Source organism: Lontra canadensis, unplaced genomic scaffold (genome assembly GCF_010015895.1).
Source record: "Lontra canadensis isolate GAN:19392208 unplaced genomic scaffold, GSC_riverotter_1.0 scaffold297, whole genome shotgun sequence".
NCBI lineage: Eukaryota > Metazoa > Chordata > Mammalia > Carnivora > Mustelidae > Lontra > Lontra canadensis.
Genome location: NW_022631291.1, coordinates 32,430 through 176,608, shown reverse-complemented (window position 1 = coordinate 176,608; position 144,179 = coordinate 32,430). Strand labels below are relative to the sequence as shown.

At 38.7% G+C, this 144,179-nt stretch overlaps 1 protein-coding gene across 1 annotated transcript; it reads left to right on the top strand.

Moving 5' to 3' along the window:
- The first annotated feature begins 27,892 nt into the window (after positions 1–27,892).
- LOC116862677 (lysocardiolipin acyltransferase 1) lies at positions 27,893–143,594 on the top strand. The gene is made up of 5 exons (XM_032850036.1): positions 27,893–28,061; positions 37,130–37,328; positions 68,251–68,397; positions 74,511–74,627; positions 141,654–143,594. The coding sequence occupies exons 1-5, from the start codon at positions 27,897–27,899 to the stop codon at positions 142,154–142,156; spliced, it is 1,131 nt and encodes a 376-aa protein (XP_032705927.1). The 5' UTR covers positions 27,893–27,896; the 3' UTR covers positions 142,157–143,594.
- Positions 143,595–144,179: the final 585 nt, after the last annotated feature.

Sequence of the window (144,179 nt, the reverse complement as noted above, 5' to 3'; positions counted from 1 at the left end):
TTACCCTTCCAGGGTGCCTCACAGGAAAATTGTTGTTGCCTTGTGTTTACGTCTCATTTTCAATCAGCTGTACTTACTTTTCTTGATGATTGATCATTCCCTACAGCAGGCCCCACGTGACTCCGTAATTGCTTCAAAAACTCAAACCCGATTTCCAAGTCTGAAGACTTGTTGCCATTTGTTGAGGATAATCACTAGAATATTCTAAAGGTTCTGTAGGGATTTCCCAAAAAGGAGCTGGAAAAATATTTTAACTATAGCATTGTTGGAATAAGTATTATAGCCTCCTAAGTCCGTCTTCTTTGAAGCATACAGGTCTCATTTGGGAAGAATGACTTCTCGTATTTCTTTTTAAGTTGATTTACTTTATGGGACTTTCATTGTACTCTATGACCCTAGATTTGAGACTCCTATTTTAAATTTTCAGTGTTTACTCAATGTCCTATAACTCTGAGGTTTTCTATTAACCATATTTTTATCATAATTTCAAGATAGTAGGACTAGAAGAGTATGTTAGGCAGGAGCTGTGTTGTGCAGAATAAAATCCCTAGTGCAGATCTAGTTTCTGTTTCTTTGTCCACAAGCTTAGGGGGAAGCTTTATCCGACCCATACATTTAATGAATCTCAGCCATCAGATTTTAATATGACTAAAACTGGTATGATCAGCATGTGTAAGTATGTACATGTCCTTCTAAGTATATATGAGTTAGTACCACATTTGCCAGACATTTTTAAAAAAGTGATTTCATTTTTAAATAATTAAACAAGTATTTACCAAATACTATTACATTTTTCGAAATGTGTGGTGAATTAAATTTTAGCAAACTGAAATTCTATTTGTAGAAATACTTTTGCCACAGTAATGGTACACGTGTGTTAAATTTTTAAAAAGCAGTAGCTCTCAAGCAGAAAGTTCTTTAGAACCTGACTAATTAAATTATCCAATCTAACAGACTGCTATGTAGTAGAAGTATTTTTTGACAATAATTTGACTTGAGCTGATCTTTCTTCAGTGAATACTTCAGTATTTTCCATGGAAAGCATTGTGATAAGAGATATATATGACTGTTGGAAACCATTAACTTTAGAAATTATCAGCAGATGTTTTCCTTGCGTGGTTGATTTCATTTAGTTTGGTCACTCCTCAGCTTAATAATTCTAAAATGACCGGAAAGATGCATGGCGAATGTTTGCACAAATGTTTGGAACTTACTGAGACATATGCCGGGTTTCCAGTAAATGGACTTTGCACCTTTTATATTTCTCTAATAGGTTTTTTTTTCCCTCTTTGTTTTTAAGGAGGCATGATGTGCAGTGTCTTTTTCAAACCTTTCCACTCGTGATGTATAGGGGATAAGGTAGAAAAAGTAATTTTTTAAAATAGAATTTGGTTTTGTTAGAGGCTAAGAATTAGCTTTTTGTCTTTAATAAGCACATATTCCCATTGGTCATAAGTAGTTCTAAGTGTTTGCTTTCTTTAGTATTGAACACTCTTTTATTCCAAATATAGTTCTTATTTTTATCTTGTAGTTGAATGATGACATTTGAATTTCTCTAGCAGAGAGCATTTTACATCCTTTATTGCTATTTTTAATAGTAACTGATATTCCCCCCTCTGGCTTATGGTAAATAATTAGAATAGTGTATTATATCATTTTTAGATTAAAAGTAGTTATTTTAGAAAAGGAAATTCTTTGTTAATTCTATAGTAGATTGCTTTTTAGTTTGCCAATCTATTGCTTTCTTAAGCCCCCATTTTTGAGTTTAATATTTGTCATATAGGTTATATGTTAATGTAGGAGTTTGAAATTGGGTCCAGAAGAGTCAACTATTTTTTTTTTTTCCAATCTTTGGGTCGTGTGATTTCAGTACATTTTATATATGTAAGACTTTCTCCATACTCTCAGGTAACTGTTGTTTTTTTATATTTAAACTCTTATGGTTCTTACTTAGAATAATAAGTCTTTTCTAATTAGCAAAACAATAAAGGTTTGTTAGAAGATATCAAGCATTAAAATTATATAATGAACTGGAAAGTGCAAGTAAATCCCCCTTGCCTACAAGGCAGAGACTGAATTTGTTACAGGCAGGAAAGGGTATTATCTTAGAACTGTTGATAGCCTTAATGGTCATTTTTAAAACATTTTTAATACAAAAATTAAACCATGAAATTTTGAACCACATTTTATGTAAGTCATAGAAAATTGTATTAGAAACACGCTGTAATTAATTTAACATTATTAACAGGTTATCTCCTTGTACTTGTTTTTTTCACTTCACTGTAGAATGGTGGAAACTTTCACATATATTGGGGATTTGTCTTCAGTTTACATTTGGGAGCCATTGATCTCACCAACCTCATCTTCTCTCACTGCTCTTCACAACTAGCCAGCCTTGCCCTCTTGCTCTTCTGACCTGACGATTGCTTAGTTTTGACTTGTTTTTGTTCATGTGGTTCCTTTGTTTCTGGTTTCATGCCATTTATCCTTCATGGTTCATTTCAAATCCTCCTTGTGGTAGAGACTCCTGGCTGTCCACCAAAATTTGTTCTTCCCCTCTTCTTAAGCCCAGAACTAGCTCTTGGTTCCCGTATGACTGAGTTTTTAACCCCTAGAATGTGAGTAGAAATGATGTGTTGCAGTTCTTGGTGCTTTACTTCTTCTGCTGGCTGGATGTATACCACAATGTGGAACCAGGGGGATGCCAAGCCACAGTGGAAGCAACCTGGATCCCTGAAAGACTGGAAGAGAGTTGTCTGCCAACCTGAGCCATCCTCCTTACCTTACTACTGCTGTATATGCAAGAAATAAACTAGTGTGGGAAGCCATTGCATGTTGGTTCTGTTGTTACCTTGGTTTCACTGACTGTGGTAACACTACTTCCCCTGGCAGGCAGTTGTGACTATTCCATTTCACACAGACTATTGTTTTTTCTCCCCACATTCTATGGGGCTTGGAAGGTGTTTGCTATTCACATATTTTTTTAAAAAATGAGAAGCAAAGGCAGAAAAACAAAGGCACCGTGTGTTTAATCTGCACACGAATAGCTCACACATACTGTAGGCTTTTCGAAGAAAATGGCTGTCATATATTTCTTTGGTATTCTCCATGGTACCCGGTTTAGGCATTCAGTAAAGACCTCAAGGAATGAAAACTTGAGAACAGATCTTTCAGTGTGGCATAGATATTGGCATCTGCAGTGGTGTTAAATTTAGTTAACTTAATTTATTTTTGTTTTCTCTAGTTAGACTTTCATTTTAAAGGAGAAAAATGTTACAGAGAACCCATAATTTAATAAATTACGACAAAGATCTTACAAGCTAGTGAAATTTGTAGTAGTGAAGCTACTTCCTTTGCTGTCCTCTCCCTTCCCTTTTCCCTCTATAATCTGTTAAACTTTTATAGCAGGGTCATGTTCTAGGCCCTGGGGCTACAGCAGTAAGACAAAATCATTCCCCCCTTGGAGTTTACAGACAATAAACAGTAAATGTTTGGAATGCTAAATGTGATCAGTTTCTGGAGAAAAAAAAAGCGGGGGTGGGGCTGAGGGTGCGGGCAGCAAGTCAGATGATGCTCGATGCTTGAAGTGTGGGCTGCGTGGGCGTGGTGTTAGCGTGTTCAGTGGGGTATCAGGGAAGACCTTTCTGGGAAGGTGACCTTTGAGTTAAGACCTGAACCAGGTGAATAGAAATGATGTGACTAACTGGAAAAAGAGTGAGTGAAGAGACCATAGTGCTCTTCAGCCTGGGGTGAGTGAAGAAACTGGTCTAAAATTGACCGTGTGATGTTGCACCACCCTATGCGTGAATGTTGTGTATGTCAGTTACATCTCAGTACAGTGTTAAAAAGAAAACATCAGAGCTTGAGAGGTCTTGAGCAGCAACCCAGGGGGAAACCCTTCTCCTACTGCTCTCTTTAGAAATGCTTGGTTATAGAGTAGTAGTTACTACAGTAAATCACACAAATTACGTTTCAGTCAGACCCAGATACTGTGTGAAGCACAATAATCGTTATGAATATTAGTAAATTTGTATCAGAGGACTTTGGCTGTAAGTTTTAAAAAATCCGAACACTAAAACTGGTCATGTATGTGCAGTTTATGCTTTGCTGCTAAATTAATAGTTGATTATTGTCCCTTTAATAATATCTTGGGGGGAAATGTAATGTTGGCTTTGTGCTCAGTAATGACTGATTTGGGATGGAGATTGTGCTGACTCTGCGGGGCAGTTGCCTGAGAGTTCTGCCTTTAGAATCATGCTTGCCTTCTGTCTGCTTTTGATGGTTTTTATTCAGAACAGCCTGACTGTAGTCCGGCTGTCTCCCTGGATTTTGCTTTTCCAGATCCTGGCTCTTAGATACTATCTTTCATTTTTTTTCTCTGGAAATAATTCTTAGCATATTGTTTCCTTTATATCACAAGTTTGCCTAGATTCCGCCCACCTAGGCAGCATGGACTTAGATCTTTCCTCTTAGATACTTAGACTCTTAGAGCTAGAAAGTTCAGAGTTACAGTATAGTCAGTGCAGAGCCTGTATTAGATTCTTACCAGTCCTTAATTTTGTCCTTGAGGTCTTTTTCCAATACCATGACTCTATTTCCATGAGGAATTAACAAATAACACATAAAGCAGCTTCGTCTTGACCCTAAGGAGATTCTTTAGATTCTGTTACAGTGTTTAAAATTATTGACTTAAAGTTTGTATCTTATTAAATAAATCATCAAATAATTTTTCTCAGTTTGTAATTATTCTTTGCCAGAGGACCAGTTCTCCCTTGTGCTGATTCAGTTATCAAATCACTTTGCTGTCAAGTTGAGAACAGTTGACCTGCCATGTAGTTCTAGGCCAGGCTCTACCACTCACTCGCTCTGTGACCTTGGCAAGTAGCTTAATCTGACCAAAGACAAAATTCGTATTTCAGAGGTAGATTTGGTAAGCTGGACTTCCCATCCCATATCCCCCCCCCCACCTGCCGCCCCCACCAAATGAAGTGATTTTATATGGAGAATAGAACTCACAAGGTGTGAATAAAATGAAAGAAAACAAATGAAATGTGTGTTTCACCTCCCTGGATCCAATGTGGAGAAAGGGAGGAAGGGGAAGGAGAGAGCGTCACAGCTTTTTACCATACAGCAGGGTGCAGTGGGGAAAGAACCCGATTTTGTGTCCTATGGCTCTATAGAGAAAGGGCAGTTCTGCCCCGCGGGTTTGTGTAAATAGGGGTGGGGAGTGCTGTATAAAGTCAGCCTGGTCTGAAGAGAGCCATTCAAGGCTCTGGCTGCTTAATACACAGGGAAACCCACTGTTGCTCATAAAACATTACAAAAAGGTGGTAACACACTTACCTTTCAGATGAAGCATTTGTATCTAAATTCCTACAGGTGCATCCAAATCTGGCTACCATCACTCAGCTCTAAGTAACAACAGTGATAACCAGTGTTTACTAAATATGTGCTGTGCAGGTTGCTGTTGCAAGCACTTTACATGTGGTAACTCACCTGATTTTAAACAACATCCCTTTGACCTGTGGGTACTGCTGTTACCCCTATTTTTACAATTGTGGAAGTGACAGGTTAAAAGTTTCACAATTATTAAGTGGCAAAGCTGGGGTTCAAACCCACAGCCTGTCTTACCACAGGCTTGGGTTAACTTAGGGGCAAGCCTGATACAGCAGAGGAGTAAGTTTTATTGTACGAGACCTAGGACTCAAAAAGGGGCTTTTTCAGGGAGCCCCTACTGATAACATCAAGTTACTTCACTTGCCTAGGTTTCTACATCTGTGAAATGAAGAGTTTCAAGAAACAAGGTCTTTGAAGCACTACCTGTTGGACAAGTCTTAAGATTTTGAACTCACAAAGTATAGTACATAAACACTATGTTAATACAGCAAGAAAATTTCATTACAGATTGGATCTTACCTTGTAGTCGTCAGTATGCCGCACATGCTCCTGCACGTCGCAGTGTACTAAGCTGCACTGTGCCCTCAGCACCCTGCACATCGCAGTGTACTAAGCTGCACTGTGCCCTCAGCACCTATGGCGTTGAACACTTGTGTCAAAGTGTGAACGGAGATGTGCTGTAGGTTTTAAGATACACAGCAGATTTTAAAACTTCATGTGAAAAAATGATTGCGGTGTATCTTAATAATTTTACTTTAGATCACATTGAAATGATAACTTACGTAAAAAGATTTACGTAAAAATTTAAAAGATTTAAATCTTTTAAAATTAATTTTGTCTTTTTCATTACATTTTAAGTGTGGCTGCCAGAAAATTTCAAATTATATACATGGCTCACATTATTTTTCTATCAGACAATACTGTTGTAGAGAGTCCTAAATGAGAGAAAGTAGGTCTGTCTGGTCACTCTGGGTAGGAAACTAATTTAGTGAGGTAGACGGGAGTGCTAGTGCATATCTGGTAAACCTAAGTGCTTGGGTAAGTATATTGTCCCCCACTTAGCTATGGATGATGAATATATATTTCTTGTAATGACTTAAACATGTTTGATAAAGTAAATGAATGGAAAGAACAGATATGTTTGTACCATGCATAATACAGGCGTATCCATTGAGCTTTTAAGTATATCAGCCACTCCTCTAAGCACTGCACGTCTATGTTAACTCGGTACCGAGACTACCACCGCCAGGTGGGCACTATTGTTACTGATTCGAGGCACCCTGAGGTTAAGCTCCCTGCTTAAGGACACACGGTATAGGGAATAAGAAGTTAGTGCTCGTCCATACAGCTTGACTTCAGAGATTGCTCTTAACCCCTGTGGTTCAGCGGTGTCCCCTGCTTTTGGAAAGTTCGTGTCATTATCACCTTACTTTTACCAAAGACCTACACTAGTACCTGTTTTTGCTAGCTGAAAGAAATCAAAAGAGAAGTGGAGAAAGTGGAATTAGCCTTCAGCATTTTTGGCAGCGCACCCCTACAGAGAGGGCGTGCACCCCCAGGCAGTGAGTGTGGCGCCCCCAAGCTCCGTCCTGGGGAACTACACTCAGCATTTCAGCTGCCCGCCGCCAGGGCTTGGAAGTGTGTCTGTGAAAATCTGTGCTTTTTCTGGATTTATTTTGTGTCTTGAGGTATCAGAAAAGCCTGAGAGAGGTTACTTTTTGGCTGCGGGAATGCTCAAAAATTTTTTCATAATGAAGTAATGGTGATTACTTCTTTGCTTTATGCCATTTTGGCTTATGAAAAGTTTCCTAGGAGAGTTGTACTTTCAGGTATGGGAGGTATTGCCTCTTTAAGCTATAAGGCTTTATGATTTGCTGTATTTTTGAATCTTACGCTTTAGTGTGGTAGTGTGTGCATGGATAACCCACTGGAATTTTTTTTCCAGCTCAGTAGGTGACCTTAGTGTCAGCTTGTATTTATATTTTGTAGATTTGTTTTTTAATTTCCTAAAAGTGAATAATTTTTGTTTACATTTTCCACTTCAAGGTTGGTTGGTTTGTACCTTAATTTTAGCCTCTTAATTGCATTTGTGGTAGTGCTTCATAAATTTTATATATTATGAAAGATCTGCCTAGGCTTTCAGGGGAGAAACATAGCTTTTGGATGCCTGGGTGGCTCAGTCAGTTAAGCATCTGCCTTTGGCTCAGGTCATGATCCCAGGGTCCTGGGATCAAGCCCCACATCGGGCTCCCTGCTCAGTAGGGGGCCTGCTTCTCCCTCTCCCTCTGGCTGCCACTCCCCCTGCTTGTGCTCCCTCTCCGTGAAGTAAATAAATAAAAAACCTAAAAATAAAAAATAAGCTTTTAGTAATTTAAATGTGTGGTAGCAAAAGGAAGTACAGGAATTTGGGTTTTCTCTGCTTAGAAACTATCATTGAGATGTTAGCCCTAGGAAAGAGAACATGTTTTAAAAGTTTTTATTCTCAAGGGAAACGTGTAATGCTGTTTCTAGGCCAAACATACATTAGGTATTTATATCATGTATGTCACATAAATACATTTAAGTATCATCCTAAGTTAGCTTGTAACCTAAAATAAAAAAAAATATTTCTTTTTGGCTATCAACTAGGAGTGAGATGTGGTGGATGATAACTGCGTAGATGGCACAAGTCTATCCTGTGGAAAAAAGACACATGTGCAAAAAAGAGGTAAATCCAGTGCAATAAAATAACATCACAGGGGCACCTGGGTAGCTCAGGGCTTAGGTCATGATCCCAGGGTCCTGGAATCAAGCCCCACATGTGGAGCCCTGCTCAGTGGGGAGTCTGCTTCTTCCTTCTCATCTCCCTCTGTCCCTCCCCCCAATACTTACTCACTCTGTCTCTCAAGTAAATAAATAAAATCTTAAAAAAACAACAAACAAAATAACACTAGGTATATCATGAGTGGATAAAGAAATTTTATAGGAGTTCTGAGGAAAGGTAGAAACTGTTTTGAACTAGAGGGTTGATAGAGGATGAGAGAGAGAATTGAGCTGGTCTTGTAGGGTGAGTTGAGTCTCCTTACGTGGTGTGAAGAAGGTGTAATTTGGACATGAGGCGGTACACACTGGGCTTAGGGGAACAGGAAGAGTTCAGCCACGGCTAAAGTAAGTGTTTAGGAAGCTGAATACTCGGAGATTTTGAAAAGTTAATTTGGGACTGATTGAAAAAAAACCTTGAATTATATATAGGTGGAAGAGTTTGAATTTCTTAAGAATTTCAGACTTTGGGGTGCCTGGGTGGTCAGTGGGTTAAGCCTCTGCCTTCAGCTCAGGTCATGATCTTGGGGTCCTGGGATGGAGCCCCCACCCCCCCAATTGGGCTCTCTGCTCAGCGGGGGGCCTGCTTCCCCCTCCCCCTGTGCCTGCCTCTCTGCCTACTTGTGATTTCTCTCTCTGTCAAATAAATAAATAAATAAAATCTTAAAAAAAAAAGTTCAGACTTTGAGGGGAGACAGAAAGCTTCGGCTATGTGATAATTTATCCTTAAATTACTGCTTATGTGATAGACATCCCTAATGTTACATTCTTGACTTAACGTGCTAGGTTTTTTTAGTTGTTGGTACCGAGAAATAATGAAGAGCTTGCTTTCTTGGTTACTAGTCAAATCCATTGTATAAAATTGGCTTGTTAGCATCATCTCAGACTTCCTGGTTGGAAGAATTATGTTTCACATAGCAAATACTTGACAGTTGTCTGTTTTTTAGAGATGACAAATCAGTATTTTGTATAAATTCCACATGCTGTGAAATTATACCCTTATTTACAGGCACACTAAAATGTGCTTTCATTTTAAAGCTTAGGCTTGTCTGGGCTCCATTATCTCATTAGCCCAGCAAGTGTGGGCTGCTGACTCCATGTTCCTTTTTTGTAAACTTGGGAAGATCTCTGTCTCTCAGGGATGGAGAGATTGTTCAGTGAGATAAGACAGGTTAAAGAGAATGCAGTAATGTTTGGACATATTGGATGTATGTACTTAGTAAATTTTCTCTCCCTCCTTCCTGATTTTGAAATGGTTGTGACTAGAGACTTCTTACTGTATGTGCTTTAAATATAGACTTGTGTAGCAGGACTCAAAGAATCTGGAAGGCATTTACTTTTTTTAAAATCTGACTTTATTTGTTATAATAACTTGAATTTTTCAAATGTTGATATACCGAGAGAACTTACCAATGTTTTATTAAAGGTGAATTTGTAGTTGTTTAGTTAGAATCTCCATAAAACCCTGAACTATCAAAGGACTAAGGGGTTTTTCTACAATGTTATTTTATGAACTAAAAGCATACTCTTTGGCATTGAAAGGAAGTGCATCTTCAATTCCACATATGAGTGAATCATAATGGCAATTTAAGAAACCAGATAGATGAGTTAAGGGAAAAGAGAGAGACACAAACCAAGAAACAGACTCTCAGCTATGGAGAACCACTTATGGTTACCAGGGGGGAGATGGGTGGAGGGTTGGGTGAAGTAGGTGATGGGGATTCAGAAGTCACTTGCTGTGAGTGGCACTAGGTGTTGTACGGAAGTGTGGAATCACTACATTGTACACCTGAAACTAATATTACACTGTACGTTAAGTAATCGGAATTTGAATTAAAAAAAACAAAAAACAAAAACAAAAAAAAAAAGCAAAGTGTGCACCTTGCACCTGGGTGGCTCAGTCAGTTAAGTGTCTGACTCCTGATCTCGGCCCAGGTCTTGATCTCAGGGTCATGAGTTCTAAGGCCCACAATCGGGCTCCCACTGGGCATGGAACCTACTTTAAAAAAAAAAAAAAAAAAGGAAATGCAGGTCAGGAGAAATATTCTTCATCATAGCCATTTTCTGTATCATGCTGTTAAAGAAATGCAGTTAAACTTTTTTTAAGTAGCCTTTTTTTTTTTTAAAGATTTTATTTATTTATTGGACAGAGATCACAACTAGACAGAGAGATAGGCAGAGACAGAGGGGGAAGCAGGCTCCCTGCTGAGCAGAGAGCTGGATGTAGGACTCGGTCCCAGGACCCTGAGACCACGACCCGAGCCAAAGGCAGTGGCCCAACACACTGAGGCACCCAGGCGCCCCTTTAAGTTGCCTTTTTTTCTTTTGGTATATGTATATGGGTGTTAATATATGTCTGGATTTGTGTGACCCCCATCACAATCAGGAAAACAGAAGAGTTCCATCACCCCAAAACACTCCATTGTGCTACCCCTTTATAGGCACATCTTTCCCTCACCCCTGGCAACCGCTGCTCTCTTTTCCATTTCTTCCTTAATGGATGAATTAGTGGAGGCTATCACATGATAAATATCTTATCAAATATGATATCAACTAAGAGAAAATATGAGAAAAATCAAGTAAGATAGTGTATGTGAAAGTCCTTGGCAGATAGAGGCATCAGGTACTTAATAAAAAAAATCGCTTTATACATAATATTAGGTCAACAGGTGAGCCTTAACTGGTGTCTTCTATCGAGTCAACTTTGTGTAATCTTTAATAGCTTTTTTTCTCCTTGCTAAACTAGGCTTTTAGGCTTTGTTCCATAGCATCCTGATTGCTGGAAATCTCTGTTTTAATGTCTTTTAACCTCCTGTTTCTTGGAGAAAAAGTGAATAATACCTACCTTGAAGAGTTGTTAAAGTAATAAAATGTGATGATATATTTGAGTATAAATACATAGACATGCATCTGTGTCTGTGGCTTGGCCCATAGTAGGTTTCTCTGTCAATATTTTAAGATTATGTTTTATAAATAATATAGTTCACAGTTACTTTTAGAATAGTTTGTTAATGAAATATCGTGTCTTTTTGATATCTAGATGTTCTTCCTACCCCCTCAGCCAAAGCTTTTAGAGTGGGAGGGTTGATTCTCAAAGCATTATCTTTGTGTTTTAGTAATTTCTGGTAAGTTTTTTGGAAATGTGTCAGCAATTTCTTTGCTTTGGTTTGGAGGGAGAAGTACCCAAATCTGTTTAACTTTATCATAATATTTCAGGGTTCCTTTCACATTATGCCCATTTCATAGAATTTGATTTTTGAAATTGACGATTGGGACATATGGACTGAATCTTCGCTAACCCCAGTACTTCCTTTAGAGCTCATATTTCTAAGCCTCTAATGTAATAATGATTTTTGGAGACGTTTTAATCTTTTTCTTAAAAGTGAAGTACATAGTATTCTGATATATAACATTCTAGGCAGTAGGGTATAATTGCTTTTCTACAAATTTAATTATTTAATCAAGCGCAGAAGCAGATTTAGAAGTTTCTGTTCTTGCCTACAAATTCTCATGTATGCTGTCTTTGTCATTATTCTTTGTCTCCTTATTAGTGTTCAAAATATTAATAGAATCAGTAAATTATAGAACTGGAAAGAACCTTTGAGATCTTCTAGACAATTAATTCCTAATTTTATCTAACCCAAAGCTCCCTTTTTCATAATAAATGTTTTGTAATACTCACTTTAGTGTCTTGAGATAAAAATAATAGTAAATGAAAATTTTTAGTCACATAATTAAAATAAATCAATTTAATTCCCTAACTGTAATATAAAGCAAAATAAAAGGAAAATAATTTAAAATATAATATGAGGTATGATTATTTCACAAGACAAAACCAGAACACACCACAGAAAAAAAGCATTTCTAAAATGGCCTTAAGGGTATGCACTGCCCCAAGGAGAACCACCATCCGGACTCCGATCTTTTTTTATTCCCAGGTGAAGAAGACGGGGGCGGAATGAAGGGGCAGAGGGCAGTGTTGGCCTGAGCTTGGTGTCACTTTTGCAGAATGGCAGAGTGGGATTGCCTGCAGAGCTTGAACAGGAATCCCAGGTTTTGTGAGTTGCTTTGCTGCTCTTTTGTTGCTCCTGACTTCTAAGAGGACAGGGAGCCCAGTGATGTAGTTATTAGGTAAAAACTTTGCTTCGTGGTTTTTCTAAAAATTTGTATGAAAACATTTTTCATTTTTAAGTGAGGTAGTTAACTGCATTTTATTCTTGACTTGTTGCTTGCTGTGGAGGTACTAAGCGGTTGGCTAAGGGAAGCCCTGTGGTGGAGTGACCGCGCACTGTGCCTTTAACCTCTGGCCCCGCCCCCGCAGGGAGCAGCTGCTCCTTCATGAAGCTTCTCTGGGTCTTTCTTCTGGACAGCATGTAGGTAATGGACATGTTGACTTGTGTCTAATACCGGGAGGACATCCTGTAGTTTCAGAGATACCGCCAGAGCTCCCATTTTCTGGCTTTTTGGCCTGAGGCACAAACCTGTTTTTTCATCTGTAAAATTCCTACCTTTTCTTTCTCACAGGTTGTCACAAGGGCCAAATGAAGAGGTGTCAAGGGAGGTGGTAAACTGTATAGCAGATACAGTGGGTCCATGCTAACTAAAAGTCTCGCATCCTCCCCCTCCAAGATTATAGAGAATATGGTCCTTTTTTCATACTCTGATCTGAATCTTATTTCAGTTCTCGAACCCAACAAATACCTCCCTGCCTGTGAGACCTGGAATGCCACACATGTGCCCTCCCCAGCTCCCATCTCTACCTGATCATCCCCTGGTGTGTATACACACACACACACACCCCCACGGCCAAAACCAAAGGTTTCATAACATTTATTATAGTATCACTGCTTACTTTTTTGAGTATTGATTCCCCTGCTGGATTGTGGGTTCCATGAGAATTTTGTATTCTACCCTATATACTTGTGTTGTAGGTAAAAGTGATGTTTCCAAAATATAGTCAAATTGACACTCAGGGAAGATGTGTTGTCTTTATCCTCCAGTCTCAACCCTCTTTAAAATCATCTGTTGTTTCTAGAGGGCCTTGTAGTAGAACACAACGGGGAGCCGTCCCAGCACCAACTAGTTTCATTTCATTTCCTCCCCTCATCCCTCCCTCGCTAACTCCCTCCCTTAACTTCCTTTAGATTTTATTTATTTATTTTAGAGAGAGAGCATGGGGGTGGGGTGTAGGGACAGAGAGAGAGGGCGAGACAGAGAATCTCAGGCAGAATCCCTGCCGAGCCCGGGACTGGATCTCCTGAGCAGAAATCAAGAGTTGGATGCTCTTGATGCTCAACCAGCAGCACCATCCAGGTGCCCCTTGAGGGAGCAGTGTCCCCCCGTAACTTCTGGAATGTTGCTTCTGAAGTTTTATGTGGAATTCTGTAGTAACTCAACTGCTGCTTTTGACTTTAGACTGTACACTGAGTTCTTTTTTCATCAAGATTCCGGGTAATCAAGGGTAATTATGTTACAGAGGAAAAACTGAGATTTTGTTTATTTCATGTTAGGCTTTGCGTTAAGAACTAATACTTTGGCAGAGTTTTACTAAGCATCTGAAAGGCATATTACTCTTCTGTGCATATTTTTGTTTTAAGTAGAGTATAACTTACTCTTTTCTGGCAGCCTTCTGACTTTGTAATTTTTTTCTCTTTATTTTTTGGACTCCATGCTTGTGTTTAAGTGCAACAATTTCATTTTTTATTGTTGATTTCCTGAATATGTGTTCTTGAATCTTTCTTTACACTCAGCAGCTATGCCTCATTAATCTAAATCTGGCTTTGTTTTGTTGCTTTTATGCTTATTTAGTTTTTCCTTTTTCTTAAAGCCTTGTCGACCATATTCTTCACAACCCCACTTCAGTGCTGCTAATTTAGGGTGCTCGTGTTAGTGGATATCTATTACCTTGACACTGTTCTGGAGACGATATAGGTGTTTTTCTCTGCCTGGACCGTTGATTTTTTCCTTTGTTTTACAGTCTGGCATTTGTCTTGTGCAAATGTAAAATGGTTAATTGGAAAGAGCACACACTTTAGGGTTAAATGGATGCACGTTTAAATCCTAGCTCTGCTACCTGCCAGTTAAATTTGGGCATGTGTGAATATTTCTGATTCACTTTCTTCAACTGTGAAAAGGGTATGCTTTTACCTACTTTTCAGAATTGTGAGATTAGGAATATTGTATGTAAAGCATTTGATAGAGTATTTTCTCCTTGTGTCTTTTAACAGTCTCTGAAAAAAGGCAGAATGGAATAGAGGACAGGCCAGCTGGGTGCCAGGAGTCCTGGCCTGCCCCAAGGGCCCTTCTGTCTCAAAGATCATGTGAGTTTGTGACTGACTGAAGATCATCTGAAGAGAAAACAAATCACTAGGCAGTATAGAAGGGAAGTTCTCTTAGCGCTAAGGAAAAGTGATCTGATCTCTGTTGCCTCATCTAAGATAAAGGTTTGCCTGGGCCACTGGTTCCAAATGATGTTCTTTAATATCTTTTAGAACAGAGAGGTTCTGGTGAAGGTGAGGGATGGGTTTGGGGGTGAGGACAATCCTGACCCATGGCCGTTCTGTGTTTTATATAAGACTTTTTGGTGAGATTTTTGAATGAAGGGTCCTATAGCCAAAAAGATTTCTAAACCAGTATACTAAATGATCTCTAAAGCCTCTCATAACTATGCTTTTCCATGATAGGTGATTTTATAGGCGGTGTGGTTTTCAGAGATGCCTTTCAATATTATTTTATGCATTATACTGTTCTGAAAACTACTCCTTGTTCATCAGATAGAGTAGTTCTACAAACAGTTTTAAAAATCCTATAAATATTAATTGCCGATCTTAAGTCTTCATGAACTTCTGTTATCAAATATTTTTATTGGCATTCATATTAATTTCTCCACCTGTGTTTTTATTAATGGCAAGAACATGCTACATGAAATACTTTAAAATACATGGAGAGATTTCCAGGATCATTCTCCATCTGTTATTTATTTTGATTTTTGTAAGTCTAGGGAAAAAAAGGTCACAGAAGTAATGTTTTAATAGCAAAACAGATGTTCCAGATATTAACCCTGTTGTTATTTGTACAAAATAGACTTTTACACATGAACCAAATCTCATTTTCTTTCGGAAGAAGTTAGAAAAAAATGTATTATACGTTTGTAACATTCACTCAGAATTCCATGATAATATGAATAACAGCCATGTTTATGAAATTCAGTCTGAAATACCTTCAATCAAGATTATTTGATTCCATTCATATTAAAGAATAAAGGTATCTCAAATATTTTAAAAATAAAGCCTGGCATAAATAAGTACAAATAAAATAATATTATAATATGTAATATTTCTGCCTTTCCTTACAGTATTTTATGGATTTTTTGACTTAACAACTTAGTTTTTTCTAGAGTAGTAGTGTTATATGATTTATCCTTGGTTCTGCCTCATTGCCTAGATACTTGATAAATGTGTTTTCATAAATGACAATTACACAGTATAGTTTCTGGAGAGTTAAGAATGTCTCCAGAATTCCTTTACAATAGAAGACCATTTTAGGCTGCTATTCAGTTGTTTCTCTAAACCAGTAGTGTCTTAACTTTCTTTGAATTTCAAACCCCTCTGATACAAATTAGGGAGCGTCTCTTTAGAAAAACACACTTATGTAAATTAGCATACAATTTTAGGGGGTTTATGAACCTTTGAATACATCCCATGAACCATCTTTGGGTAAACTGCCCTTTGTTTTGTGAAGAGTAAATTGAAGAAAGGAAACATTTAATTTTCTTCTTTTTCATTTTGCTTGTATCAAAAGAAAATTACTGTGAATGATAGTTGACTTTATTTGACAAAATGGTAGTATTTTTATTGAGTTTATATTAATTTGTAAAACATCTTTTATTAAAGATAATTAACTACATATTTTAAAAATAATGTGATTGGTTTGCGTTTTTTTGAGGAACTGTAATGTGTGAAACAGGAAGGAAAACATCTTCATCCTTGTCCAGTCAAAACACTTGGTAGATGCTGCCCTGGAACAGTGGTATTTTATACCTTCTAGTGAATACCAGTAATTTACATTAGAAAAGACAAGTTACTGATGTCAGAATGTCAGCATCTTTTACATATGAAAAGCACTGGGCCAGTGTTTCAATATTATGAAATCCCCATTTGATGCTGCTTCTTAGTGGCTGACTCTATCTTCAGTGGTTTATTATTAATGGGACCTCTCCAGTCCCTTAGTATAAGAAACCTTGGCTCGTTTTAACTTTTGAAATAAACGTTACTGGGATTTTTTTTTATAGTGTGAAAATAAGACTGCACAATTAGGAAGAAAAATCAGTGTCACTATGCAAGGATAGTCCCTGGTAACATTTTGTCTTGTGTCTGCGAGGCTTTTTTCTGTTCAGAGATTGTGTGCTGTCTGTCTAGATTTTGGTTGCCTGTTGTACTCTGGCTTTGCTTGTATATGCTCTTTTTTCTAATTTCTGAGGTGGTAATTATTTTTATAATTTCTCTTTTCCTTCAACATTCATGGCTGCTAGGATAAAATGGTTAGAGTTACTCGAATCTTGGTAATATCCCAGCTAATAACTTTTTTTTTTTTTTAATAATCTACATATTGTACAGGTCTCCCATTTCAAGGGTAGCATGCAAGGCAGTGGTTTTATTTCTTTTTAATTTTTTTATTTTATTTTTTAAAAAAGACTTTATTTATTTATTTGACAGACACAGCGAGAGAAAGAACACAAGCAGCGGGAGTGGGAGTGTGAGGGGGAGAAGCAGGCCTCCCGCCGAGCAGGGAGCCCCGTGTGGGGCTGGATCCTAGGACCCTGAGATCATGACCTGGGCCAAGGCAGAAGGCTAACAACTGAGCCACTCAGGCGCCCCAAGGCAGTGGTTTTAGAATGTTCAGTTGTGCATCCATCACCACTGTCTAATTTCAGAACTTTCTTCTACCCCCCCTCCCAGACAAACTTCATACTCATTAGCAGTCACTCCCATTCCACCTGCCTCCAGCCCTAGGAACCACTAATCTACTTTTTATCTCAATAGATTTGCCTCTTCTGGACATTTCATGTAAATGAAGTCATACAATATGTGGATTTTTGTGACTGGCTTCTTTCACTGAGCATTAAGATTTTCAAAGTTGTCTGTAGATGTAGCATGTATCCAGTACTTCATTTCTTTTCTTGTTAATGGCTAAACCCCTTTTGTTTATCCCTTTATCAAATGAAGGACACATTTGGGTTGTTTCCACTTTTGACTTATGAATGGCACTGCTGTGAACAGTCATGCGTCTGTTTTTATGTGGCCATGTATTTTCATTGCAGGTAGGTGTATATATATCTGGGAGTGGAGTTGGTGCTTATGTGCTACTGTAACATTCTGAGGACTATAATAAGTAACTTGACCCGAAGATAGTCTCCTGAATATCAGGTAGGAGGTATAAGAGAGTTGTACTAACCAGTCTTTCTGAAATGGTTTCATGTAGTAGTGTTCCACTTAGCGTGGGTGTATGTGGTTTTAACTTTATGTCTTACAAGGAAAGCTTATATAACAACAGGAAACTGTTCAAATATGATAAGTGTGCTTGCCATTTACACAGAAGAAGAATTAGTGGCATTTTCATTTAAAAAAAATGCTTGCTGTTAATAATTCATTTTGTTTGAAACAATTTGGAAGAAACAAAACCCAACAGAAATCCTGAGACTTTCGAAAACATTCTCATGACTAACCCAGTCACTGCACCGTGTGCACCCTGAAGAATTTTGTTGAGAGGTAGCCTATTTGCCTTTCTTTTTGTCCTAGCTTAACTGACCGGTATCCTTCCTCTAAGCCCAGCCCTCATTTGCACCTTAATTCCTTCTTCATGTTTTAGTTGGTTCCTTAGCCATCTATGATTCTCATCTAATGGAAAGAACACTGAGCTGGTGACTGGAGTTGGAAGGTCTTAGCCTAGCTCCAGCACCACCTGCTGTGCCACTATAAGAGCAAGTCAGGCCTTTCTGCTCCCCACTTTATTCACTAGTTTAGCAAGAGGATCATCTGTGAAATTGAAAGATGTTTAAAGCTCAGTGATCTTAAGTCTAGCTCTAGACTTATAAGATTTTACAAACTGGTTGTCGAATTTACTGATTTTTCATGAATTTGGCATTTAGTATATACTTCCTTGTATTGCTTCACTGCCTCCTTTTCAAATGTGTCCTCTCTCTCAACCTAGATGATAGGGCCGAGGAGGGTAAAGACACTATTCTTCGAACTACTACCTTGCCTGAAGATGGTTAGTGTTTAATAGCGCATATATTATTTTATATGAGTTCTTAATGACTGTGGAATGACTCTAATTGGTACTTATTCCTGTTTAAATGATCAGAATTAAATGATCAAAATAACTTGGTAAATTTAGACAGCTATTTTAATTTTTTCCTTTTTCTGTCTTTTTAAGAGTATGCTTTTGATTAAAGTAGCCATGGGGAGAGTCAGAAGTGAACATTCTGTTTTTAGAAACTTTTAAAATAGCTGCTTTCTGCTAGAACTTCATCCTCATGAGATTTTTATACACATATATTCATGGACTCGTATTTTGTGTATATGAAGAGTTTCAGGAAACTCCTTGCTTGCTTTCTGACAGCTGTGGACCTCCATCGCTAAGTTCTTTGCACATTTTACTGGTTAGCTCTGTGTCTCATGAAGAGAACAGAAGAGGAGCTTAAACTTCAAGTTAACAAAGATAAATGCTATAGAAGAAATAGATGGTGGTTTTGAGTGACTTTTGGGGATCCCCATGCCTTTCTAGTTTACCCGGGGTACTTTATCATTCCTATCTCAATGTATGTTTTTAATTGTGGCTTTTAATTTGTGAAAATTTGAGTCTGAAGTATGACAAGCAGTAATGCTAAGAGGTTTTTCTACCCCAGCATTTAATCATTTTAACTTTGATTACGGGACCATGGAGCAACAGGCATTACTGACATGGCTGACAAGGTGACCGACTTTGGCTACCATGACGTTGACATTGCTGCATTTTTCCTTCCTCCTCTTCTGTTTCCCTTTCCCCCTTCTTTCCTTTTTTTGTATGTAAGTATCAAATGGAAAAGTCTCTTTTTAAAACGTTACAGAAAGGTTGTTTCTCTTTGACTACCATCCTTAGTCACAGCCTCTACCATCTTCACGGAGATGGCCATGGAAACGTGTGTCCTTACAGACACACTTATGTGTATTTACATTTATTTATATAAACCATATAGCCTAGAGTTTTTTTCTTCTAGGGGTGTGGCTCCTCCCTTTCAGAAATGGTATCACAAGTCTTTTTCACTTAGCAATACATCTTGGAGAACTGTTCAATTTAGAAAAGACAGCTTGACCTCATTCTTTCTACCTGCTGCCTGGTGTTTCCTAATGTTGGCTGCACCACTGTTTAGCCTTTCCCCCATCAGTGGGCATTTCTGTTTCTGATATTTTGCTTACAGACAATGCTGTGGTGAAGCATCTTTGTACATGCAGTTTAGTATTTCTCTGGGGTAAATACTGAGAAGGAATTCATGATGGCAGGTATATTCAAAATTATTATAGCTTATATGTGTTACTATAAGTCATCAGTTTGTCCTCTGAAATTTATACTTCTTCTAGTGATAAGAGGAAAGACACCAACAAATGATTTTTAGAATATCAAAGGCAAAACTTAGACATTTTTGCTAATCTGGTGAGAAAAAAATGGTATTTTGTTTTAATTTGCATTTTCTTGAGAATAGGTTGAGCATTTCTTTTTTAAAAATTTATTTATTTTAGAGAGAGAGAGCGCGCAATCCCATGTGTGCACGTACAGGCTGGGGGAGGGGAGGAGAGAGAGAATCTCAAGCAGACTCCCTGCTGAGCATGGAGCCCCACGTGGACGTGATCCCACAACCCTGAGATCACAATCCCAGCTGAAACCAGAGTTGGACATGCAACTGACTAAGCCACCCAGGGGCCCGGAGCATTTCTTTATGTGTATTGACTATTTGTATTTTCTTCCTGAGGACTGCATACATATGAACAATTACCTACAAGGTATCTAAATTACTGCATATATAACAGTTTTTGGTAAATACTTCTTGGTAAATATTATTAAAATATACATACAGAAAAGTACATATGTTACAAATGTATAGCTCACTGAATTTGATAAAGTGAATACATCACATGTAACCAGCACCCAAATCAAGAAACAGAGTATTACTAAAATTCCTGAAGCCCTCTGGTGCCCCTTCCAGTCACTACTGCTCTGCACCTCCCAGATAACCATTAATGTTACTTCTAATCTTATAGACTATTTTTTCTCTTTTTGAACTTTAGACAAATAGAATCATACAGTATGTACTCTCTGCTTCTTTCTAGGTGTTAACTTTTAAATACATTTTAAGTAAATGAATGGCATCAGGATTTAGAGAACTGTGTTTGAGTATTTACACAGATAATTTCTTCTCACTAAACTTTAACAAGAGAAAATTGTATTATTTTAACTAGATGTCCTTTTGCGGTGCTAAGAACTCTCAGTGGACCCTCTCCCCACCAAAGGGAGTTAGCAGACTTGTTTACTGAAATCCAGTTGATTGTTGAAAGTTATTCTTGCTTCATTTTGAGTAGATCTAACTGAGGTTTGACCCTGTTCTTCTCTTGAACTGTCTGTTGTGTTTATTAGAATTGGTAAACTGTGGTTTTATTTCATCTAACTAGATGATCTTAACCAGAATGCTTACTTACCTTGCACCTTCTTCTAGTATCTGGGAGAGTATCAATTGTCTTGAGCTGCTTTAGGAAGAGTGAAACTAGTTTTTCTCTTTCCTGTTGTCATCTGTGTCCTTTTCCCAAACAGGTAAAGGTACCAGAGCAAACTTTGTATGTTATCCTTTCAGCTTCCTCTGCCTGCCTCATGAATGCTTAGATGATACGGAAAGGTGTTTTATGTTCTCTCTCTTTGGCTTATTTTTGTTAATTTGTGCCTTTTGGTAATTTGCTTATTAAAAGAGTATACCTTTTTCGGGGCACCTGGGTGGCTCAGTGGGTTAAACCTCTGCCTTCAGCTCGGGTCATGATCTCAGGGTCCTGGGATCGAGTCCCGTGTCGGGCTCTCTGCACTGCGGGGAGCCTGCTTCCCCCTGCCTCTCTGCCTGCTTGTGATCTCTGTCGAATAAATAAAGAAAAATCTTAAAAAAAAAAAAGTATACCTTTTTATCTTCAGCTTATCTTGAACATAAATTCTTAAGTTATCTAGTGATTTCTTAACACTATAGTAGACACCAATTTTTTTAAGTAAAATAAGTAAAGGTGAATAAGGTTACCAATGGTGACAGTCTTTTAAATTTATTTTTATTTAGTAGTCTGCTTCCTAAAAGAATAAAAGACATATATGATAATACCAGTAAGAATAAAAAGATTATAAGAGGAGAAAGAGATAATAATAACACAAATCTTTGCTTCTGGAATTGAATGTTAAATTTAGCCATGAGACTCGAAAAAGAACAAATACAGTTCTCATTGGGGAATTAAGCAGCTAACCATTTCATCAAGCAAGACAGATGTGTGTATGTTACTAAATTCTGAAAAACGCAGAAATGTTCATCAGAATCCGGTCATGCAAATTAATAGGCATCCAGGGATTTAAAAATTTTGCTGGATTTAAAAAAAATTAATCAGCTCAAACATATTTCCACTTATGTTTATGAAAGAACTAAATCAATGTGATTGTGTCTGGGTGTGAAGTATTCATCTAGCTTGCAAGAGTAGTGGATAAAGAACATTATTCTGTCATTATTGGTGAACATATAAGTAGGCACAATGCTTAAGAAATAGAATATTGCCAGTATTAGAAGTCTCCTGTGCTCCCCCATGACAACTATTATCCTTTTATGTTAGTCATTATTTTTCTTTAAAATTTCATCCCCTGTGTATATATTCTTCAACATGTGTGTATGTGTGTGTGTATGCATTTGAAGTAAGCATAATCTGTCATTAGATGAAGGCTCCTAGAGGTACAGAATCTCTGGGTAGTAGCCTGATCTGAGTGTCCCACAGCATTGACCAGATCCATTTCTGGGGAAGGTCGTGGGCAAATTCATGCATAAATGAGTCCTGAAAAATCACAGTCCATGGCTCACCACAGTTGTGACATCTGGCTGGACTCTGCAGGTTCTGGCTCTTAGGTAGGAATATATTTTCTGTTCCTAATTCTCCATGCCCTCCCTCTGTCTCTCAGGAGTAGGTCAAAGCAGAGTACTTACAGTAGATAAAATGAGCGTCATCAGCTGGCCTGTAGGAATTTTATCAGAATGTGTTCAAGAAGCCAAGTGTAGATTAGAATCTGTGTCAAGGTTCATATGGGCATTCTGTCCTTGGTTCAAAAAGATAGTCTGCTTAGGAGCAAGGAATTTGGTGATAACAGCTTTCAGAGGGTCTTTCTTTTGAGTCAGCCATCCCTTATTTGGACTGGATACCTTCTCTGTCTTATGCATGATTATCATCTTAGGATCTTCCTTCATCTTGGAGGTTCTCTTGATCTCTCACCTTTGTGAGATCTCTTATTTCCCATGTTTCATCTCTTTGTTTATTCCTTTGTTTTAAGAAACTCATCAAATAATTTCTTGAAAAAAGATTGTATGGGAGGTTATTTTGAGATTCTGCATGTATGATGATACTGTTCTACTAGCCCTACATTTGGCTAGATGGAATAATTTTCTTGAGAATTTTGTAGGCATTGTTCTTCTGTTTTCATCCTGCTTCTGGTATTGCTGTTGAGATCTGGCTCTATTGAGAAGTCCAAAGCCAATCTAATTTTTGATCCTTTACACCTGTTTATATCCTCTGTAGAAGTTTTGTAGAGTGTCCTTTTGTCTCCCCGTCCTGAAAGTGACAGTGCTGTCCTTTGGTGAGCATCTGTTTTCATCATCATCAGGCCCTGATAATGTGGAATGTCACATTCACCAGTTTGGGAGAAGTTTTTGAATTATTTTATTGCTGATTTCTTCAATTCCTCGCTTCTCTCTTTTTAGCACTCATGATTTGCATATGGGACCTCCTGTCTTGTCTTGGTCCTCTAATACTCTCTTTACTTCCCAGCTCTTTATTGTCTTGACTTTTGGGGGGATTTCCTCAGCTTTATTTTCCAACTCTTGAGTGTTTAATTTTTCCTAAACATCGCTATGTTGTTAACTTCCAGTAGCTCCTTTGTTCTCTGAATGTTTCCTTTCTTTGTTTTATTTAACGAAGAACATGTTTTTGTTTACTAGAAGCAGTATATGTCTTTCTGAAATGTTACTTTTCTTCTTCTTGAATAGTTTTTTCCCTCATGTATACTTTCTTCTTAGTCTTTAATGTCATGGTAAAGGCCTTTCTCAGATGGCTCATTATCTGCTCACAATAAAAAATAGGGGACTTAAGCCAATTAGGAGTTTGTATGTAGGTGAAGCTTCCATGAACTCTGGGCCTCACTGAAGGGTGATTTAGGTGGCCCATTTATTAAGGAGCCCACAGTGCTTCTGTATTTCCTCTTTCTTCGCAGTTCTGGCAGCTCCACAGAGAAGTGTGCTCCAGTAGTCTGCCTAGAGTTGTGCTGTTTGGTCCAGTAGCCACTCACCACCTTGAATGAGTGGTTCTTCGGCTGAATTAGCCACATAGAGTGTGACTATCATACTGGACAGCACAGCTACTGAACATTTCCATCACTGCAGGAAATTTTATGGGAGAGTGCTGGAGTAGGACTGAAATCTTGTTCCCAGCCCCCAGAAAGCCCAGTGAGGAAAGGCTGGGTCTCAGGTTCAGGATTCTCTATGTGTGTGGTCACTTAATCCCACTGTGTATCCCCTAGTCCAGAAGGCTAGTTTTACTTTCTTCAGAGAAGATAAGGCCTAAACAGTATGCTTAATAACTCATTGTCACTTTCATCACTCATTTACTTTTTGGCCTTTAAATCTTTCTGGTACCAGTTCCTCCACTGCATTTTCTGGGAGTGCCCCTGGTTAGAGGTTCTTTACCTCACCTCTCTCAGTATGAACAGTGTTAGGGAACCAAGTCCCTTACCTCTTTAGCTGGAAATACCACTGATATTGTTGATACCTTACTTTTGAGGCTCTTGTTTGGATTAGATGAGAACGTAAAGTGCCTACTTTAAGACACTTGACATGATCAAAGTAGAGAGGTCCTTTTAAAATACGAATTTACAACTCCACTATGCATCTAATTTGCCCCACCATGTGCTTATGAGGTAAGTAAAACAGAATAAAGGGCCACTGAGGTTCGGATACTGGACCGTTGACCAGATATTATTACTACCTAAATGATTTTTTTTTTTTTTAACCCAGTCTTAGAGTAATCAAATTTTGAGTTTCAGGTAAATTTTGGAGTATTTACATGTTAAGGACCTTTAGTTGCTCATGAATAATTAAATCTGCAGGCATTGAATATGTCACTGCCAAGAGCCTTCTGTAAAGTGCCTGGCAAATATTAGGTGCTCAAAAGGTAGGCCTTCGAGAATTTTCTCCAGCCTCTCCATCTGTAAGCATCCAGGTTAAGTGATGTGGTCGTGATCATCAGACTCTTGCTTTGTGGGAGCTGGGTCAGATGGTCTTGGCTCACAGACCGCTCTGCTACCGGCATCTTTCAATGCTAGGATTTTTGTCAACAAATTCCATGTACTGCCAGTTTTAAAGAGAAAAGAAGCTGATTGCTTTAAGGTTTTTAACAAAACCAGTCCATTCACTCCTTGCATGGATGCCTATATGCACCATTAGCACTTATTCCAAAATAGGAGTCCTAGGCCTTAGGTTTTTTCTTGGTGACATGTCAAAGGTGGTGGTCTTGGCTCTCCTGGCCTGGGTTTGTGTACTTTGTCCCTAGGACCTGTGCTGTGGTGACTCTTGGAGCTCCCCACTGTGTACATTGTATCTCATGAATATCTGATGAGTTACAGTCCCCTGCTTAAGCGGTGCTGTTTCAAATTTCCGTGACTCTGCATGTTTTGTTTTACTACCTGGAATAATCTTTACCTTCCCCAACCTCACATCCTCCAAGAGCCCAGTGCATTTTTTAAATCCCTTTTAATGGAGTTCCTCCGGCCTTCCTTTGCTCTAGCCTTACCACACCCCGCATGCTCCGCTCTATCCTCTGTTGTGGCGCACAGCAGGTGGAATTGCAGCTGTTTCTTAGTCTACCTGTTAGACTCTGGGAGCAAGGCTAGTTACTGTTTCAGCTGTGAGGTGATTACATAAGGACGTTTTATGAAGGAAAGGAAGTTTCCTTCCTGAGTAAGAAACTAGAGGTATCTGGGCTATGGGTTTGTTAACCCATCTTCTCACTCCCACCCTGCTCCCCGTTTGGGGTGCTTCCAGTTTTTGGCAGTTATGAAATGAATAAGCTGCTGTGAACAGGTATACAGGTTTTCGTGTTGCCGTAAATTTTCATCTGTCCTGGACACTCAGTGGGGTTGCTGGGTTGTACTATGAGTGCGCATGGGACGTTGCCTGCCGCCCTCAGTCTGTGTGAACTCTTACTCTGCGGCATCCTCGTTAGCACTTGGTATCACCAACTTTTCTATTTTGTTTTGTCTTTTTCAATTTTAGCGATTCTGAGTAAGAGTGTAGCCGTCCTAATTGTTAACCGTAGTTGTCTGTGAAACCTGTGAGAGTTGGAAGTAGGCAGAATGGAGCTGGATTTAAATACAGAGCCAGGGAAGAGTTCCTGAGAAGGCGATTGAGAGACTGCGAGGTTTATGAGAGCTTAGCATGTCTGTCATACCTATAGTGTTGTCCCCAAGTGACGAGCACAGAGCCTTGTGCCCACAGTAGGAATCTCTTTGTGTGTTTATTGAGTCATTGAACAAATGATCCAGAGGTTAGGGAAACCTCTCTAGGGAAACCAGGAACTGGATGGAAAAGTAATTTTAGATTAGACTTGGCCTGAGTAACCCCAGTATGTTCATGGGACACATCTTTTTATATCTGCGTCTGTGTTTACAGATGTGTTTAGAAGCTGACTCAGGTCTCTGATTCCCAGCCCCTCAGTGGGAGGGAGGTGGCATCGTATCTTGGTAGAGAGTGGAAGGCAGCAAAGACTTGATCTGTTAGCTGGCTAGGGGGAGTTAGGAAAGCAAGTCATCGGGATTCTGGTTCTCCGCTTTATCGCTATAAAATGAAAAGATTTTATTAGATGATATCAGTATCTAAAGGAAATACAATATACATAGTTAAAGGAGCTTAATCATATCAGATGACAGATAGTTTAATAAGCAAGGAAAAAGCATGTCTGAGGCTTTGTTGGATATGTACAGAGGGAGTGTGAGCCCAGCTTTTCAGGGAGATTAGGGGTAAGTGTCCAGAGAGCTAGTGAAGGGCGCTTGGGCAGAGACAAACAGAGCAACAGAGGTCCTTAGAGGGTTTCAGGTAGAGGAGCAGCACTGTGGATTGTCTTTTTTTTTTCCTGGTTTAAAAAAAGCTTTCCCGTAAAGACTGGGGACAAGCTGCCCAAGTGTCTTCTTTCCATGCAAAGGGCCTCAGAAAGCGAGGCTGAGGGTGCGGAGTAGCACCTGGGCGAGTCAAGTGTTGGGCCCCTGCTCTTCAGCGGTCTTTCTCTCCACCCTCACTCAGAAGTTTAGATCGAGAGTTTAGCAGAAATCCAGTTCTCAGATATTCATTCTCTTTGTACTCGGAAGGATGTTGTACGCATACTGTCAAGTGCTGGTAGAGGTTTAAAAAACTACTACATGCCCGGATAAACTTGAGTCTGTGTTAAGGGATTTGACCTGTTTTATTATTTGCCTGACATTTATGAAAGCACTTTGACATTTGAAATTTTATTTGTTCCATGTTCTGAATATTTAAAAGGAATCACAGGTCTTGATCACTGGAATACCTTTTGTAATATAAAAATTTTAAAGCCATTATTGTTTTCATAATTTTAATGATTCTAACAGTTTTATTATACCTAGGCAAACTATATTTTTGCTCTATGGTGGTTTAGGTTATAAAATCAAATGTGTGATTATTCATTTTAAACTGTGTTTCCAACAGTTTATTTTAAAATGTCAATACTAACTGTTTCTGGTTATGAAGACCCTGAAAGTAATCTTTTGGCAAATAGTTTAGGAAATTGAGGAGTCTGACTTCTGCTTTATCTTTCAGCTTATAAAAAAACAAACAAAAAACAGTTTAAGATGAGTTGCCTAAAGATACTACTTTTAGGTTCTAATGTGAAGGATTAATATTTCTAGGTTTTTAAAAAAAATTAGTGTACTCTAAAATTGCCAACCCTTTTAGGCAAAGTCAGTCTTAGGAAGCTGTTCTGTAATTCTTGGTCCATTAAGTCTACTTTTTATAGTAGGATATAAAAATTTTTGGAATATTTTAAGGTTTATATTGAGTAACTTCTACAGGTTTTTGTTAATACTAATAACCAGTTTAAAAAAAAAAAGGTGGCTTAAGTGAGACAGCCTTTTTTTTTTTTTTTAAAGGTTAGACGTTTATTCTGATAATATTGATTATATTGATTTCTAATGTCCTGGAAGTTTGTTAGATCTGTAGGACATGTATGAGGGTCACCTTTATGGTATTGGAGCTCTTATATTCTTTATTCGAGCCTTTTCTGTAGCCCTGTATTCAAAGATTATTTTATGTGTTTTCAATTTGGGCAGTTATATGTATAATAAAAAAATACATTTTTTTTTTTTTTGTATCTTTCAGAATCATGGTGTCATGGAAAGGGATTTACTTTATACTCATTCTGTTTTGTGGAAGCTTTTTCGGAAGCATTTTCATGCTGGGCCCCTTTATACCTTTGATGCTTGTAAGCCCATCTTGGTATCGTTGGATCAACAACCGCCTTGTGGCAACCTGGCTCACGCTGCCCGTGGTAAGTCACACGTCAGATAAGGAGATGGGCCCAAAGTAGCCCAGCTGACCAGTTTTTATTTTGTTAGAGTTAGATTTAGTCAGATGTTAAAATAAACATAAATCCTTTCTGGAGGAAATACAGGAACTAGAGAGAATTAAATATAATTCATGTCCTTGAAGTAAAATATCTAAGAACCATATTCCAAAATTAAGAGCTTCTTTTATATTCCTCATGAAGTTTATTTTCCTTCATCGAAAATTATTACATCATTAGTTTTGTATTTCCATTTATTTTACAAAATAATGGCAAAATTAACATTAGATACACTATTTTTTTGAACTTTTGATATTGATGTGATTGATTTAATTCTTCTCAGTTAAAACAGAATTTAATAATAAAGTGGTTTCCCATCTGAGGGCTAGAGTGACAACATCTGTAAGGTAAAAGAACGCACAAAATGTATAGTAAGATTCTTGGAATAGACTGGTATTTTCTGCAAGGTCCGTGCATACAGCTCTAAGCTCATCTCTGTGATTCTGAGCTTGGCAACGTCCTGTAGGGTTCCAGTCCATCCTCCTCCCTCGTCTGGATTGAAGCTGCTTCGGCCCTTCCCTGTGGCTGCTAGTCAATAGTGCCTTCTCCAAAAGTGGAGTGACACCATGCATTGCCTTTATCTTGAATAGGCTCTGTTTCCTGAGGCTGTTCTGCTCCTTTTTCCTGAGCAACAGCTAGAACTTAATGTTACTGGGTTTATGGACAGTCATGGTGGGGGTGATGAGGATATACCAAGAGGGACTCCTCTGCTTTCAGTAGCTGAAGGATCTTTTTCCATCCTTGTCTTTTGAACTGTGTTGCGCGTTTCCCCTCAGGCAGCCTGCCCTTGTCACATCTGTGGAGAGGAAAGTCCACTAAAGCTGTGGACTTCTCAGGCGGAGGTTGATGGGGAACTGTTTACAGTGCACCCTTTTCATATTTTCAGAAGGATTCCTGTGGTAACTAGTTTTAAGAATTGCATTTGTCCTTTGTCAGAGGTTAATTTTTTAAAAAATTATTCAGGTATGTGTTTTATGAAACATGATAGTGTTCGACTAAAAGTAGCGTCCCCTATCTCTCCCTGTCCCTCCCTCGTCTCCTCTTCCCCCTTCCTTTTCTGTATTTGCACTTAATCTACAAGCACAAAGAAAGGACCACAGCATAACTGGTAGATGATAAATAACTATAACTGGTATGGTTGCATATTTAATCCAGATTAAGGAGAAGAATTGCAAGATTGTGTTGAAGGGTAATGATGGTCATAGCTGTTAAGCACTTCTGTGGCAGATACGGTGCTATTAATAAATACTTGAGGACACCTTCATTCCAGGCACCACTATTATCCCAAGTTTACGGAAGCGGTAGAAGCTTTGCAAATTTAAATGATTTGCTGAAGGTCACATGCATAAGCAGAGCTGAGATTAAATCTAGTTTGCTGCCATTAGAGCCTTAGGTGATAGGAAAACCTTGAAGGATTGGTCAGGGTCACATGGTACTTGACCTTCCAGTGGTAAGAAGTTCACTGGGACCTCCTGACTGTTGCAAAAGAAGAAGGTTTCGAGTTCTTTCAAGCCAGGGCATGCCTCAAGGGAAAAAAAAAATTTGAGAAACTGTTAACTACTAATAAAATCAGTCTCAGTGGCATGGTGATTTCTCACAGCGAAAGAGGAAGGTTGGTAAGAAATAGTCCTACAAAGCCTTCGAGAAGCCAAAGACCGAGGTTGATGAAGTACCCGGAATAAGGTACATGAAGTGAGTTGTGCAGTATTCTCTCCCCGTCTGTTTCGAAAGAAAATGACATGTACGTATGGAAATGTTTATATATGTGAGATATGTGTGTGTCGTGAACACAATTGAGTCACAACCTAGGGACCACAGAATGTACCCTGAGCCGGTCACAGTCCACCCGAGGTTCCTATTTACCACCTTGTGTCAAATGGAAGAGTCGGGATCGGGTAGGGCTTTCATGCTCGCCTCCTTGGTGCTGCTGCTGCTGGCCTAACACATCCACTTGCACAATAAACTCTAGGGTGAGTGTTACAGCTTTTCCCTTTTACTAGTCCTGTGTCTTTCAAAGAAATAGTATGAGAGAATATAGTCTTGTATTTATCTAAGTATTTTCCATTTATAGTATTCTTTATCCTTTATTAGAGTTTCTGTCTGGTATCATTTCCTTTCAGCCTGAAGGACTTCCTTTAGCTTGTCTTGCAGTGAGGGCTCCTGTGGATTAATTCTGTTTTCTTTTAGTGAAAATTTCTTTATTTTGCCTTTGTTCTTGAAGTTCTGTTTGCTGGCTGTGAAATTTATGGGATGACAGTTTTTCTTCTTTCCATACTTTAAAGTTCTACTGTCTTGTGGTCTCCTTGTTGTTGATGAAAAGTTAGCTATCCTCTATTGTTGCAGCCCTTTTTCTCTGGCTGCTTTCAAGATTTCTTTCCCTGTTGTGTTTTCTTTGTTTGCTTGTTTTCAGCAGTTTGGTGATGATATGCTAGGTCTAGTTTTCTTTGTTTATTTTGCTGTGTTTCATTGGGCTTCTTAGATCTGTAGCTTTGTTTTTTCCACTTTGGAATGTTTGGGGCTCGTGTTCCCTCACTTTTTTTTTTTTTTTTTTTTTTTTCCCTGCTCCATTCCTCTCCCCTCTCCTTCTGGGACTGCAGTTGCAGGTGTGGTAGATGCTTACGTTGCTGTACAAGTCACCAGGTTCATTGACCCTCTCTTCTGCTGCCTCTATTTAAAATACCATACTTTCAAGTTCTAGAATTTATATCGGGATCTTTGTTGGCTTCATTACATTCTGAGCTTTCTCATCTGTTTAATTCATCATAACCTTATTTTCCTGTAACTTAGCTGAGTGGTGAGTTTTCAGGGCAGGAAGCAACAGCCACCTTCCCTATTTTTTTTTTTTTCCTCCTCTAGGAAGTACATTGCATCAAATATTTGTAATATTCTTTCATTATCAGTATGGATACTCCTTATACATTTATGTAAAAATTCTTTTTCCTTTCATAGTAGAAGGAAGGACTTTTCTGGTAAGTTTTGTTAACTGTTGTTTATGTCAGAAGTGATCAGCAGGATCCTGGACATTGATCCAGCAACTATTTGTTAAGTGTCCACTGTGCGCCAAGCCTATTGCTAGAAGGTGATGATGAGCAGGACAGACAGGACCTCTGACCTCGTGAAGGTAATAGTGTTCTACCCGAGCCATCTTGCCTAGTTGTAGATACACACAGCTTGACTAGTTTGTCTTTCATTCGCCTGAGAGACTGCCTCCTTTGCTAGACAACAGAAGGTGACTTCTCAGGCCATGAATTTTTTAGAGGTAGATTTTTAAATTAGCTTTAAAATGATGTCTGTTGTTTCATTGCGGCTTTCAAACAGACCATTTAATATGGAATACTCGTTTTTATGGTGTTGCTTACCCACTAGTAGTACTTATTTACAAAATGAGTATTTCTCCATCAAATATCATATTTATATTAAGTAAAATAAGCACATAATGCCCAGCTCACATAAGCTTAACTGTCATAAGTACATATTTCTAAGAAGTCCTCTACGAGCTACCTGAATGTTAACTAATTCCGTTTATAGTCACTATAAACCAGAGACATTTCATTTTGAAAACTTTCAACTTTTTTCAAGTCAATTATATAACTTTTTAAAGATTTTTATTTTATCATCTGTAAAATAAAGAAACGAGTAGATGATCTTTTGAGAGCCATTGCTGATTCAGCACTGTGTATCTGATTCTAAAATGTTTAGAGGTAAACGATTTTTTGGTAATGATCATACATTGCTTTACATTTTATTTAAAGTCTTAAATTTTCCAGTGTATAATCTTTTGAATATGAATCACATTTTTGGCTACACCTTTCTACCAAAACCTGAAGGGTTTTGAAAATTTTCTTGCAGTTACTATGTTGGTAGGAGTCATTGCAGTTGACATGCTTTAGTGTCCAATCAATTTCCTCGGAGAGCCAATATAAGTGGAGTGCTTATTGGTACAGACATTTGATTTCAGTACTGACCTTACCACTTTCTAGTCATTTGAACTTGGCGGAACTACTTAGCCTCCCTAAACTTCTCTTTTCATTTGAAAAACAGGGGTTCTAATACTGCCTGCTTCCCTCAGGCAGTTATTCTGATGAGCGAATGAGGTAGTGAAGATAGCTTTTTCAGAATACAGTGGCTTGAGTAAGGTAGAACTTTATTCATCCGCAGGACCACGTGGGCAGGGTAGCTCTGCTCCCATGTCATTCAGGGACTCAGATTCCTTCCATCCAGCCTGGCATAATAATATGGTCAGGACTGGTCACTACCACTTTTTTGCCCCACTCTGCAGGAAGTGGGTCTGGGAGGAAATCCAGAGCAAGGGTTTCCTTTAAATCAGTGAATTACAAAGAGCACCTATTTCTCTTGCTCACCCCATTGGAGGGAATGGCTGATGGCTATAATAACATCCGGGAAATACCGTCTTTCCTCTGGGCAGCTAGGTACATAACTAAAATCTGTTACTCTGGAAGAAATGCTGGACTTCACTAAACAAATTCTGCCATAGCTGCTTCTGCTGTCACTCTTAGCGCTGGTACTGTCACACAGCAGTACACCATACACTATGGTACAAGTCTTTATTACAACTCCAGTTGCATGCAGTAGGGGGGATGAGCGAAGAGTGGAAAGATAATATGTGTGTGTGTGTTTCTTTTTTTTTTTAATCTAGGGTTACCCTCACCCCTGTTGAAAGTGAGAGGAAATGTGAGTGGTGCTATATTGAGTGTCATTCTTGTGTTTTAAATAGCATGTAGATCAATCACTTCATCTGATGGTCAGGTGGAAAAAGCTGTTCTAGCATTCTTTAGGAAAAAACTGAGCTGAATTTATTGATATGTACTGGTCTCCTGTGAGGTACATTTCTGTGAGATTTTCAGTGGTCAGTTTCAGCTATTCCTGACTTTTGCTCTGAGAACTTAACACACAGGCAGAATTCAACAACCATCACTGTAGTTTTAAATTAGTATATATTTGAAAAAATTTCTATTACCTGTTTAACTCACTGCCTTGTTTATGAGTAAGGGCATATCAAGCAGAGTCTTTCAGCTAAGAAATTTATAGTTGAATGCCTTACAGCTAAGTCACAAAAAATTGTCAGTTTCTTTTATGATCTTTTATTTCATACTTCTACAAGGTCCTAAAGAAGTTTTTATTTCGAAGCAAATAGATTTTTTTTTTTTTTACCCAGAGGGAATTTAGTCTTTTCTCAGCTATACATGTACTTTACTTTAAGCAGTCCCAAACAATTAAAAAAAAATGTTCACTAATAATAGATTAGGTAAATGGATTTAAACAAATTACTGCTTCACCGAAATAATCATAAGGCGATCTTTTTTGTAAGCATCTCTTATGCATTAAAATGATTTCATTGGCAAGATTTTTCTTCTCTTACCATTTTTAAGGAGCATTTTGCGTTTTAAATGAGGTTCCCCAGTAAAATCTTCTAGAATCTTAGTGTTAGGCGAGACTTAGAGGTCACCTCGTCTAAACTGTGTAAGAATTCCTTCCAGAACAGTCTGCAGAGTGACCATTCTCTCTTGGTACGTACCTACAGCGGGGAGTGTAGGTCTTAATTCATTTCATTTTTGGACAGTTCGTTCAGTATAATCACTATTGTCAAGATCAGACTTTGCATGTGCCCAGAACACTTTTTGCTTCTCAAAGTTGGGAGTCTTTCCAATGGTCCAATTGTAGCTAATAATCTGGGATTATGTAAATTATTTGGAGTTCTGTCCTTTCACCCTAGTCATGACTTAGGAGTTTAGAGATCATTTGATAACTCCCCACGTAGGACACAAGTCTCTTCCACAGCCTGCTGATTACAGTCCAATCCTAGAATAAAACAGGTGTTCAACAGATACAGGGTATAGTTTCTACCTAGACTGCCATTAAGAGAAGGGGTACTGTGTTTGATGAATGGCTTGGGATTGCAAGATTTTAAATAGCTAAGGATTTGAAGAGCTGGGCCTAAGTGAAGTCTGAAAAGCCCAGGCAGACTAGGAGAAGGGGAGCGCCACAGAGTTGTTTTTACCTCAGACTAAATAAAGATTCATCGGAAGGATAAATGAGAGCTTGGGGCGTGATGGCAAAACTGATTCTCTGTGATCATGAAGGGGAACCTCTCATCTTTGTGTTTTCAGACACGGTAGAACACTTTGAGGTAGTGATTAGTGGTCTATAAAAGATCCTCAGAAATTACTTCCATAAACCATTATTAAATTTTATAAGATTAGTTTTTCTTCTATACTAGTTTCTATTCTGGACTAGGAAAAAAGACAGTATTCTCACATTTTTTTCTAGAACAGTTCTTAATCTGATTAATCAGTTTTAATCCAATTATTTGAATTCTGCAGTTTAGCCACGTTATAACCTTATCTCTGTGTAGTAAATATTTGTAGTTCTGCCTTTGCAGGAGCTGTAAATAACTTGACTAGATAGGTCTTGTCTGGTATTACAAATGATTAATGTGAGTTTGAGATCTAGGCTGTCCAAAAGGTTATATATAACTTTCAGGCATATTCTGATGAAGTGCTGGATGGCAAGGGAGAGAGTGCTGTATGATATGCTCCTGGACAAACAGTCTGGATTTATTTTGACATTTGGGATCCACGGGATACATGTATTAGAAATTGCACTTAAAAGGTGAGGGTTGAGGTTTGGGATTTATAGGCTTTAAGATTTTTTAACTCTTTTATGTGGCACAATACACAATTAACAGTCAACTTCATCTTTCTACCAGTTAAGGGAAGGGCATCCTGCATTTTAGTTCTTTGTAAAAACTGTAAAGTATCATTTGGAAAGTGGAGTGGAGCTGGACCCAATTAATAAGCCATAGATGGTGACTTCACACATGTCTTCTGGGCTGAGACATGTAATTCAGTGATTCATTTTGGGAGTTGATGGTCCTGTGTACTTAGAAAGAGACAGTTCCTGCTGCGGGTCCAAGCCTAGAGGACTCTGCCATGGCTCTCTATCGAGAAGTCTACCTAGGACTTGACTTCCCAAGACTTTGGAGTGGGGGTTATAATTATTTGAGTGACCCTTTTGAAAATCAGATGAAAACTACAGGCATTGAGCAGAGTACCTGTGTATACATTTTCAGGAGGTGTTCGTTTTTATTTACTCCCTGAAGGCCATACTTCTAGGACTTGATGTCAGGTTAAACACCCAGGCCCTAAAGTAAATCTCAGCTCTGGGAAGGTAACTTGATGGGATCTGTGGGATATCATTTTACTCTGTTAAGATATTGACACTCTGATTGCATAATTCTTTGGACATAAAACACTTCTGACTTTTCCTTAGCTAATATTCCTTTTAACCTTTTTTTTCTTGGTCCTGTGTTTATTTTGAAGTCCTGTTTTTGTGAAATGTAACAAACATAGCCAATGTTTGTAAAACATAAATGCACACTTTAAAATGATCTATTAAAGTGTAGCTATCAACCAGTTCAAGAATTAGAGTATTGGAAGGTAGGTGGTTTGCCGGAGGGCTGAGAAGTAACAATCATTTCCTCCTTAATAGAAGCAGCCACTAACCTGACCTATAAGATAGTCGTTCCCTTGCTGTTCTTTATAATTTTATTGGCTATATATTTATTCCTAAAATATCTTAGTTGCGGTCTGTTTTAGGAAGTTTTATATATGGCACTTTTTGTTTGTTTTGCTTCTCTCAGCATTATGCTAGTGAGCCATCTGTGTTGTTGTAGATACCTGTAGTTCGTTTACTTGCATTGTTGCTCCATATTCTGTTATATGTTGTACTGCAGTTTATGCGCTTTATACTTCCACAAAGGTTTTCAATCCCTTTTTTCCATTAATAGTGAAGTCATATTTTATCTAGTAAATTTTTTACCTAAAAATTACTAGAAAATTTAAGTAAGGGATTGAAATTAATAATCAAGTTTTCTTATTTTCTGTTTTTTTTTCCTCCACAAAACCAGTCTGTAATATATTTTCTTCTAAATATTTATATGCCTGCTTATCAGAAAAGTTCCAAATTCAGTAAATACTTGAGCATCTTCTAGGTACCGGGTACTGGGGCTGCAGAAGTTTATAAACATATAGTTATTTTATCCTTTATATTGTTAAACAGATATGTGTATATGTTTAAAAAGATCATAATACAGAAAGGTATAAAATGAAAATTTTGACTTTCTGTTCCCTCAGCCCTATACTCGGTGTTAAGTTTCCTGATTATCCTTTCTAGAGAGTAATAATGTATCTATAGCCTTAAGAAATTACACAGTGGAGGGGACGCCTGGGTGGCTCAGTGGGTTAAAGCCTCTGCCTTCGGCTCAGGTCATGATCCCAGGGACTTGGGATCGAGCCCCGCATCGGGCTCTCTGCTCAGCAGGGAGCCTGCTTCCTCCTCTCTCTCTCTGCCTGCCTCTCTGCCTACTTGTGATCTGTCAAATAAATAAATAAAATCTTAAAAAAAAAAAAAAAAGAAATTACACAGTGGAATCTTCTTTCATGTCTTTTACACTTTTTTTTTCTTTCTTTTTTTATACTTTTTAATTTTTAAGGTAAAAAATATATCCTGGAGATTTCAGTGAAAGTTAGCATTATTTTAATTAAGAAACTGTCAGAAACCTAAATTAATAACACTAAAAATATAAACAGTGCCTTTGTATTCTCATTGTTTGAGATTAACTTCTTTTTCCAGATTATTATAGAAGCAATAATCTTTTTTTAAAAAAATTTTATTTGACAGAGAGAGAGATCACAAGTAGGCAGAGAGTCAGGCAGAGAGAGAAGGAGGAGCAGGCTCCCTGCTGAGCGGAGAGCCCAATGTGGGGCTCGATCCCAGGATCTGAGACCATGACCTGAGCTGAAGGCAGTGGCTTAACCCACTGAGCCACCCAGGTGCCCCTAGAAGCAATAATCTTGAGAAACACTATGCCTTTGACTTATTAGAAATCAGATTTATTTACAGGACATGATATAATTTATCTGTGGGAAATCATAACTTTAAATTGTTACATGTCTATATTGTTTATTCCTTAGGCATTGTTGGAGACCGTGTTTGGTGTGAAGGTGATTATAACAGGTGATGCATTTGTTCCTGGGGAAAGAAGTGTCATTATCATGAATCATCGAACGAGAATGGACTGGCTATTCCTGTGGAACTGTCTGATGAGATATAGCTACCTCAGATTGGAGAAAATTTGCCTCAAAGCTAGTCTCAAAAGTGTTCCTGGATTTGGTAGGTTATCACAAATTATTTTAAGTTGGTCATTCATTTAATATGTTACTTCCTGACCCCTGCCCTAAAACTACAGAATAACTTGTTAGACTCCACTTAAGTATTAAAATTATTCCCATTTTTTTTCTTACTAGCCTAAAAACATCAGTCACAACAGACTGTTTTAATCTCTTTTTTGAAATATTTAATGTTGAGAAAAGAAGCTCTTTTCAAGGAAGTAGATATGATCCCAGAGAGACCAACACTTGGAAGGATATGAATTAATTGTTCAGTAACTTTTTATTGCATGTCATGCTTGTGGTAATTTAGGCCAGAAAAAAATGAACTGACTCATTCAAATTCATCTAACAAATATTAATTGCCTACCGATTGATTCTTAGCAGTATACTAGTTGCTGGGATTTTCTGAATATTAAATTATTATATTATTAAATTATTATTATATTATATTAATATATAGCAGTACAGCATGTTGTATGGTAGAGAAGTAGGGATATTTCAGCATGGCATGTTACAACTTAATCTCCTTCTTCCACTTAATATGAAATGGGGTAGGGAGCAGACTAAATATGTATTCATTTTATATCTATAAAAGAAATCTCTTAGGTGGAGGGTGGAACTGAAAAATCCAAAAGCTACACTATAACACAATACTGTCAACTGAAAGAAATGTCATCAAATAAACATTTGAGAGTACGGGAGGAATAAACCACTTTGAGAAATACAAAGAACAATAATGGTCAAGAAAACAAGAAAAATGTAAGGGGGATCGATTGAAGTTAAAAAAAAAAAGAACAATAAGGCAAAATCCTATCAGAAATGTATAGGAAAACAAAGAGAATGAAAAGTGAGGGAAAAAAATTGTCAAAAAGTAGTTGAAATGGAAGTTAGTCAAAGGATGTATGTAATTAGAGCCCTTAAAAAAGACACTCAAAAGTATAACCCAAGAAAACATTCTGGGCATAAATGACATGAGAGGGGTTTCCAGGATGACAGCATGAGTGGCTCCACAGACCCGACTGCCCAGTGAGATGGTGAAAATTCTAAAACAATGAAGTCTCTCGAGATGGTCCCAAGGACATAGAGCAAATGAACATTTATTCAAGAAAGTTTACCAAGATTTGTTAAGAACAATGAGAATCTGTGGTATTTGAAACAACACATTTTCTTTTCCTTCTACTGTCAGTCAGACAGAAACTCCATTCCAGACTGGTACAATTGAAAAAACATGCCTCCTTCCCTCTCTGGCTTCTCATTAGATGGCTTTCTTCCACAAGTCCTTACTGTCTTCACTCGAATAACTTCATATTGATTAACAATGACTGGGTTCTGTGGTTTTCAAGAAAGCAAATTAAGCTAGAAGTTGCTGGTAAAATAAAAATTTTATATCTGTATATGAAGGAACAATGAATTTGAAGTACAAGAAAAACAGCTGCATTATCACTTAATGCCAAAGTTTTATTTCTGTTTAATATAATAAGTAATATATTTAAAAACTCCATTCTCCAGTGAGGTATTACTCTGACTCGAACCTAAATACAGAATATTTATCTCTTACTATGGAATTAACATTAGAGCTAAACATGCTTAGGCAGGCTTTAGGAACCATTAAATTTTCTCTTAATGTCGTATATACTATTTTAACTTGTTTGGCTGGTCCATGTTTAATTTATTTAAGAACATATATTAAACTATATAAATAAAAAATGAACATGATGAGCATGTGTGGGTCATGCTACAGCAAAGAGGGGAAGAGTAAAAATGTAGAGCTTTAGAATGTGTTCTAACTTAAGTTGCTACTAACTTAAAACTACTTATATTTGTAACAGTCTATGTAAGTCTCTTGGTAATTACAAAGCAAAACGTTGTAGTTAGAAACACAAAAGAGAGAAAGGAATTTGAGCATACCAGTGCAGAAAATCATCAAATCATAAAGGAAGGGAACCAGAGAAGAAGAGAGAACCAGAGACCTGTAAAATAGGTAGAAAACAATGAACACAATGGCAGTAAGTGCATGCTTATCAATATTTACTTTAGATGTGCATGGACTCAGTTCTCCAATTAAAAGACATTGTGGCTGACGTGACCCATCTATATGCTGCCTAAAGAAACTCACCTCAGATGTAAGAATACACACAGACTGAAAGTGAAGGGATGGAAAAGATAATCCATGCGCAGGGAAACCTAAAGAAAGCTAAATAGACTAATTAAGAGACAAGGTCATTATATAATGATAAAGAGGTCAATCTAATAAGATAGCAGTACAGTAATAGTGCAGGACTTTATTATTTTTTTACAAGATTTTTTTTTTTTTTAATGTATTTACTTGAGAGAGAGAGTGTGAGATAGCATGAGAGGGAAGAGGGTCAGGGGGAGAAGCAGACTCCCCACTGAGCAGGAAGCCTGATTCGGGACTTGATCCCGGGACTCCAAGATCATGACCTGAGCCGAAGGCAGTTGCTTAACCAACTGAGCCTCCCAGGCGCCCAATAGTGCAGGACTTTAAAACCCACTTTTATCAATGGATAGATCATCCATCCAGAAAAATCAGTAAGGAAACATTGGCCTTAAATGACATGTTAGACCAGATGAACTTTGCAGACATATAACAGAACATTTCATTCAAATTCAACAGAATACACATTCTTTTCAGGTAACACATGGAAACATTCTGCAGGGTGTATGTCAATTGTTAGGCCAGAAAACAAGTCTTTTTTCTTTTTTTTAAATTCTGGGTAGTTAACACAGTGTAATATTAGTTTTATAGTGATTCAGCACTTCCATACAATACCCAGTGCTCATCACAAGTGCACTCCTTAATCCCCATCTCCTATTTCACCCATCCCCTCAACCTACATTCCACCTGGTAACCAGTTTGTTCTCTATAGTTCAGAGTCTTGTTTGGTTTGCATCTCAATAAATTTAAGAAGATTGACATAATATTAAGCATCTTTTCTGATCCCAGTAATACGAAACTAAAAGCCATTATAAGAAGAAATCTGGAGAACTCACAAATTTGTGGACATTGAAAAACTGGTTTCTCAGGAGTATGTTGTTTAAAGAAGAAATCAAAAGAAAAATACCTTGAGGCGAATGGAAATGCAACATACCAAAAAATAAAAAACTTCTGGGCTCTGTGGCAAGAGCAGTTCTAAGAGGGGGAAGTTCATAGTGATAAAGGCCTACATCAAGAAACAAGAAAGATGTCAAATAACTTTACACCTCAAGGAACCTGAAAAAGAGGAACAAATGAAGCCTGAAGTTAGTACAGGAAGAAAATAACAAGGATCAGGTGCAAATAATAAAACTGAGTAAAAAGACAATTTGGAAACAATCAAATTTTGGAAAATGTAATCAAACCCTACAAACCTTTAGCTAGAATCACTCAAGAAAAAGAGATCACAAATAAAATTAGAAATGAAAGAAGAGATTTAAAAACTGGTACCACAGAAATACAAAGGATCATAAAAGACTGCTATGAATAGTTATATGTCAACAAATTGGACAACTTAGAAGAAATAGGTAAATTCCTAGAAGTGTAAAACCTAGCAAGACTGAGTCATGAAGAAATAGAAAATCTGAACAGACTAGTAAGATTTCATCGGTAATCCAAAACCTCCCAATAAACAAAAGTTCAGGAACAGGTGGCTTCACTGGGGAATTCTACCAAACATTTAAAGAATTAATACCAATTCTTTTCAGTCTCTTCCAAACAATAGGATGGGAGGAAACACTTCCAAAGTCATTTTACAAGGCCAGCATTATGCTCATACCAAAACCAGTTAAAGATGCCTCAATAAAACAACATGCCAGTATACCTGATGAACACAGATGTGAAAAATTCTCAACAAAATATGAGCAAACTGAACTTAAGAATAAAGTAAAAGAATACATGACATGAAGGAAGTAGCATTTGCCCTCAGGCTGCTTTAATGCACTGCTGTTTCTCAAAGCAAAATATTCTTCTCTTCTGTATTCGCTAGACTTTCATTAAGAGTCATGCTTATAAAAGAGATTCCTTTGGTTATCATTTTACCTTTGTATGAGAGTTTTGTTCTCAATAATTGCCACAGTCTGAGAATTAAAAAAAAATTAAAGAACTCATACACCATGATCAAGTAGGATTTATTCTGGGGGATGCAGGGATGATACGCCACCTGCAAATCAACCATTGTGATATACCCATTAACAAAATGAGGGATACAGATCATAAGGTCATCTCAATAGATGCCAAAAGGCATTTGACAGAATTTAGCATCTATTTATGATAAAAGTTCTCGGCAAAGTGGGTATTGAGGAAATGTATCTCAATATCATAAAGGCCGTATATGATAAGCCCATACCTCACATCATACTAAAAGCTGGAAGCTTGAGACTTTTTCTCTAAAATCAGAAATAAGACATGAATGCCTACTTTTACCACCTTTATTCAGTGTACTATTGGAAGTCCTAGACATAGGATGGTTGGATGCATGGATGGCATCCAAATTAGAGGAAGAAGAGAACTGTCACTATTTGCTGATTGCATGATGTTATACGTAGAAAACCTTGAATTTAGTAAAAGTATAGGGTACAAAATCAATATATAAATATCTGTTGCATTTCTATATAATAAACTATCAGATATTAAGAAAATAATCTCATTTATAACTGTATTAAAGAGAATAAAACACTTTGGGATAAATTTAACTAAGGGAGTGAGATAGCCTGTACACTGAAACTGTAAGATACTAGTGAAAGAAATTGAAAAGAAACAAATGGGAAGATAATTGGTCCTCATGGATTGGAATAACTAATATTGTTAAAATGTTCATATTACCCAAAGCAATGTACAGATTCAGTGCAATCTTTATCACAATTTCAGTGGTATTTCTCACAGAAATAAATAGTCCTAAAATTTGAATGGAGCCAAAAAGGGATTCCCAAATAACCAAAGCAAAAGAAGAAACAAACTTGGATGCATTACACTTCCTGCTTTCAAAGTATATTACAAGTCTGTAGTTACCAGACTTGGCATAAAAACAGACACAGATAAGTGGAACAGAATGGAGAACCTAGAACTAAATCTACGCAAATATGGTCAATTAATTTGTGACAGAGGAGCCCAGAATATAATACAAAATACACATTACTGAAGAATAAATGGTGTTGGGAAAACTGGACAGCCATATGCAAAAGAGTGAAGCTGGATCACTATCTTACAGCATTCACAAAGATAACTCAAAGTGGATTAAAGACGAATATAGGACCTGATACCATAAAACTTCTAGAAGAAAACATAGGTGGTAAGTTCCTGAACATTGGTCATGGTGATGATTTTATGGATTTGCCAACAAAAGCAAAAAGAGGGATGACATTAAACTGAAAATCTTCTATACAGATGATGGAAGCCATCAAAAAATGAAAAGCTAGTCTACCAAATGAGAGAAAATATTTGTAAATCATATATCTGACAGTGGGTTAGTATATAAAATATGTGAAGAACTCCTATAACTCAATAGCAAAATAAAAACAAACAAAAAACACACCAAAACCCCCTAGCAAATCTAATTTTTAAAAATGGACGGAGGATCTGAGTAGATATTTTTTGAAAGAAGACATACAGATGGCTGACTGGTACGTGAAAAGGTGGTCAACATCACTAATCATCAGGGAAATGTAAATCAAAACCATAATGACACATCAATATAATTACACACCTGTTAGAATAAATACTGTCAAAAAGATGAAAAATAGTGTTGGTGAGACTGTGGAAGAAAGGGAAATTAAAATTTGTTCAGCCACTATGCAAAGCCATATGGAGAGTCCTCAAAAAATTAAAAACAGTATTCTGAGGGAAAGGAAAACACTAACTTGAAAAAATATTTGCCACCCCTATGTTCATTGCAGTATCATTTACAATAGCCAAGATATGGAAACAACCTACCATCCCCATCAGTGGATGAATGGATAAAGATGTGAGATAGGAGATCGCTGGGAAAATGGGGGAGTAGAAGAACCCTAAGCTTACTTTGTTCCATTAATACAACTGGATAACACTCACATCAGGGTAAATAACCCAGAAAATTACCCAAAGACTGACAGAATATACTCCATAACTAAATGTAGAGAAGAGGTTACATTGAAGAGGGTAGGAAGGGCAGAGACACAGTGGGGAGGGAAACCACAGAACTGTCTGAGAGAGGGAGGGCCCTGTGGGCACGGAGAAGGGAGAGAAACAGACTGTCACACCAGGAAGCCCTCACAGGGAAGATGAATTCCCATAACACTTGGCTTTGAAAACCAGAGGGGCCTAATTTTGTGAGTTCTTAAAACCAGCATGGCTTAAAGCCTGGAATTTTAAAAATCAGTGGGTCAGCTCTTGGAAAACTTGGAGGGCAGAAGGTGAGAGAAAACAGAGCCCATGCCCTTAAAGAGACTGCATAACAAACAGCCTGGGGAGAGACAGCATAGAAGCCACAGTTTGAAAAATGCCTTGGGTGTATGGGATAGAGAAGTATTCAGGACAGAGATCACTGGGAGACTCCTCCAGAAACAAAGTAGTGGACAGGAGTTATTTCACTGTGTCCCCGTATAAACACATGACCACCTGCAGTGCAGAAATTGACTATCCACCTTGCTTAGCTCCACCTACTGCTTAGCAGATCCCCCCAATCCAGCCAGATTTGTCTCAGACCCAGGTCTGCTGCTGGTTCCTTCCCTGAAAACACAGCACAAACCTTGCCAATACCTCATCTCCTGGTCCCAGAGTTTGTAGGGCCTTGGTACCCACAGCAGAAGTAGGTTCCCTCTCATGGAGGACCGTTGTATAAACCTTGTTAAAACCGCATGCCCCACCCCCAGCATATTACAGATCTGCCCCATCCACTATACTCTTGGCTGGAGCCCATTCATACCAGGGCCACAAGCCTGGCAGTGTGCAAGCAGCCACAACAGGGGCCACTACCGGTCCAAAGTGACTCTTGCCCTCCCTGACACCACTTAGATTGCGGCCCCAGCAGTGAGCTGGGGGCCGACAGCTGGTCTGATTGCTGGTTCTACCCACTGACGAAAGCTTCTCGGGACAATATAGGGTTAGCACCTTGTAGTTTGGTGCCACTGCACCTCTGATAAACACCTAGTCTGACTCAACTCAAGCCCAAGGAGGCCTCGCACTGGCCCACCAACACCATAGGGACCAAACAAGCAGAGAGCCATTGCAGATGACTGAACCGAAGGAAAAAGCAGCTCATCCAAAACACACATACTGCATATAGGAGCCACCCCGAGCCACCAGTTTCCAGTGAACAGGGACACTGTACTGTAGGACACTATAGGACCTCTTCTTCATAAGGCCACTACTTTCAAGAGCACGAGACATAACTGACTTTTCTAACACATAGAAACAGACACAGAGAGGTAACAAAATGAGGAGATAGAGGAATATGTCCCAAATGAAAGGGCAGGATAGAACCACAGCAAGAGACCTAAGTGGAATGGAGATAAGTAATATACCTGACAGAATTTAAAGTAATAGTCGTAAAGATATTTATTGGACTTGAGAGAAGAGTAGAGGACATCTGTGAGACCTGTAGCAAAGATTAAAAAAAAAAAAAGTTAACAGAGGTGAAGAACACAGTAAATGAAATTAAAAATACATTAGATGGAATAAATAGCGTGTTGGAGGAAACAGATGAATCTGTGACTTGGAGGGCAGTAATGGAAAGTAATTAAGATGGACAGGTGAACGAAAAACATTTATGCAAATAGAGGATAGACCTAGGGAACTCATTGACTCCATCAAGCGTAGTAACATTTGCATGATAGGGATCCCAGAAGGAGAAGAGAAAAGAGGGCAGAAGATTTATTTGAAGAAATAACAGCTGAAAACTTACTGAATCTGGGGTAGGAAACAGAAATTCAGATGCAGGAGGTACAGAGATCCCCCAGCAGAGTCAACCAAAGGAAGTCCACACCAAGACACACAGAAATTAAAATGGCAAAAAGCTGTGATAAAGAAAGAATTTTAAAAGCAGCAAGAAAAAAGAAAACAGTTATATGCAAGGGAAACTTCAAGGCTATCAGTGGATTTTTCAGCAAAAACTTTGCAGGTTAGAAGAAAGTGGCATAATATATTTATGGTGCTGAAAGGAAAAAAATATGCAACTGAGAATACTCTGTCCAGCCAGACTATCATTCAGAATACAAGGAGAGAGAGAGAGTTTTCCATACAAACAAAAACTAAATGAATTCATCACCACTAAACCAGCCATACCAGAATTGTTATACAGGACTCTCAGAGTAGAAAATAAAGACCATAAATAAGAGTAATAAAAGTAGAAAGCACAAAGGCAGTAAAAACAAGTATACCTGAAGAAATCAGTCAAGTGACTCACAAAATAAAAAAGGTAAAGTATGACACTATATACCTAAAATGTAGGGTGGAGAGGGGTAAAGAATAGGTTCAGATTTAAGGGTCTATTAACATAAACTGCTATATGCAGAAGATGTTATCTACAAATTGTGGTAATCACAAATCAAAAACCAGTAATAGATATACAAAAAATAAAGAGAAAGGAATCCACGTGTATCACCAAAGAAAGCCAACTTATGAGAGAAAAGAGGAAGGGAAGAAAGGACCAGAGAAGAACTATAAAGAAATAACCATAAAACAAATAACAGAATGATATAATACATATTAATTGTTTTGAATGTAAATGGACTTAATGCTCCAGTCAAAAGACACAGGGTGATGGATTGGTTAAAAAAACAATACCCATCTATATGCTGCCTGCAAGAAACTCATTTCAGACCTAAAGACACATACAGATTGAAAGTGAGGGGATCGATCGAGAAACATTTGTCATGCCAGTGGATATGAAAAGAAAGTTGGGGTGGCAATACTTATATCATACAAAAGAGACTTTAAAACAAAGAGTGTAACAATAGACAAAGGACAAAGACACTATAAAATCATCAAGAGGACAATCCAGGAAGATACAACAGTTGTAAATTTTTGTGTATCCAACATGGGAACACCCAAATACATGAAACAGTACAGAAAGGAGCCTAATTGATAGTAATACAATGATAGTAGGGGACTTTAAAACCCCACTTACATCAATGGACAGATCATCCAAACAGAGTATCAAGAAGGAAATAGTGGCTTTGAATGATACCTTGGACCAGGTAATTTAACATACGTATTCAGAACATTCCATTCCTAAAACAGTGGACTTCACATCCTTTTTTTTTTTTTTTTTTTTTTTTTAAGATTTTATTTATTTGACAGAGAGAGAGTGACAGAGCAAGTGAGAAAACAGGTGGAACAGCAGAGGGAGAGAGAGATGCAGGCTCTCTGCTGAACAGGGAGCCCAAATGCAGGGCTTGATCCCAGGACCCTGGGATGACTTGAGCTGAAGGCAGATACTTAACTGACTGAGCTCCCCAGATACCCCTGCACATTCTTTTCAAGTGCACATGGAACATTCTCCAGAACAGATCACATATTAGACCACAAACCAAATCCCAACAAATTCAAAAAAATTGAAATCATACCATGCATCTTTTCTGGCCACAATACTGTGAAACTAGAAATCAGCCACAAGAAAATATCTGGAAGCTATTGAATAATGAATGGGTCAACCAAGAAATCAAAGAATACATGGAGACAAATGAAAAGGAAAACATAGCAGTCCAAAATCTTTGGGACATAGCAAAAGTGGCTCTAAGAGGGAAATTTATAGCAGTATGGGCCTACCTCATATCAGACATTTTGTCTGATGTAAGTATTGCTACCCCAACTTTCTTTTCATATCCACTGGCATGACAAATGTTTCTCGATCCCCTCAAGAAGCAAGAAAAATCTGGAAAAAAGGAAAAAAACACCTATAAATCCTGACACCTAAAGGAACTAGAAAAAGAACAAAGCCTAAAACCAGTAGAAGCAAAGAAAATAAAAATAAAATTAAAAAATAATAAAAGATTAGAGTAGAAATGAACAATAGAACAAAGCAATGATACCAGGAGTTGGTTCTTTGAAAAGATCAACAAAACTGGTTAATCTTTAGACAGACCATCAAAAAAATAAATAAATAAATAAAAGAGAGGATTCAAATAAAATCAGACATGCAAGTGGAGAAATAACAACCAATATCACAAAAATACAAACGACTGGGGCGCCTGGGTGGCTCAGTGGGTTGAGCCTCTACCTTCGGCTCAGGTCATGATCCCAGGGTCCTGGGATCCAGCCCCACATCGGGCTCTCTGCTCAGTGGGGAGTGTGCTTCCTCCTCTCTCTCTGCCTGCCTCTCTGCCTCCTTGTGATCTCTGTCTGTCAAATAAAAAAATAAAATCTTAAAAAAAAAATACAAAGGACTCTAAGGAAATAGTATGAAAATGTGTAGACTAGGAAAAACTGAGAGCTTTCCCACTAAGGTCAGGAACAAAACAAGTGTGTCCACTCTCACCACTTTTATTTATTCTGTGTATAGGGAGCCCAAAAGATTCCACCAAAAAACTGCTAGAACTGATAAATGAACTCAGTAAAGTCACATGATACAAAATCAGTCTGTTCAACGATTCCATATACTACTATTTAATGCTGAGTAATCCATTTGTGTGTGTGTGTGTGTGTGTGTCTGTGTGTGTGTATGTAGTATATCATTAAATATTCAGCCATAAAAAATGAAATCTTGCCATTTGCAACAAATATGGATGGATTCTAGAGAGTATAATGCTAAGTGAAATAAGTCAGTCAGAGAAGGACAGATACCATATGATTTCACTCATATGTTGAATTTATTAAAAAAAAACCCAAATGAACAAAGGAAAAAAAAAAAAGAGACAAACCAAGGAACAGACTTGTAACTATAGAGAACAGATGGTTACCAGAGGGGGGTTTGTGTGGACAGGTGAAACAGGTGAAGGGGATTAAGAGTACACTTAACCATGATGAGCACTGATTAATATATGGAATTATTGAATCACTATATTGTATACCTGAAATGAAGATAATACTGTGTGTAACAGTGGATTTAAAAGAAAATAAGAATAAAACAAAAACAAATGGTGTGAATTACACACACACACAGAGGAGTATTATTTAGTCATAAATAAAGTAAACCTTGCCTTTGAGACAACATGGCTGGACCTTGAGGGTATTATGCTAAGTGAAATAAATCAGAGGAAGACAAATATCAGATGCTCTCACTTATATGTGGAATCTAAAAACAAAATACAACAACAACAACAACAACAAAAACCCCTAGCCAAAACTGAACCTCAGATACAGAGAAGACATTGGTGGTTGGTGTTAGGATCCGTGATCAAAGGAACGAGACTGACACAAAGCGAAAATCAAACAAAGCTTTATTTTGCGCCAAGCATCAAAAATCAAACTAACTGGTAGGGGCCATCTCTTACGAAGAGACGACGACGATGACCCCGACAAGGTCACTCCCAAGAAGGCCGCTCCGGATGAGGCTGCTCTGGATGAGGCCGCTCTGGACAAGGATGCTCCGCAGACAAGACCACTCCAGACGAGGCCGCTCTGCAGATGAGGCCACTCCCTGGTTGGAGCCACTCCCAAGAAGAGGCCACTCTGGACGAGGCCGCTCCCAGGACGAGACCACTGCTGACGAGGTCACACAGGAGCTGCTCCGGCGAGGCCGCTCCTTGGTCAGGGCTGCTCCCAAGAAGAGGCCACTCTGGACGAGGCCACTCCCCGGATGAGGCCGCTCCCGACGACGAAGAGGCGACGACGACAGCGACGATGACAAGGAGGACAACCCCGATGACACAGACTCTGCTCCCCATGAAGCCACTCTGACAAGGCTGCTCCCCAGAGGAGGCCACCACTCCGGACGTGGCTGCTCGCCAACGAGGCCGCTCCCCAGACGAGGCCACTCCCGATGAGGCTGTTCCAGATAAAGCGGTTCGACGGCGAGGCCGCACGCCAATGAGGCTGCTCCCTGGAATGACCCCGCTCTGGCGAGGCCCCTCACGGTGGGGCTGCGGCTCGGGGCAACAAGGCCGCTCACGGCTCGGGGTGGCGAGGCCCTTCACGGCGGGGCTGCGGTTCGGTGGTGGCGAGGCTGCTGGCGGCTAGGCTGTTGGCCGCGGCTCTGACGGCTCTCATGGTTCTGACGGTTCTGACAGCTCTGAGAGCTCTGATGGCTCTGAGGGCTCTGACGGCTCTCCTACTCCTCTTACTCCCCAGCCTTGCAAACTAACCTTTATAGGGGTGATTGAGCCTGGCCCACACACAGGTGGCCAATGGGATTTAAACTCACCTCAGTAAATATATGCGCACCCCACTGATTCGATGTCTTCACCTGGCCTGACCCGCCCTTGTATCTAGGCTTTGCAAATAAGTTCCTCTGGGAGGGGCAGGGTCAATCTAAGTTCACTGCATAGGGTCAATCTAAGTTTACTGCAACAAAATGGCTCCCTCTGGCCAATTAGGCCCTTAGAGTTGGCAGAGCCTGGGCTTTGGAGATTGAGCAAAATAACGTGAAGGTGGTTAAAAGGCACAAACTTCTAGTCATACAATAAATAAATTATGGGGATGAAATGTACAGCATGGTGACGATAGTTAATAATACAGTATTGAACATGTAAGAGTTGCTGAGACAGTAGATACTTAAAGTTCTCATCAGGAAAACATTTGTATCTATTTGTAATGATATTAACTAGACATATTGTAGTGATCCTTTCCCTGATATGTATCATATGGAATCAGTTTGTTTTATACCTGAAACTAATATTATGTATCCGTTACATTTCACTTGTAAAAAGTAATACTGCTTTATTGGGTAGTTGTGAGGATTAAGTTCCAGTAGAGTGTTATTTGCTGCTGTTTGTTACATCTCTAGTTCCAATGAGAACATCTGCCCTTCCACCTCTTGCCTTATAAAGGTCCATATTAGACCTCTAATTTTTCCAGTATCTCAGAGACCTGAACTTTCAATTTCTCTCACCACCTAATCTTTACTCTTCCTTCTGTACACTGGTATAGTCATTTTTATCATCACAAAACTTTCTTTTCTCTTGTCATGAGTTCCTATTAAAGTATTTCATTCTTAGCTTTTCCATTTGTACATTTTCCCCCCACGAGTTATAAGCTCCTTATAGAGAGGGTCTTCCACATTGTTATGTCTTAAAAATTTGTAGACTTGTAGATTTCATGAAAATGTAGATTTCATGTAAATTTCATGAAAATGCAAAATTTAATGAGAACTGATTTTGGATTAGAGAAAAAGATTTTAGAACCTGTAAAGAAATGCAAAGAAAATTAAGTAAGGCAAAAATGTAGGCAGCAAGAAACCAAATCAAAACACAAAACACAAACCAAACCCCCAGCAGAGCAGTTTGCAGATGAGAGTTTGCATTAAAGCTCCATTAAAGCTGGAGTTTGCAGGAAGAAATGAAAGAAAGGGAAAAGAATGGAAACATCTTAGTGGTCATCCATCTCTTGCTTCAGACTATGCTATATGCTAGACTTAGCTTGTTAACAGTTGGACATGACTTTAGGGAGTATTTAATATTGCTCTTTATAATTATTTCTAAAATAAGTGTTTGCTTACCAGATGTTTAGAATGGAGTTTTCTGGTCTATTTAACTCATTTGCAGATGACTAAAGAAAAACTGATATTTTTTATATCTGTAGTGCCAGGTTGGAGAATGAATGAAAGTTTGGAATTTGGAAGTTCTTTTCCTAGAGTATAAAAGTAATAGACTAATGTAACTTGCTAGGAAAGAAATCAGTAACAGTGTTTAAATTCCAGATCAGGTTATAAAAAATTTTGGTAAAGTTAAAGAGTTTAGAGTTTGTGAAGAAATTAAATTTTAATTTAAAAAAATGTCCTATAGTTAGATTTTAGCTGTTTCTAATGGTGGTATACACATAGATTTTTATTTTTAGCCAACTTTGTAACTACTTAGTAACAATTAATGAAATATTAACCAGAAGATGCCATAAAAAGTCCTTTGCCTGGTACAGAATTACCAGGCAAATGGACTTTCTGTTCCATTTGTGCCCACACAACTCATGGCTGCTTGATTTTCCTGGGTTATTAATTATACTTGAGTGGCAGAAGAGTTTGAGGATTTCCCAAAGTATAAAGAGGAATAAATATTAAAGAGACTTTGATTTAAAAAGTGGCCATGTTGTGTATTAAGTTTAAAATCTTCTAACTTGGGGCACCTGGGTGGCTCAGTGGGTTAAAGCCTCTGCCTTGGGCTCAAGTCATGATCCCAGGGTTCTGGGATTGAGCCCCGCATCAGGCTCTCTGCTCAACAGGGAGCCTGCTTCCCCCTCTCTCTCTGCCTGCCTCTCTGCCTGTTTGTGATCTCTGTCTGTCAAATAAATAAATAGTCTTTAAAAAAAAAATAAAATCTTCCTGACATAAGTTTCACAGGAAATTGTCATGTAATTCGGTAATTATAAAATTATAGAATAGAATGGTGAAGACTAGGAAAATCACAAATTGTGACATAAACTTATAGGAAATATGTGAAATTGTGAAATAATGATTGTTCAGAATGAGATCAGGGAGAAGTGGAAGTGACAAGTTGGCCTCTGATGACTGCTTCTCTGCGTTGTTTGTTAAAGGCTGGCAGAGACTCTGAGTGTATGTCCAGAAGCTCCTGTGGTGGTCTGCTTTAGCAGAATAATTGAAATTGGGTAGGAGGGTACTCAGAAGTTTGTTCTCCCAGAGTATTAATCTATTGCCAAAGTATTAAATATTTTTTGCTCAATTTGATTTACAGAAATAACTGCAGTTTAATTTTAGTTATTTTTTTTACTGCAGTTTTATTTTAAATGCCTTTGGTGTTATATAAGCATTTCTGTTTTTAAAGATCCTGAATAAGAATAGTCGGTTAAAATCTGTTATACCCCTTGCCAGTGCGCTAGGGCAACAGTAATTATAGCGTGCCTTACTAGTAAACATGGAAGGGCTGCAACACGGGGTTGTATTGATACAAAGGTAATCATTTTACGTGGCCAAACTTTTCATTTTAACTATTTCTCATTAATGCATTTTAAGGATTAGTAAAGTATACTTTGTTGAAATAAAGATGATGCTGCTCCTGCAGTTTTAAGAATTACTAAATTTATGTCACCTTACCTTTTATAACTATTCTATATTAAGCACAAAGAATGGATATTTTCCTATTGAGACATTTACAGTTTATTAATATTAAATTTTACATTTATAGCTTATTAATACTGAACTTTATCTCCTATGAGAGGGAAAATTCCTCTCTTACCCAGCTTCCTCCTACTTTAATCTGACATTCACTAAAACTAAAATCATCTTTAAGCCATGAAAGTCTTTAACTTCATCCAGTTTGGTGGACCCTTGTTTTTATTTCATACTATATATTAAAAGTATCGTTCGTCATGATCAAGTGAGATACAAGGACGGTTCAATATCCACAAATCAATCACTGTGATACACTACATTAACAAAATGAGGGATAAAATTCATGCAGTCATCTCAATAGATGAAGAAAAAGCACTTGACAAAAGTAAACATCCATTCATGATAAAAACTCTATAAACGATGTGAGTTTAGGGGTCAACATAATAAAGACCATATATGAAAAACCCACAGCTAACATCATACTGAATGGTGAAAAACAGAGCTTTTCCTCTAAGATCAGGGATGAGACAAGGATGTCTTACCACCTTCATTCAACAAATCCTAGCCACAACAATCAGATAAGGGAAAAAAATAAAAAGCATCTGGATTGCTAAGGAAGAAGTAAAACTGCTGCTACTTGCAGATGACATGATATTATATATAGAAAACCCTAAAGAGTCCACCAAAAAGCTAAAAGAACTGATAAATGAATTCAGAAAAGTCACAGGATACAAAATTAAAAATATGCAGAAATCTGTTGCATTTCTATACAATAATAATAGAGTAGCAGAGAGGAATTAAGAAAAAATTTCCATTTCAAATTACACCAAAAGAATAAAATACCTGGAATAAACTTAGCCAGGGAGGTAAAGACCTATACTCTCAAAACCATAAAACATTGAAGAAGAAATTAAGGTTAATAACACATGCAGAAAGATTTTTTATGCTCATGGAGTGGAAGAATTTATGTTGTTAAAATGCCCATGCTAGCCAAAGTAAATCACAGATTATGCAGTCTTTTCAAAATACCAACAGCATTTTTCGCAGAACTAGAAAAAAAATCCTAAAATTTGTATGGAACCACAAAAAGATTCCAAATAGCCAACAAACAAAAAACAAACAACAACAACAAAAACCCAAAAAGAACAACTTAAGAAAAACAAAGCTGGAGGTATCATAATCCCAGATTTCAAGATATGTTACTCAGCTGTAGTAAAACAGTATGGTACTGACACAAAAACAGTCACATAGATTAATGGGACAGATGAGTGAGCCCGGAAATAAACCCAGGTGTATAGTCAACTAATCTATGACAGAGGAGGCAAGAGTATACAATAGGGAAAAGACAGATAAATGTGCTGGGAAAACAAGATCACCTTCGTAAACCATACACAAAACATAAACTCAAAATAGATAATTGTGAGACCTGAAACCATAAAACTTCTAGAAAAAAAACACAGATAGGACTCTCTTTGACATGGCCTTTGTAATACTTTTCTACATATGTCTCTTCAGGCAAGGTAAACAAAAGCAAAAGAAACTGTTAGGACTATACCAAAATAAAAAGCTCTTGTACGGTGAAGGAAACTATCAACGAAACAAAAAAGCAAACTAAGGAACATCAGAAGATACTTGTAAGTGATTTAACTGATAAGGGGTTCATATCCAAAATATATAAAGAGCTTATGTAACTGAACAAACAAACTAGTTAAAAATTGGGCAGAAGACATGAACAGACATTTTTCCAAAGAAGACATACAGATGGCCAACAGACACATAAAAGATGCTCAAGGTCACTATCACGAGGGAAATACAAATCAAAACCACAGATACCACCTTCTATTAGTCAGGATGGCTACTATCAAAGAGAGAAGAAATGGCAAGTGTTGGCAAGGGCATGGGAAAAAAAAGAACCCTCATACCCTCTTGGTGGGAATGCAAATTGGTATAGCCACTGGGGAAAAAAATATGGGGCTTCCCCCCCAAATTAAAAAAAAGTGTGATCCAGTAATTGCAGTACTGGGTATTAACCCAAAGAAACCAAAACCACTAATGTGAAACAATATATGCAACCCTGTGTTCATGGAAGCATTATTTACATCAGCCAAGATAGGAAGGCAAGCCACTTGCCCATATACAGTGGAATATTACTCACCCAATAAAAATGGAATCTTGCCATTCATGACAACATGGATGGATTTAGAGAGTATATTGCTAAGTGAAATAGGTCAGACAGAGAAAGACAAACACCATATGATTGTATTTGTATGTGAGATCTAAAAAACAAATGGACCAAGCACAAACAGACCCATAAATAGGACTGGTGGTTGCCAGAGATGAGAAGGGTGGAAGTTGGGTAAAACAGGTAAAAGGAGTCGGGGGTATAGGTTTCTAGTTATGGAATGAATAAGTCATAGGGATGAAGAATACAGCATATAGGTCAAATAGTCAGTTGCATTGTAACAGCACTGTGTGGTGACAGACGGTAGCTATAGTTGTGTGAGCACAGCATAACATAGAGAATTGTCAAATCACTGTGAAACTCCTGTAACAATGTATGTCAGCTGTACTTAACAAAATTATTAATGTTGCTTCATGACTCAGAAGGGGAATAAATTTCTAATTGGAGAAGTCTCTCACAAGACTTGATATCCCTAACACTCCAGTCCCACTAGGTTCTTTGGTAAACCAAGTCGTCAGTTTTATTACCTATATCTGGTAAGTGTGCTCATCATTCAAGCTAACAACTTGTTGACCCTTCCTGGAACATATCTCTTCAACGAGCATATTTGAAGCTCCCTCTGTGATCCTTTCTTCAAAGGGGGATTCTAGTCAAGGATTCCTAACTACTTAATAACTATACTGTAGCTGTTACTCTCACAGCAAACTTTCTTGTGGCTAAGCCACAAGAAATTGATCAGTGTCTGGCTTCCTGTTATATCTAAATGATAAAAGATTTCATAGCAGTAACCTTCTTCCCGGTGTGGTTGCATTTATTACTAAACACCTAAAGCCCAGAGATGATGTTTCACTAATTTTGACAGTGAATCATTAATCTACACATCATGACAGGATAAAAGTACCTGATACTAGCTTTCTCTGCCTCCTAATAACCAGTCTCGAGACCAAAGAGAGAGAGTCTTTCGGGAGGCTCTGGGGAAAATTGCCTCCTTCCACCAAAGGGCAAGATTTGATGAAGGGAGGATGGAACTGCCCCTTTCCTGCTTGGGACGTTACTGTTAGAGCACATCATACTTGGAGCTGCTGCAACTGTCTTGTGTCCAAGAGGATGGCGGAGTAGAATGTGAGAGCCTGGCCTCTGAACCAGCCTTGAGGCCAGCTTTATTTTATGTGAGAAACATAAATCCAGATTGTTTATATGGCTTCCAGATTAGTATTCTGTTATTTATAGCCGAAAACTTGCTTTCTTCATTTCACCAAGCTCTTAAAGAAAAGTATCCAATGATTGATGTACTCATTCGGTAAATTTTATTAAATGCTTATCATGAATCAAGATCTTTATGAAAACCATCAAATGAAACAGAGTATGTTAAATGTATTTTAGTTCTGTGGTTAGATATCACATTCATATCTGTGTATTTTCAGATACAAAGCGAAGATCAGTTTCATCTTAGCAGTTTTGCTATTTGCAAAATAAGTTCTTGTAATTGTTGATTTTATAGTTTCAGTTGCCAAACTTGATCAGCTGAGATGAGTTTTGATGCTTTTTTTGTTGTTGTTGGGGAGGAAGAGAAATCTATTGGGAACAAAGGTTCAATTCAGTTAAATCATGTGCCAGGCAGTATACTAGGATTATACTTCTTTCTAGGATTACATTGAGAACTAAGTAATTTTTTAGGATTGCCTTGAGACCCAAGTAATTTAAATGAAGCTTTTGTTTCGAATTTGTTAGCTGACTTCTTAGCAAAACTCAAGCCCTGTTCTGTCTGGAAGTTTACAGTTTCTTTGGGTGGGAGAAATTACTCTGGGCTTTAAGGTCATTCAGTGAATCACTTATTGAAGTTGTAATCCAAGCGGTTACCTAAATTGGATGTCCCATTGATGTGCACTGTCTCTAACACTCTAGTCAGATTTGCATTGCTTCAGGATGCTTGGCATCCCAGATGTAAGCTATGAAGCATATTTTGATTCTAGACCTTTTAGTACCCCTTGCATCTACTGAAAATGAGGAATTCCTTTGCTTAGGCTTCAAAAATTATCTAAAAAGAATGCCTTTATGACAGTGATTTTTTAGGAGAGAGCAGGAAAAGAATTTGGGGGGAGCTTTAGGGTTTTGTGTCTGTTTTGCATTTAGTGGAGAAGCACAAACAAAATAAATCTTTCAGTGATCAGTTTGAGCCAACTTTGTAAAGGGTACTTTATAATAATGGTAAAAAGATAGGAGAGATGGACCCAGTGTACTTCGTAGTTTGTTTTGTAAACTTAATGTCAGTAGGTAATTTGACTCCAGTGCTTTTGGTTGTCCTTTCACTGTGGCTAAATGAGGTATCCCTCAATTGAAAATGTTTGTCTTTTTTTTTTTTTTTTTTAAACAGACAAAGGCAACATTGCTGTGCTGAGGAAAAAAATGAATTGGCTATTAGATTTATTATATATGTCATCATTAAGGGAGTTAAAAAAAACTTTTTTCTCTTGTTTATTCCTTATCATAAGTCATATAGAAAATATTTTCCTTGTGCTTGAAGTCAGATATTTCTGAGTTGTTATACTATTGTGTAATGAACACCAGGCACGGACATATGATGTAGCCAAGAATTAGAAATGTTCTTCCACAATAAAAATAATGCCAAAACTGTATCTTAGAAATGTTGTTGCTGATAATCTTTAACTATTTATGGTATAGTAAGTGAATCTCAGATAAGAATATTAATGTCTTTGAATTTAGAATGCAAAGTGGTCATTATTGTGTTTGTGTATGTATGTATTTTAAATGAAGCAAAAGTTTGGATCAACAAATAGTTGATTCTTAAATACCTTTTTATATGGAATAATTTTAGATTTATAGAAAATTTGCAAAGATAGTACAAACATTTTTTTATTTTCTTCATCCAGATTCCTTGGGACATGTATCAAAGTAAGAGATTAACATGGGTATAGTACTATTGACCACAGACCTCTCTCAGATTTCAGATGCCCTTTTTCTGTTCTAGGATCCAGTTGAGGATCCTGTAATTTCTTTTAGTCACCATGTTTCCTTACTCTTTCATTCTGTGAAAGTCTCCTTATTTTGATGTTTTTGAAGAGTACTGGTTAGATATTTCATAGAATGTTCTTCAATTTGAGTTTGTATATTTTCTCGTGATTTGATGGGGGTTATGGGTTTTAGGGAAAAGCACCACAGAAACGAAATTCTCTTCTCATCAGGGAGGTCCATGATATCAACATGGCTTATCACTGATAATGCTAACTGTAATCATTTGGTTTAAGGTGTTTCCTGCCACGTTTCTCCACTATAAAGTTGCTGTTTTTTCTTTTTATCTATTTTTTTATTCACTAACAACAGCCCACATACAATGTCTGGGGAGGGGGCACTAAGCTTTACTTCCTAGAGTGAGATGTATGTACATAATTTATTTATAATTCTGTAAAGAAGATTTGTCCCTTCTCATTTATTTACTCACTTAATTATGCCAGTATGAACTTATTGATACTTTTTTCTTTGGGTTATAATTCAGTATTATTTATTTTTGTTGTTGACATTGTGTGACTTTGGCCGGTAGGGTACCTTGCAGGTTGTCTCTTGTGTCCTTTTGGGCTTCCATCTTTTTTTTTTTTTTTCCTTTTAACTTTCTAGCGGTACAAGATTCTTGTATTTTCCCTACCGCAGCTCTGGACTCAGTATTTCTCTAAGGAATCCTAGTTCTATTTTTTTCAAGAATGCTGTTAGAAACCAAGATTTCAGCACTGACCGTGCTCTGTAGTAGTTTCCTATTAGTGTTTGTACCATGAATGGAGTGGCTTAAACAGTACACATTTATCTGGGGCGCCTGGGTGGTTCAGTGGGTTAAGCCTCTGCCTTCGGCTCAAGTCATGATCTCAGGGTCCTGGAATCGAGCCCCTCATTGGGCTCTCCGCTCAGTAGGGAGCCTGCTTCCCCCTCTCTCTGCCTGCCTCTCTGCCTACTTGTGATCTCTCTCTCTGTCAAATAAATAAAATCTTAACAAAAAAAGTACACATTTATCATTTGCAGTTCTGGAGGTCACAAGTCTGAGTGGCATCCACTGGATTAAAATCAAGGCACTAGCAGGACTGGTTTCTTTCTGTACATTCTGTATAGATTCTTTCCTTGACTTTTCTGGCTTCAGTTGGATGCTCAGTAAATACAGTAAATACAGTAAATCCTTTCTCCACCTTTAAAGTGAGCAAGGACCAGCTGAGTCCCTCTCTCTTTAACATGAGTCTTTTCCTGCTTCCCTTTTCCTCTTTTAAGGACCCCTATGATTACACTGGGCCCTGTAGACTAATCTAGGATAATTTTCTATCTTAATTTCAGCTGATTCTTTTTTGCCATGTCACATATTCACAGTTTTGGGAATTAGGATGTAGACGTCTTTTGTGGGGCTTGTTATTCTGCCCACCACATGCTAGTTGTTACCGACCCTGTCAGTGTGCAGAGCTAGTAATGTACTTACTGAGGAATTCATTTTCCATAGGGATGGATTTCTTAGATGGCAGTTCATCTAGAAAATTGAATAAATGGCAAATCTTGTACAGTATGAAAGACAGGTTTTAGTCCCACAATAGGGTGAACTAAAAAATTACAACCAAGGAGACTGATCTTGCTAACAAAAGATGTCAGTAACTAGGTATTTCTTCAGTGCCAAGCAACACTTTCTACTCTCCGCAGGTAGGTATGATAATCTCTTTGTGGAGTCTATGAAATTTGCAATGAGGGTTGTTTTTATCTTGGAAGTTAATCAACTTAGAAGAGGGATATAGACAGCATTATATAATATAAAATGTTGAATTCAAAGAAGATAGGGCTTAGGGTTTCCCCAACTTTGTGTAGTGTTTAGCACCCTGACCTGGGTTGAAATTTTAAGGAATAACTACTTGTTCTGGATTTATATGTAAATAATTGTTATGCATAACTACACCCTCAGTAAATACAGTATTTGTTCATGATTGCTGTGATTTAAGTTTATACAAAAATGTGCATCTGTTTATATCACTCATTCTCATTTAATAGAGGCCTATGGATAGCATTTCCTTGATTGCATTCATACCCTCTATTCAGCATTGAAAATGAAGTAAAGAGAACAGTTTTTCTGTTCCACATTGCATTTGGTTTCTGGTGTCACGTGTATAGTGCCATAGTAGATACTATATGAATTAATGACTACATGGACAACAGGGAGACATCAGATCAAGTTATCTTTAAATCCAGTTTTTAGAGCACTAGGTGAGCAGTGCAGATATTTTTACGATTCCCTTAACTATATCCATTTACGCTAAAATGAAAAAAAAAAAAAATAAAGAATTTTTTTTTTTTTTTTTTAAAGATTTTACTTATTTGTTGGGGGGAGGGGGCAGGAGGGGAGGGAGAGAGAAACCCAAGTAGACTCCTTGCTGAACACAGAGCCCACCACAGGGCTTGATCTCACAACCCTGAGAGCAGACCTGAGCCTAAACCAAGAGTCAGACGCTTAACTGACGACACCACCCAGGAGCTCCAAGAGCTTACTTTTTTAAAAAAAGATTTTATTTATTTATTTGGCAGAGCAAGGGAGCACAAGCAGGGAGAGTGGCAGTGGGTGAAGGAGTAGCATGGGGCTTAATCTCAGGACCCTGGAATCATGACCTGAGCCAAAGGCAGACAGTTATGCACCTGAGCCACCCAGGCACCCCAGAGCTTACTTTTTTTAATTAGAAAGAATGCATAATGTCAAAAATAATCAGGGTTTTTGTTGTTGTTATTTTGTTGTTGTTTTGAGAACTCAAAAACTTGATAAAAGAGAATTTAAGCCAAGGAAAACCAGGTTCTAAAGTTATGCAATAGTTTTCAGCAATAGAGTACACTCAGGGATTACTCCTGTCTGCTTTGAAGAGAAGGCAATGTTGATAACTTCAATGAGGTTTTAGAAAGAAAACAGTGGTAACAGAGTCATGCCAGCATCCACAGAATCTGTCTTTATAAACCTGCCAGACTCCCAGCCCTTGTTTGAGAAATTCAGGTGATAGATGGACTGTCTTCCAGTGGAAAAGTTTGGGGGGAAAAAAAAACAAAACACCAAGTAATACAGATGAGTTTCAGAGGACAGGATCAGTTGCCCAGTTATTTTTCCAGCCATAGATGTATGAAATAGATATCACAAAAATATATGTTTGAGGATCTCCACAATGTTAAGAAAACTCTGGGTGTTGCTTTAAACACAAAGTATCCATTGATGGCAATGACATGGACAAAGAAATTCACTCTGAATTTGTTCTAATGATTTTTATGAAAGGGAGAAAAATGTTTAAGCTCAAGGGAGTAGAAAAGATACAAAAGCATAAGTGATGTATAAATGGATATGAGAAGACAGAGGCACAGAGGGGAAGAATCATCTTCAGAGGAGAGATTCAAGAGCTAGACTAATGCAGCCATTTTACTTCCCTTTCTGTGATTTCTGAAACACACAGACTATTCAGAAAAGTTTCATGGCACAACCCCAGAGGTCTTGCTACTGTAGCTCCCTTCCTCCAGGGAAGCAACAGATGGTCTCACTTGGAATGGACACATACCTTCTACCTCTCAGTATTGCTCAGTCTAGAACATTCTTTATACATAGGAAGACAATTTAGACTTAACATTTGTGGAAAATGTACCATTTTAAGGGGAGTCTAATATTAAAAAATGGGAAGTTTAATCTCTGAGGAATACATAATTCCCCTAGGAGAACTTAAACTATGTTTACCTACTAATTTTAGAGAGATTCAAGTACATATTGCCGAGAGACTGTTTGGTGACTGGTTACTTTGGAGCCAAACTGCTTGTGTCTGAAACTGGGCTTTATCACTTATTTGCTCTTTGAGTTGCAGTGTGCCTCAGTTTCCTCATCCATAAAATAGGACAGTTTACCTAATTCATAAGGTTGTCTCGAGAATTCATTGAATTAATGAAAAATGCCTTGAATAGTATCAGGCACATAGCAACCATTCAATAATTTTTTAAAAAAAATTTTTAAAAAAATTTTAAAAAAAATTCTATTTTTTTTATAAACATATAATGTATTTTCAATAAGCATTTTTATTAAAATTGTTAACCCTTTGGGGTGCCTGGGTGGCTCAGTGGGTTAAAGCCTCTGCCTTCAGCTCAGGTCATGATCTTAGGGTCTTGGGATCGAGCCCCGCATCGGGCTTTCTGCTCAGCGGGGAGCCTGCTTCACCCTCTCGCTCTGCCTGCCTCCCTGCCTACTTGTGATCTCTGTTTGTCAAATAAACAAATAAAATCTTTAAAAAAAATTTGTTAACTCTTCATATTTGTCATAACTTATATTTTTTGTTGTTTGTCCTAACAGTTGGCTGCTATAAAAAGAACCAATTGGGGATGCCTGCATGGGTCAGTCGGTTAAGAGTCTGACTCTTAATTTGGCTCAGGTTATGATCTCAGGGTCCTGAGATGGAGCCCCGCATTGGGCTCTGCATTCAGCAGGGAGTCTGCATGAGATGCTCTCTCTGAAATAAATCTTTAAAAAAAATTGTAAATCCTAAAAATTAAGGAAACACTTGCTGAAATAAACTGTTAGTAGACCAGACTGAGAATCAAATTAGTGAGGCGAATGATCAAACCAGTGGATTTTCCTTGAGCACAGTGTCATTTGAAAGAGATGAAAAGTATGAGAGGACAGGCCAGAAGTTAACAGCTAGCTAGTTAACCTAAGTTCCAGATAGACAGAGAGAATAAAGAGGACAGTAATGTATTTTCTTAACTAATGGAAGAAATATCCCCAGTGTTAAAAGAAAGACTCATATTAGAAGAATGCAACAACTGCTGAGCAGAATTTTTTTTTTTAAAGATTTTATTTATTTATTTGACAGAGATCACAAGTAGGCAGAGAGGCAGGCAGGAGATGGCCGGGGGTGGGGGGGCAGAGCAGGCTCCCTGCTGAGCAGAGAGCCTGATGTGGGGCTCAATCCCAGAACCGTGGGATCATGACCTGAGCTGAAGGCAGAGGCTTAACCCACTGAGCCATCCAAGCACCCCTGCTGAGCAGAATTAATGAAAAAATCCCATGCCTAGACTCACACGGGGAACATTCCATGAAACCAAGAGTAAAGAGAAAATCATGCAAGCTTCCAGAGAGGGGAAAAGATTAGGTTATCTACACAGATCAGATTGATGTCAGATGTCTTAGCAGCCCTATCAGATGATGGAAGACCGTGGAAAAATAGCTTTGAAATTCTCAAGGGAAAATGATTTGGAATTTCAAATTTTGTTTTTAGCCAAACTGGCCTCCAAAAACTTGAGAACAAATAAATACATTTTAGGAATGCAAAGATTCAAACATGTTTTGAAAGGAATTCCTTCAGGAGGACTAACAGAAGACCATAAGATAAAAGAAACAGTGATAAGGAAGCCAGTCAAGTCCAGGCAATTAAAATTATTTCTGTGAAGCATAAGGAATGTGTGAGTAATAATAATAACAACTTTGGGGGAACTATTGGATGATTTATGCAAATTTGGAAAAGCACAAGAGGAAAGCATAGGTTTTTGGGGAGAGGATCATTGTTTAACTCAATGTTGATAGAAGTTTAAATGTTTGTCAAAAATGAAAAGTTGGAAAAAATTTCAAGGATGTCCATTAAAAGAACAAAATGGGGTGTATAATTTCCAAACCACTAGAGTAGGAGTTAGCAAACTGCTCCATAAAGGGCTAGGTACTAAATACTTTAGGCTTTGTGGGCAATACCATCTCTCTGCCACACCTGTGCCGCTCTGTGGCTGCGGCTCAGAAGCAGCCATAGACAGTCTCTGTAACATGTAGGTGTGGCTGAGCTCTAATCAAACTTTGTTTATAAACATAAAATTTGAATTTCATATAATTTTCTTAGATTACAAAGTACTCTTCTTGACTTGTGGTCTATTCAGAGACAGTGGGCTCGGTTTGGTCCATAGTTTGTTGACCCCTGCATTAGAGAACAAAGAAAGGGGGTGGAGAAAACTTAATAATTTCAGCTAAAGACAGAAAAGGGGAAAAAGATGGGCAGAAATCATGAAGTCTAACAAACATGAAACATTAATGATGTTAGTAAAAGAAACAGCAGTTCCCCTAATAATGTGAATGGAATAAACTTTTCCATTAAAGACAGATTCTCAGATTGGGTGCTTTCTAAATGATAATAGGTCATGGTATAACAGAACAGGGCTACCTGAAGTATCATTCCCATAACAGTGCCAGTTAGCAAACTGTGACCCAACCATCTTGAGAGAAGGGAGCAGGAAAGAAGAGTACTTGGAAACTTTTATAGTGTTGTGATATTGTTAACAACTTCCAAGTGTGTGATCATTGTTCTAGTAATTCATTTTATTGCATTTTACAAAACTGTTAGTCAGTAATGGTTTAGAGATTAAAACTGCTTTGAGAAGCAATAGTAGAGAATATGATGTCAAATGAAGTAGATCCATATGTGTATATGATAAATGAAAACAAATCACAGAACAGTATATAAGATACGATTTTAAGTGTTTTTTTTTTAAGCACCAATTGTATATGTAATGAATTTTTAAAAATGCAGAACAATTCATATCAAACTGCTAACTGTGGTTCAACTAAAGAGAAATGATGATTGGGCTTGAAGGACATGGAGTATTTTCTTGTTTGAATCTACATACTTTTGTATTGTTCGACTTTTTTTTTACTTTTTTTTAAAGCAGTATGTTTTCATTTATTGTGGAATGGTTCTTAAACATTTGATTATTTAAACGAACGATCTCATGGTCCTTTCAATACTTGGCAATTGAATATCCATATGGAAAACAAGGATCTTAGCCTCTGCCTCACACGATATACAAAAATTATTTTTAGATGGATTATGAAACAAAATGTGAAAGTTAAAGCACTAAAGCTTCTAGAAGAATACATGGAATAACGTCTTCAGAAATTGGAGTAGGCAAAAATTTCTTTAAAAAAAAAAAAAGTTTGTCAGAGAGATCGCGCACAACCAGGGGGGCGCTGCAGGCAGAGGAAGAAGCAGGTTCCCCACCAAGCAGGGAGCCTGATGCAGACATATTCCAGGACTCCAGGATCATGACCTGAGCAAAGGTAGATGTTTACCCATCTTGAACCACCCAGAGGTTCCCTAGGCAAAAATTTCTTAAACAAGACACAAAAAGCATGAGTCACAAGGACACAACTTGTAAATTGGGCTTCATTAGTATTAGATGTTAGGTTCATAACAAGACACTGCTAAGCCTCAGACTGAGAGACGATCTTTGGCATATTAGGTCTTTGAAACCTAGAATTATATATATATTTTCTGTGTCTGTGTGTGCAGAAAGTTTGGAGAGGCACTTCACAAAAAAAAAATCAGTGGCTGTTTTGCATATGAAAAGGCTCTCAGTCAACATCATTAATCATAAGAGAAATGCAAACTCACACTATTATCCGTGGATTAGAATGGCTAAAATTGGGGTGCCCGGGTGCCTCATCCAGTTAAGTATCTGCCTTAAGCATAGGTCGTGATCCCAGGGTCCCAGGATTGAGCCCCAAGTCAGGCTCCCTGTCCAGCAAAGAGTCTGCTTCTCCTCCTGGGTCTGCCTGCTGCTCCCCCTGCTTGTGCTCTCTCTGTCAAATGAGTAAGTAAAATCTTAAAAAAAAAAAAAAGAATAGCTAAAATTAAAAGGTCCCATAAGATCTAGTGTTGGCAAGGCATAGATAGATAGTTAGGAACTCACCTGTTGGTGGTGGGTGTGTCAGTTGGTATAATCACTTTGAGAAAAAAAAAAAAAAAAGGCTGTGTACTAAGTCTGGGCATATATAAATCCTGTGCTGTAGCTGCTTCATTCCTGAGTATTCACTTAAGAAAAGTAGGTGTTTTTGCTCAACAAAAGATACAAGAACAGCCATGCTAACTTTATTCCTAATAACCAAGAAATCTCTCCATCAGCAGTACAAATAAGCTGGGGTATATTCATCTAATTGACTGTTACACAGCAATGCATAGAAAATACTGCTACCTATAATTACACGGATGAATCTCATTGACTGAAATTGAGCAAAAGGAGCCAAAGATGAAAGAATACCTACCATGTGAATTCATTTGTATGCTTTATGATGAAAGAAGTCAAAATAATGGTTTCCTTGGGAAGCGGGGGACAGAGGCGGTAACTCACTGGCAGGGGGGCAAATGGGAATATTCTGGGATGCTGGAAATGTTCAGCACCTTAATCTGGATGGTGGCCACATGTTATTAAGTTCTACACCTACATACTTAATATCCGCACACTTTAGCTTACACCTCAGTAAAAATGGGCGTCTCAGTCGGTTAAGTGTCCAAGTCTTGATTTTGGCTCAGGTCATGATCTCAGGGTTGTGGAATTGAGCTCCACACCAAGCTTCACAGTCAATGGGTAGTCTGCTTGGGATTCTCTCTTCTTCTCTCTCTCAAATAAATAAGTCTTTTAAAAAAATGATTTAAAAAAGAAAACCCCAACTCAGGTTTTACCTTCTGTTATGAAATTGTGTCATTATCCTTTGCCAAATTTTTAACATACTCAGGGGCTTTTTTTCCTAGGTCTTACATTCTTTTCCATTTGTCTGTTTCTGTAGATGCATTGTTCTGGCTTACTCATGGTTGCTTTATAATACATTTAATAGTTAATGGTGTGAGTCTCTCCTACTCATTCTTTTGTTTCAAAATTATCTTGGATATTTTCACTTCTTTATTATTATAGATAATTTTTAGACTCAAATAGCCAAATTCTCATACACCCTCATGCCATTGGAATTTTGATTGTAATTATATGAAACTAATAATTTAAAAATTTGGAGATGATTGGTATTTGGGTCAAAGTTCAGAAACGTTGTGTTTCTCACCATTTCCTCCCAGTTGTCTTCATGTGATGCCTACAGGTTATTTTTATTTTTGTACATTTTTGTTTTACTACTGTGACTGGGAACTTTTTGGTTACATATTTATGTTCCTTGATGTAATAGTATTATTATAACTTCTTAATCTCAATAACGGTAATAGTTATTATTTACTGACACTTTGTGCTAAGCAGTCTTACTTCTTACAACAATCCCTATCGGGTAAATACTACCTCCGCATTGTGCTAATTTTTACATTTGGGGTCAGTGAAGGACAAAGACTGAACAGCTGTTTTGTGGCAGAGCTATGATTCTAACCCAGGCAGTCTCACTCCAGAGCTACGCTGCTTACAAACACTGTGGGCCTAGGTGTCCTCAGGTGAAGCGAGAGAGACGAGTAGGAAGGCCAAGTGTGGGGATCAAGTCTAACACTGATGGATATGACTGACAGTACAGTGGGTGAGTAGTAATTGGTTATATAAGCACAAGACCTATACTAAAGTGGATTGTCGAGTGTACCTTCATTTATATTTGTAGACTACAGGATTCTAGTTTGGACTTATTCAAATCAAATCGTCTTACAATTTTTTAAGTGATTAACGAATGATTTTATGATTATTTTATATATTCCCAGGGTGCCATTGTATTTACCAAATGATGATGGTTACTGTTTTAGTTGTGTTCTTTGTTTGCAAGGAGCTATCACTTACTCCCTCTAGTTGAAACAGTGGAAGTATATTGTAAAGATACGCATGGCCGTAAGGGAGACGGACTCCTATGGGTATCCAAGAGATGGATCCATAGACCGGCCAGCATTTGTGGAGACTAAAAATGTCTTCTGTTCCAGATTAAAATCAGCTATAGGCATCTCAGCAGCAAGATTTTAGATCTTTCCTGCAATGTGCTGTTTTTATCTTCCCTCAACTGCTGCTGGCATATTATCTGCCATCTTGTCCATCTGTTTACTTTCATATTGCCAGTGTATTTTCTCCATGGTCCCAGGTAAAATTTCTGACAGATCATTTGATTGGCCATCATAGTTATTGTGTTTGGGCCAAGTGTCTCATGCTTTATAGACTACAGAACAGACTATAGGTTGGCTGAGTCAACTTTACCAGTAGTTCAAGTCATTTCTGGCCAGGGAGGGATGGCTGGTTAGGTGAAACATGGCTCATCTAAAACGACCTCCTTCAGTGTTCAGTAGCAAGGTTGATTTGCCCTAAATATAAAGGAAACGTGTTCACAGTATATATTCTGGTTAATGTGTTTAGTACCCATTACACCTTTTCCCTTTTAAATAAAATCTAAAGAAGTGGCTAACTTTGAAAATAGCAATTGCATTTATAGGTTGAGTAGTACAGAAGGGGAAATACTTGACATTAGAACAATCTCTTGCTTACTGTTTGGTAAGCCTGATAACATGTTGTATATCTCTTGTAGATATCTTGTTTAAAATGTCTGGTTAGGATCATTAAAACTGGAGGAGTTACTGACAAATATTAGGGAAGTTTTTTTTCCTGGTTATTTTAATAGCTGGGTTTGACTTGAAAAGAGGTTTTTGAGAATTTTACAAACCCATGAATTTAACAAGAATATTTTCTGGTGTATGTATTACTTAACCCAAGATCAGTGCTGAACTTAAGGTATATCATGAGATCCTTATTAGGATAATAGATAATTCATGATAAAAAATTGAAAAATTCAATAATATGTGGATATTAACAATAAAATTATACGTAACTATTTGTTAAATTGATTCTAGGTTGGGCCATGCAGGCTGCTGCCTATATCTTCATTCATAGGAAATGGAAGGATGACCAGAGCCATTTTGAAGACATAATTGATTATTTTTGTGATATCCGTGAACCACTGCAACTCCTCCTATTCCCAGAAGGGACTGATTTCACAGGTAGGTAGCCTGGGATTGATTCACAGAATTTTGAAACATGAAGGAACTTAGAAATCACTTAGTCTAAACTTCTGTTCTTCAGATGAAATCAGTGAAACCAGTAAGATTAAGGGTCTACCACTAAGGTTATTCACTCTGAATCAGTAGCACACCAGAGCCTAGAATTCCTGGTTTCCAGACCATAGACTTTATGATGGGCAACTCCAAGAGGTTAATATTATTTACACTTGCCATCCTAGAGCTTTGTATTTTAAGTCACATTATATAAGTGTCAGCCTTTTACTTTTATATAATTTCTTACAATTTTTATGGAACCACAAAATTAAACCCCCAAATAGCCAGTGAAATCTTACGAAGAACAAAACGTCATTTTAAAATTCCCTTCCTGGGCACCTGGGTGGCTCAGTGGGTTAAGCCTCTGCCTTAGGCTCAGGTCATGATCTCAGGGTCCTGGGATCGAGGCCCGCATAGGGCTCTATGCTCTGCAGGGAGCCTGCTTCCTCCTCTCTCTCTGCCTGCCTCTCTGCCTACTTGTGATCTCTCTGACAAATAAATAGATAAAATCTTTAAAAAAAAAAAAGAAAAGAAAAGGGTATAATAGTAACCAGTTTCATTTATTGTTGTTTTAAGTTAATATGTTGCCTTTCTCTGGGTATTTTAAAGCCTTATCTCTAATTAAGCAGGAAAGGCTTTGTCCTGTCTTCAAGAAAATTCAGCCTCCACTGAGTTGTGGAGAGGACACAGGAGGACATATTTAAGACTTTTCTACTTTCCTAGATATTAAACTATATATATATATATAGGCCAAGATGCCACTGGATCTCAAGGAATTCTTTAAAAATAAAAAGGAAATACAGTCTTTTATCCTTAATCGGTGGTTCTCACACTTTTTTTTAAAACACGGGTCGTTTTTGTGGATGAAACTGCCTATTGCAGTCTGGAATTTAAGACAGATTGAAGAAGTGTTGTGGTTGAATATTGGCAGGGTGGGATAAGCTTGGACAGGAAGCAGTTCTGTGGAATCCAACTCAAAAGATCAAAATTCTAAAACTGTTAATTCCCTGGTTACTTCAAGAAAGATACAGCAGAATTTGAGAAGGATCTGGTAGATAAAGTTCTGCTGTACAAGAGAAGACAGACTGAAGCAGGGTAGAACTGAAGTCTAAAAATTGCAAATAGGGGTGCCTGGGTGGCTCAGTCATTAAGCAGTTAACTGCCTTTAGCTCATGTCACGATCCCAGGATCCTAGGATTAAGCCCCCCACTAGGCTCCCTGCTTGGCCTGTTCTCCCCCTCCCATTCACATTGCTTGTGTTCCCTCCCCTGCTATGTCTCTTTCTGTCAAAAAAATAAATAAAATCTTTAAAAAAAATCACAGTAGTATGGAGGGCTAGAATATGAACCTGTCTTCCAAATCCTTGATACCAGATGGAGGCAAATGAGAGCTACTGAGAAGGACAACCCTTAGAGCTTCAGAGGGGAGAACATACCAGTTCTCTGTGTACATAATAATTTATGGAACCCAGTACCTACAAAGAGTTCAAGATGAAAAATACAAACTACACAACTATTTAAGTGAATGGGTAACTAAGCCATACTCTGCTACTGAGGAAAATTCAGGTATTTTGGGAAACATTTACTGTTAGGTCCATGGTCAAAGGAATGAGACTGATACAAAGCGAAGTTCGTGAAGCAAAGCTTTTTTTCTCGCCAGGCATCAAGAATCAAACTGACGACTGTTTGGGGCCACCTCTTACAGAGAGGGCGACCCCTCCCTGCCTTACAGACTAACTTTTATAGAGCAAAGGCGATGTGGTTGAGCCTCGCCACACACAGGTGGCCAGTGAGATTGTAACACACAGAGAAAGCTGCACAGTTAGGCTAGGTCCCACACAGGTGTACAATTGAATTACAGTTCACCCCATAGTAGCTGTTTGAACTAGCCTATCACCTTGGTCAGAATTGGCACCCAAAAGGTGGGGCCCACACTCCTTGGTAGCTAGGGAGTCAGTATGCGCGCCCCATTGATTGGATGTCTCCACCTGGCCCGACTCATCCCTGCCTTAGGGCTGTTATCTCCACCTGACCTGACCTGCCCTTGTATTTGGGCTCTGTTATCAGGGACTAGTTGACCATATTTTACTGGTTTCCCAGACTTGTTTTTAAGTAAGCCCCCTGGGGGGGCGGTGGGCAGGGTCAGTTTAAGTTTTACTGCATAAACAACAAAATGGCTGTTCAACCGAGGTGGAGCGGCTCCGGCTAAACGGGCCCTTACATTTACCATTGATACAAGGAAGAACTCTTTGACTTAACCGTTACACGTGGAACTGAACTAAATGAATCATGGCAATTTTTGTTGAATAATATGATGTACTAAAATATATGCTTACTATATAGGTTTGATTTTTATAGTGAGGATTCTAAAAGTACTTGGATCACAGAGGATAATACTGAGGATAATATTGGCTGCATATTGTTTAAGCTTGAAAATATAGGTTGTAAATTAATTGATTCCTAGAGCTCAAATATCACTAGGAAGTTCTGATGGACAGACAGCTGTATTTAAATCTTTTATTACTAAAGAATATATAATACTTAAATTTGGCTGTTGAAATACCAGCTGTATTATAGAAAGTAATTTACTGAGATGATATATGGATTGATATTTGTGAATGCCAAAGCGGACACTAAAGAATGACACCTTTGGATGTTATTTAGTAATTAAGAGCTAATGGAAAAAAAGCTCTGGATTACTGCTACTTTTTGGCATATGAGTGTTAAAATGTTTATATATTAGCTCTTCAAAGCCTCTAAAATTTATATTTAAAACTTTTTTCGGTCTATTTTTTCCTCAAGTGTCTTTTTTACGTGATGAACTTAACCTCTAGTGGCATATTTTCAGGGTCCAGAGTACTCACCATTACATGATGTAGTTGGATATTTTTTAAGTTAAAATGGTATTTACATTTTAAAGCCAACTTTCAAAAGCTAGATTGTTTGCCAAATAGAGAAAACAGATCCTGAAGCTTTCAAAAGGTTTCGTTTTTGTTTTTGTTTTAAACAGGATTATACAGGTAGTTGTAATCCGGGGTAAATGATTATCTTTGTTAATTCAAGGGTGTTTTAATTTTACCACAGTTAACTTGAAACTTGGGATTTTTAAGCCCAAGGGGAATGTTCTGTAACCCTCTTTTAAATTCTGAGTCCAACTTGCTTGCACATTTTCAAAGTAGGGTGTTTAAATATAACTTTACATATATTTTATCTTTATATGCTATTGTTGGTTTAATTTTTTGGGGGGGGGCTATGGAAGTCATATATGTGAACTTGGGAAATTTAGAAACATAGAAAAGAGCACAAAAATTGCTGTAATTCCACTGCCCGTAAATAAACACTATTACAAATTTGGCCCATTGCTTTTTGATCATTTGGTCACAAATGCATGCATGTGTGCACACACACATGTGCATAAGCACACACATACAGTTTTAAACAGTTGTAAAAAAGAATTATACATTTCTTTGCACTTAATGTTATATTATCTTTCCTACCATTATTTATTCTTACAAAACATGTGTTTCGAAGGCTGGGCAGTTCTAGATTATATTGGTTTATTGGGTAGGGTTGTCTAGAAAAAACAGAACCAACGAGATGTGTGTGCATATATGTATGTGTATGTACTTGTGTTTGTGGAGAGTTTGAGATTGAGAGAAATTGAGACGGGAGTTGAGGATTTATTTTAAGGAGTTGGTTCACATGATTGTGGAGGCGTGGCAAGTCAAAAATCTGCAGGTTAAGTTAGCAGGCTGGGGACCCAGGGAAGAGTAACAGTTTCAGTCAGGGGGCAGTCTGGTACAGAATTCTTTCTTGCCGGAGAAGCTTAGTCTTTTTCTGTTTAAGCCTTCAGGTGATCAGATATGGTTCACTCACATTATGGAGAGTAATCTGTTTATATAAAGTCTTCTGATTTAAATAATCTCATTGGAAAATACCTTCACAGAACATCTAGACTAATGTTTGACCCAACTATCTGGGTACTCTGGCTATGCCAGTTTGATACATAAACTTGATCGTAACAATTGGTATACTGTAATTTTGAGTTCTGTTTCTGTGATTGGGAAAGGAAAGCTTTTCTGGGTTTTAACAATTGTAATGCTACATGTAATTAAACACTCTTGTACATAAAACTTCATTTAATAAATGTAATAAATGAGTGCCCTGAAGCTTTATATATAAAACAAAGCCCCTACTTTCATGAAGCTTACATTCTATGAGGAGAGTAAAAACACCAGTCAGTTAACAAAAATGGGTCATATATTCATAAATGCTGTGCAGAGAAATAAAGCAAAATAAGGACAGGGAGAGGAGTTGATAGAGCACAGAGTACTCTTTTATATAAGGTGGTTAAAAGAAGCCCCTTAAATTTCTGTGTAAGTAGAGACTAATTGAACAAAGCAGAAAATGTTGCAGGTGTCTGGGTACAGGGCATTCTGGGTAGGGGAAAGAACATCTGCACAGACCCTAAAGTGAAAACATGCCTAGCTGATTGGAGAACACAGATTGGCCAGTACTGTCTTCAGAGCAGATGGGAGTGCTGGCATTGGAGTGTTACCAGTAGTGAGCTGACAAGACAGGAGGCTGTGGTCAGAAAGAGGGAGGCTAGTGCAGTCTAATAATCAGAGTCTGGGGATGGGTAGATGAAGTGGGGATAGGAGGAAAAATCTGTATCTCTGTGTTTGTCATTATTATCTCTACCTCCCCACATTGTGACTGTATGTTTTTAGTACTTGTGCGCCCATTCTACAGCAGCGTTCAGTTTTGTCTTCAGATCCCTAAAGTCTGTGATGAACTGGAAGAGGAAACTGAAGAGTAGTTAACTGCTTATCTTTGTCGTGTCCCTAGGATTCCTCATTCCGTGGAAGGACCTTCTAGCTGTCTATCAAATGCTGTTTTGGAGTCCCATGTCCAGGATATTCTCCTCAAATGAACATGAGAGGAGCTGTTCCTTTTTTCATGTTTACAGCCTGTACTTTTGCCGGGGACTGTGAATATTTAGTTCTTTAATTCTCAGTTCTTCAATTAAAAAATAGTATGACACCTTTTAGAGGCATGTTCTTTGAATATTTTAGTGTTGTGGCATCCATATATGGTTTTTTTGAGGTTTGAGGACTCCGTGATCTTAAATTTATTCCTAAGAAGGTTGGGTTTATATAGAGAAAGTTTTTTTTCTTGTGACTTGGAATAGGCTATAAATTTCAGGATGCAGCTGAGAGTTGCAGATTCTAACATCTGCTGTCATCAGAAGGTATTTCATGATCTCTCTCAGCAGTTGAGGCCAAATTTCTGAACACTACTTTTTCCAAATATATTTGCTGAATAATGGGTTTGGTTCTTCTTGGAAGTTATAAAGTTACCTCATGGAATGGAAAAAGAAGTTTTTGCCAGCAATTGGAACATATACTTGACTCTGTAACTATATTCAGCCAAACCATGTTCAGATGTTTGTACATGCTGTGCTAATCATGTGCCCATTCTGTTGGGGAGTGGTTTTGGTTAGTAATATTAGCATGCTGTATGCCTGAGCAAGGCAGACATTTCACTTTGCATTGAAGCCCTAAATTACTGGGTTAAAAAAAATTGTTGAGTTGATATATTTGATATATTGGCTACTTATTTTTTCTGGTTGTCCTGGTCCTTACATTTTATTAGTATCTTAGTTTTATTAGCATCTTTTAGTATTTCATTTTTTATTATGCGAAGACTATTTTATGAAAATTTTAGTTTATTCACATTTGATTTGTATTTCAGTTTTTGTTGTACATTGACTACTCTATGAAATCCCTTAAATAATTTAAAAAATTTCAATATGAATTTCAGGAAACAGTTATAAAAAGTCCTATTAATGCTTTATTATAAAAATTTCAAAATTCCAAAAACTCTGTGATCTTTGTTAGGAACCAAAGTGTTTATATCTTCTCAGTCAACTCATATATGCTATATTCAGTAATTACAGATGAATTAACTGCCATTTTATCAAAAAAATTTTCCACTATTTTCTTATCTCACTTACATTCTCTTCTTTTATGGCTTCTCATAGTCTTTTGTTTTGTTTAGAAAACAGCAAGGCTCGAAGTAATGAGTTTGCTGAAAAGAATGGACTTCCGAAATACGAGTACGTCTTACACCCAAGAACTACAGGCTTTACTTTTGTGGTAGAACGTCTAAGAGAAGGTAAGCACCCATCTCAGAAGGCTATGTTTTTATGTTAAGTGGCAATAATTGTTAAACTTTGTATGTAGCCCTTCAATATTTTACAAAGTATGGCTTTTTTCTCAAGATAGAAGATACTTTGTTCTTATACGAAGTTGATCCCATGAGCTAAAATGTCTTATTATGTATTCTTTAGAAATATCAGAGATATCCTTAAAAAATTTTCCTCCTCTCAGAATAGACATTCCATTTTTAAATTTTTCTCAAAGCACCAAAACTTTCTCGAAAGTATCTTAATACTATGCTGTTGTTCTGTATAGCTTAAAAAGTGTTTATGAATTTTTATTCCACTTACTCCAACAAATGATTCTGGTTAGTAGGAAGGCAAATACTACCTCTGTTTTCTAGTTAAGCAGAACTGACATCCAGGGAGGTTAGTAAATTTCTGTAGCTGAGGGAGAGAATGGCATTCTTCTGCTCCCAGTTTGTAGCTCATACTACTACTCACACTTCTCAAGAGCAGTGTCTGTTGACAGGCATGTCAGGATGAGGTGATGCTATTGATGGTATCACATCCATTTAAACATGTACATTTTCATATTTTTTAGGTAAAACAATATACATCTTATTTGTATGTTTATATATTGCTCCATACATATGTTGAGACAAAAAACATATATGAATATATATGGAAAAGGAACTATCCAGAAACATGCTGAAGTGTTACTGATTTTATAAGAATGATTTAAAGCTCAGAGTCACCTAGTGCAAGAAAAATCTTTTTTTTTTTTTGCATGTTTGTGCTCTCCACTCTGATTTCTACCAAGCCATACTGTATGATGATGACATCTATGACAAATTGTCACCCTCCTCTGATAACTGCTACATTGTCATAAAAAAAGTTGCACTTCCTTATGTAAGAAAAGCTGTAAATTTCTTGGGTCTTTCTCTAAGTAGCATCAGTGTTGTTCCTTTAGGGTTTAATAAACTTTAAGATACAAAGTACAGCCAGGCTGAAACACCTTTACAACTAAGTACCCATGATTTACAAAAAATGTATAGTCAATCCAAAATTGCATTGCTAGAGTAAACGGAAAACGTTATCCCTATGAGTTTGGCTTGCTCTTGAAATTCTGTGGTCATAACTGGTATGAAATGGACATGTGGGCTTGATGGTCTTATTGCCCGTGAATACTGAGTGTCCATCTACCCAGTGAAGCCCCTGAAGAACATAGTTCTTCCTGCCTGTGGGATGGGTCAGGGAGGCACTGAGACATTGAAGGGATGTTTTTTGTTGTTGTTGTTTTGTTTTTTTTTTAATGTGGTACCGCTTAACTGTGGCATCCAGCTTAGGCTCACCCTTCTTGTTCAACAATATGTTTTCTATTTTCTCACTAATCTGATAGCTTATAGTATTTAATGATTTCTTTAAAGGTATTTCTGACATCATGGAACACATTCATCTACTAGATTTCTCTGTAAACACAAGCATGCTATTGGAACACATCTTTTACTAATAAAGATCTTCCTAAATGCAGGCAGGATACTAGATTATCTTATCGTGGATAAGGATGTATCTATAGACCTCTCTGTTCTAAAATCTGGAAGATATTTTAGAAGCAAGTTGATTTATAACTTCGGGGAATGTGTGTTACTTAGTCATCATCACTCAAAATACTAGTCAACAACCACAGTGTGTACTTTTTCCTGCTAGAACTGGCAGCTCTTTCCACCCCCACCCCACTGATTCCACCCCCCACATATCAGTAAAAAAAGAGAAACACAGTTAGATGATTCTATTTACTTCAGTTAGAAAAGTAGAATATATTATACACTATAGTAAAGAAATAGGATTATTATGATTATAATAGTAGTAACAGCTAACATTTACTGAGCCTTTACTAAGTACCGGACATTGTGCTAAGTATTTTATATGCATAAGGTCAATTAATCTTGACAAGAACCATGCATGGAAGTTACTGTTACTAATAATGAACTTGTAGGGCAAAACTGAAGCAGAAACTGAGGTGAGGAAGCTTGTCAGAGTTACTGGACTCTGGTTCCTCTGACTGAATATCCCCTCTCTTTCTACTCTAACTTGGTGCCTCTTGTATTTGTAGTATGATTTTAGTTAACAATCTCCAAATCATAAAGCACTTTTGTAACAATAGTAAACTGGTTGGTTTTCCTCAAAAAAGAGCTTTAAAAAGGAAAAAAGAAAAAAAAAAAGGAACTAAGGGTCCAGATCGTGGAGGGATGGTGGTCCCAAAGGAGGAGGTTACGGTTCTGCCTAAGATTAGGGTATCAGGCACACCTAAGGAGGCATCAGGTGGAGAGTCAAGGTCAGTTCCACTCCCTGGGAGCGGGGGCTCATGTCAAATGAACATAAAAGGTGTCATCAAGGATCAGAGGTGAAGAGGACCTTAGAAACCATTCCGTCCAGAGTACCATTTCTAGAAAAGAAACTGAAGCCTCAGAAAGGACCAAACCCAACTTTCTGACCTTTAGGTCCCTGAGATCTGCTTTAGATACTCAAGTTATAGGAAAAAGAAGCTCTGTTAAAACAAATGACCCTTGTAAATAAATTATTCCAGTGGAATCCTAAAGACCATATATTAAAATGATTTATCATAAAGTAACAACTTCACTGCTCATGCATATAACTAAATTCAGCGTTTCCGACATCTGTTTGCCAGTCAGCACTAATGGGCTCATGAGAAGTTTAGGACATCGAGGAGCTAAGGATGAAGTCTTACCAGGAAGGACCAAGTAAATGAAAATGCAAAATGAAAATAGCTTCTGTGCCTCCGTTCAGAATATATTTCCCTGAGATTAAGAACATTTAGAAAACCCACACTTATCCTGAAACAGAGCACCCGTTATATATTATACAGATGTGTTGTTCCTGTAGTAGTAACTGCAAGAAATTTATCCCGAGTACCTTAAATTTCACCATTAATGTACTTGCTTTGTACTTGTATTAGATCATAACCTTCGTAAGGGTATGGAATGTTCTACACATAGTGACCCAATCAGTATGAGTTGAATTAAATATTTTCTTTTATCTGAAAAAATAAGACAAGCACAGTATCCTAGCCTGTTCCCCTTAGTGTATATTACACTGATAGATCAAGGTCACGGATGATTTCAGGTGTGCTTCTAACTTTTCAGTATGATTATGTAAGGCTTTTCAGTACTAGATTAGCCCAAACCCAAAAGGAATTTTTTCCTTTTTTTTTAAAGATTTTATTTATTTGAGTGACAGAGTGAGTGATAGAGACAACACAAGGCAAGGGGAGAGGCAGATGGAAGAAGCAGACTCCCTGCTGAGCTGGGATCCGGTATAGGGCTTGATCCCAGGACCCTGGCATCATGACCTGAGCAGATGCTTAACCACTGAGCCACCCAGGTGCCCCACAAAAGGAATTTTCTAACTTAGAGGAAAAAAGGCTTTTATATGAAAGTTTTTTTTTTTAATTGACAGCTATAATAAATTTATCACATAATTTTAAGCTTTTGTAATTAATTCTCACCAAAAATTAGTTATGTCATCATCATCTCTGGTTCTTCATCATTTTTAATGATAGCTTTACTCTTATTTGGTTTTAAATAAAGATTTGGTCCCACCATTGCTTGATTTTGTTAAATGTTTTATAAGCAATCACTGAGCTGTAACCATGCAATAATTACTTTCACCATTAGGCGGCACAGATGTGTACATTTGAAACAACGAAGTTAGGTTGAAGTGGTTAGGGGTGAGAATAAAACACTTCATATTTGTTTGAGGGTATGTCTTGTTTAAAATATGAGCTTGCCTACAAGAAGTTTATAGTCTTCATGGGTAGATAAGAATACACATGGAAAAATCCAAAACAAAATGGGACTGTACAATACAATTACATGCTAAATTTTATGTATAAATGCTTTGCTGAATAATTATAGGAGTATTCACTAAAGAGATATCATACAGTGTTGAAACACTTCGCTTCTTTAAGAAGCTCCATCTCCCTTGGACCTTAAAGACTATGTGTGATTTGGATAGGCAGAAACAATGATGGCTGAGGGCAGGGTAGGAAGAGTACAAGAGAGGGCATGAACTTTGGGGCAGTAGGAGGCTGAGCAGTAAACAGGCACAATGAATGCGATCAAGCTGAAGACTTGTACTGTAGAATAACAGACAATAGTTAAGAAGGCTCTTTGGAGCCATTGTTGAAAAACACCTTCTACCCCCAAATAATCATCTTTTTAGTCATACATTTCTAGCTGATGTCATTTCAGGCAAATTATCTCATATGTTAAGGCTCTGAAACATCATATTGATATACTTAAGTTTTGGGATTTTTAATTCCAAGTAAAATAATCCATATGTTAACTTCTTTTTAAACTATTTTACTTACTTATTAGAGAGAGAGAGAGAGAAAACATGAGTGGGGGGAGGAGCGGGGGAGAGAGAGAGAAGCAGACTCCCTGCTGAGCAGGGAGCCCGTTGTGGGGCTTGATTCCAGGATCCTGAGATCATGACCTGAGCCAAAAGCAGATGCTTAACTGACTGAACCACCTAGGCACCCCTAAAATAATCCATATTTTAATCTGTGTTTAGCTCATATGCCCAAAGTCTGAATATAAAAGATGCTTTCTTTCTACTAATCTAGGGGATACAGGGCTAGTCGCTAAGGAAAAAATAAACTCCCACTAGGTAGTTTTGATCAGCGTATCTGACCAAACTCTTCAGTCTGTATTCAGGGAGAGAGAATTGTTCACTGGACCCCCGGATTACCTATAGTATCTGGTAGTCCTGTGTTTGGCTCTCTCATTTTGGTCTACAATAGTTCTCATTTGCTCCAAGAAAGTTGGCAATTGCCTAGAAAGTAAAAGCAGTATACCGTAGATAGCTCAGTCTTCAGTGTTTTCGGACTGTTTTAATTTCTTGGACTTTTTGCTTAGTGCATGAGTAAGCATGACTTGCCTGTAGGAAATGTTCTAGTGAGGGACCAAAGATGGCCAGCACAAGCTGCCACTCTCTGTGGCTGACACTGCCTTTATCCTCGTTGATGAGCCTCCCCCAGGACTTCATTTCAGTGACCTTCCTAACAACTGGCATATTTTAGGAGGCTAGGAAGAAAGGCAGACAGACAGACTATTGAAATATTGGGTGCATTAAATGCCATGCACTCTGACTTTTTCATGTGACTTTTTATTGCTGAAAACTATGAAAAAGGATAAGACCTTTCCCTTATGTTAAAAAAAAAATGTAATTATAAAGTAGCCTCTGACATTTGCTAGAATGTTTTCTGAAACCTTTTCCGTTTCCCCAAATTTGCAAATATCTCTGTAGCAGAGCAGTTGACCCTCTTTTGAGATTGTTTTACAGAGAACAAAGCTTTTATCTATTTACGGTGATGAATAGAACACAACAAACCTAAATTATACTGATCAGTAGGAAAGCATGTGGATCAACTAAGGGACTTGGTCCCACACATCACGAAGCAGAAAGGATTTAAGTTTGCCTCAGCAAAATTATATGTGACTTCATGTCAAAGACCTTTGGAGCCTCTCCGGTCGAATCTCTGAATGTCGTGATATGCCTTTAGATCTTTAATTGAATTTCTTTTGTTTTCTTTATTCATTTTAGTTCTTTCATAGGAAAAAATCCAAGCTGCTCATTTAGGATAGATCTTGTCATTATGTTAATGAAAAAAAGTCTTGGTAGCTTTAATGAGAAGTGATGGAAGCCCTATCCTCTGTACATAAAAACCACCATCTAACAGTACCTCTCACATGCCAGACACTGTCATTCATGTGCTTCTCTACCCTGCCCATGCAGTGCTAACACTCAGGGAGCTGTTTAGAACACAGATGCTCAGGTCTGGGCTGAGACCTGCTGCGTGAATCAAAGTCTGAAAGTAGGGTCCTGAGCTCTTAGCCACCCCACTAGTCACTGTCCTACAGACCCCTTCATTTTTATGACTGCAGTAGGCGACGCTTTGCCCCATGCCAGCCTTGAGGAGACGGACACATTTTAGCAACTTGCCCAGGGTCACATGGCTGCTGAGTGCTGCATGGTTTCAGCTCCGCTCTATTTGATGCCAAAGCCCATGTTCTTCCCACCGTGTAGTAAGTTAACAGTTTTTCTATGCCAAGTGCTTCAAAAATGTAATCTTTATGGTTTTTTTTTTTTTTTTCTTTTCCCTTTCCAAGACTTCTCTCTGGTATCCTTGGCTTATACTGTGCATGTTGTTTAAACGGAAAAATATATCAAGGGTTTCCTTTTTAAAGTAAAGCACGTCCTTTATTTTTCTGGCTCCTGTATTTACTGGCTCCCCCTCCATTTCTGTAATCCTTAAAGCAAAACAAAGAAACATAACATTCATACTATCTGTCCTTTAAAATTGTGGTTCTGTTTTTTTCTTTCTTGCACCAAGTCTCCAAAAAAAAAAAAAAAAAAAAAAAATTGCCTAATGACCTGATTTTTCTCAGTACTAGCTCACTTCCTATAAAAATGGGATATTTATCATAAAAACAATATATTTTTAATTAAAAATTGGGAAATTAATTATAAAGCAGAAAAAGGTACCCGTAGTCTGGTCAGTTACTTCTCAGAAATACTGCTGCATACTTTTTGATAGAAACTCTTCTTGTGTTTTTCCACATGTATTCATATATAGCAAACAAAATTAAATCATCATATATTTTGTTTCAGAAATTTTTTAACTTATGTTAATGTTTTCTCATTATCCTTGAATAATTTTTATATGTTAATATATGCATGTATCAGATAGAAGGACCACTATTTATTAAACTAGTCCTCTGTTGTTCAAAGTTAAAACTGCTTCCAATTTACCACCCTTATAAATAATACCAAAGTATGCATAAATCTCTGTAATTCTTCCCTTGGGATATATTTCCAAGTCTAATTACTGAGTCAAAGAGTATACATTTTTTTTAAGGTTTTAAAAATTGTATTCCTATTCTGTCCTATTTCATTCGGCCACCAAATTCTATTAATGTTGGTCATTAGAGAGACATGGCAATGGTCATTAGAGAGACATCCCCCCCTTCCTGTGTTTTCACAGTGGCCTGAATGGATGGGCTCCCACTACTTCTCCTTTGTACTTTCTGGCTTTCTGACTGGTTGGCCTCTGGTTTCTTCTTTGCTAAGTCATACTGCATTCAGCTCTCAGTCAGTGTTCATAATGTACCACTCTAACGAAACTGTGTATGTGTTTATTTGTTCAGTAAATGGTTTTTTGGGTACATATGTTGTTTGGCCTGCTGAGATACGAAGACACAGCCCATTCCTGTGAGTATCATAAGGTTTAGAAAACAATCATAATGCAGTGTCATAAGAGATATGAATACAAAGCATCTTGAGGACATATAGAAAGGTTAGTTCGTCTTTACCTAAAGGGACACTGAAGAGGTGGCATATGAGCTGAGAATTAAAGAATAATTGGCATTTTCCAGGGAGGAAAGTCATTTAAATATTTGCAGCACTTCCATATTCCTTGGTCGGAACTTTCTATAATATGGTTCCAATCTACTTTTTAAATTTACCACTCAGACCCCCCTTCATGCCATGTGAGCCAGCCTATTTGAATTAATGGACTATTCTGGACTGTGCCTTATGCCTTCTGAATTTTGCCTCTGGTTAAGTCTGTCCAGGTTAAAACCTGTAGTGCTTTGCTCTTTTCTTTAACCGCTGAATACTGTTCTTCCTTTAATGATCTTCTTCTAAGAGTCCATTCCTATTTTCCCCAGTTGTCAGTCAGTCTGAACTGAGTATCTTTCTTTTTCCTCTCTAATAGGGCTCAACATAAAGGACCTTTTACTAACAGCTGCTCTAATACATTTTACTTCTTAATTTGTTAAAAGGACAGCAGTGGTCATGTCACCTAGACCATTAGGGCAAAGATTTTATTTCTAAATCTACCGAATACCTTTCTATCTCTATCTTACGTCTCCTCTTAGTGACAGCTTATACTGTTGATTCTTGTTGAAATACTCTTCCCCTCTGGGCTTCTCATTTTTTTCTCCTGCATCTCTGGCCACTTCTCAAGACTCTCCTGCAGGTTCCTCCTACTTCTGTGTCCATTCAATATCTGTGTTCTTCATAAGGCTCGCTTGGGTTCCTTTGTTCTCTCATTGCATACATTCTCCCAGGCCATGTCACTCAGGTTGGTGGCTTAAATGATTAACCATATGCTCATGGCTTCTGAGTCTTCTGTTCATAAAGCCCTTCCTTCATGCAGAGCCATATGTGTGACCTTTGTCACTTTGGAGGTGCTATAGCCCCTTCATCTTCAGTGTTGAAAATTGAACTTGTCATTTTCCCCTAAACAGCTTTTCCTCCTGTACGCCCCACAGCACATAATGCTGGTGGTGTTATGAAGATAATGGTAATAATGGCTAAGATGGAGTACTTACATACCAGGAGTGTTCTGAGTGCTTCACGTGAACTCAGTCATTTAATTTTTAGAGGAGGTTTTATTATCATCTTCGTTTCATGCATAAGGAAGCCCACATAAGAGAAGTTCAGTAACAGTCCAGGGTTTCCACCTTTGAAATGGCAGAGCTGGGGAGCCTTTGCCTTCACCAGTATGCGTCATTGACTCACTTACTCCAGTTACAGTCTGGGTGTCATTCTTGGACCAGCCCCTTTTTCTAGCAGACAGTGAAATCCCAACCAGTGCCTTTGGGTTCTGTCTCTTCTTTGTCTCTCACGTTCACTCTTTTCCTTCTCACTGCCATCATATCTCCCCTGAGTTCTCATACAGTGGCTCAGCAGGGCTTCCTGTTCTGGGCTTGCCTTAAACAGGCCTTTCTCCACATTGAACTGGAACTTCAGGCCTTTTTCTGAGTGAGGGAGGCGGCACGCTAAGTGAGTTGCTCTGGCTCTGGAGTCCAAAGACCTGGGTTAGAATCCTGGCATCACCCGAATGAGCAGTGTGTCCCTCAGTGAGCCTTAGTTTCATCCTCTGTAAAATCGAACAACAGTGTTTACTTTACAGGACTCTTATAAGGATTCAGTGCAGTGTATAAAGCACTTAGCATAGTACCCAGGAAAGAGGAGGCACTCAGTAAATGTTTCAGTGCAGATTTCATTGTGTCAGCTTCTGGCTGAAACTTGTCTGGGGTTTAACAATGCTGCAGGGTTAAACTTACTTTCTTTTAACGGGGTTTACCAGACCTTCATGACCTGGCCCTTGCTTACCCCTTCTGGCCTCTCTCTCATCTCCTTTGTCCTCCTTTTTGTCCTTGCCTTCCTGAACTGCTTCCCACTCCCAGAGTGCACAGTACTCCAGAACCTTCCCTATGAGGGCACAGCCCTTCCTACTAGCCTGTAGGTCTCAGCATAGGTTAGCAGTTCATTCAGGAAGCCTTCCCAGCTGTCTTAGACATTTGTGTTCCCCCAGATGAGTGCTTTCCCTCCTATACTTGCCCTGCATAAATGTTTTTACTACTGTCTTATTCTTGTTTGTCTCTTTCATCTGTTAACTTTCAGTTTCCTGACCTTTAGAATTCAGTCTGTCTCACTTGCCATTTTGATCCCCAGGCTTCAGCATAGGCCTAGCATATAATCCTCTTTAAGATTTTTGAACCCATTAGCTAACTGGCTGATGTACTTTTATACCCTCCTATGTTCCCATGAAGAATGAAAGTGTACAATGTAAGTAAGTATGCTACAATGACAGCAGCACCACAATAGTAGAGAATTAAAGGGTAAATAAGGGTGTGATGTGAGGTTGGTATACAAAATATAGTGTTCTAAGGTTAATATACAAAATACACAAGATTCTATGTTCCTATAAAATAAGGGTCCATAAATTGGCTCTGAGCTTTCTGACATCTTCTCTAGAGGGAAACAGGGAAACTAAACGGTATCATTGACAAGATCCATAAGGTTAGAGCAAATCACATGCTCATAAAAAGTATGACCATTTCCAAAAGACTTGGGTGAAGGATCTCCTGGGGTTCCTCACAGAGGACATTGTGCCCTGTTGTGACCAGTGCCCTTACAGCATCTTTATGCTAAGTGTCCCACGTAGCCTCAGGGCGTCCATCCACATGGCTGAGAGGAGAATGAGAAAGAGCACTTCAGTGAAGGCAGTCTCCGAAGAGGCCAGAGCATCATGCTGCGTAGGATTTAGAGTGTCTCGATGCTAAATGTTGGGAGAGACTGCACGTCTCCTACCCATTCTCCGTTAATGGGATTTCACTCACTGACGTTCAGGGGAGAGTTAGTTCACACGGGGTTTGAGAGCTCTTCCTAAAGCCTCTGTTCTACAGGTAACTTGTAGTTCGAGTTGACCTGTGGGGCCAGGGACTTTCACTAGTAGAATTCTCTTAGGGACATTGAGGAATTTATCGAGTGAAGCCTCCCATGAGACGTGAAGGCAACCTCACCTCTGAACTGAGGCGGGCCAGTGTGTTTCTTACAAGACAGTTAGGATTTTTGTGTATTTGTGTCCTCTGCAGTGTGTAACAAAACTATTGCCCAAAGCTAAGTCCCCCGCCTGTCTGGCCTTTCTGGACTTGTTTCTTGCTGTGTGACTCTTTGCCCTCTCTTCTGTCCCGCCATGTGGAGTATACTTTTCTCATGCTATTCCTTTTCCTAAACTGTCCCAGTCACCTGGGTATCTCCTGTTGATCCTTCAGAATGGTTGAAATGACTTGTCAGCTTCACAGTCCCCTGACTTCTCCAGGTTCTTGGGGTTCCCTCTTCTTACTGTCATTTATGCATTTGTCTTAATCACTTCTTTCATTCTCTTCCATAATCAGGTGTTTTGTCAGTCTTTCTCTCCCTTGGACACTGAGCTCCTTTAGGGTAGATAGCAGTCTCATTTATTTTTCTGTTTGAGCACCTAGTTTGCTGTCATGACTATTACAGTTACTCCGTATATTTATGGTTTGTACAAATTTTTGTAGATGACCTGTTTTCAGCCTCGTACATGTACTGTGCATTGCATATGCTTATCTGTGCACATCTGATTAGTACTGCCCCTCCCACCTTCAGTCTAGTGATCACTCAGCAGATCCTGAGTCACATGGACCCTTTCATTGCAACAGAGGAGAGATTCATGACAGTTCTAGAGGGTGTGTAGGCAGGTGTACAGTCGATAATAAATGCTGTCTTAAGACGGTTTTCTTTTTTTAATTACCAAAGAACAAAAGTAAGGCTGATTTCTTGGTTGTTAATTGTTATTGTTCTTTTTAGATAATCTATGCTTTTATAAGGGGCATAACAGGAACATGTTATTTTTAACTGAACAAGGTCTTGACATTTGATCGTGTAAGAATCAATATGGAATTGGGTTCTTAAGGAGGGTTTTCCCTAGTTTGTTAGTATTTCTCTCCTCCGTGAGTTTCAGATTCTGAGATGGTGCTAAGGAAGACAGTCACTGCAGCCTAGGGCCTTGTGTACTGCTTCACTTTTAAGTAGGAGGAAAATCTTGCTTTGGGGCTATCTGTTATTTCTCTAACACCAGTCAGGTGTGATGAATTCCTGCTAGTGAAGGTAGGCCAGGATGATAATGAGTGCATGTGTAATGGCACCATTAATATTCTTGAAATACATACTCCAGTATTGATTAGATTATCATTTTCTTAGGTAAGTGAAAATGATATACATGGTGTATTTTACTCATTTGAAAGGTTTGTCTTTACCTAAGTATTGATGCTCTGTTACAATGTTTATATTGTTTTCTTAAGAGTAACATGCTGAAAAATGCTGGTAACTGTGACACTTACAAAATATGTTTATTTTAAAATTCACCATGGTGGAAGATGCCGTGTAAGTAAAATTTGTGGACTTGCCTTTGAGTGAGAACTTTCTGCATACTGTACCCTGATTGCAAAGAATATTGTTACATACATTAAGACGTTCTGTCGATTTTCCCTCTGAAGGCAGAAGTGAGGACACAGTAGTAGTTCCGTCCATCACCGGGTGGCATTACACACTACATTGTCATGTCCTTATCATGTTGAACTAAAGCAAGTGAGAAGAATTGTGGTGCAAATGCAATATGTATGTAACAATATGCTTTAGTTTCCTGTTCGTGTGAAAATCAGATTTATTCTCCTAGAAGTTCAGTTGTCAGCCTGAATCTAAACACTCTGGATCCTTGAACCCAGAAATTCATTTTAACAGGCACTTACGACTGCCTTTTGGTTTTATGTAGTATGTAATTTCTTTGTGGATGTGTTATCTTTCTTTTTTGGGTTTGTCCAAAAAAGCTTTACCTTGTTTCTCCTTTATTCTGGGCATGTGTCCATTGCATTATTTATAAAAGGTTGTACCTTTTCTCTTTTAGCTTTATAGATTTTTTTTCTTCCTTATTGAAAGTATTTTCTGGGGTGCCTGGGTGGCTCATTCTTTAAGCATCTGCCTTCGGCTCAGGTCATGATCCGGGGGTCCTGGGACTGAACCCCACATTGGCCTCCCTGCTTGGCGGGAAGTCTGCTTCTCCCACTCCCACTCCACCTGCTTGTGTTCCCTCTCTCTGTGTTTCTGTCAAATAAATGAATAAAATCTTAAAAATATATATATTTTCTGTGGCTTTTTCCATTTGCTAGGACCTTTTCTTATTTTTTTTAAAATACTTTGATGTTTGAGAAATGCAAAGGTATTGTTTTTTTTTTAATTTTTTAAATTCTTTTCAGTGTACCAGAATTTATTGTTTATGTACCACACCCAGTGCTCCATGCAATACGTGCCCTCCATCATACCCACCACCAGGCTCAACCAACCTCCTACCCCCGCCCCTTCAAAACCCTCAGATTGTTTTTCAGAGTCCATAGTCTCTAAATGGTTCATCTCCCCCTCCAATTTCCCCCAACTCCCTTCTCCTCTCCATCTCCCCATATCCTCTGTGTTATCTCTTATGCTCCACAATAAGTGAAACCATATGATAATTGACTCTCTCTGCTTGACTTATTTCACTCAGCATAATCTCTTCCAGTCCCGTCCATGTTGATATAAAAGTTGGGTATTCATCCTTTCTGATGGAGGCATAATACTCCATAATGTATATGGACCACATCTTCCTTATCCATTCGTCTGTTGAAGGGCATCTTGGTTCTTTCCACAGTTTAGCGACCGTGGCCATTGCTGCTATGAACATCGGGGTACAGATGGCCCTTCTTTTCACTACATCTGTATCTTTGGGGTAAATACCCAGTAGTGCAACTGCAGGGTCATAGGGAAGCTCTATTTTTAATTTTTTAAATTTTTTATTTTTTTATAAACATATAATGTATTATTAGCCCCAGGGGTACAGGTCTGTGAATCACCAGGTTTATACACTTCACAGCACTCACCATAGTACATACCCTCCCCAATGTCCATAACCCCACCACCCTCTTCTGACCCCCCTCCCCCCAGCAACCCTCAGTTTGTTTTGTGAGATTGAGTCTCTTGTGCTTTGTCTCCCTCCCGATCTCACCTTGTTTCATTTACTCTTTTCCTACCCCCAAACCCCCCCCCCATTGCCTCTCCACTTCCTCATATCAGGGAGATCATATGATAGTTGTCTTTCTCCGATTGATTTAGAGAAACACAAAGGTATTGTTAAAACAACAGTGTGTGTGTGTGCTGTGTACTTGCAGACCAAGTTCATGCACCATCACCTTTTAAAAAATAGATTCTGATAAAAAATCAGCCCCATAGGAACATGGAACCTAAATACAGAAATTGTTTATGTAGTAATGTTGAAAAATATCTGGACAGCTTTCTGAATGAATCATTTTCTCTCTTCTGCATACAATATTTTTATATGTGATATAAATTTTACTTATGTATAATGTCATCATATATATTTCATAATATAGACACCCTGTACTTATCATCCATTTGCTCCAAACACCCAAATTCACTTTGCCATAAAATCTGGACTGAGCAAAACAAGTCCTGGTGCAGTTAAAAAAAAAATTTTTTTTTTAAGATTTTCTCTCTTTATTTGAGAGCGACACACAGAGATAACAACAGAGAGCACAAGCAGGGAGGAGAAGGAGAAGCAGGCTCCTCCTCTGAGGAGGGGGCTGATGCTACTACCTGGCTCCCTCCCAGGACAGTGGGGTCATGATCTGAGCCAAAGGCAGATGCTGGACCCATGGAGCCACCCAGGTGCCCACTCCTGGTGCAGTTATCATGAGGTGGCTCTTCTGCACCGCAGGAAGGGGGAGATGAAAGTACATTAGGAACTTTCTAAAATTAAGTTGCTTTCTCCTAACACAGTTATGTAGGAGAGGAAAGCGTGTGTGTCCTCAATGGCTTTCATTCCTTCTGCATAAGACACGTGACCACATAATGGAAATTCCAAGTATTCTCCTACTTGGTAAGATTATTGACGTAGAGAATCTGTTAGAGCATGCACGTACACTCCACGTGCCCATTTTAGTGTGCTTATTTTGTGATAATAACTTCATGCAAATACTTTCCATCATGGCTTAGTCATCTTTTTCATAGGAAATGATAATTGAAAGAGAAACTAGAGTATCCACTGACTTAACATTTATTTCTCGTTTTTTTTTTTTTTTAATAAAGTAGCTCTTCCAGTTACAGTCTTATCTGAATGTAATAAACTAGCAGTAATCCATGATATGCTAGATTCTTTTCATGCTAATATTTTCATGGGGAAATAGAAAGCTGTCTTAAATCTTTGGACTGCAAGCGTCCTGTTAGTGCACTTTTTTGTCGTCATTGTTCTCTCGTTTGTGTTAAAGGCCTCTTGTAGGGACTAAAATGCTTCTCCAGCAAATATTTCAGTACTGTTAAGTAAACATCTGTCTCTGAGTCCTTATTTATTCTAAACACCTCACCTTTGATACTGTGAGGGTGTTTTACAGTTTCTCAGATAATAACATAGGGTATTTGTGTTGAGGGTTGTTTTATTTGTGGGTTAATAGCTGCTTTCTTTGAAGTGATAGATTATATCACCCAAAACTATTCATTCTTTGGATTAATTCTGCACTGTATAAATGTAGTCTGAAAGTAGTTTGGGGTTTCAAGTGGGAAATTTTTTTTTGAAATCCTGTATTCATAGTTTATGGTTTGTATTTCCCATTTCCTCACAGCTTGAAAATGGCCTTTAGCAGAAGATCAGATAAGTAAAACACAGCCTCCACTGCCAAGGTCAGGTATTAGGGGATATGTGTGCATAGGCCTTGAAGGGAAGGCATGTTATTACCCAAACAGAAAGTGTGCTCTAGCCAAACATGAACTTTAGCAGTGACCTTCTTAGAGGTCAAGGCACAAGGGGCCTTCCCACACCTTACTCATTGGGGGTGAAGTTCTTGCTGATTTACAATGGTCATGAATTAATTTGTAGTAGAAGTGTTAGACAGTGCCTGTTTTAGCCATAGTTATCATTGCTCCTGGGTAGCAGATCTGAGTTCCTCAACCAGATAAAGAGCACTCCTCAAAGCTGGACAACCAGCTACCCTATTTTTGCAGACTGCTCTTAGATGTCCTTGTTATAGAAGGTCTACGACTTGGCCATGCTGTGCTTCTTCTCGGGAGTGGAACTTCACAGTGTTGGTGGGAGTACATGGAAGTTATTTTGCACGTTCTTTTCTGTGTCCTAAGACTTGCTTGCTTTCTTCGAGGACATAATTTTAATAAGTACACTAGGTTCATCATAGATCCAGATGAGGTTTCCAAATAGTTTACCAATTAATTTTTGTTAAAGAAATTATTAATAAACTTTCTTATCAGTAAAAATGTAATTAATATGTTGATCTCAATATTAGTTTCCCTAGTAATTCAGGTAGACTGTAGCCACCACTTATGTTACTGAATCAGTCATGACGAAGGCTTCTATTTTAATAGATTAGGAATGGACTGGTTTTTGTTTAGACTTGACAGACTAATAGAGTTCAGGCAAAGAGAAACATTATAAAAAGTTTGTCCTGTAATGTACTGTTATTAAAATTTAACTAAAGGTGTTTGTATTTAAATATTCTAAACAAAGCGTCCTTTTTTGATAAGTGTATGTAACCTGAATCTTAGGTAAGGCCTGTGTTTTATATTTAATACTATGTGATCAGGCATGCTGGTGATAGCATCAGAGTAAAAAATTATGAGCATATCCCTATGCTCACATTTGGAAAGTCAGTGTATGTTCAAGTACCACAGAAGCAATTTATGAGCATAGAGTAGAGAAGGGTTGTAGTGAGCAGGCATAATAAGGGGGAGAGTTTAGGGAACTGGACCTTGAATTAGATCTTGAGGAATAGTAGGATTTGATTTGGTAAAGAAATTGAGAGAACAGTCAATGTTGGGAGATCCAGCAGTGGAGACTGGTCTGACTGGAGGCCAGAGTTCATCTAAGTTCATCTGATGTTAGAAAGGTTGTCTTAGTTGTCATGAAGCCTCACTTTTAACAGAATAGAAGCTAAATGGAATCAGAACTAGTGGGAGTAAAGTAGTATTTATGACTTTATAAATACTTGGGAGCTGGAGAGTAAATGGTTCTCTTCTCAGTATTCTAAAAGAATTGATTATCTTAGAAAGCAGTTTGTTCCTTGTTCTCAGTAAAGTAAGATCTGTTGGCATTGTCATCGTCATAGTCATCCCAAAAAGTCCTATTTTGAGCTTTCTGCATTAATTATGTGCAGTTTAAAGGAAGACTCAGTAAAAGTAATTGCATCTCATGTTTTTTTTTCCCCATCTCTTTTGATCCACGAGTGAGGTATTTACAGGCTGTATGATGGCATATAGTAGGAAAAAAGTATGACTCATCCTAATTACAAAGCTGTTTCCTAGGAATCATTGGACAAATGTCTTATTTTTGTCTTTACAAATGGTTTTGAGACTTTAAGAAACATCTTGGCCTTTCTGTATGTAGTGGTAAATGGACATAATTTTATATTTCCAAATACTGATTTATCTAAATAAGACTTTTTCAGCATTAATTGGCCTTTTTAGTAAGGTCAGATGCTCATGGACTTTGAGTCATTCTCTGAGACATCTGCAACTTCTCTGAAATTCGAGGTGCTGATAGACTCTTTATTTGCAGACTCTGTGAAGAACCTTTGGGTGCAACAACTAGGTGGTGTGTGTTGACTTTGGTGAGAGTAGTTTCTCAGTAATGGGGGTTCCAGAAGCCAGATTTGAGTGGAGTGAAGATGGATATAAGTGGAGACAGCAAGTTTCCAGTAGGTAGGTGACTCCTACCAGGAGTTCAATGGTAAAGGAAAGGGCAGAGCAGGAGTCGTCACAAGAAGGGGAAAGCTGTATCAAGGATGACCAGGGAAATATTTTCAGAGGTGGGGAAAATTCAGTAGAGGAAAAGCGGAACATGAAATGGATTCATCATGGAGTAGATTTTCTCAGAAATCACAAGTAGTAGTGACAGTAGTATTGGAAATCATAAGACCATAGCACTGGACATCACCACTACAAGCAAAGGAAAGGGGATTCCTCATCTGCTAAGGCAGGAGAGGCTTATTTTGGTTTAGGGAATAGGTGGCAAGACAGGGAGCCATGCTCTTGTCAGATGAGAGTTTAGGGAATTTGAGGGGGATGATCGGGTGTGTAAGACACAGAAGTGATTAATCAGAGTCTGGAATAGTTGCTGTGGAAAATGAGAAAAGGAAGCTGATAAAAACAACTGAAAGTGGTGCTGAGCTCTCTGACCTCAGGCTACAGGCCCCATCTGGCTTCCCATCACAGCCTTAAGCTCCATCTGAAGCCATGACTCACAGTTGTCTGCCCTGGCCTGACGCCTCCCAACTGCCTGCAACACTTCTGTCTTTTCTGCCTCTGATCAGACCTACCTGTTAAAATCCAGCCCAGATAGACCATTTCTGGATCTCTTCAGCTGGAAGACCAGTCCCTCCAGGCTTCTACAACATTTGAACCACACTTAAGAATCACGTAATTTGCAAATATATATCTTACGTTCTTTGGAATAAGAGTCATGGGTTTGTCAGCCTCCCGTGTGTGCCTCCTTCCCTCCCCATCTCTGTCACCCTTTCTCTTTCTCTCCCTTCCAGTGCTACTGTACTGTTCAGTAAATACCCAATGACTAAATTAAGGCAGATCCACTACAGCCAAATTGTATAAGAGAATGGTGGCCTTCTATAGAAAGGTAGTTTGTCGGAATTCTTTACCAGGCTAATCAACTTGGAGAATGCTATTTTCTCGAGATAGTTAATTTCCCTCTCACACTAACAGCGAAGTGTGTTGTATTTGTAGGTGATCGCTCTAATGTGGCGACTCAGGTTATTTAGTGTTTATTTTTATTCTCCTGTATTATCTCTAATGTGTCCACCACTGATCATTATGTAGCTTTTACCTTGCCTTTTCTATTGGTAAGGATGCTAATGCCATAATATACCATCCATCCAAAGATTAGGCTTCCTTTTTTAAATTCCTTTTTAGTTTCTCACTCAGTGATTTACTGTACTATGCTGAAGGAACTTGGTGTACCAACTTGAGCATTTTACAGGGTTTGGCTAGGAGAGGGACAATCACCCTAAAAACAATAAAGAGGCAGCAATTACAGAAAATGGCAACGTTAGAGCAAAGGATGATGGAGCATGTCTGAGAATTCCTGCTTTTATGAAACCTTGGTTCCCAGTGGTGGGCACTCATAACATTTTCATAAATTGAAGCACATTGTTATTATTACATAAAGGTCATCCTCTTTTATATTACTTCAGAAATTTTAATAATTCAGATCTTTGTATTCTGCTAACCATTTTTCCTGTCCTATAAACCAGTTCATTTTATTTTATGCTTTTATTAACTATTTGGTGTTTTTATCTAAAGTGTCGGCCCATACAAATTTAAAATATAACTAAGTTAGTCAACGGATATAATCCACAATTTTTGCATATTAACTAGAAGGACATTATTGTGGCCTGTTAGAATAAAGCTCAGTATAGTTGACCCTTGAACAGCACAGGGGTTAGGGTGCCACTGTCCCCCCAGCCTGCCCCCACTCCCCTTGCATACTAAAAAAAAAAAAAAAAAAAAAAACCATATATAACTTTGACTTCTGAAAAACTTAACTATCTAATTGTCACTGGAAGCCTTACTAATAATGTACACAGTCAATTAATATGTTTTGTATGCCACATATATACTATATTCTTAGAATAAAGTAAGCTAGAGAAAAGCAAATGTTTAAGAAAACCATACAGAAAATACATTTATAGTACTGTATCCAAAAAAAAAAAAAATCCATGCGTAAATGGACTTGCTCAGTTCAAACGTGCATTGTTCAAGAGTCCACTGTATTTAGATCTTAATTTGCATTACAGAGCTATATTTGGCATTATTTATTTGAGGAGTGAAACCAACAAAAGCTTCTCAGATACTTCTAATGCCTCTTTTGCCATTTGGGATTTTGAGTTTCAGATAGCAGTCATAACTCAGATTTCGTTTCTGTAAATTCTAAGATTGTGGGCTTCATTGTTTAATTGAGGTGGAATGATAGCAGTATTGGACATCACCAGTACAATCAGCAGCATCTTCCTCTGACTGCTCTTGCCCCTCCCCAAGGCCAGGAAAGCATGCACTTGAATTTTTCCTTATTTTATGATCCTGGTCCACCCACTTATATCCATCTCAACCTCCTATGCGGCTTCTGGCAAGATTCTGCTAAAACATTATAGTCTTACCTCAGGGGAGGGTGGCCAAAACAGATAAAACCCTCCAGTTCTACATCTGTCAGCTGGAATTGTCCAGGGTGGGCCAATGTGTCATCACGCGAAGAAAAGAAAATACAGAAAAAAGAGGAAAAGAAATCTTGCCAAGCTAAGTGCCATCATTTTTGTGGCAGTTTCTGCCTATACTGTTAAATTTCCACTCATGATATTTTTTAGGCTGCTACATACTGGTATATAAATATAGATCATTCGTAGTGCTTTGTTTGGAAAATTGCTCAGGATTTTAGTTTTGGTTTTCTTCCTGCTGGAATTCTTCTATAGGGATATCTGAAGATGAAAGCAAAAGGGTCATTACTAAGTCATGGCCACCTCTTCCATGAAACTTCCCAACACTTCAGCTGGAAATAGTTTTTTTAAAGATTTTATTTATTTATTTGACAGACAGAGATCACAAGTAGTCAGAGAGGCAGGCGAGCGGGGGGGTGGGGGGGAGCAGGCTCCCCGCTAAACAGAGAACCTGATGTGGGGCTCGATCCCAGGACCCCGGGATCACGACCCGAGCCAAAAGCAGAGGCCCTAACCCACTGAGCCACCCAGGCACCCCAGAAATAGTTTTTTACCTTTCCTCAATTCCTATAGCATTTTAACTCTACTTCTGTTAAGACACTTGAGTTTATAACATACTTGTATACATAAACCTCTCTTTTCTGTGCTACTAGCCCAGCAGTCACCCTGTGCTTGCTTCCTTTTCTCTAGCCTTCAATTCATACAGCCAACAATAGCCATGTTGTTTTGTTGTTAATTATTCTGGTTAGCCAATTCATATCTAGAATGAGGATAAACTGTTTTGTAGGTACAGATGCCACAGGAGATCACTACTTTGTATAGTATAATATAGAGATTGGTGGCATATGACCATACTGACAGTATTCTGGAAGGTTCTTTGGATTTGTTTTAATTTTCTAGTTCATTGTCTTTATTTGGACAGTGTTCTTTTCCCAAGTAGCAGTGGTTGCTGATGCAGCTTAGGAAAAAACCTTTCTGGGGCACCTTGGTGGCTCAGCTGGTTAAGTGTCTGCCTTCATCTCAGGTAGGATCCTGGAGTCCTGGGATCAAGCCCCACATTGGGCTCCCTGCTCAGTGGGAGTCTGCTTCTCTCTCTACCCTTCACCCCACTTGTGCTCTTTCTTGCTCTCTCAAATAAATAAAACAAAATCTTAAAAAAAAAAAAAAAACAAACCTTTGCACGACAATTAGTCTGATTTTTTTCTGTTTTACTAGACTATAAGAAAAAGATTTTTGTGGGGGGCACCTGAGTGACTCAGTTGGTTAAGCATCTGTCTTCAGCTCAGGTCATGATCCAAGAGTCCTGAGATCAAGCCCCATGTTGGGCTCAGGCTCCCTGCTGCTCCCTCTCTCCTCTGCTCATGTTTCTCTCAAATAAATAAAATCTTTACAAAAAGAAAGAAAGATCTCGTGGGGCCCCTGAGTGGCTCAGCCAGTTAAACATCTAACTCTTGATCTTGGCTCAGGTCATGATCTCATGGTTGTGGGATAGAGTCCCGTGTCAAGCTCTCCGCTCAGCCGGGGCTCTGCTTGAGATTCTTGACCCTCCCCACCCGCTCCTGAGCACTCTCTCTAAGATAAATACATCTTAAAAAAACAAACAAAAAACAAAACAAAACAAAAAAACCCTGGAGACATCTGTGATATCCTTTGGTTCTTACTTGGTGTCCATGAACGGGGGGTTGGGAAGGGCCGAACCAACTGCTGTCCGGTTATGGAGCTGACATTGCTGCGCTTCGGAATCTCCAGGCTTCCTGACCGGACAGGAGTAACAGTCAAGTTTCAGACATCAGAATGACTTCGTAATCATCAAGTTACAACCTGTAAAAGAAATACGGGGGAAATAAGAATCTCAGTCGTCAGGGGGTTGGACCATGTTTTGGAAAACCGTCTTTGTGTTCCTCATTCTGTCTGCCTCACTGCCTTCATTAAAACACAGCCATCTCCTGACCTCATGCTCTGTCCTGGAGCCCTCTCAAGTAAAAGCTGTTCCTTGTCTACCTTAGATGTTTTCTTCACCTCTGACTTGTGCATCGTGGAGTTTTAAAAAAATTCTATTTTGAATACAGCAATTTTATTCTTCTCAGATATTAGTCAGCCTTCCGCCCTTTCATCCCCGGCCTCAGGCCTCAGTTCACTGGAGGGAAGAGACTTAACACCGGGCTCAGCCTTCCTTCCCACCCCTGGGCCAGCCTCCCTCTCCAGTGGCTTCCCCACCCACACGGGCACATTGAGCTCAGTGTCCTGATCTCCCCGTTATCCACAGTAGTTCATACTTTGGATTTTCTCTTTTGGAGCTGCTCCATCTGTGAAACACTACACACCTCATTTTCTGAGAAAACAACAGATGTTGGTGAGGACACAGAGAAAGGGGAACCCTCCTACACTGTTGGTAGGAATGCAGACTGGTGTAGCCACTCTGCAAAACAGTATGGAGGTTCCTCAAAAAGTTAAAAGTAGAACTACCCTATGACCCAGCAGTTGTACTAGTGGGTATTTTTCCAGAGGATACAAACATAGTGATTAGAAGGGGCACCTGCACCCCAGTGTTTATAGCAGCAATGTCCACAATAGCCAGTCTATGGAAAGATCCCAGATGTTCAACCACAGTTGAATGGATAAAGAAGATGTGGTAGACAAACAGACAGACAGACACACACACACACACACACAGGGGTAATATTCAAGATTTCCATTGAAATCTTGCCATTTGCAATGATGTGGATGGAACTAGGGGGTATTATGCTAAGCACAATAAGTCAGTCAGAGAAAGACAAATATATGATTTCACCCATGTGGAATTTAAGAAACAAAACATGAACATAGGGGAAGGGAAGGAAAAAATAAGATGAAAATAGAGAGGGAGGCAAACCTCTATAAGAGACACTGAACTACAGGAAACAAACTGAGGGTTGCTGGAGGGGAGGGGTGTTGGGTGGAGGTAACTGGGTGATGGGCATTAAGGAAGTCCACTTGATGGAATAAGCACTGGGTGTTAATTCTACCCCTGAAACTAACAATATACCATAATTTAGCTAAATTGAATTTAAATTAAAAATTTTTAAAACCCCACTTCATTTTCTGGCCACAAGTTGTTATATTACAACCATCTGTAAGTTACTGCCCCCATAGCTGTTCTCATTAAGATCCCCTTTCACTTAATGCCGTTATTTTCTTCCCCCATTCATAGCTACAACTACAAGACTTCTGAGATCTCTTCCGATTCTAAGATTTGATGATTTCTGAGATTTTAGGAGTCTTCAGTTCTCTTTGTTTATAGAACTTCTAGTTAGTTTATAGTTATTTAAACATGGTAGTGTTTAAAAAAAAAAAGTAGAGACTACAGAATGCAACATCCCTCTCCTGCGGTTACTGTAATTTCAAAGAGATTATTTTTAGTAACTGTATTTGTTGTTGTAAAGTTTCTCAGAAATGGAAAACACACTAGAGAAACTTTAAATAGAAGCTAACTGAACTGAATTTAAAAATTCTAAGATCTGAAGATAGAGACTTTGATGTATTAAGTTATCTCTTGAAGTTCTGAAGTCCGAAAAGTCCTCTTGTAATATTATAAGGTTTTTATATCTATGAAAATAAGTTTATAGCCTAATTTAATTTTTCGAAGAGGATCAAATGAGAATGTAAGAGAAAATGGAAACTAAGTGTGATAAAAGAGTTCAGCAAAACTTGAATAGTTTAGAATTTCCTCTCTTCCTAAGAACATAGTATGAAGAACTGCATTGTTTGTTATAAACTTTTTTTTTTTTAAACCACTCTCCCTTTAGACAAACCGTTGGACTCTATTAGAAATGGAGCAATTTGATTTTTACCCAAGAGTAGGGCTTAAAAGATAACTGGGTAATCTCTATGGCATTGTAGTCCTTCTAAATACGTCAGAGTCTTTTTACCCTAAGGATGCAGATGAGAGCCTATTACTAAATACCAACATCCTGTCCTGTAGCCCCTCCCACCAGCTGCTGAACCCCAGCATTTCTCTCCAGGTGTTTCTCAACAATAATTCCAAATGTTTCTTCTGGAAGTCTGGAAGTTGCTTGACCAGGTCATCTCATGGCTGACAAGAGCCGTGGATACAGCTTCTGTGCCTTGAGCTCTCGAACCTGACCGCTCAGCAAGGGCCACATGTCCCTGTGCTCCCTCAGATCTGACTGAAGGCCCTTCTGGAAAGAGTTCCCTCAGCTTTTAGTTAGCATCTTCTCTTGCCGTAGGACTCCTATCTAATCCTTGGGGGAAGACACCTTGCCCTCCCTTTCTGCACCATCTTTAGCAGTTTCTGCCCCTGAAGCTGGGCCCTAAGCATCCCTGCAGAGTCCTCTTGGCACTGCCCTGCTCATAAACGGAGGTGCAAGGGGCAGGGGAGTGGAGGGCAAGTCCTATTGGAGACTTTGCTAGAGCTCCTGGGAACCTGACAACTCAGGGTTCTGAGACTTCAGACTCTCCCCTAACCTTTCAATCCCCCAATCCCTATTTTGTCCAGCTGTAGCAAATTAATGCAGCACCCTGAGCAGTCTAGTCAAATAATCTTAACTTTCCAGTATGAATTACTACAAACTTGGTAGTTAAACAAGATTTTGGTGAACAGTACGTTTTGTAAATACTGCAGGTTGGTTATTTGGCAAATTGATCCTTAGCAAAGTGGCCTGCTTTGCAGTGCATCAGATATTAAATCTCAAGTTCACTTGGGACTTCCTACTGCCATATCTCTTTCATGACATAGTATGCAATGTCTTCCAATTGATATGTTGTTCCACATTTGGTTTTATTGAGAACAAAATGTTGTCATCTCTCTGGGGTTTATAATCAGTGTTTGCAACCCAGTTATAGTAGTTCTTCAGGGTACGGAGTTAGGCTACTCTGCAGCACAACTGGAGGCTGGGCTCGTTTTCACTTATTTTTAATTGGTCAAACTGAGGAAAGGGTGATAGTTGGAATGTGTGTTCATCCTGAGTTGGAAGAGTAAAGGAGGGGTACCAGGTGAAGGAGAAAAAGTAGAGAAAAGGCACAGTGTATTACCATCTACTAAGGATTTAAATTTGGCTTACAATTGAGTAAGAATGTATTTTCCTCCTGTTCACCTAATTCCTAAATTATATAACTACCAATGTCTATTCTTTAAGCTAGTATTAGAGCAAATCAAATTTGTATATTAACACTGCCCGCCCCAAAAAACCCCACAAAGTGATAAAACAAAACACAACTATGTATATTCATATGTAGATACAACTGTAAACAAAAAGCTATTTTAGATAGATACATATCTACACACGTTTGTGGGTTTTGTTTTGTTTTGTTTTTTTAATTGCAACCTTATTAAAGCATCCAATGGTGAGGGATGACCTTTCACCCAGTAATTTTGTAGTTCCCTTTGGGTCTGCTGCTGCTCTTCCAAGCTTTCATGTCCCTTTTGTTATCTTTGGCAAATATTTAGTAGGGACAGGATTCTTTGTGTTCCTTCAGCGTTTGAAAAGGGTCCCTTGTAATAAAACTCAGCATCTGAGAGGCAATTCAAACTAAGTTTTCTACCTTCTGTATGGTGTTTTCAATTTTATTTTATTGAATTGTTTGTTTTGAAACAGAGGTGATAATTATGTTTCCTCATGAGCAAGAGTTCAAAGACATCTGCCTTCAGTGCTGCCCTTCTGGTGCATTTGATTTCACTTACATAATTGTTCTACTCTTAGACTTTAGAGAAGATTTTTGGAACCTGCTGTGTCTGTAAGAATTCTGGATCCTTCTGTATAGGGAAGGCCTAAGTCCATATAACTCCTAGGGATTCTAGAACTTTTGGAAGTGAAGATGTGCCTTAAAATATCACTTAAAAATAGCTTTTTGTGGCTCTTTAAACTCCATTATTGACCTTATAATACTATAATTAGGGCTTTTGAGAGATTGCTTTTCAAAGAGGAAAAAAGATAGTTGCTTAGTTTAGATGAAGCAACTTTATAGGTGGCAAGGAAATCACTTGGTCTCTAAAAAGAAGTGAAGAATGCATTAGAAAGAAGGAGAGATTTGATTTGCCCTACCAAGAGGCAATAAACCTGGTTCTGTTGTGTTTTTTTGTTTTTGTTTTTGTTTTGTTTTGTTTTTACCTACTCTTATGTCAGGGTGGGCCTCATTTATATTCTGGGAGTGATAAGGCATGACTCCTACACAGAGGAGGGAAATTAATAAGCAAATTACAAATTTTCTTTGTAACGGAAACTTGACATTAAAACAGATCATCTTGGGTTTTACTATTTGGAATTCAGTAAGAGTTCCAGGAACTAATTATATAGCAGCAGGTAGTGACAAGGAAATAAATATACATAGAAAACTCAGATACTCAAGCATGCAAAAGGGCCAGGTCAATTTATTTTTACACAAATAAAACAAGATTCGAAGATGCCAAATAATATATTGAAACAAGAAAAAAAATAGTACTAATAAACCAGCAAGGATATGCCTCCCCAAGGCTAATTAAAGTGCCGTCCATTACTTGTCTAGCCCTCAGCAGTGGAATACACAGTATGATTTGTAACATCAAAGCATGCTGTGATGTTAGAGGTTTAATGTGCTAAAATTTTGCCCCCTTTTCAGTCCTTTAACTTAGAGGTAAAATTGGATAGTTGATACACAGTTTACTTGGCATTTGTCAATCAGCACATGAAAGCATGCTACTGAGAATTTAGGGCATTGTAAAAACAGTTTGTATAACTGAAATGTATTGATTACAACCACAGGAGAAAAACATGTTACTTTCCAAACTAGAGTGTGATGATCAATTAATTGGCCAAACTTCCCCATCACATCTGTAAAATAAGGATACCTGCCTTTTGGGCTTATTATCAGGAATAAATGTCATAATCTATGTGAAAAGCTTTTCTCAGTACCTGGACCATGCTTGGTGTTCCATAAATACATCATCATAATTATTACTAATTACCCATTCAAGTACAGATTTCAGCTGCTGAGCTTTGAGTTTAGCATTGAAGTTAAGAAGTAGAATATTTGTGTTGCATCCTCTAAGGTCAACAAATGGAAGTCCTTGTGGAACTGTTTTTACCACATGAAGTTAAATAATATATTCCTTCAGTTTTTAAATTTAGGTTATCATTGTCTACAAATGTTGAAAACAAATGTTTTATAATTCATGTGTTTTGCTTGGAATGTTATGGTAACTGATAGAAGAAATAATCCTACAAAAATTTCATTAAGCACCTGCTATAACCAGGCCCTGAAACTATAATAGTAAAATGTAGACTTGTTTTCCCTAATAGCTTAAAGCCTACAGGCTATTAAGGGAAACAAACATGTGAGCAACTAATAATACTGTATACCATTTCACCTTTTTTTGGCCTGAAATACTCCCTGTAGTCTAGAGGTTAATACCTATACACCATGAAAATGGGGCTTGGCTGCTGCCCTTCTTAGAAATTTCCCTGCTATACCCACTCCACCATAGTTACTCATTCCTTTCTTCGAATGTCTCTGTAGCTCATATGTTCTTACATCAGTAGGATGGTAATTTGTTTATTTCCATGCCTATCTCTTTTACTGGACTGTTATCATGAGAGTTATCATTTATCTCCGTGATCCCAGCTCCTAGCACAACGCTTAGCATCTGTCAAGCACTCCATAAATGTGGATGAATGGAAACGGTCTACTCTTCTTCCTCTCTTCCAATCCCTCTCCCATATTCCACCATGCACCTTGATGGAACATCAAAAAAATGAACCAAAACCCATTCGTAGAAAGGAATATTAAATAATGAAGTTGACTGATAAGAACATTTTTCTTTCCTAGCTTAATAGTTGTATTCATATATGGTGAAGCCCTATCAATGTGACTTTCTCAATTCAGAATGAATTATGTTGTTTATAGAACAGGTCTGAAATAAATCACTTATTTCATGTATGATGGAGGAGGTTGCCAAGCAGAGAACAGTGTGAATAAAACTACTGGATGATTGTTTAATCCATTTCAGACATTTTAATAGTACTCATTTGATTATATTCAGTTACTGCATTGATTACAATGATAATAAAAGAGTTGCCTCTTTGTTTAAGTACATCCAATAGAAACTATCATATGCCAGCCTGATACTTGCAGTTTCCTTTAACAAAATACACTTGAAGCAACAAAAAATGCCATTTTTGAAGAAGTCTGAACCAGAAAATAGTTCCTTATCTTCCCAGCTAATCCAAAATAAAGAGATTTTGAACTCTTATCCTTGGTGTTGAGTGGTTATAGAATAAATGCTTAGTTGAAGGACTTTCATAATTTAAAGTCAAATCCAGTAGATCCGTATATTCTGACATTTGGATCATTAATTCTGTATATTCCATCAATATTCAGTATTTACAATGAAATTAACCACCAATGAATGCTCAATCTATAAGGATTTTAGTAGATATATATCATTAAACTGTTACTATTCAAAAATCATTCTCAACACTTGAAAGTCCACTTTTTGGGAGATGCAACTAGATGATAAGCTAACCCTACGATTCCTTTAAGCAGAAAGAATTACATTTACTACTTAACGCTCATTTTTGTTTTAATGTTGCCCTTTCTATGATTCTAAAAATATACCAGTCCAAAATATTTTAAGGTAATGTTCAAGTCTCTGGGAAATTTTTCCTGGTCGGCTATATTTGTTATTTGAAAATTATGGTTATTTGACACTTAATACTAAAATGATGTGTGTTTTAATATGGCAGAGTTGGACTAGACTAAGAAAAAAATCAATAAAGCTGGAATCTATTTTGGATCTCCTGGGCTTCTGTTGATGTTATTTAACTGCGATTAGTCTCTCTGCCTGCCCATCCACTTTGCTATCTTCTTGAACTCTTTCAGCTCCTATAATAGCCAAGAGATCCATTGCTATTTCCAGTTGTTTAAAATTACTTAAGGCAAAATGCAGTAAGTCTAAAGCTTAAAAACTATCAAGAGAATATTATACTGAAATTTCAGTGAATTAGTCACATTCAAGAAAATATTTCTGTGCTTGGTAAATTGTTCATTTTAATTATTGGCAGAATAAATGAATTAGAACTTAACCTCACTTTTTAAAAAGAGTGACCCTGACTAGCTAATAAGGAATTGGGCATTCTACTTAAATCTTAGTATTAAGTCTGCAGAGTCCATGTGAAAATTTTTTCAAAATCTGGCAAAATGGTGTATCGACCTTATATTTACCTGGGATTGATCCTGGCATCTATCTAGTTAGAGAGTGGGAAATTTTGCTTGAATCTAATTTCAAGGAAATATACCAGTCCATTCCTCTCCTGTAGTATTTCACTCAGGCTGGTCTTTTAATCAGTAGGCTGGGCAATGATGTAAATGTTCAGGTCTCAATTTTGAAGTCATTCTATGGCTTCTTAATCAACTTAGTTTTCTTCTTTCTCTTGCCTAAGGAATAAGCCCCACTAAGAAACTCCTGCCATAGTAGGTTCTTTGTTTTTTTTCACTCCCTCCAGTTATATGCTGAAGACATTTCTCTGACCTTTTAGAAGACAACTTCCCATGAGTTTCATCAGAATGTGTAAAATTTTAATTCTAAAGTTTTTATAATTCTGTGACTCTCCATTTTATTCACCGCACGTACTCATTTTCAAAACAACTTACATAAGAAATGTAATACAGGTTTTATATTTTGATGAAATTTTTATAGTTTCACACTGGTGTCTTTAGGACTTGGAATTCAGGAGTACAGAAGAGGCCTAATGCTTTTCATTATAAACCTTACTGTACTATTTGATATTTTAATCTATGTATATGTGTTATTCTAATAAACATTAAGGGAAAATAATCAAAACTTTCATAATCTTGTTCTTGCCAGAATATACTTTTTTCCCCTCTGTATTCAGATAGTCCTGCAGATTCACTTTGTTGGTTTTGCTCCAACATTTTATTATGATGGATTTTGAACATGCACAATTCCAGAAAAGTTTACAGTGAACATCTGTATGGCGCCATCAAGACGCTGCCCCAAACACCTCCCTCTGCTTGGTCACATGCGTTAGATAATCTTATAGACACTTGGTTAGTTGAGTGTAATCGCTGATCAGTGCTCTTTTGTGAATTCCTTTTTTTGACTGACTTTTTTCCTTGATTTGATCAGGCTGCACTGCTGTTTCATTTAGCCTTATTTACTAATTTCCTTTGATTGTGTGTGTATGTGTGGGTGAATGCACACATTCGCCAGAGTTCCCAGCAAAGTGGCCAATTATTTCTCCTGGATCAACCATCACGTGGGAAGGTCTCTTGCTTCTCAGCACAGTATATAAAACTGTGATCTCTCCTTTTCTTTCTACTCTTGGCTCAGGAATTTTATTTTAATTAAAATGAAACAGTATATAATTAATGCTTCCCTTGGGAGAAAAAAGCAATGAAGCAAATTTTACTGGATATTTTAAAATTTGCCTACAAAGTTTATACTATATAGGAATCTTATTATATAATCCTCAAATATTTTAATCAAGCATAAAAAAAACATTATAATAATCTATATTTCCTCCATAAATCATGAACCTAAAGGCTGTCATCTTGATTATGCTAGTTTTCAGAATTGACTGCCTATAGATTTTATTGGTTTGCCTTTGATCTTTTGTCCTTTTTTGTTTCTTCAGTTTTATTCATTGCCTTTTTTAAAAAATAAGAGGTTTACTATGTTCCTTTTATTCTTTGAAACTTAGAGAATCAGTTTTCTTTGTGTTGTCTAGTATACACCCATTTGTTATCCCAGAATTTCTTCGATCTTTTACCTACTTCCTTTCTAGACACTGTTCTGTGTGATACTTTATTACTGGTGTATAACAGCCCTCTGACCTTTCCCCTTCTTGTCAGCTTTCCCATTCCTTTTCTTTCTCTCAGGCCTACCTTATTTCTGGTTTTTATAATAAACCCAGAAGGTTTCTTCTCTCAAGCTTCAGCCATTCCTTCAAATCATGAATATATTGAGTAATTATGTACCAGGACTATCTTGAGCCACAAAGATGCCGCCACCCTATCTCCCTGCTCTGCTCAGCTTGGATTCTCAGTGTGTCCTGAACATACTATGTCCTTTCCCACCCAGAACATTTGCCCTTGTTTGCAGTGCCATTCTGATACCATCTACCCCATTTCATTCTTCATCAGCATCCACAAGGACCTAGCTAGTTTGAGCTTTCGCTGACCTTAAGAGGTACATTTAAAAATAATAGGTTAGAAAGGCTCATTTATTTACATCAAGGTGATAGTTATACCAGAGGTTTCACATAGGTCTGCCTAATTTTCCAGAAGAGAACCTGAATTCTCGGATTCTGAGTTTAAATATGGTATGCTATCACTTTTCAAATATTTTTACTATGTGCCAAGAGCTGTTATAATGTTTCTGGATGACTTTTCAACACTTAATTGCTCTGTGAGTGAAGATAATTGTTGAAGTGGTAAAACAAGCAAAGAGGAACACCAGCTTTGCTTCAGTATTTCTTTGGGCTAAAGACCAATAAGACCAAGATTGTGGGTTTAATCCCATGTAGGCTAGTTAATTCCCACAAGCAAATACGTTTCAGTATTCACGTGAATAGGACTAGTCTAGCACAGACCTATTAATCATGATCAGTGGTGCAAGCATATCCCAAAGTTAGCCGATGCAGAATTTTAATATTTTATATAAATAAAATTTTATATATATAATACATTTTAATGAAGCATTTGTTATTTGGGTTTTTTTTTTTTTAATGCAGTGGCAGAGACATACCAACAACATGTTACAAATGTTACGTGTAAGTGCTTCGTAAATAGTACAATTCAGTTGATGTTTAAAGTGATCATTTAACTATATAAATTCTTTTAAATGCAGGAAAAAGCAATAGCATGAGGCTGAGAACAAGACAAATTTGGGCCTACACCAGCAGTGGCCTGTTAGGGTGACTAGAAGTGATGGGGACAGGAGGCACCTGTCAGGCCTCTCTTTAGGTCAAGGGGACTGCTTGGTTGTCATCCACCCAGCTTCTTTCTCAAAAGGATTTCCCGTGCTAGGCTGTGGTAGTTAGAGTTCATCAAACAGATAAGTGGATGACCTGTAGGGCTTTGGCCAGGAAGTAATGGGCTGATAAGTATGCTCTAGAGAGATCATCCTTGCAGCTGTGTTAATAGTGCAGCAGAGCAGACTGCTGAGCCTGGGAGACCCTGGACACTTTCTGGTACCGTAGATCTTACTGGACCTTACCAGCAGCTTGGAAAATTCCCTTCAGAAGAGTCTAGAGTTCACTCCTTCTGCAGGCAGCCAGGTCTGAAACATTTCAACTCCGACAGTTAAGGAGAGCCTTGAGAAGTTACGTCATAAAGCCAGCCTTTGGTAAAATAAAGAGCTGAGATTTGACTCAGAGGGCATCGCCTGCTGTTTCTGCACTCCACATCCTTGACGGAGATCCTGTCATCCCTTCGGCCATCTGAGGCTTCTACCTGGGCACATGTACCGTGGCTCGTTCTGCCCTCTGGACTTGTCCAAAAGAATCAGTTCTGTCTCTTCAAAAGTTTTTTCAGACCAGTTCATCTAACCACCTATTCCTTCTAAAAGCCTGTCTTTTTGGTCCTATGTATTATTATACGCTTTCAGTAACAGAGGGCTCTTTTATTTTAATGCTCTGAAATAAGAGTGGTGCAAAGTTTAAGCATCATGGCCGTCGACTCGGGAACTTTGACACCTGTTGATACTTGAGTGGTGCTCTTCCAGCCGTACTCACTCAGAGTAAGGTCAGCCCTGGTTTCCCATCTCTTGTCTTTAGATTGATCACAAAATTTAGAGAAAGATGAGGTTTCTAGAAGTAGAGACTGTCCTCCTTTCTTTCAGAGACAGTCAAACATAATAATTGAGAGCATTTCAGTAAGGAAAGAATTGGGTGAAAATTGCAATTTCATATCTTCCTAGCCGTGTGACTCTGGTGATTTACTTAACATTTCATTGGTAAATGAGGATAATAAAGCTTTACCTAACATTTACTCTGCTGCCTCAATAAAATAAAATATATTTAAGAAGCTTAACGTTAATATATCATGCAAAATACAGAAGAAACAAAGTGCGTAAGAAATAGTACTTGGCACAGACTAATCACTCCAAAAATTGTTTCCTGAATGTTGCAGTCTTTGCCACAGGAAATTATCAAAGAAATTATTTGAATATTGATCCCGAATTTTTTAAACGTGACAGTCTAGATGGAGAGAGCCCAGTGAGTACACAATACAATGAAAAGAAAAAGACCTACCACAAAACATAATCATAGTATTAAATTTCAGAACACTTGCAATAAAACAAAGATCCTATAAGCTTCCAAAGGAGAGAAATCAGGATGGCATCATGTTGTCCAAAGCAACACTGGTGGAAAAAGTGGAGGAAGTCCTTCAATTTTTTATTGAAGAAAAATGGTTTCCAACTAAGAATTCTGATATATCTAAATCCTCAACCAAGTGTGAAAACGGAAGGATCATTTTTGAACATTCAAGATCTCAAAATTTACCTCTCATGCACCTTTTTTGGGGGGCTACTGAAGGAGGTGTTCCAACAAGTAAAGGAAAAAAGATGAAGATAGTGGGTTCTGGAAACCAGGCAAATAGTATAGGAAGGGGTTCTCCTGGATGAAGGCTGTGCAACAGGCCTTGTGGGCTGTTCTCCTGATCAGAGCAGGGTCCACATGGAAGGTACCAGGAAGAACATCTCCAGTAAGATGAAACTGCTAGATAGTCTGATGTGTATGAATGTTCTGGGAAGAGATTTGTGCTTCTAGCTGAGTTTGGGAATAAACTAGTGGCAGGTTTCTAGAAGAGTAAGCAAAGAGAAAAATGAAGACATTATTAAACTCCAGGGAAAATGATTAGTAGTGCAAGAAAGAAACGTAATGGCCACTAACAACTACACTGAATCTCTGTCTCATTATATAAAGACTAAATACTAACCTTACCAAAAATGATGATTAACTATATTGGGGCCATGGAGGGAGTTATGGGGAGAAAATGCTATGATAGCAAAATTCCTATTTTCCTAGTAAGAAGTTGATAACAGGAAGACGGAAAGAAAAAATGCCATTGTAGGCATTTAGCCATATGAAGGTAAACCTGACGAAGAAAAGCTTAAAATGTTGGAAATGCCTATCTTTGGAGAGTGACATTACATATTAGAGGCATCAGGCAGGTGATTGCTTCCTGTGTTGATTAGAAGCCACAGCAGACATAACTAATACTCATCAGGGCGGTCTTCTCTCTTCTTGGGCAAATGGAAGCATATAGATGTCTGAGCACCCTCTGGCTAGTCAGGGCTATATGACCAGCCCTGGCCTAGACAGAGCACTGTGACAGCATGACCCTTCAGCTCCTTCTTCCTAGGCCCCAGCAACCTGGAGGGGATGAGGACAGACTGGAATATATCCAGTAGTCCGGAAATCTTTCCTATGTTTTTTATAACTATGACTTCTTAGAGAAGACTAAGAGAAGATTTGGCAGACTTTTCCATAGAGGGCCAGATAGTAAATATGAATTCATTGCAGTGCAAATGAAGAAGTTGGGTGTGTGTTTCAGTAAAACTTTTATTTATGGACACTGAAATTTGAATTTTATATAGCTTTCATGTGCCATAAAATATAGTGTTTTTGTTTTTTTTTCGGCCATTTAAAAATGGGGAAAACCATTCTTACTAACCTACAGGCTACACAAATAGGTGGAATTGGCTGGCTCACTTTAAATATTCAAAGGATTATTATGCACGAAGTCTAACAGTATCGCAACTGTTGTTTTTCATAGGACAAAACCGAAACTAAAGAGTGGGAGTCCCAGGGGCATCAGTTTCAGCCTCAAATTTCCCCGCATAATGAGAGCATTTCTACAAATTAGAGCTGCCTGCAGTGAAAAAGCCTGCCTCGGGGTGTCTCTGTGCTTGAAATGTTCATACAGAGGTGGGAGGTTGCATTAGAGGACTGCTCAGCTTCCTTTTCATTCTTGGATTTTGTAGCCCTATAACACAATTTAGAGGAATCATTCTGATAAAACTGTTTTAATGTTTTCCAAAGTATAGTCACTTCCCATGGGTTTGAGGACAGTTCTTAGAAAAAGTTATGTCTGTGTGTGTGTGTGTGTGTGTATGTGTGTGTTCTTAAGTATTTTAAATTAAGCACTTGTGGTGCCAAGGTTTGCAGAGACTACTTGCTAGCCTAAACATGTTTGCACACAGCAGTATTTTCTAATTTAAATTCAATCATAATCTCCAAACAGCTCTAGCCTAGACTAGCGGAAGGTATAAACTTCATTTTCATCTCATTAGACCACCTGGAAGCTGCAATCAGTGAGTAGTCTTGACGTCAGTAGTCTGTCTGCTTCATTAAAATGTTAATTTCATGGCTTTAATTCCCTTTGTAAAATGTACCACTGCAGGACTCTATATGCAGATTTATTCTAAAGTAGACCAATTTACATGTCGCATTTTAGTATATTTATTTCTCCAGATTTCTCAGTGTATTGCTATTCTTAGGAATTGCTTTGGCTTCTAAAAAGTGTTCAAATATCTACAATATTTAGATGTTTAAGACCATTTCAGTCTAGCAAAATTTATTTTAAAATAATTCTGAAAGCTGTTTTATCAGTGACATAATTCCTACTTTTATGAGTGAAATATACATCCATTTTTCCCCGATAGTTCTGAAGCTCCACCTTTACTTTTTTTAAAGATTTATTTATTTGGGGTGGGGTAGGAGCAGAGGGAGAGGGAGAGAGAGTCCCAAACAGACTCCACGCTGAGCACAGAGCCTGACCCAAGTTCACAACCTGAGCCAAAACCAGAAGTCACTTGGTTTACAGACTGCCAGCCAGGTGCCCCAAAGCTTCACCTTTAGAGAGAAAAGGTACAGTAGTGGTTTTAGTACAGTAGTGGTTTTAGTGAATGATGAGAATGAATCTAGATAGTTTCTGAAATTAATGAACAAAATCTTTTATGTCATGTGAAGTTCTCTAAATTATTTTTTATGTTTTGAAAGTGCCAATTTAAATACCATGTTCACATTTGGTCAGAATCTTGAATTCTAAATGATTTCATACCAAAGGAGATTAGTCAAAGGAGATAACCTAGGGGCACCTGGCTGACTCAGTCAGCTGGGTATCTGCCTTCAGGTCAGGTTGTGATTCCGGGGTCCTGGGATTGAGCCCCTCATCAGGCTCCCTGCTCAGCAAACCGTCTGCTTCTCCCTCTCTTTTTGCCTCTCCCCTCTTCATTTGTGCACTTGCTCTCGCTCTCTTGAATGAATAAATTTTTTAGAAAATCTTAAGGAAAGAAAAAGAAAGAAAACCTAGAATCCACTGCTGCTCTGACACAAACTAAGGATCTCCCAATCAGTGCCCCTAAACCAGTTACAGCCTAGACCTTCAGAGTATGTTGGACCTTTCTTTCACCTACCTGCCAATACCTTTACATCTTGCTGATTTTCCTCCTAACAGTTTTATCCTTTTAGGCCTCTTTTGCTTTTTTGTTTTCCTTTTCTGGTCTCCAGTGGAAAAACCATCCCCTGAAGTTATGTCCGCTTCAGCTCTTCTCTCATTATAGTATCTCCCATAGAATATACCTCCATGCTTGTGACTGCCACCATTATCTGTCTGCTAACTATTTCCAAATTTACACCTCTGGCTAAACGGTCTCCTGGGTCTGAATTCCCTGTGTCTCCAGTAAGTGGATTGGATAATTTTTATTTAGATATGTCGCTATCACCTCAACTATATCTAATGCCAAACTCCTTACTTTCGTCCTATCTTCATTTCTGTCAGCAGTGCCACCATTCTTATAGCCTCTCAAGCTAGGAGTGTTCTAGGAGGTGGCCCACAAAGATTTAATGTAGAACACCAAAGACTAGTTCATCTTCTCTTTTTGATGAATGCCAAAAATGTGTCTTGTTGAAGGCCAGTTGAATGGAATTAAGTCCTTCTTAGCCCAACCATACCTATGATCATCTGTTCCATTAATAATGACCCAGTGAGATTATAGTTAGCCCTCAGGTGTCCTCAACTTCCACCATGGCCACCATGCAGACATGGTGCTTGTCATTAGGCATGGAGGATAGGGATTTATTTTGATCAAGAGTTTCCAAATTACTTCAAGTTTTACTTAAAATGGCCCAAATTCTTGGAGGGTCCTGAAATCACACTGTCCTCAAGCATTGTAGGATGAAGGGTGACCCCAGTCATCAGTCCAGAGCTGTTGGCTACTTACTGGCTATAAACAGATCTCCCCTAGTTACTTTATAAAATAGGAGTTTAGCAAGTGACATTCCCCTCTGTGTTTCTTGGATGAGTGGCTCATGCAACTCTTTTCTCAGGTACATGACTAAGGATCAAATACAACTGGGTTTATAATTCAGATGCAGTAAGAAAAGTGAGTATACTCAGTTTTTTGGTCCATCTGCTGTCATTATCAGTGATTATCCCAGATGACTGGGACATCCAGGTCATGAATTTAAAGCCACTATTTTAAGAAATAATTTAACTTCTTTCATTTTGTACTTCAGTGAAAATGAAGTTAAGACTGAGACAGTATTTTAAGCCAATTATAACAGTTATCCACTCATTCAACAAATATTTATTGAATGTCTGTAATGAGATAACATTGCACTAAGTGATATCTGACATCTAAAGGCATTCAAATATGCAGACATTACTCTTGAGGAATTTCTGACTAGTTGGTAAGTTAAAAAAAAAAAAAAAAAAACTATGAGATTAAATGTTTCCTGCTTCTTTATGACCCAGTGATGAATTCCTATGCTCTGTGACAATTTTGGAAGTCTCCTGTGTTAATTCTCACTTAGGTGTATTTATAGTGGTGGAGAGCTGATTGGAGGGCTACCTTTTTTTTTTTCCTTAAGATTTTTTCAGTTTTTTTACATGTATATGCCATTTGGCAAGTTGGCATTTATTTTTATTTTGTTCAGTTAGCCAGCATATAGTAGTACATCAGTAATTTTTGATGTAGTGTTCAACGATTCATTAGTTATATATAACAACCAAGGCTCATCACCACATGTGTCCTTAATACCCATCACCTGGTCACCCCACCCCTTCACCTCCCTTGCTTCTCCAACCCTCAGTTTGGTTCCAAGTCCAGAGTCTCTCATGGTTTGTCTCCGTCCCTGATTTCTTCCAGTCAGTTTTTGCTCCCTTCCCCTATGGTCCTCTGCGCTATTCCTTATGTTCCACATATGAGTGAAACCATACGATAATTGTCTTTCTCTGCTTGACTTATTTCACCTAGCATAATCCCCTCCAGTTGTTAATGCAAATGGTGGGTATTCATCCCTTCTGATGGCTGAGGAATATTCCATTGTGTATATATGCCACATTTCTTTAGCCAGTCATCTATTGAAGGGCTACTTTTTTTTTTTTTAAGATTTTATTTATTTATTTGACAGAGATCACAAGTAGGCAGAGAGGCAGGCAGAGAGAGAGAGAGGAGGAGGAAGCAGGCTCCCCGCTGAGCAGAGAGCCCGATGCAGAACTCAATCCCAGGACCTTGAGATCACAACCCAAGCTGAAGGCAGAGGCTTAACCCACTGAGCCACCCAGGCGCCCTTAAGCCATTCTAAACACTAATAGCATCAGGAATGATGTTTTCTTAGCCCCTCCCCGCCCTAGAACAGGGACAGCTTAGTTTGACTTTGAAATGAACTTTGGCCTTGCAACTTAGGGCAGGACTCCCCCACCCCCCGACACACACGGTGAGCTTTTAGAGGCACTGTATGAGGCAAATAGCCTTACACAGCACTGTATGAGGCAAATAGCCTTACAATGACTGAACTGTTTTTCTCGACTGACAGATATACCAGAGCCCAAGTTTAGCCTTCATTTTAAATGTGCAAGCTAGTGCTTCTGAGCGACTCTTACTGACCGTACTTCTGCTCTCCAGTTGGTTTGCCTAACTTTCACAGGGTGGGCAACAGTTTTGTGCCTACACATCTGAAAGGTATAGAAAGGTGTGGAGGCTACATCTGGGAGGGTCTTGGAGTGAGTCAGGTCAGAGAGACCTGAAGTCATACTGTGACACTAGCTGAGCCAGCTGTCACAGAACTACAGGAAAGTAGTGCTGTTGCTAGGTCTGCAGAGAGAAAAGAAAATGTTGGCCCAAGAGTCACGGATATTCATGAGAAAGATGGATGGTAATAGCACCATAAAGATAAAACTGTAGACTGGGAAAATGAACCACAAGAGAATATTCATTTATATAGTCACCCTCCTCACTTATAAACTTGTAGCTTTCTTTGTCAGGCTGGAGGGAAAAGATAATATGAATAAACCTCCTTTTAGTAAAGTAAGTAACAAATTTACTCCAAGCAAAGTAAATTCACTGAAATAAAAGCTAACTCTGGTTCACCCTAGGAATGTGATAGACCGTACCATTTCTCACTTTATTACAGGTCCGTGAAGGAAGCATTTAAAAACTTACATGTGAGCCCATTATTCTTTTAAGTTGAATTAGGTATTCATAATCATACCTAGAAGAGTAATGGAAAACTTGGCCATTTCAGTACTGCATGCAAGAAAGCATTACCATAGCCCTGTCCTTTTCCATTAGACACATTCTCAATTAGAACAGTGTGTTTTTTCTGCTGTGGGTAAATGTTGCTTAATTGATGTTTTGTTTGTAATAGGTTTCAGAAATGGAAAGAATTTCAGTTATATTTGCTATGTAATAAAATTAAGATATTTAAGTTTGTTTAAAGGACAAGGACTTTTGCTGCCAAACTTAACATTTTAAGAGACTTTTTAAAAGATAATGTAAAGACCAATTGTATTCCTTCAGATTTTAAAACCTGTGCTTATTGAGAATACCAAAATACAATTTGGGGGCCTTCACTCTGGTCCTTTTATGCAATGGAAAGCTCTAATTACAGCTGGGAGGCAGGAAACCTAGCTTCTAGATGTAATTTTTTAAGTTTTTTGTTTATTTGAGAGAGACATCGAGCGAGAACATGAGTGGGGGTGGGGGCAGAGGAAAAGGGAGAAGCAGATTCCCCTCTGAGCAGGGAGCCCAACACAGAACTCAGTCCTACAACCCTGGGATCAGGACCTGAGCTGAAAGCAGATGCTTAACCAACTGAGCCATCCAGGCGCCCCTAAATTTAGTTCTTTTATTCAGCCAACTCTAAGCCTTTTTGAAAGTTAACTTAATCTCTCACATCTTCTGTTTACCAAACTGACAATGAGAAATTCTCAGCTATCTCCCAATATCAGACTCTTAACCCCAACCCCGGGGCTTTAGAATCAGACTGACCTAGGTTAGAACCATCATCTTGTTCCTTACTGGCTTTGTAACCTTGGACAAATTACTTGGGTAACCTGAGTCTCAAGACCCACTTCATGGCGTTATTATGACTGTTGAATAATACGGGAAAGTACCCAGCATACCACTTGGCATTCAGTAGGGTTTTTGTTTTTTGTTTTAAAGTCTTTGTAATACAGAGGAACCGTTTTTCTCACAGGTATTTGAATGAAGAGTATGTTCAAAGCAATGTGGAGAATACAAAGATGAGAAAGACATTCAGCCTGACCTTATGGAGTAGATTGCCTGATCTGAGACCTCTGGTTTTGAATAAACCCTTAGTATAAACTAGAAGAATGCTTAGTGGCGGTGAGAGACGGCCTCATAAAGAAAGCGCTGTGGGGTTTAGAGAAAGAGGACAATATAATATATACAATATCATGAAATCCCAGAGATGAGAGGATGTGGGGAAATGAAGCAAGGTCTTTGAATGTTGTGATTCTTAACACAGACCATGGCAGTGTGTAAGAGGTGGATGTTGTGTAAGAGGTGGATGTTGCCTATCCTGAGTTGTAACGGCTTTATTGAAAAGATAATAGATCCTGACATGATCCACTGAGAAGAGCACATCATCACTTCTGAAGTATTCATGCTGAAAAGCATACCTTCGATTTAGTCGCAAGGAAACATCAGACAAACCAAACTGAGCCATAGTCCACAGAATAACTACCAACATTGGTTCCAGAATTGGATCCTCAGGCAGAAGAACAATAGTGGAACAGTGGGCAAAACTTGAATAAATTTTGACCTCTAGATTACCTAATGGTAAAGTCTCAAAATTTTGCTTAATTGTATTATGGTTGTAGAAGATGTTAACATATAGAAGGTGTATAAGGTCAGGTTCACTGGAAGTCTTTTTAGTATTTCACAATATCTTTTATAAGCTTGAAATTACTTCAAAATAAAAAAAAAAGAAAAGCAAGATAATGGAACCTTGTAGTATAAATCCTTTGCAGATTCACATAGCTCAAGTAAAGATCTGTTTTAGATTTATACAGGAGGATTAAGAGAAGCTGAGCAGTCACAGCAAAGCTGTTCCTAAAGTAAAAAAAAATTTTTTGACAGGTTTCATTTGACCCACAACCAGAAAATAAAATGATACACATAAAAACCAAAGAGATCTGAATAATCTTGTTCTCAGAATTTGTAGTATTCCAGTTCAGGTTTTACCAGCCAAGACAAACCATCCCCTCCTCCCCATCCCATGATGTGTATTAAAATTAGAGCATTCCATGGCAGTGAGGCTTGACCTTTTAAATTCTACTTCAAAAATGTTTTGCTATTATTTAATTGGATAGAGTAGCTGGTTTAAAGATTTGGGGGTGGTGTTATTTTAAAGGGCCAGATTTGTATTTTCTAGTATTTGTTAACTGTTTAAGATTTGTATTACTTAATGAAGACCTCAGGTTCAGATGACTCATACTCCGTTTATGAGGATAATATTGGTCTTGGGCAAAGCTTCTCTTTTGTTGTAATTTATTCCACTTTATCCCTGTACCCTACTCCCATTTCTTCTTCATTCACTCCATAGGCAATCATCCTGGTATATTTAATTTGTACCTTTTGCTTCTAAATGTTCCTGTAACTTTGTTCCTACATTTTTAAGGTTACTTGTAAATTTCATTCTGTTTCTTATTTTTTTCACTTAGCATTTTGCTTTTAAAACACATGCATGTTACTATGTGTGTGTCTAATCCTTGGCCGCCTCCTCCATGGCATGCCCTTTGCACATCTCATTTCCGAGAATCCCAAAGACGTGCCCCCAGGAAGCCCCCGGTTCTCACCATACAAGAGCACTGCAGTATCTTACAAAGGCTCTCTCTTAGATGCCCCTGTGGGGATTTCTTTAGGAACAGATGCCTAGGAGTGGAATTGGCTGAGTCCTAGGACTTTGAGACTTTAATTCGGCTAGCTCCAGATTGCTCTCCAATTTAATGGGTTCCTGCCCTCTGAACTCCCTCTGGCCAGCTCTGTGAGCGTGCCGGTCTGCTCTGAGTCCTGCAGACATTTGGTTTTACTCAGCTTTCTCTTTTTTGACGGTCGAATATGTGTAAAGCGGGTATCCTGTTGTTTGATTTGCTTTTATTGGATTACCGAGGATTTTCATGTGCCTATTATGTTTCTGGGTTTCCTCTTCTAGGTTTATAACTCCTGTTTTTAGATTACCATAGTGATTTACTGATTTGTACCTAATTCTTATGTTCTAGATATTAATCCCGTGTTCAGTTAAGACACTGCAAATATGTTCTCCAGTTACATATTCATTGGACAGAAATTCTTAATGTAATCAAAATCATAATTTTTACCTTATAAGTTATGCTCTTGAAGTTTAAGAAAACCTTCATCACTACTTATCAGAAAAACAGTCTCTAGTCTATTAATTATAAAACTGCCTTTTATATTTCTGATAAAAACAGGCTCTGTTCTGTTCATTACAGAACTACCTTTTACATTTAGTTTTCATCCATCTTGAAACTTCCATTGTTGGTGGTGAGGACCCAGTTCTGTTTTTCTTCAGCACCATGCATGAAGCAGTGGGTCTTTTCCCCATTGCTTTGTGATGTTACCTTTGGCGTGTAAGATCCCACACATCCATCAGAGTGGCTTTGAACTCTATTCTGTTGCATAAGTTTTGTCCTTTTTAAGGAGATATCTGGTGGTTTTTTTTTTTTCTAACTAATTGATTCTTTTAGAAAGTATTTTCCATATTAAAGGCCCTGTTTCTTCTCAAGGAACTAGTTTATGTGTGTATTAAACCAGAATAACCTCCTTGCTTTCACTGTTTAGGCATTTCAGCCCACAGTGATCTTGTCCTCTGAATTCGCAGTGCTCCTTTTCTGTTACCCTCACTTCACTCCTGTTAAAATTTTACATTAACTTTTTTTTTTTAAGATTTTATTTATTTATTTGACAGACAGAGATCACAGGTAGGCAGAGAGGCAGGCAGAGAGAGAGGGGGAAGCAGGCTCCCTGCTGAGCAGAGAGCCCAATGTGGGGCTCCATCCCAGGACCCTGGGATCATGACCTGAGCCGAAGGCAGAGGCTTTAACCCACTGAGCCACCCAGGCGCCCCAACTTTTAATATAAAAAATGTTATTTGGGGGAGAGAGAGCTTGCACGTGGCTTGCTTGCAGGTGGGGGGGGGGGAGACTCCTGCCAAGCAGGGAGCCCAAGGTGGTTCTGGATCCCAGGACCCCAAGATCATGACCTGGGTCAAAGGCAGCCGCTTAACTGACTGACCCACCCTCTCACCCCCTTTTATTAACTTTTATTTCCTGTGTTGTTACTTAACTTTTCACGTGCTTTGACATATTCCATTTAGATTATAAACTTGCAAAAGGCAAGGATAGCTTACACATTTTTGCGCCTATCATAGTTGTAGCTAGCATAGAATCTGTAACCACTGGACTTTACATAAGTACTTTTGATTTGACGGGTGTGTGTCTCCTTAAAAGAACCATAAGCATATACAGGCAGGGACTGACTGACGAAGGACAGAGCACGAATATACATTGTCAACACGCACTGACTGAATATAGCCATATCTGCTGTGGCAGGATTTTTCCACCATTATACTTTTTGTTACATCTCAGTTTCTCCATATTAAAAAAGTTTTAATTTACCAATTCTTTTTTCTTCCCCTTTATTTTTAGTAATTGCATTTTATTTAGTTTTCCTTAATGAACCAAGCGAAAAGCAGTTGTGGTAAATAAATCATGTGCAAGGGAAAACAATACATTATAATTAGGATTCCATTATCATTGAATTAGGCATTCCATTATTGAATTGGTGTCTCTGGCTTCTCCTGGTCTCTGACTAATCCTGAAACAAATTCTTCTTTGTGGGCAAATATTAGCCTGTAATAATTAGAGTATTCATCTAAGCTAAGGCTTTTCATTAAATCTCTTTCTAATTAAGATAGCTTCCCCAGTACAGACTGATTTAATTTAATGTGATTTATCCACTTGTGTATCGGGGTCTGGTGGAAATTGTTTTTAACATGAGAGGATTAGGAATATTAAGATCATCTTGATGTTCACAGATCTTTCAAAGTATTTAAGGCCTTGCTGTTTGGTTTGTTCTGTCCACCTAGGTCTGATGTCCCTGCTAATAAATTTTTGTGTGTCACAAGTGCGGTAATGGGCGACCACTAAAAATAGTACACTGATTCTATTTTGCATTAAAATATTGAGTTTAGACTTAGGACACTGTTGTGTTACTTAGGTTTGGGAATCAATTTTCATGCCAAGTAGCTGGTTCAACATATCAAATGTACCTTTTCTGTTTTACCAGAACTTCAGGGTAACTAATTAGAAACAGGCAGACCATTGATACATACCCTTAATGAAGGTGGACATGGCCTTGAATGCAACTTGTTTTATCTACTTGGTCTTCTTACTGCTTCCTCACCTTTTACCTTTCTTCAGCTTTTCCTCTAGTTTTCAATGAAGGATATTTAATAGATATTAATTTTGAATTTAGTTTTGTTTGGGGTTTTTCTTCTTAACGATTTTCCTCCAACATTCCCCCATACTTTATTCAAGTCAAACCTCACCACTCACTCTTACACTTTTAACCTTTTTTTCTGATCCCTTTGTCTAACTTACCTTTATTTGTGTTATTTTACTTCTTCCTCCTTCCCTGGTATGTGAGCAGGAAAAAGTCTGCACTGTTGTCTGCATGTGAATAGGATTACAGATATAGGAACTAATCAGAGGAAGCCAAAGCATAGAATCTAATTCATTGCCATCAAAAAAAAAAAAAATCCTGAAAATGTCTCTTTTGATGTTATCAAGAAAGTCCATTATGAGGCAAACTAAGTGATTTTTTTTTTTTGACAGAGACAAAGTGAGAGAGGGAACACAAGCAGGGCGAGTGGGAGAGGGAAAAGCAGGCTCCCAGCTCAGCAGGGAGCCTGATGTAGGACTTTATCCCAGGACCCAGGGATCACTCCCTGAGCCAAAGGCAGACGCTTAACCACTGAGCCACCCAGGTGCCCCCAAACTAAATGATTTGTTCTGATCACAATTTCATTCCAGTTTTTGGAAATCCTGGGCTGGGGTAGCAGAGAATGAAAGAGAATGTGTGTATACCCAGTGTCATTGGAGGGGGAGAGGGAGTGCCATGAGAGGAAAGACAGACATTCCACACCCTGAGCTTTCTGAGGTCCCTTTCCAGCCTGTCCCTTCAGCCCTCAGTATCCTGACAGAGTGGCTGATTCCTCCCCTCCCCCTCCCCTCACTCTGCCCCACTGAGCTTTCCCCCATTTATAAATAGTGGCAAGGAGGAACCCAAATCTGTAGGGAGAAGGATGATGGGAGGTGTTTTGGAGTCAGGACTAGAAGCTGCGGGGTCTCAGACCAAGTCTCGCTAAGAATCTTCACAGAGTCTGGGTATGGTTTGAACAGCTCCGAGCCGCGCAGCAGCCCAAAGGGGTCCGCTCATCTGAGTCAGCGGAGGGAGACGGTTGATGCAGCGTTCAGCAGACCACGTGAGCCAATGGAATGATAAACAGTAACTGCTGAAATACTCTGGTCATTTGCAAAGTACACCGCCCCACCCCACCCCCGGAAACGGTCAAAGTGGAAACAGAGCGCCCTCTAAGTAAGGCAGCAAGTACTAGTTCAGGAGAACATCAGCACCGAGGGAATTGCCGGCTCTTGGAGTTCTCAAGCTCGTGGGAACCCCATGTTTCTCACGGACAGAGAAGAATAATAGTTGAGAATTACATGGCCTTGAGGAGGTTGGTGCTTCTATTTCAAGACCTATTTTGAGAATTGACTAGGAAACAAATGCTTCTACCTCATTTAATGAAGAGTCCGCGTTCCAGCATGCTTAACGAAGGGTCTTTTGTTAAAGAGAGAAATGATACAGAAAGCACTCAGCACTGCATTCCAAATTTCGGGTAAGAATTTCAGTTTAAAAACAGTATTTAACGTGGTCAAATATGCCATCAGCTAGAAAATATTTATCTGGGGGTTTGAAGGTGGTGGGAGAAGGAGTGTATCAAACTCCCTCAGCTCTTCAAATGTGCAGTCGGCACCTGTCCACACTGCATAGACTCCCTAGGTTCCTATCCTTGTGGCATCTTGTACGAGTCCTGCTGTTGGTCACTTTTCTCCCTTGACCTATTGTTACCACACTCATGACCTTGACTTCCCAATATATCACTTGAAACCTTTCATTATCTCATGATAATGAGATCTGCCCAATAACTCATGATGAACTCAGGAACATCAGTGCTTTAACAATAAGATAGTGGTTGCACAGAGGTAGAGGATGGCTGGAACACAGAGTGTATGAGGCCTAATAATGTCTGGCATTTGCAGAACAGAAGCAGATTCCCGTATGCCTGCTCGCCTGAGGTCTGGAGGTCACAATACTCTCCAGCCATGGCCCCTCAGTGCCCCTCTCCTGTACTTGTGAGCAAAGGTTTTAGTCTCAGGCCTCTTCGAAGCAGAAATCTGCCAGAGAGGGAGAGAAAATTTCAAGCAGACTCCCTACTGAGCATGGAGCCCAATGCAGGGCTCCATTCTAGAACCCTGAGATCATGACCTGAGCCAAAATCAAGATTTGGCCACTTAACCAACTGAGCCACCCGGGCGCCCTGAAAGACTGCCATTTTCAGTGGGGTATGTGGTTCTCCCTGAAAAGGTGAATTTAACAGAAGAATATCTCAGGTACAAGAACAGCATAGGTCTTGAGATGGGAGTGTGTCTGGTGTGTTCAAAGAAGGACACAAAACTCAGTGTGGCTGGAGCAGAGGGAGGCAGGTACATTGTCATAGAGAAGGAGCGCAAGAAAAGTAACAGGTGACCAGGGAGTGTACAGCTTTGTGGAGCATGGAGCATGGTAAGGACTTAGATGTTCTCTCTGGGTGAGGTGGTCAGCCTTTGGGGCAAGGGGACGAAGGGGGTTAGAATGCAGGGACTAACATTATAAAAGGATTACTCTGTTTTCTACCATTATGTTGAAAAAGTCTGTAGGAGGGAGAGTGGGCAAACAGAAACCAATTAGAAACCAATTGCAGTAAGCCGCGTGAGGGAGGTGGTGGCTTGAGGTAAAGTTGGTAAGGTGATAGGAATTGGCCGGGTCCTGGGTATGCTCTAAGGTAGAACCAACAGGACTTTCTGACGCATTGGGTGTGGAGCTTAAGGGAGGAAACAAGGATGACTGCAGGGTTGTTGGCCTCAACTGGAGGAAGGACAGCTTTGCCCTTGAGGCAAAGACTTTGGGAGGCACCAGTTTGGGGGAAAGACCAGGAAGCAGTTCGGTTTAGGCCCCAATAGATTTGAGCTACTAATTAGATACTCAAGAAGAGATGTGAAGTTAGTAGTCCAAGATGTGAGTGCAAGGGAGGGAGACAGACCAGAGACACAGATTCGGGAGGCATCATACACATATGGAATTTAAAGCTGTAAGTCACCTAGGGAATGAGTGTGGAGAAAAAAGTAAAACCCAAGCCCTGAGGCACTCATGTATTTAGAGATCAGCCTGCACAGGAGACTAGAGAGTGGCCAGGGAGGCTGGAAAGGTGCCAAGAGTAATTTGGGCAGGAAGCCAAGTAAAGAGGTCTTTCAAGGAGGGAGGAACTCTTTAGATTTGGTTCTATGAAGGCCACCAATGACCTTGATGAGAACGGATTTGGTGGAGTGGTGAGAGCAGAAGCTGAACTGGCTTGGGTTTAAGAGAGGAATGAGAGAGGAGGGTTGAAGACCGTGAGTATAGACAAAAAGAAACTTAGCTGTGTAGGCGAGCAGAGAAATGAGCGGTAGCTGGGAGGAGATGTGCATGGAGTGAATGATGGGAGAAATTATGAGTTTCCTAATAAGTAAGGAAGGAATGACTGATGTAGAAGAGAGGGGAGTTTGCTGGAACAGTATCATCGAGTAGACAAGAGAAGATAAGATCAAGCATATAGGGGAAGGGATTGGCCCTTAACACAAGTGTCATCATCCATACAAACAAAAGAAGGCAAAGTAAGTACATGGGTTTATGTGCAAGTAGGTGGGTAGATAGAGTGGTAAGAGCCTGTGGAAGTTTCTTACTTGTTTTCAGAGAAATAGGATGAGAATGAGAGAGGGTGAGGAAGTAATAGAAGTTTGAGAGAAAAGCAAAGGCATTAAATACTCAAATCTGGGCAGGCAGAACACAAGAGCGATCTATGGAAACACATAGGATTGCCAAGCAGTACTGGGGGCCCAGTTCTGGCCAATCAGTCATCTACCAAAGACTTCCACTAGTCTCTGTTCCCAGCCAAAAATCAAATCAAATGAACCCACCAAATGAACCCACCGAAACATGGAGCTAATAGGCTCAAGTGAATTTCTGGGTGAAGCAGGAGGCAGCAGACTAAAAACCTTTGCAGCCAGAGGGGTTACAGAAATGGGTGAAGTGAAAGGAGATAAAACTTTAGAAACAGAGCATCCCAGTTCCGTTTCATTTTTTGCTTTGGGGTGATACAATGGAGAATATTTACCAGTGAAATAGTAGTGAATTAAATATCAGGGGGACAAAATCAGATTGCTTTCTGGCTAGGTCTGAAGACTAATTCAATGATTAAGACTTGAAATCTACTCACAACAAAATATAATCAGTCATTGATCATTGTGGAAAGGACTGAACAGAGAGACCTTCCCTGTGTCTTGGAGGAGGGAAGGGCACTAGTTACAGAGTAGGAACCTTCCTCACAGCCCGCCCAGGCCCAGCCTTATTCATAGCCACTGTGTGCGAGAGTTCTCGAAGCTATGCAAGGTCATTTTGACACAGGTGTCACACCATGTGCACAGCCAAGAGAGAACACTGCTATTGAGTTGCTGTGGGATTGAAGGGACTGTTGTTTTGGATGGTGGAGAAGGGAGTATGTGGGGTGGGGGGAGGTTACAGGGGATATGTTAAACTAGTTCCCAAGTGTTTTATAAGTTTGTGTCATAGTGTTAAAAGCAGAAGTATATCCTCCAAAATCTGAGCTATTAAGCAGATTAGATGCTATACTGTTACTATAATATTGAAAGGTACAAGGATGGGTGTGTGTGTGTGTGTGTGTGTGTGTGTGTGTGTGTTTCATCTGGTAAACTTGTTGTTGTGGTAATCTAATGAATTAGAGATATCTGCTTCTAAAATATTGCTCTCAAGACACATTGTCTTCCATTCGTTTTATCTTTATTCTTTTCTTTGTCAATCCTAATTGAATTATTTGTGATTTTTTCAGAGGCATGTTGATTTGGTCTTTTTCCTTTCTGGATAGCAGCAAGAAAACACATTAGGTATTATTTGTGGACCTGAAAGAAACTAGGGTGGCAGGAATTTTAAAATGTCAGGTTGCACTTAAAGTAATCTTTTCATTAAGAAATTAGATCTTGTATTAGCCAGGAAAGGAAAAAGTGGTACAAAACAATAATGCAAAGCATATGGATATGTTAATGTTCATTTGAATGAATAGGAAAATGTCCTGCTTCCAACAAAATGCTAATACCCCCCCCCAAAAAAAAACCCATTAAAAGTTAGTGCATGAGAGTAAATTTTGGATGTGTTTCAAACTTTAAATACTTTGTTTTCTAACACTTTGGTTAGAATCCAACTAGCCTAAATAAAGCTCTATTTAGACTTTAGCAGATATTACAAATTTATGACATTATCACTTTTAAGTATTTTTTAGGGCACATATTTGAGAAGCTTTAAAAAATAACAGCTTTTAGAGGTACAGTTTACTTGCTATAAAATGCAAGCACACTTTAAGCATACAATTAGATGCATTAGATAAATGCAAAGTCATATAACTAACATTATAGTCAAATTTTAGAACATTCCAATACCCCCAAAATTCTTTCATATGCCCTCCCCCCTTTACAGTCAGACATCTCCCCTGAACCCTAGTTGCTGGAAACTGCTTATCTGATTTCTGTCACTGGTTTTGCCTTTTCTAGATTTTTATATAAGTGGAATTAAGTAGTATGTAGTCTCCTGTGTCTGGCTTCTTTCACTTGGCATTTATCAATTTATCCCTTTTTACGGCTGAGTGGTATTCGGCTGTATGGAATATACCACAGTCTGTTTACCCATTCATGGACTGACAGACATTTGGGTTTTTTCCCCAGTTTTAGAATATTATGTGTAAAATTGCTATGAACATTTGTGTATAAGAATTTGTGTGGGCAGGGGCACCTGGGTGGCACAGTCATTTAAGTGTCTGCCTTTGGCTCAGGTCACAATCCTGAGGTCCTGGAATCGAGCCCTTCATTGGGCTTCCTGCTCAGTAAGGAACCTGCTTCTCCTTCTCCCTCTCTCCGCAGCTCTCCCTGCTTGTGCACATGCTCTCTCTCCCTCTCTCTCTGTCTCTCTGTCAAATTAAAAAAAAAATCTTAAAAAAAAAAATTTGTGTGGGCTTATGTTTCCCTGGTTAGAAGGAGTGTGATGGTTAGGGCCCCGCCAGACTCTCTTCCCAAGTGGCCATACTCTCCTCCATTCCCATCAGTAGTACCGGAGAGCTCGTTGTTTGGCACCCTCACCAAAACCTTACCCAAAAAGCCTTTTTAATTCTGGCCATTCTATTAAATGCACTGTGGTATTTTATTGTGGTTTTAGTTTGTATTTCCCTACTAACCAAAGATGTGTGAGTAGCTTTTAAAAAATTCCTTTTTTTTTTTTTTCCTGATATGTAAAGGTATCGGGATTAACTGAGAAACCAGGCTGAATTAGAGGTCAGGCAGGCCCTTCTCTTCAGTCCCACCAGCCTCATTGGGTCAGATGCATTGAGAAAGGATTTTCTTTGGTAAACTTAGGAGCCACTAGAGTTTTCAGGCAAAGTTGCAGTATTGGCAGAGATGGTCTTTGCTTTCTTCCTCTCTTCCTTTGCTTTAAAATTTTTTTCTGCCCAATCCCAGTCATTTTGTGCCCTCTCGCTGTCCGCTAATTATCTAAAATCAACCAGCAAGATCTTTCTTCAGTACCCCAAAGGAGGAATAAACTCTTTTCAATACCCTAATCAAATCTCCTTCTATAGGGACACAAGGCAGTTACTGTTATAAGTAAGTCACTGTGTAATGTGAATTAGAGCAAACTATTTCACCTTAATTTAAAAATAACTGTAATAGACAACATTCACTAATCACTTACTAAGGATAACTTCAAATAATTCTCCCAGAGGTAGGGTATGTTTCCAAGACCACATGTTTAACAAGCAGTGTAATTAGGCAAAGAGCCCACCGTCTTACCTGATTCTAGAACCCGGGTCTTAAACACAATTCCCATGGCTTCCTCTGCTTAGAATCATCCCTATAACCCTGTGTTTTCCTGAGTGTGGTCCTCCAAGCCTCTCCATCAGATCAGACTCTCCTGGGGTGCCTGTTAAAATGTGGATTTCTTGATCTCACCCATACACGCTAAATGATGATCTTTGGGAATGAAGCCTAGGACTCTTCATTTTCACCTAGTTCCCCACGTGATTCTTAGACCACTAGAGGCAGAGAACCACTGCCATAGCCTCTCTTCCTTGACTAAGGAACGCATCTCTGCAGTTTGTAAGAGAAGTGCCATACAATTTTAACTCTGTGTTCTCTATTTGGAGCCTGCAGTCAACCTATTCAGACAAACTAAAGTCTTCCTTTTCCATGAAGCTGTTTCTAACAGGTGACCTTGCTTTTTGTTCTCAAAATGCTACTTCCTAACTCAGAACTTGAATGAAACTAAAGAGAAAAGTTTTTTCTTTCCCAAAAAGAAAAGAAAAAACAAGGGCACCTGGCTCAGTCAGAGGAGCATGTGACTCTTGATCTGGGGGTCTTTGGCTATAGAGATTACTTAAATAAAAATAAAATTTTAAAAGAAAAAATAATCCTTGACATTTGATATTTCTTAATGTATACTATATATTAGTTTCCTAGGCCACCATTAATAAAATCACACAAACGCCATGGCTTAAATAAACCTGAAACTTATTGTCTCACAGTTCTGGAAGCCTAAAACCCAGAATCAAGTACTGGCAGGGTCACTCCTCACCCAGAGCTCTGCAGGAGAAATCTTTCTTTGTGCCGCCTGGTGCTCCTTGGCCTGTGGTTACATAATTCCATCTCTGCCTCCTCATCTTCGCATGAAAATCTTCTCCATATCTCCTTTTCTGTCTCTAAGGGCATTCCCATTGGGCTTAAGTCTTGTCTGAATCCAGTATGATCTCATCTCAGTCCTTAATTACGTCTGCCAAGATGCCATGACCCTATTTCTAAGTGAGGTTATGCTTGGAGTTCTGCTGGATCTGAGTTTTCAGGATGACACTGTTCATCCCACTACATATATTTATTTGCTTCCCTCATATATTGTTATTCTCCCAGTTTAAATTTCAGAATTGGTAGATGTTTATCCAGATGTTGACTCTCCTTATAAACTTTATTTTTATTGAAGTATAGTCGACACATAATGTTAGGTCAGTTTCAGGTGTACAAGCAGTGATCTGACAGCTCTGCCTTATGCTGTGCTCACAAATGTAGCTACAGCCCATCACCCTACAATTCTCTTATGGTACCACTGACGATATTCCCCGGGTGGCACCTTTTATTCCCATGACTTGATTCATTTCATACCTGGAAGTCTTTCGTCCAATTGCCTTCACCCATTTTGCCATCCTCTACTCCTGTTCCCTCTGGTAATCAATAGTTCTGTGTTTATGGGTATGTTTCTTTTTTGTTTGTTTGTTTCTTTATTCATTTGTTTTTGTTTTTTTAGAGTCCACATAAAAGTGAAGTCATATGTTTTTCTTTATTTCACTTAACATAATACACTCCGGGTCCATCCATGTTATCATAAATGGCAAGATCTCATTTTTATGGCTGAATAATATTCCCTTGTGTATATAAATACACTACATCTTTATTCATTCATCTACTGATGGACACTTTGGTTGCTCCCATATCTTGGCCCTTGTATATAATACTGCAATAAACAGAGGTGCATATTACATTCTAAATTAGTGTTTTCACTTTCTCTGGGTAAATATCCAGTAGTGGAATTACTGGATCATACGGTGTTTATATTTTTGATTTTTTGAGGAGCCTTCATACTGTTTTCCACAGTGGCTGCACCAATTTATGTTCCCACCGTCAGAGCGTGAGAGTTCCTTTTTTTCTACATCTTCGCTAGTACTTGTTGCTTCTGTTTTTGATTTTAGCCATTTCCACCTGTGTGAGGTAAAATCTCATTATAGTTTTGACTTGCATTTCCCTGGTGATGAGTGTTTGTAACAGAATTTAAACAGAAAGTCCAGTTATAGTTCCAGTGACTGTTTTTGTGCTGATTCATAGGAATTGATCCTTAGGTGGAAACCATTTTCTCCTTCCCTCTACTTCCTGTCTTCTGATGACTGTTTCCAAAGAAAGCATCTGCTTAAATACTGGATTTATCTTATTGGTGCCCAGTCCTGATTCCACCCCTTTGCAGCTCAAATGTGATATTTATTTACTAAACAACTGGGCTTGATTATCTTCCCTGATCTCTGCTTTCAGAGGAAGCTCCACAAAGCTTACTAGCAAATAAATTCACTGCTTAATATCTTAAGATTTCTTAATATCTCTTCCCTGCCCCCAGTACTCATTGATGCTTTGGAGAGTAGAGTATGGTTTTGAGAATTTGGTCAAGACTAAGGAAGTTCTGGTTGAAATTTGGAGAATATTTAGAAGAATCTTTCATCTCTCTCATCTAAGGCATAAAATACAGAGAAAGAACATTGTTACATGGAATATTCCCTTTCCCAATCAGTACTTGATTCTAGTAGACTCCATAGGATGCAAGCAAATGAGTTTTCTGCCTGGCAGAGCACGCAGCAGGCTGCAGTTACTCAAGACCAAGAATGTAAGTCTACAGATGTAAATGCCACTGATGCAGTATTCTGATCATTTAAAAAGGCATAGAGTACTTGGGTTAGCGTCCAGTTCTGTGTAATGTTACCATCTGTCTTTGAGCTTTATCCACATACAATTAAAAAAGAAAGTACAAAAAGGAAGACAACGTGTGCCAAAAGGAAAAAAAAAAATTCACCTCTTTCGGCCAGAAGTATCAAAATGGTAGACAGTGTTATCAGTATTTCAGCCTTCTTTGAAAGACAGCCTTCTGAACTACATAAAATCTATTTACTTTTTGCTATTTTCTTTTAAACTTCAGAAGATACTCCATATACTGTGTAAGAATAGAGCCTACTGTTCTTCTGCCATCTTGGAAGAACCGGAGACTTCTGTTCTTTGGTTGAGCTACACACAGCCGGATTCTTTATCCTCTTGGTATACAGTCCTGTAAGCTAATCCCTACATCCCAGTAGTGGCACCCTTTGCACAAGTGAGGAACTGGGCATACAGAAGGCCTGTGTTTGAGAATTCAGCTTTTGAAATTTTGAGTATATCTCATATTTTTTTGAGGGGAGGGAGAGGCAGAGAGAGAAAGATTGAGAATCGTAAGTAGGCTCCACGCCCAGCACAGAGCCCGACACAGGGCTCGATCTCACAACCCTGTGTTCATGACCTGAGCTGAAACCCAGTCAGATGGTTCATCAATTAAGCCACCCAGACACCCCAAGTGTTCCCCATATAGACCCGTTTTCTTCACCAACAGCACCACCGCCCTCCTTTATACTTTAGCTTACAGGACTTGTTAAATTACAAGGACAAGAAAGAACACATTATGATTATTTGTACTAAAAAGCACGGGGCCCTAAAATATATTCCTTAGTGGAATACTTAATCGGGTAATTTGGGAAAACACAGTAGGAGCAGGTGGTGGAATGAAGTGGGCACGGGCATAGCCCTGTGCTCAGAAATGCCTTCCATCACCCGGGGGGGTTTTACAGTTTAATAAGCCCCTGCTATGGTGTGCGTACAGCTGCAGTTGGATCACTCCTGGTTGATCCGGTAATCCTTGTTTTATTCAGATCCCTAAACCTTAGACTGAAGTCAGGCTCACTGAATGGGAATTCGGATTCCTAAGGGGTTAAAAATGAGGTAATTTCGTTCTTGGATCACCTGAGGAGAGTGGCACGAGCCTAAGGTGGTTTCGCAGCCACTTCTGACGGGCCCGTGTGGCTCCTGATGCAGAGCCCAGGGCGGGGAAAGGACAGAACTCTGCTGCAACCAGAGACCGTCACCTTCTACAGTTTGTCTCGCTCTTGCACACAGCAGCTTGCCCTCACCCCGTTAACAATACTCTGTCCTCAGCCAGACTTTGTCTCTCAGAGGAGAAAAGGATGAAATTGTGGAGAAGACTCTGTTCTGGGCAAAGTCACCTACACAATAAAGATGGAGAGGAGTAACACTGTCCTTGGCTTTGTAGGCATCTTTATTTTTTTCTCCCAAGATGAGCTGTATTGTCATTTGCATAATTTTTAAAGATTTACAGGATTGTCACTTAGATACTCTGTTGTAGTTACGAGAGCTGCTGCAGAGCGGCTGGTAGGGCCTGGCTTGTGAGTAGGGCCATCAGGAGTGCATAACAATTTCACAGAAGATCTAGTCTTTTATACTTTGAATAAAACCATAATAAAACTCTTAATCAGAACATGTGTAGGGTGTGCTTAAAAGATGAAAGTAGTGCAATATTAAAAGAAACTTGAATAAAAACTTGAAGATCTTTCATTTGCTTAGTATTGGTTTCATTACTGAGTACAGTAGACTCCCTTTATAAACTTCTGACCAACACATCTCCTCCTGTTTCCACTAACTCTCCAAGGGAAGCCTTATTCCCAGACTGAAGCTAAGGAACCTGAGGCCCACGGAGGTTAAGGGATTTGGTTAATAAGTTGCTGTGCCTAGGTATAAAACCAGGTCAGGCTGACTCTGTAGTTCCTGTTTTTAATATGCAGTCCTTAGAAGGTAGAGTAGGGTAGCGGAAAGTCTTTGAGTTAAACACAACTGATTGCTGATTAACTGTGATCTTCAGCAAGTGACTTAACTTCTCTGTGCCTCAGTCTCCACAGCTCTTTACAAAAGAGGGATAATATCACAAGGGTTGTAAAGATTATAGTAAAGTGACTATATCCTGATAAGCTCTACCAGGGCAGAGATCTTCTTTTCCTTCACTACTGTAACCCCAAAGCCTACAGCTGTGTCTGGTATAGAGAGTATGTGCTCAAAAGAGAACTCGTTGAATTAAACATGCTTGGCACTTAGTAGGCACTCAGTAAACAGTAACGTCCACGTGCATTATCAGTCCTCTTCAATCCTAGTATCAGAGTGTAGAGACTAATAATGTGTGATCTCTGATCTCATTTAATTCGAAGACCAGCAAATTAGTAGATGTGCATGTGCTGACACCTTGGATCTTTTAATCTGTTACTGATTCATGTCCCGCAGTTTTGGAACATCTAAACAAATTTGTTGAGTTCAGCAGTGACAAATTGTATTTTGTTATTGCTCTTGTTTTTCCCATTGCATTTTGAATGTCTTCTCTCATCATTTTAGCACATGTTTTTCTTTTGAAGAATAATGAACAGAGTATGGATTTTTCAGAGATTAGGCAAAATAAGTTCATGTCATCAATAACACAATCTACGGATGCGCAAGTATAAGTGACAGTCATGCTTAATAGGTTCTGGAATGAATTTGTAACTAGGATTCGTGTCACTTTACTTCATAGCACATTGTTTTGTTTTGTTCCTTGCTGTTTTTGCTTTGTAATCTCTGCACTAAAATCCCTGTGATTAAGGAGGCATGGCACGTGAGGCCAGCTGCTAGGTTGGCCTGCCTATAAAACTAGCACCTGTGCCCTTTGTCCCGCTTACACAGTAATGATGTTATAGTTTGCATTTCTGGTGAAAGTCTACTTGATAATGCTATTTGATCATCTTTTTAATTGAACACAAAATTTTATCACTGTATTATACTATCAAGCATAGTACATTTGCACATGCATACTCTAGTTTGTGTGTCTACAGTATGCAAATCTATGCAGTTTTATCATGTGTTGATTCACATCGTTCTTTTAATCTCTTCTGTATTTGTTTCCCTTGCTGTCATCTTAAATATACATGCTCTTTCTCCCTTAGTCACATTCGTAGAGTTTAGTATTTTATTGATCTCATCAAATAACTAGCTTTTGTACTTATTTATTTTCACCATTTCTTAGTTTTGTTCCATTAATTATTGCTTTTTATCTGTATTTTTTTCCCTTCTATTTCCCTTTGGATTCTCCCCATCCCCCACCATTTCCAAGATTAGTAATTTCTTTTTCTTTTTCATTTTTCCTCTTTCATAAGGAAGCATTTATTATTTGAGTATAGCCTTCACTCTGTCCCATTGATTCCATTTTTCATTCTTTTAAAAGTAGTTCATAATTTTCTTATTGATTTCACCTTTCATCAAGGGTTATCTAAAAGTGTTCTGCTAAAGTGGGAGATACATATATATATGTGATTTTGATGTGAGAATGTGGATTATAATATCTCAACTTTTACAAAATATGTCTAAATATTGTCACCAATAATCAAGTATTTATCAGTGTTCCATGGATACTACCCCATCTGACATATTTTTGAAAGACTTATAGATCTATATAACCTTTTAAAATCACATTTATCAGTAGTTATTCAATTCTTTTATGTAATTGATTATTACTGGTGACCTATTATAAAAGGCACAAAAGCCTACACTCTAACTTTTTTAAATTCTCTTTGCATTTCTGTTTTTCCTTTTACATTTATGACTTTGGCTCATAAAGATGTTTGACCAGTTTTCGCTTTAACAAATTTTTGTTTGACCTTATCCGTAGATGCTGAAAAGATATTTGATAAACTGAGCCATTCCTAATGAGCCATTCCTAATAGAAATTAATAAAAGAGACTACTGTCTTACAAAAACTCAACAGGAAGGTTCTCCTATTCAAGACCTAAACCCACTGTCCTTTTTTGTAAAAGTAAATGCTAGTGAAAGCACTAAGAAAAGACTATCTTAAAGAGGAGAAAGTTAAATATAAAATTTTTTTGCTGCTGATAGAAAATCTAAAAAGTCAAAGAGAATGTAGTAAAAAAGAAACAACCAAATTTAGTAAGAAAGTGTGTTTAGATGACTACATACAAATATTCAGCAAACAGATTTTTCTTTACCAAAGCAGTGATTGCTTAAAAGCAGGAGGAGGAATAAATGTTCCATTCACAATAATGGCAAAAATTCTTAAATTATTTAGGAATAAATTTTAAAAAGAAGTCACAGAAGCTGTGTGAAGAAAACTGAAATCTTATTGAAAGACATAAAATAAGGTTTGAATAAATGGAAAAGCATACTTTTTTCTTAGAGGAAAAGACAACAGAACAGTGTCCGATCTTTCAAAGTTGTAACGTAAATATAATGCAAATGCAATTTCAGAATAAGTTGGAGAGTGGTTATTTTAGAATTGAATTAATGCTCTTAAGTTTGTCTTGAAAACATCGTTGCCAGCAGGAGTCAACTATAGTATGAAAAAGGAAACAGGCAGATTTGCTTTACCAGGTGTAAGTCATTTAGGACATCAGTATGGCCTTGGAGCAGGAATCAACACCAGTTAAGTGGAGCAGAAGGGAAACTGGATGTTTCTGTATTTGAGAATTTAATGTATGACCGAGTTGGTATTTCAGAACTATGGAGAAAAAAGGAGTCATGTAATAAAGGATGCTAGAAAAACTGACATCTACACAAAGAAAATTAACTTATGAAGTTAAATAGGAAGATGTTCTCCATCTTGCAGAAAAATAAAAAATATAATCTAGAGGCAGGGAGCGATAAAAATAGGCATCTAAAGGCTATAATAGCAAAAGAAATGAACTTGTATAGACACATAGACACACGCACGCAAGTGTTGGACAAGATGCCATAAATAAAGGCAATATAGGTCATGGATTTGTGAACATTTACGACAAAAAATATAAAGGATTAATAATTCATGATAAAGGAGCTTTGCAAACTGACTAAAAAGAGAAGAACAGCATATGGGGACTGGATAGAAGAAAGGAAGCTGCTTTCCTTTCAGAGCAGCACCAACAAAATCCGTTCACTGTGGCCAGGGAAACACTAGTGACCAGCGGATAAAATCACTGCAGAAGATACAGAACATATGGCAGAGGGTAGAGTTCTTACCAACCGTAAGATGAAAAAAACTGAATTTTCAAAAACAGAGTAGGCAATCTAACCAATATATACTTCTAAGTAGGCTTATTTAGCTAATCAAAGTCCTACAGATTAAAACAAAAATGGTATGCTTTGGCAACGATACAAAAAATTACAACACCAAGCATTAGTAAGTCTGAAAAGAAAGCCGTGTCATTCATTTTTTGTGTTTAAATTTCAGCCCAGGGGGCACTTTCCTTTGTGTAGTCAAAAGTCTGTTATGGTGCTCATATCTTCAGATCCAGCAATTCAGTTTATTGGAATTTATCCTAGAAAAATCACCATCATTAGTTACAAATAGATCAATTTAAATGCTGTTTGTGTGGAAACAACTTAAATAACAAAGGAATTTTTAAGAGTTCTATATAAGCAAACATTAGGCATCCATAAAGTGACATTTTAGAAAATCTTTAATGGCATTTATGGAAAGATGCATAAAAAAACAAGTTATAAAAGAGTATGTATAACATGGTCCAATTTGTTAAAAGTTTATGGATCTCTTTTTCAAGACATGTTTTATATATATGTGTGTGTATATACATACACGTATATGTGGCCTCAACAAGTATATACTATTCTGATCTTGCCTTTGATCTATTAATACACCCATATTGCAAATTGCAGAAAATGTGAACATGTTTTCATTTTATCTAGAAGCTTATTTTGAAGACTCAGAGAATCGGTGCCCCTCGGAAGAGAGATTTTCAGAACTGAAAAGATATCTGCATTCATACAAAACACCAAAAGTTCAACAGATTTAGGATAGGAATGTGAAAATATAGGTCCCTGAAATTACCTGTAAGAACCAAATTCAGGGTGGATAAGCTAGACTGTTCACAAACAAAAAGTTGAGTTTTAAGCGCAGGATGATTCCTTCTTAGAAAAAGCAGAAGTACTAATTCTGACTTTTTAAAAAAAATAAAAGCAAGATGGGGCAGGAGACCAACAGCCCTAGAGCACAGATCATCACCTTCCAATTCTGAATGCCATCCAAGGATTAATATCTACACTTAGCTGAAAATGTCTAAGGATGAATTGGTAGGGGTGGAGAGAAATGCGTATCGAGTCATGAATTAGGGCCTACCCCTAGAGGCAAGGCCGGTCTCCTCAATGCTTTGCTTCCGTGCTATGGGAGAAGCGTGAGTGCAGTCAGAGAATACACCACAAGGTGTGCCACAGCAGACAGTCTCCCCCAGAGAAAGAGGAAGTCCAGAGACAGAAGGAAGGTCAAGAGTAGTGGCGTAAACCTCAACTCCCTACAGGCACTATAGGGGATCCCCCGCCTGGAGGATTAATAGCAAGAATCAGAGCACACACCATACACCAGGCACTTCTCTGAGCATTTTACAGCCCTTTCCCTAGTTGATCCTCACAAAATCCTGGGAGGGTAGGTAGTGTTATTGTCTGCATATACAGATGAGGCTTGTGGTGAAAATGTTAAGGTCAGAGAGCTGATGCGGGGCAGAACCAGCAGTGGTCTCTACTTTCCATTTCTTAAGTACGTACTCAACTTATACGCAAAGACAGATGAATAATATTCTCAGTAGGAAGCAGTTTCTTTCCCTATGAAAATGGTTCTGAGTCCTAATACCAGCTGATTTTAAGTGGTTCATGAATGCCCTTTTATTTTGAAGCAGAAAGAGGGCTTTCTTTTAGATATATTTAGGGAAAAAAAATACCTGTATTTGTCCATTCTGAACCATTCTTCAAAGTGTACTGACCAGTGCCAATTTGTCGTGCTTAGTATTAGCCAGGTTCTAGTATAGGTCAGTGTTAAAGTGACACAGTGAGTGACTGTTGAGTTACTAAATCCAACTTTTATCATCTTGGTGTAATTTTTTTTTTTTAATCTGAAAAACCCTGCACAAATCCAGCAGCCTCAGCATTTTAACAAAAATGCATCTTAGATGACAAACTACTTTATTTAAAACCCTCCAGTGTATGTAGTTAGACTGACGGATTTAGATCTGGCTAATAGAAAATAGGCCTTTGTGTATTTTTAACTTTTTAAGGTATTAAAGTTGAAATCCAAAATAAATTATATTTTTGTGCATTTCGTGTATATTTTATTGTAGAATGGGGAAAGAAAATAGAGTTGAAAATGGAAATTTAAGACTACTGTGGGTGAAAAAGAAAAAGTTTTTGGTTATTCTGACACTGAACTATATAATTGGTTGTGTGCTCTTTAGCAGCTGTGGGCAAACCAGGATTTCTTCACCCAGTTCTTTCCTTTGAAACATACAAATGTTTCAAATGAGACCCCTGGAAGAACAAGGGAAGAAAAGAAATCTCTGTGGGCCCACATGAGTGTGGTTGTTCTAACAAAGTGGTAGTTTAACATAATAATAAAGTTTGAAACTTTCCAGAAGACAGAGAATCAGGAGCAGATCATTTTCTAAGCATCATAGAGGCAGATGACAGGTGGCTAGATAACATCAAGATTTGTAATCTCAACTGTGTAAAAAGGAGATCTTTAAAAAAAGGCTTTTCATGATGGCAGCCATCTTAATTTGCATATTTAAAAGGATGTTGTTTTTATACCGAAAGATGTCAAGGCTGTAACTCCTGTGTCCTTGAAGGAACTTCTCTTTTCTTATTCTGTTATTACATTATTTTAGCCCTCTAACAAGCTAGTTAATGAAATAAAGGCACATTTCAACTTCTGAGTATCCATTTCAGTACTGTCACTTGGGAACGAAGCAAGCCCTGCTCACCTTTACCTCTTCCCTTCTGAGAGCAAACTGACTTTCTGGTAGGAACGGCTCCTCTAGGCTAGAGGCCATGGGGCCAAGAGGTCTTCAGAGGATGATGTGAAAAGTGAGCTCCTTTATTAGCAATAAAGAGTTCTGTGTGGCTTTGGGTTGTCTGGAAACAAGAAACTTAATATAAAGTTTACAAGTATCACGATACCTCAGGGCATAAAAGCTGTGGGCAAACCAGGATTTTGTCCCTTTCCTCCTCTCTTGCTCTGGCCTGAATGCATTTCTTAGTCCCTCTAATACTTAAGGATCCAGTACAGCTCAGGGCGATGAGCAACAAGCTGTCTCTTCTTCCCCCTCCCCACTTCTTCCTTTCTCACTTCATTTCCTTTAGCTTCTCACATTATACTGTTGCTCTTGTTTGTAATATAAGTAGTATTTTAGTTATGCTGAGTTCTGTCATTCCAAAGTTCTAAATTCCAAAAAAGCAATTTATTGGAAATCTTTTGGAATATTGCCTTTTTTAAGGTGACACCCCATTACCCAAGATTGTTGTAATTCTTTCAGAACCAAGAATCTGTAGCACACAAGTTAAAAAAAAAAATTTCCATGCAGTAGTTAGGTCTTACTAATGGTATATAGAAGTTGTAGTCATGCTAACATTAAGAACTTTCTTTTTGCCCAGCACTATGCAAAGGGCTTTATGTATATTAATTCACTGCGTTGTTATGACAACCTCATGTAGAAGGCATTATAATTCCCTCCTGTATTTTTATGTGAGAGGATATCAGACCGCAAAAATTTTGGTCAAGCAAGCATTTCTGGAACCTGTTTTAAGCGCAGGGCATTGTGCTAGGTACTAAAGATCTAAAGCAGAAACATGGTCCTTTCCCTTCTGGTACTTATGATGCCCTGGGAGACTGGGTTTCCATGAGCTTCCAGTAATTGAGGACAGGATGGCAGAGGAGTACCCAAACAAGCACACAGAACTTATGTCCTGAACATGCCAGGGGGCAAGACCACTCTGGGCCTGGATGCTTGAAGAAAGCTCTTCTTAGAATGCAGTCTCCTTGACTCTGGAGATAGACTTTGAAGAGAGTGGAGAGAAAAGATTTCAGGGAAACAGGCTGTATATTTGAGACAAAGAGAATATTCTTGGCAATTGAAATAGCAATTTGAGTAGTTGTCTTGTGTAGAAGGCATGAGGTCCCTCATTGGCGTCATCGGGGCTCAGGCTGATAATACCCTGGACGGTAGTATAGAGAGGGAATGTGAGTGCAGTCCCCACACTGTGCTGGCACCGGCGGGCTCACAGGAGCTAAAGTCAGAGGGACAGGTTAGAACCCAACAATGCTGGTGTTACGATTCAGTAAGCTATGTTAGCAGCCAACATTTATTGAGTACTTACTATGTCTCAGACCCTATTTTACGTGTTTTTATGTGTATTTTCTCATTTAATGCCCCAACACCTCTGTGAGGTAGTTTATAGATACAGGAACCAAGCAAGCGACAGAGACCAGTCAGTCAGTAAGAGGCAGGACCTAGGATTTTTTTTTCTTTTTTTTTTTTAAGATTTATTTATTTGACAGACAGAGATCACAAGTAGGCAGAGAGGCAGGCAGAGAGAGAGAGGGGAGGAAGCAGACTCCCTGCTGAGCAGAGAGCCTCTATCCAAGACCCGGGGATCATGACCTAAGCCGAAGGCAGATGCTTTAACCCACTGAGCCACCCAGGCGCCCCAGGACCTAGAATTTGAATTTGGACATTCTGCTTCCACAGCCCTCCGTGCTCCACACAGCAGTGTTTCTGGAATTTTTCACTTAGGAACATTTCTGTAAGTGATATGGACCTGGTCTCAAACATTGCCATTTATATCCTCAACAGACATGCATTTGCACACACACCCTTCCTTATGGGTTGTCCAGAAGAAAGTAGAAAGTTTAGTTTCTTCCTAGTATAGCTGTAGCCTTTTTTTTTTTTTTTAAAGATTCTATTCATTTATTCGACAGAGTGAGATCACAAGTAGGCAGAGAGTCAGGCAGAGAGAGAGAGGAGGAAGCAGGCTTCCTGCCAAGCAAGAGCCTGATGTAGGACTCGATTCCAGGACCCTGAGATCATGACCTGAGCTGAAGGCAGAGGCTTAACCCACTGAGCCACACAGGTGCCCTAGCTCTATCCTTTTTGATAGCATTTGGTGAGCACTGAGCAGCACCTGTGGAAGAAGGCTGGATCACACAAGCAGCTGCTGAGGGGGAGCTGTGCACAGGTAGGGTGACCAAGGAGGAGGGTGGTGAGAGCTGCCTGAGGAAGGGCTTCATCCCAGGCTGTGGACCAGTGAGTCTGATGAGACCAGCAGTCCTTTCAGAGAGGGGTCTGGGCAGAACATGAAACAAAAATGTTGCTTGCAGGGGAGTTTTAAAAGTAAGTGGAACGAGCACTCAGTTCTAGGAGGTAAAGAGGCATGACAAGTGACAGGAAGTGACATTTCCTCCACTGTGAGACAAAGTGGACTCCCTGCTGAAATCAAAGAGGTCTAGCCTCTCCTTTCCTCAAGATCTTCAGATCCACCTCCACCACAGCCGTCCCTCACGGATCTTTCATCCACTTCCGCTCTCGTATACAATGCTCAGCTTCCCAATGAGACTGTCCCTTCAATTCTGAATCTTAGCCTTGTTGACACAGGTATTTTCATTTCTCAGACTACAGTCCTTGCCAAGGGCTGATTATATTTAATATATTGTAAGATAGTTATGAAACCAGATTGGAACTTGGACTGAAGTAAATCACAGAGTAAAGGAGACAGACAGTGGACATTTACAGAAGACTTAAAGAACATTAAAAAAGGAACACAACCCACCTAACCAAAGAGGCAGAGGATCTGTTCTCTGAAAACGGTAGAACACTCATGAAAGAAATTGAGGAAGACACAAAGAAATGGAAAAATATTCCATGCTTGGGGCGCCCGGGTGGCTCAGTGGGTTAAAGCCTCTGCCTTCAGCTCAGGTCATGCTCTCAGGGTCCTGGGATCGAGCCCCGCATCGGGCTCTCTGCTCAGCGGGGAGTCTGCTTCCCTTCCTCTCTCTCTCTCTGCCTGCTTGTGATCTCTGTCAAATGGATAAAATCTTAAAAAAAAAAAAAATTCCATGGTCATGGATTGGAAAAACAAATATTGTGAAAGCGTCTATGCTACCCAGAGCAATCTACACATTCGATATAATCGCTATCAAAATACCATCAACAGGGCTGCTTGGGTTGCTCAGTGGGTTAAGCCTCTGCCTTCAGCTCAGGTCATGATCTCAGGGTCCTGGGATCGAGTCCCACATCAGACTCTCTGCTAGGCAGGGAGCCTGCTTCCTCCTCTCTCTCTCTCTGTCTTACTTGTGATCTCTCTCTGTCAAATAAATAAAATCTTTAAAAAAAAAATACCACCAACATTTTTCATAGAGCAAGAAAAAATAGTCCTAAAATGTGCATGGAACCAGAAAAGCCAAAGGAACGTTGAAAAAGAAAACCAAAGCTGGTGGTGTCACAATTTTGGACTTCAAGCTCTATGACAAAACTGTAATCATCAGGACAGCATGGTACTGGCACAAAAACAGATAGATAGATCAATGGGACTGAGAAGAGTCTCCAGAAATGGACCCTCAACTCTATGGTCAACTAATCTTTGACAAAGCAGGAAAGAATGTCCAATGGAAAAAAAGACCATCTCTTCAACAAATGGTGTTGGGAAAATTGGACTGCCACATGCAGAAAAATGAAACTGGACCCTTTCCTTACACCACACACAAAAATAAACCCAAAGTGGGTGAAAGACCTAAATATGAGACAGAAATCCATCAGAATCCTAGGGAAAAACACAGGCAACAATCTCTGTGACTTCGGCCACAGCAACCTCTTAGTAAACACATCTTTAAAGACAAGGGAAACAAAAAAATGAACTATTGGGACTTCATCAAGATAAAAAGCTTTTGTACAGCAAAGGAAATAGTCGACAAAACTAAGAGATAACCAACAGAATGGAAGAAGATATTTGCAAATGTCTTATCAGGTAAAAGGTTAGCATCCAAAATCTTTAAAGAACTTACCAAACTCAACACCCAAAACCAAAAAAAATCCAGCAAGAAATAGAAGGCATGAACACACATTTCTCCAAAGAAGACATACAAATGACCACCAGACTCATTAAAAAAAAAAAATGTTCAACATCACTCAGCATCAGGGAAATACAAATCAAAACCACAATGAGATGCCACCTCACACCAGTCAGAATGGCTAAAATTAACTCAGAATACAACAGACATTGGCGAGGATGCAGAGAAAGGGGAACCCTCTTGTGCTTTTGGTGGGAATGCAAACTGGTACAGCTACTCTAGAAAACAGTATGGAGGTTCCCCAGAAAGTTAAAAATAGAACTACCCTACGCCCCAGCAGATGCACTACTAGGGACTTATCTAAAGGATGCCTGGTGATTCGAAGAAGCATATACACTCCAGTGTTTATAGCAGCAGTGTCCACAGCAGCCAAACTATGGAAGGAGCCCAGATGTCCATCGACAGACGAATGGATAAAGAAGATGTGGTGGTGTATACATACAATGAAATATTACTCATCAAAAAGAACGAAATCTTGCCATTTGCAACAACGTGGCTGGAACTAGAGGGTATTATGCTAAGTGAAATAAGTCAGAGAAAGACCAATATCATATGATTCCACTAATATATGGAATTAAGAATGGGAAAGAAAAAATAGAAACAGAGAGGGATGCAAACCATAAGAGACTCTTGACTCTAGGAAGCAAACTGAGGGTTGCTGGTGGGGAGGTGAGTGATGGGCATTAAGGAGGGCGCTTGGTGGAAAGAGTACCAGCTATTGCATGCAACTGACAAATGTAAATTCTACTTCTGAAACCATGTTGATTAAAGTGAATTTAAATGAAAAAAATTATTTCTATCTCAAACCTGTTTACTGTTTACAGGTTACTGTCTCCATGAGTGAAGATAATTTCTTTCTGAAGGTCTTTGTGGTGATTAGCAGCAAATAAAAAAACTAAAAATGACTGGTAAATCTGACCCAAAAATCTAGGAACGCCAGTCTATATAGCCCTTGTTTGTTTACCGTGGCTCACTCTGTCGTGATTCTTTCCCTGGTTTTGGTTCTGCCTTGTCGTTTGAATCAGCCTTACTGCCCTGCATTGATCATTACTCAGTCTGTATTTTTTATCTTTTCCAAAACCTAGGTAAGAACCTCGATGCAGTCCACGACATCACGGTGGCGTACCCTCACAACATTCCTCAGACAGAGAAGCATCTCGTCCTTGGGGACTTCCCCAAGGAGATTCACTTCCATGTGCACCGCTACCCGGTAGACGCCCTCCCCGTGTCCAGGGAGGACCTGCAGCTCTGGTGCCACCGGCGCTGGGAGGAAAAGGAAGAGAGGCTTCGTGCCTTCTATCAAGGGCAGAAGAATTTTCAGTTTATGGGACAGACTGTAATTCCACCTTGCAAGTCTGAGCTCAGGGTCCTTGTGCTCAAATTGCTCTCCATACTTTACTGGACCCTGTTCAGCCCTGCAATGTGCCTCCTCATATATCTGTACAGTCCTGTTCGGTGGTACTTTATAATCACCATGGTTCTCTTTGTGCTGCTAGAGAGAATATTTGGCGGACTGGAGATGGTTGAACTTGGATGTTACCGGTTTTTTCACAAACAGCCACATTTAAATGTAAAGAAACAGGAGTGAGATCATAAGGTTCACAGTTTTAATGGCCAAGGGGATATTTTGGAAATGTGTCGAGCCTTTGTACACGGAGATGCGGTTTTGCATGACTATGTCAAATATTTCTACTACCATCCTTATTTGTTAAAGATACTTTGCACTCAGTTTTGTGGGAAAATATTGCTACACACTTTTTTTTTTTTTTTAAACTCTCTGAATGTAATTTCAATACGCCTAGCAGGGAGCGATCGCTATAAAATAACTCGGGCCAGAGTGTCCCTAAAGCAGCCACCAGGCTGTTAGCAGACAAGGGACACACAAAATTTTCTTACAGGCCCAATCCTATTTCGTAACAAACTCCAGAGACAAGAGGCAGATGCGGGGCTCAGAGCAAGGGCTGGCACTTGACACTGGAGGTGAGAGCCCTTCCTCTGGGTTCCCTCCCCCAGCACTGTCCCCCTGGCTCATTTCTATGCCAGTCAAACCATTGCATCCTTTCCTAAGGCCAGAAAACAGAAATCCCACGTCCTTCAACCAACCAACCATTTTGCTGGGAAGCCCTTCATTATTCATAAAACCTTGACATTTAGCCTCGCACTTACCTAGACATCAGAAGACCGCCTGTGCCCTTTCTTCCTATGGATAGTAAGACCTGGACATTTCTCAGGGAGCAACCACAGGCTCTCCGCTTAGAAACCTTAGTTTGGATTTGTACAGATAGGAACGAAGACCGTTCAGTTGTTCCCTTCTACTTACTCTTGCGTGCTCCGAGCTGGTTTCCTTGACGCTCATCGGCAGGGGTAGCTTTTTCTGCGTGACATCGAGTCACTTACCTTTCTAAAGGAATGCATGGAAGGGTCTGTCACTGCGGTCAGAAACTCTTGAAGTTGTGTCTGTTGAAATAGTTCTTTAAACCTGCCCCAAAAAGGAAGGATACTGTATTTTCTGTACGTGCATGGGTATCTGGCATCTGCGTTAAAGCAACAGCGTGTGCAGCCCGGGCGGTCATGGCTCAGCCTCAGTTCCTCCCTCGCAGCCCTGACGGATTTTTGATAACAGGAAAATGAACCCCTTTTTAATGATAATGAGGGCTCTCGCTCTCATTTTTTAGTCCCAGGCTGTCTGTTTGAGTACTAAAATTTAAATCCACTTTTGACCAGTCGTTTGCCTAAATATTCCTGGTGCTTGGAGTCCACGGGAATTCCAGCAAACCAACAGCACCAGTCTCCTCCTGAGGCAGAAGGGATGCGTGGTCCTTGTCTCCACCCTGCTGGAGCTGGCCCGACTGTTTTTGTCATAGGATAGGGACGCTGGTCAGAGCAGCAGAAAACGTGAGGCAGTGAGAAATCTCGAGCTGCTCGCAGACCTGCCCGCTTTCCTCCTGCCTCCCACCGGCCTCAAACGCTACTGCTCTATGTACCCTTTTGGCATGAACGCCTTCTCCGTAACTACAGCCCATTTTTGCTCAGCAGTGACTTGAATCCAACAATGGAAACATGCACTGCCATGAAAGGTAAGCACATTGTTAGCCGAACTTACTGAGGAAAAGGGCCGAGTTGCTTGCAGAACACCGTTGACACCACTTTTACTGGAGGGGGACCGAGGAGTGTGTGCGCACGCACAGGCCTATATTTAACCACACCCCCCAGGCCCTTTTCCTTCCTGCCTGGAGCCGCTAATTACTGTGCACATCTGCTCCAGACCCAACTGTTTAATCCCGTGGTTTTTAAGGTGTTTTTCTTTTTTAACCTTTTTTTTTTTTTTGGTCCTAATAAAAGAAGTTTCTAATTTAGTTTTCTCTTAGACCTCCTCTTGATTATATTTGGAAACACAGTTTTACAATTAGCCTTGCATTTGTCCTGGGCAAGAGAAGAGCTGCATCTTCTACCCCACACGTGTTTGTACTGTAGCCCACCCAGCCGCCTGCCCTCCAGCTCCCCGGCTCCTTGTTTGTGGTGTAACCTTTAGAGGATGGCGTGAGACCTGTACAAGAGGAAAGCTCTTTCCTTTCCTCTTTAAGAAAATGTTTTCTTTGGATTATAAAAGA

Bases quoted from the DNA above. Each gene is read 5' to 3' on its own strand.
- LOC116862677 (XM_032850036.1), top strand. From the start codon at position 27,897: ATGGTGTCATGGAAAGGGATTTACTTTATACTCATTCTGTTTTGTGGA. The intron at 68,398-74,510 runs GTAGGTAGCCTG...TGTTTTGTTTAG, and splicing joins AGAAGGGACTGATTTCACAG to AAAACAGCAAGGCTCGAAGT. The intron at 74,628-141,653 runs GTAAGCACCCAT...TCCAAAACCTAG, and splicing joins GGTAGAACGTCTAAGAGAAG to GTAAGAACCTCGATGCAGTC.